The sequence below is a fragment of the Xenopus laevis genome, chromosome 9_10S (genome assembly GCF_017654675.1).
Source record: "Xenopus laevis strain J_2021 chromosome 9_10S, Xenopus_laevis_v10.1, whole genome shotgun sequence".
NCBI classification, from domain to species: Eukaryota; Metazoa; Chordata; class Amphibia; order Anura; family Pipidae; genus Xenopus; species Xenopus laevis.
Window position 1 is genome coordinate 113,544,338 of NC_054388.1, and position 113,258 is coordinate 113,657,595.

The 113,258-nt window shown below is 40.5% G+C and overlaps 1 protein-coding gene across 3 annotated transcripts; it reads right to left on the reverse strand.

The window, feature by feature from the left end:
• Positions 1–283: 283 nt before the first annotated feature.
• LOC121398946 lies at positions 284–100,114 on the reverse strand. Of its 3 annotated transcripts, XM_041578578.1 has the most exons (16): positions 97,979–100,114; positions 79,441–79,530; positions 78,135–78,281; positions 72,638–72,685; positions 71,304–71,336; positions 69,958–69,990; positions 68,550–68,636; positions 50,736–50,830; positions 41,024–41,073; positions 40,078–40,301; positions 38,277–38,542; positions 18,124–18,249; positions 17,592–17,748; positions 10,325–10,357; positions 3,079–3,111; positions 284–627 (listed from the first exon to the last, which is right to left on the reverse strand). In XM_041578578.1, exons 1-16 carry the CDS (start codon positions 100,059–100,061, stop codon positions 356–358), a joined length of 3,777 nt encoding a protein of 1,258 aa, XP_041434512.1. In that variant the 5' UTR covers positions 100,062–100,114; the 3' UTR covers positions 284–355. The 3 variants fall into 3 exon arrangements, with proteins under 3 accessions (XP_041434512.1, XP_041434513.1, XP_041434514.1); XM_041578579.1 differs by lacking the exon at positions 79,441–79,530; XM_041578580.1 differs by lacking the exon at positions 18,124–18,249.
• Between the last annotated feature and the right edge of the window lie 13,144 nt (positions 100,115–113,258).

Genomic DNA, 113,258 nt, shown 5'->3' on the forward strand with positions numbered 1-113,258 from the left:
ATGCTAAGTACTAATTTAAGTCTGAATGGGAATATTTGCCTATGTCAGTGATCCCCAACCAGTAGCTCGTGAGTAACATGTTGCTCTCCAACCCCTTGGATGTTGCTCCCAACGGCCTCAAAGCAGGGGCTTATTTTTGAATTCCAGGCTTGGAGGCAAGTTTTGGTTGTATAGAAACCAGCTGCACTGCCAAACAGAGTCTCAATGTAGGTTGACAATTCACACAGGGGCTACCAAATGGCCGATCACAGCACTTATTTTGCACCCCAAGAAAGTTTTTCATGCTTGTGTTGCTCCCCAACTCCTTTTACGTTTGAATGTTGCTCACAGGTTCAAAAGGTTGGGGATCCCTGGCCTATGTTATAGATTTGTGTTTTAGATCCGAGATTAGAGGCTGATTATGTTTTTCCATGGCCTTGAAGAGTTCCTCCTTCTCACCGTCTCCCCATGCCCTGGCACAGTCATAGAGTTCCCTCATCTTCTCCTGGGAGGTGCTCTTGCTTCTCACTGAATCGTACTGATCCTGGGTCAGGATCTCATCATCCAGGAGATCATCCAGGACAGGGTCAATGTTGCTCACCCTGGCAATCAGCTCTGATCTGTGCTTATCCATAATGTGCTTCCCACCTGTTGCACACAATAAGGAATGATCAACAATCTTACCCTTTCACCCCGATTACATAAACCCCCATTTTACCCTACTACTCAACACTGAAATGACCCCAGGGCTACAGCAAATAGCCAGTAAGTACACCTACAGAGGGTTAGACCATAGTTAAGATTAGAGACAATTTTAACTTTTGGGTGTTCACATTTTAAATACTAGGAGGAACCCATAATCATAAAGAAATACAGTACATACAAAGCAGGACCTCTTTATATTTGGGGTCTGATTGAGCCAATGGGAAAAAACCCGCTGGCCCAGACCTGCTCCCTGTCCAAGTCCATTGTTCTTTCCGCCGACCTCCATCTCCAGGTCGGTTGCGAGAAAAATATAGGTGCATGCACGTGGCAGTGGAGAGGGTTGGGCTCTGAAGGTGGGTTGCGGTAGGGGCAGAGGGGGGTCCTGAGACAGCAGCCCCGGTGGGCTCTGGACCCCCCAGTCCAATCCTGTTTATATTCTACTACAAAAGGAAGCATGGGGTATCTCTTATTGGCTGTGTATTTTGTGCATTGGCTAATATTTAAAGAAGACATATAGGATAAATTTAAAACCCCTAATTTTGTAGGCAATTACAAGTAATATATGGTGTTGCTTTTACATGGTGCTAAAAATTAACATATTTAAAAATAGCCCCTTTATTGGAGCTCCCTATAGATGTTCTCTGGTCCCTGTCTGTGTTTCAAATGAGGAGTGGGTGTGTCCTAATGGTCCCTGCCAGAAGCACAGTAGGAGGGGGACAGCCAATCACAGCCCTGCAGTCACACAAGCACAGACAGGCTTCAGTTCCCTATCAGGTCCTGCTAGCTGCTGATTGGTTCCTGTCCTACAGTGCAGTGAGCTGAGTGCACAGCCTGGGAATTCAGGGAGCAGGAAGTAGAAGAGAAGGGAGGGATTATTAGGGTTTTTTTCAGAAATATTCAGTAAATCAGCCTGAAACACATTCCTCCTATATTTAGAAGACTATAATGCACTGGTATATTCTTGTTTTTCACACAAAATGCCTCCTTTAAAATAGTCTTACTTAATACAATGGTTGGCAACAACTTCAGGCAGGATAACAAAAATCTCAGAAAACACCCATAAGAAGGGAGGGATTGTCAGGTATTACTGGGATTCAAGCTGGGGACCTTTGGGTTTCTGGCTCGATACCTTAACCATTTGGCCAGGTGAGCAGCCTGTAGGGTTGCTCGCTATGTGTTACCTGGCAGCCTGATTGGCCTCTGCAGCCCCAACCCAGCTGCTGCCTAGTTGCAATCAGCCAATCAGGGCTGACTCTTCCCTATTTAAGGGCAGCACTTAGACCACTCCTTGCCAGAGCATTACATTGTTTCTCCCTAGTACTGTGGCAGTGCCCCTAACTAGGTAGTTCTAGCTCTTGTCCCTTTCCCTTATTCCTCTTTGTCTGCCTGTCCTTGTCTTGTCTTGCTTTACCCTTTCTTGTACCTTCCCAGCCTTGACCTTGATCTGACCCTTGCCTGTTATTTCCTATTCCACCTTGTACCTTTCACTCACTTCATCTTGTACCTGCCTTGCTGCTTCCTGACCTTGCCTTGTACCCTGTCTTGTTGCTTCCCTAGTCTCCCTCTCCTATCTTGATATCCAGTCTCCCTCTGCTCCAGTCTCCTTCTCTTGCTTATCTTGCTCTCCAGTCCTGTCTTGCTCCAGTCTCCTTCTGCACTCTATCCCCAGTTTGATCCTGTCCCATCCAGTCTGTTCCTGTTCTGAGTCATCGCCCTCTTCATCCAGCCTAGTCCAGTCCTGATCTTTGCCCTCTCCATCCTGTTCTGCTCTGAACCTGATCCAGACTGACTCTTCACCCTCATTAATCTGTTCCTGCCTTCCCTTTAAGTGTTCCCTAGGCACATACAGCTCCTGCCTCAAGGACTCAACCTTTCCCTATCAGTCTCCACAGCGCCCCCTACCTAATCCTTGACCGGGATTATTAGGGTTTTTGCAGAAATATTCAATAAATCAGTCTGAAACACTACTTTTTGTGTAAAAATGTACCAATGTGTTATACTCATTAAGATATAGAAGAATTGTGCTTAAAAAAGAAGTGTTTCAAACTGATTTATTGAATATTTCTGCAAAAACCCTAATAATCACCTTTTTGATTATCCAGGAATCCTGCACCCTTCTACCAATCTTTCTACTGTTTATTATGTTACATTCTGTTTCATCTCTAAAGAGTGTTCTACCCATTTTGTGTTTTTATATTGCTTACCCATCCTCTACCTTTCTTCTTCCACCCTCTTCTCCTGTTATATACTCTGACCTACTTTTTCACATCATCCCGAATATTGTTTTTAAATAATGATGAGCGAATCTGTGCTGAATCGCTTCGCCGAAAAAAATTGTAAAACAGCGGAAAAAAAACAATGAAAAATGTGATAACATGCTGGAGGTATACCCACCTGCTGGCTTCTGTTCTCCTGATATAAGCTCCTCTGTAATGGGAAACAAAGTTGTGTTAGGAAAAAGCTGGTTATATATGATGGTTACATTATTTGTATAGCGCTCCTTCAGGGCAAAGCACTGTACAGCAAAACAATAAATTAGTAGTAACAAACAAGGGGTCACTGCATTATTAAGTAACAAGTGCACTTTTAGAAATTCACATAAATATAAAATATAATTAATGGTCAGTTGGCTCTGCTTGTAACACCTACATTTCTACACCCAACTGTTGATGTATTACTACTACTTCTGGCAGGGAACTTTGTAATCCACTGTCAAATCCCTTTCCATTGGTGTCAGTGAACGTCTTTGCTGTGTGCCAATCTAGAGATACCAAATTAATAAAACAGTTGAATCCAAGTGCCTGGCCAAACCTAATCCAAACCCTTAAAATCATGTTACTTTAGATCATGCGACCTAGGAAATTGCAACATTTTTCAGTGTGTGGAATTTTCTCGTACTCTGCCCTAATTTGCAAATTAAGGTTTGGATTCGGTTGGGATTCATCTGAATAATCTGTGAAAATGAGGGCTTCATCTCCAGGCTCTTTTTCTAAGATTATTTCTTTCCTGTTCCTGACTTTTCTCTAAACCAATACCACCCCCCATTGCAAGGCCATTGGAGCTTTTAGTTATCACTTATTTTCAGTTGTCTGTTGCAGGATCTCAAGCTGCGCTTTGATACCATACCAGAGATGTACAATTACAGTGAGATCTACCTGACCAAAGTAGATAAGAAGGTTCTCTTAAGAGTGACAAGTGAAAGGGATGAGAAAATTGTGTGGAGCGCTGTGCTGAGGAAAGGTCTTTTTTCCGCTACTATAACTAACTAGAATTGGCACACACACACACACACATTACCAACTCCAGGCCTCCGACCTTCCCATTACAGGGCCTTCTGATTCCCCCTCAAACTTCAGGACCCCCTCACCAGCTGCCCGCAACCCTCCTCTATGCAGCTCCCTGCCCCCTGACCAGAGTGTGCCTGCTTTTTCTGCATCGGTTGGGGTTGGGAGAGATCACAGAGCACCAAGTGTCAGGCAGGTGGGAGCAGATCTGAAAGATGTTGTAAATCTCTTCAGTTGTGTGCAAATTGAAACATATAGAAATAAAGATCCTTTTTATCAAAAAGTAAAATTGTATTGCACTTATAAAACGTCCATGGAAGTGTTGGCAATCAGAAAACACTAGTTCTACTGGGTCTGGATCTATGTGTGCAGAGATGGGATCTAAAGCTGGCATTCCTACAGACATGAGCCCCTTCTTTGTTATCTAGTGAAGAAGTTACACCTGACACATTTTACCAATCAAGCTTAACCATAGGAATGCATTTTGTGTTTGTTATTGTATCTATGTACTTTGTATTTTGTGTTGCTATTTTCAATATCCCATATCATTTATGCCAAGTAAACCTCTGAACACTTGCACTGCTAGTAGTCATGGTAAATGGCCACAAATATGATCAATATGTTTTGTGGAAGCTTATAAAGATATGAGTGAGTGCAAATAGTTTCACCTTCCATTCAATACATGTGCACCTCCAATCAGAAGCACTGTATTCATAGGCAGTGTGATGTGAAACATGTAGTGTCATCTGTCATCATATGTAACCATCATATATCATATGTACCCCTCCGAATTGTGTCCGTAAGTTACCCTCCCATTTAGACTGTAAGACCCACAGGGTAGGGTCCTCAATCCTTTTGTCTCCTTGACACTGAGCACTTAATCTGTATTTTAACCCTTTCGCTGCCGCCGATTTGGACCTTTTATTGCCAGACCATTTTTGAACATTTTGTACTCTTTCACTTTAAGGGCCTTTCCTTGGGGGGTCTATTAGTTTACCCTGGCAAACAATATATTGTAAAAAGATATAGGCTTCTAAGTGTCTAATAAAATGAGAAAAATCATGTTTCACAGAGTACAATCACAAAGATCAGAAACATCATGTAATTTATGTATGAGAACAATTTGGAAAGTTCTATTTCTCCTGAATGCTGCAATACCAAATATATAGTTTTATGGAGATTTCTCACTTGTATAGATCAAAATCTACAAGCAGTACACTACCAAATTTACAAAGCACCGCTCCACAAATGGCGTACTTCTGATTTCAAGTCCAAACATTCCACTAACAGTAGGTTTACCCTAGAAAACTACCCATTATTAGAAAGAACAGATTCTGGAGAATCAAAAATGCGTAAATATAATTATGTACGGCAAACTACCAAGTTGCCATTCTTTCCTAAAGTTACAATTTTTATAGAAATTGGTGAAATTTTTGAAAAATTACCTCAAAGCTTCCACTCTACAGCATCATATCTCCCACACTTCATTAGGTATCAATGTTAAACACCCTGAATATGATTGCCAGGAGTCCACTGAACCGTTTAATACCCAATATGTATAGGTGTACCCAAGCATGTGGTATACAGGGGCCCCAAAATGTAGACACCCCATTTGAACTATCAGTTCTGTAATTCCAGATACTGCAAAATCAACACATTTACATTGTTTTTTTGGAGGGGGGCAAAGGTAGAAAAAAGTACATTCACCTCAGAAAACCATATATTTTCGGAAAAATAGTTCCCCCATATCCAAATTGGGTATGCATGTTGTTATACTCCAAAGCACCAAGCCGCAAACCTTTCCTACATTGGGCAATTTTGGTGACATTTTCAAAAATCACCTCAAAACTTCCAACCTGCAGCATTGTATTTCCCACATACTCTTAGGTATCAAGAGAAATCACCCCAAATATGAAAGCTTAGGGTCCTCTGAACAATTTGATGCCCAATATGTATAGGTGTACCCAAGCACGTGGCATACAGGGGCCCCAAAATGCCACGTGGTCTGTCATTTCAGGTACTGCAAAATCAACACATTTACATAGTTGCGGGGGGGGGGGGCAAAGGAAGAAAAAACTAAGTTTACCCCATTAAATCATATATTTTTGGAAAGTATACATTCCCCGAATCCAAATTGGGTATGCATGTCTTTCTACTTCAAAGCACCAAGCTGCAAACCTTTCCTAAATTTGGCAATTTTGGTTCCAGTTTTAAAAATCACCTCAAAACTTCCAACCTGCAGCATCGTATTACCCACATACTATTAGGTATCAAGATAAATCACCCCAAATATGAAAGCCTGGGGTCCTCTGAACAGTTTGATGCCCAATATGTATAGGTGTACCCAAGCACGTGGCATATAGGGGCCCCCAAATATAGACACCCCATATGGTCTGTCATTTCAGGTACTGCAAAATCAACACATTTACATTGTTTTTGGGGGGGGCAAAGGTAGAAAAAAGTACGTTCACCCCAGAAAGTACACATTCAGAAAGTACACATTCCCCCAAATCCAAATTGGATATGCATGTCTTTATACTCCAAAGCACCAACCTGCAAGCCTTTCCTAACTTTGGCGATAAAGGCAGCAGTTTTTACATTTCTGAAAATTGCCTAAAAAATTGCAACACATTTATCTCACCCAATTTCTTGCATACAATTGTAAAACACCATAAATATTGACGCAAAGGGGCAAATTTACTAAAGGGTGAAAATTCGCCAGGGTGACGTCATTTTGGCACTTTGCCAATTTACTAACGGGCATAATTACGCTAACGAAGGAGATAGACTCTAGCGCAACTTCGCACTTTAACACCAGGCGTATTTTCACTCTGGCAAAACATCGTTACTATGCAAATTCACTAAGTTTTTGTTTTTACTGAATGTTACCTCTATCGCCAGACTTGCCTTCGCCACCTCAGACCAGGCGAAGTGCAATAGAGTAGATAGGACTTGGTCCAAAAAAAGTTGAAACTTTTTCCAAATCCCAAAAAACGCTGGCGTCTTTTCCTTTTTACAGGGTGATATGCTGAAAAAGATCGGAATTGGTTTTTTGGGGTACCCTCCTTCCCCCTTACATTTCCTAACATATGGCACATAAACTATACAATGGGCACATGTGTAGGGCAATATAACAACTCTATTTTATTTTATTAAGGTTCCCTGGGCTTGTGTAATGTAATGTATTTGCTGCAACATATACGTCCATTGAAATTGAACTTCCCGCCGTATGCAAATTAGCTAATGCTAGTGCAACTTTGCTATGCCTGCCATAGTAACTTAGTAAGTGTTTGGTGCCTGCGCCGAAACTTCACAACTTAGTGAATTAGCGTTGCCTGTGCGAAGTTGCGCCTGGAGAAGTGTGGCGAAGGCGGCGAAGCCGTCGCTAGCAAATTATTGCCCGTAAGTGAATTTCCCTACAAGGGTCTACTGAACATGTGATGCCCAATATGCATAGATATACCAAAGAAGCTGGCATGTGTAGACCCCAAACCAAATAGTGCATATGAATTTTCTGTGCTGCCGATTCGCCTTCCATGAACAAAGACCACTCCTAACAGCACAGAGACCCCTCAAAACTGTATATTTTGGTAAAGTACACATTATGACGAATCAAAAACAAGGAATTATGTCTTTCTACTCCAAACTACCATACTGCAAAGCTACGCTAAACACAGCGTTTTTTATGACAATATGCATAGATATACCAAAGCAGCTGGCATGTGCAAAACCCCAAATAAAAATAGTGCATATGAATTTTCTCGGCTGCCGCTTTGTCTTCTGTGAAGAAAGATGTATTACCGTATATACCGTATAAGCCGACCCGAGTATAAGCCGAGGTAACTAATTTTACCTACGAAAACTGGGAAAACTTACTGACTCGAGTATAAGCCTAGACACAACTACAGCCCTGTCTCCCAGCAGCGCACATTCCGCCAAAGCGACCCCCCCATCGATCAACCGGACTTCTTTGCAAAGTTGATGGTGACAGAGAATTGCCAAACGGATTACTGTGTGCATTGTCCCACTGTCCCACTACCATGTGCAGAGGGCACTGTGTGATATTGCCATCACTGTTAATCTTTCGTATAACCAACAGAGGGCATTGTGGGATATTGCAGTCACTGTTAATCTTTCATATAACCAACAGAGGGCGCTGTGTGATATTGCAGTCACTGTTAATCTTTCATATAACCAACAGAGGGGGCTGTGTGATATTGCAGTCACTGTTATTCTTTCATATAACCAACAGAGGGCGCTGTGTGATATTGCAGTCACTGTTATTCTTTCATATAACCAACAGATGGCGCTGTGTGATATTGCAGTCACTGTTATTCTTTCATATAACCAACAGAGGGCGCACTGTTATTCTATCATATAACCAACAGAGGGCATTGTGTGATATTGCAGTCTCTCCCCAAGCGAACTGTTGGTATAGGAATGATTAAAAGTGACTGCAATCTTAGCTACTGCCCACTGACTCGAATATAAGCCGAGATAGACTTTCTCAGCACATTTTGGATGGTGAAAAACTCGGCTTATACTCGAGTATATACGGTATGTCCTGCAAACCCAGTAATTGTACAAAGACCCCCTAAATCCATATATTTTTGTAAAGTACACATTCTGACATATCCAAAATTGCTAAAATTATTTTTGTACTCCAAATAATCAAAGTGCAAACGACACTAAAAAAAACCTAAGGAACTACAATGCAAGCATAAAACCACAATAAAATCACAAAAATCAAATACCATTAGGCAAATCAATGAAATAACAAAATAACTGACCCAACAGCGTGGTTAGTGGTCAGAATGCTTGATCCAATAGTCACACTGGGAAATCAACAGTTTTTAGGGGAATAACAAGAGGGAAACTGATAAAATGAAGAACTAAACAAATTAGTATGTGTGTGCTTGTGTGTACAGCTCTAAAAAGTGTATAAATGTGTGTGTATGTGTAATGTGAGTGTTTACATCTTTGAAAAAGTGTAGAAGTTGAAAAGAAAAGCAAAAAAAACTAACTTTAGAAAAATGTGTAGTGTGTGTATTTGCATGGATGTGTGCATATGTATTTGTAAATGTGTATAAGAAAGGCCACCTATTGTTCCTGGGTGCAGGGGAATCTTTGGCAGCATTGAAGGCCCAGATCAGCAGAAAAACACGCAGCAGGAAGTGTGTGGGTGGGGGCTGAAGTTCGAGATCTTCCTTCTCTGTACAGTCCTAAAGTCCTCCATGCTGTCCAGCAAGTACAGCTGTCCTGTGACGATCAAGTCACAGGACTGCCTAAAAGCCCCCTGGGCTTGTTGCCTAGGGGGTTGTCAATCTCCCTAACCCTCTGTGGAAGCGGCGAAAAGCCGCCGGTGCAGTCATGCAGAGGGTTTTGCTCTGAAAGTGAAGAACGTATTAGATATGCTCTTGGCACTTAGAGCACTTGCCTGCCAGCATGTATAGAATATGCGCTTGGCAGGCAAAGCGTTAAAGGATAAGTAAACCTTTAAAATAAGTGAATGTAAAATTGATGAGGTTTCTATTCTAAGCACTTTTGTTATGTACATTCATTATTTATTCTTTTTTTATTCCAAGATATTAAGGGATACCTGTACTGTTAATATGAATGAATTTTGTTCCAACTGCGCCACCTGCTGGTCAGTTTCCCACCAGTCTGACCAGCAAGTAGTCAAGGAAGTTGTCAGGAGAAAGAAAGAGGCTGCTCTGATGTTCTTCTGCTGAGGAATAAAATTAGAAACTCTCTCACATCTTTCCTAAGCAGAAGAACATCAGAACAACCTCTTTCTTTCTCCTGACAACTTCCTTGACTACTTGGTGGTCAGACTGGTGGGAAAATGACCAGCAGGTGGCGCTGTTGTAACTAAATTCATTCAAATTAACAGTACATGTATCCCTTAATATCTTGGAATAATAAATAAACCATTAATGTAAATGACAAAAGTGCTTAGAATAGTACCCTTGTCAATTTTACACTCTCTTATTTTAAATGTTTACTAACCCTTTAAGAAATACTTAAACTGGTGTAGCACAGAATGCTAGAGATAAAGACGTAAATCAGTAGAGTTATAACAATGGTCGCTCTGCTACAGATGACTTTTTAAACTGTACAATGGTCATTTTATTTATATTATAAAATAAAGTAGTAGAACACATTACAAACAATCTCTGAGTACTGAGACAGCCATAATATCAGCTAACTCCAAAGGGTTATTATGAATAATGTGAAAAGACAAAGACAGCACTAGGGGCAAGAAAATGGTTACAAATGTAGTAGGTTTTTTAACAAATCAAATGCAACAATATATCAATATTTGGATTATATACATATTTGGATTATATACCAACCACAAACAGCCTGCTCTGTCATCCTTAGGTCTTCTGGAATAAAAGAAAACTTTTTTAAGTGGTAACTGATATTATTTACTTAAGTATGTACAGTATAGGTAAATAAACAGTGCGTTCAGTTTCCTTAGATGGACAGGTAATTTATTGCATTTTTGGGTATGATTTGGAAGAAAAAGCAGCCGGTATTAATTGGAAAAGGGCGGAGAAATTTTCAATAAAACAGCATTAAACAAATAGAAAATGTAACTTCATATTTACCAAAATTATATTTTCCTGGTAACTATGGGCAGCCTTTACACTAAGGGTGTTCCCCTGTTCCCCAAACCGACAGGACAGGTTACTAACCAATTCCCTCCCAGTCCACCAATCTTAATTATCTATAAATACTCCCGCATCTGCCCTTTGTCTTTTAACGTCCGAGCAGCTAGTTGTTTGGGGAGGGGTTAGTGTAAAGGCTGCCCATAGTTACCAGGAAAAGAAAATTTTGGTAAGTATGAAGTTAAATTTTCTATTTCCCATGGTCACTATGGCAGCTTTACACTAAGAGTGATATACCTTAGCAATCCACCTATAGAGGAAAAAAACAACTTAGTATTTTAATGCAAAAATAAAATGTATTTTATTCACACACTGATTCCAAAACTTTAAGGCCAATATTAGCCCTCTGTGTGGAACGCACATCTAGATGGTAATGCTCCAGAAAAGTATTTGCAGAACTCCAAGAGGCTGCCTTGCATACTTCTTACTTCGAGACTTCTGCCTGAAAAGCCCATGAAGCACTGATTGCCCTAGTGTGCTTTAATTCCTTTTGGTAACTGCACCTCAGCCATTTCATAAGCCAACTTAATGCAGTTAATTATCCACCTGCTTATTGTGGATTTTGAGGCTCTTTTGTTTCCCGCTGGGATTACAAATAATTTTTTTGACTTTCTCCAAACCTTTGTTTTAGTCAAGTAGACTGATAGACATCTGACCATGTCTAAATTATGCCACTCCTTCTCGTGTTCTGATACAGGTTCCGGAAAGAATGATGGTAATACCACTTCCTTATTTAAATAGTGCTCTTTCACTACTTTTGGTAAAAATTCTGGTACTGCTCTCAGTAATACCTTGTCAGCTTGAATCACAGTAGATGGTTCTTTTGATGAAAATGCCTGCAAATCACCAACCCTTTTTGCTGAAGTAACTGCAACCAACAAGGTTGTCTTTAACGTTAACAACATGTCTGAAATTGTTTCTAATGGTTCAAATGGCTCTGTGGTTAGTTTTTTTTAAAACTAACGGCAAGCTCCAAGTCGCAGACACTGTATTAATTGGAGGTCTTAAATGAAGAACTCCTGCTAGAAACTTTATAACTTTTTCATTTTTCGCCCATTGCCTCTCTGTTAGGATTGAAATAGCAGAGGTTTGCAGTTTCAAAGTTCTCAGGCTCAGATTTTTGTCAAATCCATCTTGCAGAAAATCTAACACATGTGACACTGTCACTTGTTCCAAAGTACTTTCTCTGCCATGTAACCAAGATATAAATATTTTCCAAATCCTCTGATAAGTCTTATTTGTGGATGACTTTCTCGCTGCCAACATTGTTTTTATTACTGCCTCTGAGAATCCTTCTTTTGTCAGCCTGACCCTTTCAACCTCCATGCCTTCAGAGATAATGTTTGTGGGTAAGGATGACTGACTGGCCCCTGCATCAATAAGTCTCGTCCGCCCCAAAGATTCAGAGGTTCGTCTATCATCATAGACGTCAACAGTGGGTACCAGACCCTCCTGGGCCACTCCGGCAGTATTGCTATTATGTTGGCTCTTTCTTTATTTTCCTGAGTATCCTTGGGATCAAAGGAACTGGGGGAAAAATGTATAATAAACCTTGACTCCAATCTTGAGCAAGAGCATCCATTGTCAACAATTGGTAACACTGCTTCCTCGAGAAAAATTGATCCACTTTCCTATTCTTTCAAGTCGCCATTAAGTCTATCACTGGTTGTCCCCATTTCTGGACAATTTTGAGGAATACCTCTTGATTCAACTCCCACTCGTGGTTGCTGATTACACTGTGACTCAAGAAATCTGCCACTTGATTGTGCTTCCCCGGAATATGCAGTGCAGTCAGTTCTTGCAAATGTTGTTTTGCCCACCTCATGATGGGAACCATTTCTTCCAACAAACTCATGCTTCGAGTTCCTCCTTGATTTTTATATATACATTACAGCTGCCAAATTGTCTACTTGCACCATTAGACAAGACCCTCTCAGGTGGTGATGTAATCTCTGTATGGCTTTCCACACCGCTCTCAATTCTAACACATTGGATGACAGGTACTGTTCTTCTGTCCCCCACCTTCCTTGAAGCCAGGTTTGACCCAGATGTGCGCCCTAGCCCCACGGGCTGGAATCTGTTGTTAACACTTCCCAATCAATTTCATCCAAAGATTTTGCTCTGGCTAAGTTCACATCCGCCAACCACAACTTCATTCCTTTCTTCACTTGATTCTTCTGATTACCAGGACTGACTCGACTGTGTCCATTGTTGAATGAAAACCATCGGCACCACTGAGTTTAATAGACCGATTATACTGGATATCTCTCTCGCTGACATCACTACTGTCTGGATCAGACCCATAATTACTTTCTTTATCTTGATTTTCTTTTTTTCTGGTAGAGTTACAAATGCTTGTTTCATCAAAAATCTTGCCCCTAGATAAACTAGGTCCTGCGACGGTAAGAGTTGACTTTTTTCCATATTCAACTTCCACCCGTGCTTCTGAAGAATATTCATTACATCTCGATGTCTCATCAATGTTGTCGGATCTCTTGCTCTTAAGAGGATGACGTCTAAATAATGATATCAAAATGCCTTTCTTCCTTATTTCCGCTATTAGCGCTTGTAAAACTTTTGTAAACACTCGAGGTGACGTTGCTAGTCCAAAATTTACATATATACACAACAAGTGGGACTATAACTCCCAGCACATGTGACCCCCAACTACTCAATTATGAATGAATGCTTCAAATATGTAAAAGGCAATATTTATTATTCAACACTATGCCATATAACAAATTAAAACCAATTAAAACCAAACTAAGCAGCGCTGCATGTACAAAGGGATCCCTTGTAAGTATTCTTTAAGTGTGACCCGGCATGGGTGATGGTTGATGTACTGTAATTGTAGAAGTGGCGTATCTGGAGCCAACTGTAGCACTCCGATCTTATGCCACAATCTCAAACAAGTAAAGAAAGTGAAAAGTTCCAAACCATCTGATACCGGTATTAGGTTAGTTGTAACCGAAGTATGATGGCCAAATATTTCACGGTCTCCAAAGTGCCAGAGTCAACAAAACATGACATCAATGGGGCACCCCTCCAGCGTAAATCTCCTCAAGATAACAGCCCCGTTTAGTATTCAGGGGGGAGGGTTTTTTTTTTTATATACATCTGCCGTGCGGCCGGAACCCTGTGGGTAAGTGCCAATATGTGGAATGGCCAAAAGACGCCTCCGTGGGGTGTCTACAAGTGTGGGTGTTTCCCACCGCAGCCCCGCTCAAACAAGGTGAAATATATTACCGACCATGCGGAAGTCCGTGAGTGACTGTAAGTCCTTGAAGAGACGTATAACGACGTCTCCGTTGCGGTTCCGTGATGAGCGGTGTTCGGCTGTCCTAGCACTTATGGACCTGTATGGAGGGACCCTCTCTTGCACAGCACGCGCTGTACCTCGACAGCCGTTTCGCCACGACTTTGTCAAGAGGGCTGGGAGTTATAGTCCCACTTGTTGTGTATATATGTGAATTTGTTAGAGGACACCCCAGTCCATTTGCCCCCACGTATATTAGTATCATTGTATTTTGGTGCCCACACCGCACTCATAGTTCGTTGGTGTTGTTTCATAGTCCAAAATTTAGGCATGTGAATTGAAAATGTAGGTTTTTCACCAATTGCGAATCTGAGAAACTTCTGATGACTCTCTACAATTGGAATATGTAAATAAGCATCTCTTAGATCCAGTGACAACATCCAATCCTGTGGCTGGATTTCTGTGATAATCATCTGGAGAGACTCCATCTTGAATTTCTTTATTTTTAGACATGCGTTTATCGGTCTCAACACCGGACGATAATCTTCTGTTTTCTTCTCAAAAGAAAACCATAAATGAATAAATTCCTTTTCTCTTGAACTCCTTTGGAACTGAAACAATCACTCCATCTATGAGTAGCTGTTGTACATAACTCAACATGATCTCCTTTTTCTCTTTCTGCACTGGGATTTCCGATGAAACAAACAAGTTGTGTCATTTTTTCGAACTCCAGAAAATAACCTCTTCGTATTGTTTGCAAAACCCATTGATCTTTGATGGACTCTGTCCAGACTTCTACAAATTTTGTTAGCCTTCTGGGTATTAGGGAGGACTGGACTGTCAAGTCCTCAGAAAATTTTCTTGCTTTGGCCTCCAATTCTTGCTCCTCTTCCTCTCTGCTGTCTAAAAAGAGAGTTGTGCGCTCCTTTCCACTGAGTAACCCTGAAACCTTGTCTCAACGTTCTGTTAAATTTTTTATCTTTATTAAAACATCTAGCCTGAAAGTATTGTCTAGCTTGACTGCTTTATCTTTCTCTTGCAGGTGCTCAATCCTGTGGCAGGAAAACACTTTTTCCTCCTGTGACTTTTTTGATAATATCACCCAACTTTTCTCCAAACAGCATAGAACCCTCAAATGGTAAATTACAGAGACTCACTTTTGAAGTTTTATCTGCTGACCAAGATCTCAGCCATAATGCTCTCCTTGCCGTCACTGATAGAGCCATTGCTCTGGAAGATGCTTTAACCATATCCACTCAGGCTTCCACTATGAAATCTGCAGCAAGTTTTACTTCCTCCAATGCATCTTCAATACTTGCTCTGTTTACTCCCTCTTTCAGAGCTGTTTCCACATTTTGTAACCAGCACTGCAATACTCTTGACACTGATGTTAATGCTAGAACAGGCTTTGCAGTAGCTCCCAAAGCCACATATGATTTTCTTAATGATGACTCCATTTTTTTATCCATTGGATTATAGAAAACTGCCATATCTTCCACTGGTAAAGCTGTTCTTCTGGACAATTGAGCAACCGCTGCATCTACTTTGGGAGGCTTATCCAACACTTGTTCTTCTTGTAATGGAAAGGGATATTTCTTAAAAACTTTAGCTGGGATTGGATACTTTCCTTCAGTTTTTTCCCCACTCTTTTGCTACAATCTCCTTTATCACTTCATGAATGGGAAAAGTAGCTCTGTCTCTCTTCAAAGATTTAAAGGGGTTAAATGAAGATGGTTGAGCTTCCTGTTTCTCTGGTAATTCCAATTGTAACCAGACAGCTTTTATTAATGGTTCCACAAGTGGCAAATCAAATAAGGACTTAAGCTGGCCATAGATGTTGAGATTTTTAAAAGATCAGATCCTGATCGTGAGACCACGATCTTCTCAGAACGATCGTACGATCGTACGAATCTACCATCAACTAAAAAGACCAATTTACCAGGAAAACAAAGGGGAGCTGCCTGCTTGGCCCTGCAAACATAGAGAGATTGCACTGGGACCGACAAAGATTTTTTGACCTGGCCGATCAATTTCCCGACAGATGTCGGACGAAAAATCGTAAGATGTACGATCGTTCGAATACCACTAACCGCACGATAATTTCGAAAGATCGGTCGGGCTTCCCTAAAATCGGTCGTTCGGCAAGAAGAATCGTCGCGTCTATGGGGACCATTAGATTCCTCCTCTGCCAATTCTTCATCATCTGAATTTTCTGACAAGGCAAAATCTGGTTGTTCTTGAACATTTCTATACAGCGGCATCTCTGGCTCTTGCTCAAAATCTCCACTTTTTCTCTTTGTGGCTGTTTTAACTCCTTCAGCTACTGCTTCTCTAATCCATTTAATTAGATCTGCTGTATCTGCTGCACTATCTCCAGCTAATCTTCTTGCACATATGTCACAACATTTTGAATGTTTTTGTGCTTGATTTTGACAGGCAGCACACACTTTATTTTTCTCCTTGCTGCTCCTTTTTCTAGGTGAAGACACACTGCCAATAAATAAATACATCAATTAACACAAATGCACTCTTTTCCTAACCACAAACCTACCTTAAACATGGCTCACCTCCTAACATTGCGGGCAGCAATTTTTGGGCTACTAGGCACCTTTAGCTCCATCTTGAGCTTTACTCTAATGTGCAAAAAAAACCAAACATGAGAGCCTTAAAACACAAAAGCGCCAAGAAAAAGTTCCCTGTTGCTGCCCTCACCTGGTGTACCCCTCAGGTATGAAAACACACGCTACCTCTGCTGCCTAGATGGAATCTGGCTCTTGCAAGCTTTTCTAGTAATCCCGGGCTGCCTAAAAACAGGATATTGGCTAGCTGGCTCCTCTGAGAGGCAGCACCCTGCAAAAGCCCTTCCCGGGAGAGAGGCTAACTCCCCAGGTCAATGGATCAGATTTTTTTTTCCGGGTCCTGGTGAGCCATAAAATAAAAATTTCCTGACCTGAAAAAGCCCATAAAAAACCATACATCCGTCAGCAGCGAGGACAGGAAAAAAGACAAAGGGCAGATGGAGGAAGGGGGAGTATTTATAGATAATTAAGATTGGTGGACTGGGAGGGAACTGGTTATTAACCTGTCCTGTTGGTTTGGGGAACAGGGGAACACCCTTAGGGGCACATTTACTAAGCTCGTGTGAAGGATTCGAAGTAAAAACAACTTTGAATTTCGAAAAAAAAATTTGGGTACTTCGACCATCCAATAGGCTACTACGACCTTCAACTACGACTTCGACTTTGATTCCAACGATTCAAACTAAAAATTGTTTGACTATTCGACCATTCGATAGTCGAAGTACTGTCTCTTTAAAAAAAACTTTGACTACATACTTCGGTAGTTTAAACCTACCGAGCTACAATGTTAGCCTATGAGGACCTTCCCCATTACTTTTCTAAGGTTTTTTTGATCGAAGGAAAATCCTTTGATCGATGGATTAAAATCCTTTGAATCCTTCGATTTGAAGGATTTAATCCTTCAATCTAACGATTTTTCCTTCAATTGTTCGATCGTAAGATTTGCGGTAAATCCTACAAATTCGATATTCGAATTCGTAGGATTTTACCTCAAGGGTCGAATTCGACCCTTAGTAAATGTGCCCCTATGTGTAGAGGCTGCCATAGTGACCATGGGAAAACGGAATACTTAATGACAAGGTATTGCAATTTATAGTAAATAACACCCATTTACCTTTCCTCAGCATAGTTTTCCACACAACATTGTCTTCTCCGTCAAGTGTGTCTGTACTTGATATGAGATGTATAGATACGCTGTCTTCCATTTTTGATAGATAAATTTCGCTGTAATTGTTCACCACAGTGAGTTTATCAATGCACATCTCAATAACCTAAAGGGGTTCAAAAATTATTTTAGATAATATTTTAAATGTAAACCCTAAAATATTTCATTAGCTTGCTACTTCATATCAACTCCAACATCAAAATACTTCAGTGTTTCTGCCTATTTAGAATGGAGAGAGACTCTCAGTCACAGATCATTTTAATGGGCCTAATCTATGTTGCTGTATCTCATTTCATTGGCTCCCTTTCATGGTGCAATATTCACCAGCATTAAATCACTACTCGCAAGCAATATACAAGAAGCTACAGAAGTGAGCAGTAGCATTTTTGCAATCACATCCTATCACCACTTATTTGGATTTCTACTTCACCCCATGTACTGCTTTGGTCATGGCACAGGGACACATTTGTGTCAGACTCACCTCTGGATTTATTTCTGCTGTTATTGGTCCTTTCACAGTATATCTATTCGTGCTGTACACAGTGCGTATCAAGGGGGGTTTCTTAATTTCATTAAAACCATGCTTATTCTCCGATTTTTCCACCTCCTAAATACAAAACAATAACTAGGACTTATGATTCAGTCTTACAGCAGCTGAAAACAGATATGTTGCCGGGATGGAAGGGGTTTTCCAAGGGGAGAATGTAGGAGATGCAGGAAGTTAATCATCCCAACTGTGAGGAAGTGTACTTATGCTCTGACTGAGGAATGTGTTCCCAAAGCCCCAGAAGAAGTGATTGTAGTTCATGTACTGTAATCTATATAAGGCAAGGGGGCACAGGATGCTATGACTTTGGACTCCACTCAATAAAAAATGCCAACCCAGGTTAGGGTACATCTTGGCTCTGTTTGCCCTGCCCCTGTTCTGCTTGGCTTCAGGGAAAATAAACCTGCAAGAGCGCAAGGATCTTTTAAGGAAATTTGAGGTCTGCTTCAAATGCATGCGCCTCCACAGAACACCTTGCCAAAGAACGTAAGGCTACTATTAAGTGCATAGAATGCAACAGTGATGATCACATACAAGCACTTCATCTACTTTAACACAGTTCCTCCGTGTTATCTGATAACTCTCCTGTGGCAAAGCAAGGTGGGGAGAGTAAAGATCAGACAGCACCTCCCACCTCAGTATCCTCTACATCAATGCTGTCCAACTTCTGTGTTACCAAGGGCTGAAATTTTTTTGCCCTGCATTGTGTTTTTAAACCACACCCACTTTAAACCACACCCATGTTACCACAAGACCATGTCCACATTAATTGTGGTAGCACACCAAAAAACCAAATGGTTGCTGCTCACTGCAGGGAAATCCCTCATCACTCATATCACGGATACGGTAAATCCAGCCACACGTGACTTGAGGTGTGACTATCAGGGGTCACTCACTCAATCTCTCACCCACCTTGCACACAGGTTAGACTAACACAAAAGCACCCCAAACACCAACCAACACCCACAAAACTCATTCGCTGCCACCATCTATCTTTCATAGGTGATAAAAACCTAATATTACTATTTCCCTGTTCTCTCTAACAGGTAATAACTCCAATGCATTAAACACTTGTATGACCTCCTGTAGGAGTAGGAACTGGACCAAGAATATAATGACCATAACTCTCCATTGGAGCATAGGAGAGAGATGATATTATATTCATTGGTTATTAATTCGCTCATGGATTCCATAGATACTAAACATCAATACTGTGTGACCTGCCCCTGCCCAGATATTCACATCTTATACACAGAGTACCAACCCTAGTCATGTTTGGACTCGTTGGAAATATGAAATTGCCTTGAACCCATCACCAGTTTTTTATTATACTGTTGGTACAACAGGTCTGGGTTCTGTAAGGATAAATATATTTAACTATAAATTATATGTGACCTTCACTTCACCTGCGAGGGTCTTGCTGGGAACTTTAAGTTCTCCCTCCTTGGGCTTCCCCCCCTCCCCATGGAATGGCTCTTATCAGCCAGGGCTTAGAGAAGGGCATTACAGCTCTGACCCGTCTGACCATAGTGAAAAGAGACCTGTTATGTGTCTGATTTAGATGTTGGCAGAAATATTTCTCATGATACCTTGGCCTGTTTTATTAAATATTACAGGCCTGTATCATGACAACTCATAAGTGTAAAAAGTTGTCATATTAAGACATAACCTTAAATCCATATGCCTCCTCATCCCCTGTGGATAACACAACACCCCCAGCACATGATTAAATACCTTAGGGGCCCCTAACAATAATTTATTTTTAAATGCCAACAAACACCCAGAACAGATAGACTTATGTTCCACAGGAAGAGCAGGGCACACACAGACAGAGTAGATCACACACAGGCAGAGCAGGGCACACACAGGCAGAGCAGGTCACACACAGGCAGAGCAGGGCACACACAGGCAGAGCAGGTCACACACAGGCAGAGCAGGTCACACACAGGCAGAGTATGTCACACACAGGCAGAGCAGGGCACACACAGGCAGAGCAGGTCACACACAGGCAGAGCAGGGCACACGCAGGCAGAGCAGGTCACACACAGGCAGAGCAGGGCACACACAGGCAGAGCAGGGCACACACAGGCAGAGTGGGGCACACACAGGCAGAGTATGACACACAGGCAGAGCAGGGCACACACAGGCAGAGCAGGTCACACACAGGCAGAGCAGGGCACACACAGGCAGAGTATGTCACACAGGCAGAGCAGGACACACACAGGCAGAGTAGGTCACACACCGGCAGAGTATGGCACACACAGGCAGAGTATCAAGAAGAAAAATTTGAAAACCTGTGATAGGTTTCTAAATTGTTTGATAGATCTATACAGGGGTCTGACTTTGTCAGTATATATAGTTAATTGGAGGAAAAACAGAAAAAGTGCCCCGTATAGACCCAAACTCAATAAATATAAACCCTATAGTTCTATTTAGGCTTGCGGAATATATTTTATGGTTTAACAACTTTCAAATAAAATTTTAAATTAATTGTTGGCTAATAAAACAAATTCAATTCTATTAAATTAAGTGATGATTATTATAATAAAGTGCTTGGTGCCTGAAAAGAAATTAATATAACCATTAATTAAACCACCATTCTGATCTTAAAAATTATAGATTGTAGATTAAAAGGAATTACTTCCTTTTAATCTACAATCTACAATTTTTAAGATTAGAATGGTGATACCATTTAAATTTTACACATGGTAAGAAGACATAGCACATAGGTGGGGGCCACACAAGGGGGGTGGGGCCCGTGGGCCACCAGTTGGACAGCCCTGCTCTACATATACTAAAGTCTGTGGAAAAGGACAGCATGACAAGTCTTGTTCAAAAATATGTTTGGTTTGTGTATACCCCAAGGGACACCCTGAAAGAGCTGTGAGATTGTATGCAATACTAGATGATCAGAGTAACCGATCTCTTCAAGATCAAAGTTTTTTGACCTGTTAAACATTCAGGCAGATGCCCTGCCCTTCCACCCGGGCACCTGTGCTGGCATTATGGAAGCCTCAGGAAGGCTAGCCAGTGGTCTTGTAGTAGCTCTTCTTCTCACTATAGAAATACCATTGCCTACTCTTACTAAGTGCAATCGGATTCCCTCTTACAGGGAAGAGTTCCCTACTCCTGGAGCTCTCTCTCACCACCCTCACTTGAAAGTCATAGCGGATAGCATACCAGCCCTTGACAGAAATTTGGATATCCTTTTATTACTTAAAACAAATAGAATCTCAGATTGCATGCAGTAGATATCTTATAATTCCTTACATTTTATTCAAAAAACATAAAAGTCATTCCAATTGATCACACACATATATATATATATATATATATATATATATATATATAACCAAAAAGAAGAAACTGCACCAAACAGGAATTTATTTTCAACTTTTCGGCTCTACTTCTTGAGCCGTCTTCAGGAATAAAAAACTGTGCATACAAACATACAAACTTAAATACCTCAAAAGACCGCGAAAAGTGCAGTGACATGTGTAATTGGGAGTTATCCTCTTTGACACCCATGATGATGTGATAAACAATCCCCATAGCGTATTAAGTGTAAAATCCCAGAGTATAGAAAATCGTACATTGTGAAATAAATATACGTGCTGATAGTGACATCAGGTAACAGCCCGTCTAGTGAAACCATTTCTAGGTATGATCTATCTTAAAGAAAATCACTGTGTGCCTTCAAGCTTTCCGCTTACGAGGAGGTACGGCTGTCATGGGAAACACTGCGTCAGTAAGATTATAGGCTTGCACATACCAGTAAATGTATCACCCCTATTGCAGGTACGGAATGGTGTATAGGGAGCGCAGTTCTGTCCACAATAGCTTACAATGCCATCCATTAAATTGTAGCTCCACTTTAGAGTTTCCAGCGCTAGCGGTCTCAGTAATGCCTCCCTGCCCGCACCATATTGGTCACGCTCTCCCGCAAAGTATAAATTAACCCTTACTGGGTTATTTATTATCATTTATCATTTAGCGCAAGAATTTCCAGCTACTTGTGGCAACCAGCAGGCAAATCCCCTAAGCGCTTCTATTGCTCACACTTTAATAGCGGTTCTGCATCGATCCATTAGGTAAATCCTCCAAGTGAGGCATAAGCTCACTTGGAGGATGGACACCGGATAAGTTAGCACACTCTGTCAGTGTCAATGAGCTGTTTGATCACATCTATCGTTCTATTTTGACAGGAACCGTAGCACTCCATCTGAACCCTGCTCAGGGCCTTGGACCTACTGTGAGCCAAATCCTAATACCAACGTTGAGTGCAAAAGAACCTTAAGAACAGTCAGAAAAAAAGGGGAAAAAATAGAAAGGGAAATTAACATGTGTTAATATGCCAATTATACGTACTATATAGCTCCAAATTTGAGCCAATGTTTCGCCACTGGCTGATCAGCTTTGCTCGAGGCTAAGTCCACTCGTAGATCCCCAAGATTGCGTCCATATCTGTAAACCATCAATGGCCTCTTTTTTATCTAAGAAAGGGAGATGCGGGTCCGAGTTGATGATCTCCCATCTGCTGCTCAGAGAGTTTTTGAATGGTACGCTGGTAGTACTCCAATTCCTTGTGAAAATCAGATCTGGTTGTTGTGTCTCTTTATTCCCTGTAGATAATAATTCATCCTGAGTTTTAAATTTAGTTTGGTAGGGAAACACCTGGATTCAAATTGATCAGCCAAAATGTCCAATTGTGATACAGCTGTCCCTCTGCCTGTGTTATTCCTGATCACCCTTAGGAATTGAGAATAGAGAACCCCTCGGGACATATGCGGGGTTGATGGGAACTGGTATGTATAAGACTATTCCTGTCAGTTAACTTTTTATACAAAGTGGTTCCAACCCCCTCCCCTTGCTTATAGATAGTCATATCTAGATAATTGACCTTCTATCTGTCATATGTCATCGTCAATTTAATTGGAGAGTCAAGGGAGTTTACAGTCTCTCTGAAAGATAGGAGTTCAGTCTCTGATCCCCCCCAAAACAGTAACAGATCATCAATATAGTGTCTGTAGAATAATATATGGCTTTTTATATGTTTTTCATATTGTTCCATAAAGATGTTGGCAAAAGACGGTGCTACATTTGATCCCATTGCAATCTGTAGGTAGAAGACCTCCTGAAACATGAAATAATTATGAGACAGGATCAGGTCCAGCAGGGCCACCATCAATTCTACCGTTGGAGGCCCCTTGTGTTTAGTCTGAAGTGCTCTCTTACACGCTGAGACACCCACATCATGGGGGATAACTGTAGAGGCTAGACACATCCATAGTTACTAGAATGAAATCAGGTGGAATTCTTACGTCTCTTAACATCGTAAGTAAATGTGTGGTGTCACATACATAAGAGTCCATGTCCTGCACTACAGGCTGAAGGTAATGATCTAAATATTTTGCTACCGGTTGGAATAAAGACCCCATGGCAGAAATGATCAGACGACCTGGAGGGGAAGTCATAGATTTATGGACTTTTGGTAAAGTGTAAATAAACGGTATCCTAGGAAAATTGGTAGTTAGATATTGCCTAGTGGACTCATCTATCCATCCTCCTGCAACTCCTGTCAATATCAGATTATCCAGTTCTCTCTTGAATTTAGCCATAGGGTCAGACTTCAATTTAATATAAGTTGTTTCGTCAGCCAATTGAGTCTGTAGTTCTTGTATGTAATAGGTTTTGTCCAGTAGCAGAATAGTGCCCCCTTTGTCCGATTGTCTTATTATTATGTCTTTGTCTGCTTTAAGAAATGTAATAGCTTCTTTCTCCAGTCTTCATAAATTAGAGCGGCTTTTGGTCAAATTCTTGTGTATTTTCACAGAATCTTTGGCCAGAAGTCGTGTGAACGTAGAAATTGCCTGGGCAGTATTAGGTGGATCAAAATGACTTTTTTTGGTAAAAGGTGGTCTAGTGGTTAGTTTTTTATCTTTGAAATGATCCCGTAATTTTAATTGCCTCTTAAAGTTATGTATGTCCTTATACACTTCAAAAGGTTCTGAATGGTTAGTCGGTACAAATTTAAGACTCTTGTCTTAAAAATAAAAATAAATAGTCATGTTTCCCCTATCGTTAACTCGTGTTGGGACAAATTAATAACTAAATTCTCCTCCTGCCCCTCCTTGGGGGTTTGTCTGTTATAGTTCCCCCCCCGTCTAGTTCTCCATCTCCCCTTTGTTCCTGAGCCAACAATTTAGGGGGGGTTGTCCCAAAAAAGCCTGTGAGGACCAGGCACCCGTGTCAGAATCAGTAGAATCCCTTGAACTGTCCACCATCAGTAATGAAGATGGTTTGTTTTTACGCGTCACTCTCCTGGTCCTGTTGTCAGTCAGACCCAGTAACCACCTGTAGACCTTTCGCTGCTTGTAGTCTTCCTTAACTATACATAACTTTTTTTATTTAAAAGAAATTAGGTTGTCTCTGTATTTGTTCACATTCTGTTCAATATTTAATATAAAAGGATTTTACACCACTTACTACAAAATTCAGGACTGGTCCTACCTAGGGTTGGTACGATTCTGATCTGGAAACCCCTGGGGATTAGTTTCTGCCTATGGTAACTCGATAAATAAGTGCCATGTAACAATAAGTCTATCTCCCTTTTATTAAGATTAAGGAGTTGGTGATACAAGTCCCGAGGGGTCCTAACCGCAGAAGAAGAGATAGAAGGAAGGTCTGCAAACAAGATCTGTGCTAAATGCTTGCTCTCCTGTTGTTTCCACTTCTAAAGATGGTGGTATATCTTCCATAATCTCCAAGGCCGTGCTGTTGAGCTGTGTAGGTGCTGTAAGGTAGATATATGTTCTGTACAAACAATCCTAGCAAACTCTGCTCAGAAAAACAAAAATAGGATAAGTAATACGTGGATCCTAATGGATCGATGCAGTACCGCTAAAGTGTGAGCAATAGAAGCGCTTAGGGGATTTGCCTGCTGGTTGCCACAAGTAGCTGGAAATTCGGCAAGCAGTCCTTGCGCTAAATGATAATGAATAACCCAGTAAGGGTTAATTTATACTTTTCGGGACAGCGTGACCAATATGGTGCGGGCAGGGAGGCGTTACTGAGACCGCTAGCGCTGGAAACTCTAAAGTGGAGCTACAATTTAATGGATGGCATTGTAAGCTATTGTGGACAGAACTGTGCTCCCTATACACCATTCCGTACCTGCAATAGGGGTGATACATTTACTGGTATGTGCAAGGCTATAACCTTATTGACGCAGTGTTTCCCATGACAGCCGTACCTCCTCCTAAGAGGAAAGCTTGAAGGCACACAGTGATTTTCTTTTAAGATAGATCATACCTAGAAATGGTTTCACTAGACGGTCAGCACGTATATTTATTTCACAATGTACGATTTTCTATACTCTGAGATTTTACACTTAATACACTATGGGGATCGTTTATTTAAGCTTGTATGTTTGTATGCACAGTTTTTTATTCCTGAAGACGGCTCAAGAAGTAGAGCCAAAACGTTGAAAATACATTTTTGATATTTTGACACTATGTAAAGTCCTGATTGGTGTGGTTTCTTCTTTTTGGTTATTAATATTATTGTTTTTTGAACCAGCACACAGGCATTTGAGGTTTATTTACCGTGTGCATCGGTCCGTAATTGACTGATATAATATATAATATATATAATATCAATTGATATAATATAAATTCATAATTAATTACAATCAGTGTATGATAATTTAGTCAACTTATAACAGTTCATGTATAATAAATTGATCTGATTAGAAATTAATTAGCAGTATATTATGTGAATAAATTAATTTATGAAAAACCCAATAAAATTGATTTGTGTTGGAATGAAGACTTTTGTTGGAATTGATGAATTCCTGTTAAAAGTCTCGGAGGAATTTATATAGCCAAATTGTTCCCAGAGTTATATGGATACAGGTTTCCCAGGTTACTTAAAAATATCCGCTTTGGAGGATAAGGTTATATTTATCCGAGTTGAAAAATCTTAATCATTGCCGGGAATTCAAGGGAGATTATTGTATCCACTTTGCAGTCTCACTTGCTCCTGTGAGATTTTAAAGTAGCACCTTTGCACTTAAAACGGTCACATAGTTGTGTTCAACTATTATTGTGAGATCGGCAACACAAAGATATTAATAGGCAGGCTGGTTTCCCCATGAATGAATTAGCATTTAAGTCCCCATGTTAGATTATGCAGTGTGTATCAATTAGCAGTTAATGCCGCATTTGAAGATACTTATCCACACCTTGAATGTTGAATTGAATGTTTCAAAAAACAGGGGAAGAGAAAAACTAAGAGATCAAAAAGAAAGTCAAGTGCAATTGAGAGAAGGATCCAAAGGGGGGGGGTATCCCCAGGGGAAGAAAATGAGAGAAGTTCAACAGTAGATGAACTACAAGTAGTAAATTTGTCGAGTTTCAGTTTGGAGGACTTCCATCTTTCCTTATTAAGAAAAAGACTCAGTTTCAGTCCTACGCACAAACTTGAAAAATTCACATTAATTAAAGACCTACACCTACTTGCACGCAACTTAGCTCTAAAAAAGATATATAAAAAAGTCCCTCCTATTTTTTACCACGAATGATCACGTGGGAATCGACATACTTGAATCTCTTTTTAGCGAATCAGAGGACACAGCAAATGAGGTACAGTACTAAGTAGTTCCATAGGATTTTCTTCTCTAAAAAATAAATCACAATTCATGCCATTCCTGTCCACGGTTCCCAACATTAAGGCCTTTGTTCAGGGAGTGGAGAAAGACAAAGAAGAGCTTCCTTTAAGATAGAACTGTCCTGATAATCTAACAAAGGGGGGAAAAAAAGCCGTTGCAGAACTAAGGCAAAAAAAAGGTCTGGTTATAAAAGTAGCAGACAAGGGTGGTAATGTAGTGTTGATGAATGAAATCAAATATAAACAAAAAGTCTTAAGGCAATTAGGTGATGAGAAACTAAAAGTAAACCCAATGTATAATATGCAACTAAAATTAGAAGAACTCCTACTGACTGCCAAAAATGAGGGTGTTATTTCTAGACATGAGTTTGAATTTTTAAATGTAAAAACACCAATCACTCCAGCATTCTATGTGAACCCCAAAATACATAAACGCCTAGAGAACCCCTCAGGCCGCCTAATTGTGTCTGGCATTGGTAGCCTAACAGAAGCCCTAAGCAAATATGTGGATGAAAATTTTAGAAGATTTTTACCCACTCTGTCCTCCTTTGTATTGGACTGATGTAACACGCAAAATTGAAGAACTACCTGTAGCAGAAGATGTCTTACTTGTAACATTAGACGTTGAAAGCTTGTATTCCTCAATACCACATAACAGAGATTCAGGCATGTGGAGATTATTTTGACAGTAGAGGTCCGAAATATAGAGAATAAACAAATTTGTACTAAATTGCTTAGTCTTCATCTTGAACAATAATGTATTTATATTTGATGACAGATTCTACCGGCAGATACACGGTACCGCCATGGGAGTGACATGCACCACGACCTTTGCATGCCTACATCTAGGACGCTAGGAGGATGGCAAAGTCCAGCAGATCCAAAAAGCCTGGGCTGGGAGCATGTGCTCCTGTGGTATATGGTATAAGATATGTGGATGATGTCTTAATCCTATGGCAAGGTACAGCTGACCTCCTAACTAAATTTGTGGATGAACTTAATAAGAATGATAAAAATATAAAGCTCACTTTGCATCATCATAAGAAGGAAGTAGCTTTTTCGATTTGTTAATCTATAAAAAAAGGAGGTCTCCTGCACACAAAAACATAAAGGCAACTGACTGCCACCAACAACCTTTTGAAAGTGATTAGCCATCATCCGATATCCCTTATAAAAGGAATACCGATCGGACAGTTTCTTCAGATTTGAAGGAATTGTTCGGACGATGAAGTGCTTGAAACACAGGCCAACGTGGCTACGACAATACAATGATTGAGCAAGGCTACCAAAGGACAGATCATATTTAATTTATAAACAAAACAAAAAGGAAAATGAAATCTCTTGTAGGTTCATTACCAAACTATAACTCCCAATGGAAAGATATACAAAGAGTTCTGAGATGTAATTGGGACATTCTCTTAGCAAACCTGAGTTACAAGAATTAGAAGGTCCGTACCCTAAAATGACAGCAAGATGAGAACCTTCACTAAAAGATACAGTAAATGAACACGCAGCCTTTTGTTGTTATGAAAAAGGAATAAGGAACAACATGGCTCAATAATAAACTGTCCAGGTCTTGGAAATGTGGTAATTGTAAAGCATGTAAATTCATTAAGAGATGTTACAGGTTTAAACATCTCAAAAGGCCACATTCCCAATTTATAACTATATCAATTGTAAAACCACAGCGGTTATCTATATCATTGAGAGTAATTGTCCCTTGTGGTATGTTGGAAAAACCAAGCTAGTTTTAGGTACAAGGCTCTTGGAGCATATTGGAGACACAAGACGAAAATCACCTAAGAGCTCAGTGGCTAAACACTTCAATGTGGCAATATCAACAGATTTAAAATGTATGGTATAGAAAATATCTCATTGGGAGGAGATGTAGATAAGTTACTGTTGCAAAAAGAATTACGGTGGATTTATGATTTAGATACTCTGTGGCCAAAAGGCCTTAATGAAGAAAGAAAGATCAGTGTATTCTTACAGTTCTAACATAGTAACCCATTACGCAAAGGGTTAACGAAAAGTGTTACCGTAAGCAAAATATGACCATTCATATATATTACAATCTTGTTAAAAAATGTGAGTGTAATACTAAGCTATGTATATTTATGTGACTAATGTTTTCCTGTCGAGCAGGAAGAGGTTAAAATAACCCAATGCGAAAGGACACTAATTCAATCCTAAGCAAATGCACTGCTATAGGAACATTTGCATATTCGGTGATTGAGGGCCCTCTGTGTGACGTAAATACGCCCTGATGAAGTGAACATATGTATCCAATGGCGTGGAGGAGGTAAATAAGCCAACCCTGATCTTTGCAGCAGTGAGGATGCACTAAGCACTAAAGAATTTGCTGACTCAAACACACGCAGGCTTGGAATCTATGTGACATGCGGACGACTCGTGTGGATAAGTATCTTCAAATGCGGCATTAACTGCTAATTGATACACACTGCATATTCTAACATGGGGACTTAAATGCTATTTATTAATATCTTTGTGTTGCCGATCTCACAATAATAGTTGAACACAAGTGCAAAGGCGCTACTTTAAAATCTCACAGGAGCAAGTGAGACTGCAAAGTGGATACAATAATCTCCCTTGAATTCCCGGCAATGAGTAAGATTTTTCAACTCGGATAAATATAACCTTATCCTCCAAAGTGGATCATTTTTAATTAACCTGGGAAACCTGTATCCATTTAACTCTGGGAACAATTTGGCTATATAACTTCCTCCAAGACTTTTAACAGGAATTCATCAATTCGAACAAAAGTCTTCATTACAACACATATCAATTTTATTGGGTTTTTCATGAATTAATTTATTCACATAATATACTGCTAATTAGTTTCTAATCAGATCAATGTATTATACATGAACTGTTATATATAGATATGAACTGGTGTTTGGTGATCAATTGGACGGACTTACATATTTTTTAAATAAAATGTAATGAATTATAGATCTACTGAGTGCAATTTGAGATTCTATTTGTTTTAAATATTTATGCTCACTAATCTCATGCATCATCAATTACTTCTGACTAAGTAGACTCTTTTTGCTCTAATTTCAATAGAGTTCACAGCCAATTTTTTAATAACATCCTTCTATTACTTGGCAGAGATATCTTAAGAGTGCACAAGGTCTGCCAACAAGTCAATGGACCTCATAATACCCTTATACCCAACCCATGGACCTAGGCTGGGTAATCATAGGCAAAAAATTAGAAAGCCTACTATGGTTTCCTCTTTTAAGACATGTTTCGTCTAATGGACACAATACTTGTTTTTAAGAGTGTCCATAACACTATTGTGTGATGGAAAAACTATGCAGTAAAGATAAACAGAGCATGACAACCTTGGCACCACTGTTTTCAATGTTACCACTGAAGACAATGAATTAGCAGCAACAATGGAAGACAAGGTGTTCCTGAAAGTTATGAACAAGGAAGTTTACCAGGTTGACTCCAACAGCTGGGTAGCACCACTACCATTTTCTGTCCCTAGAAGGAGACTATCGAATAATAGCCAGCTTGCAGAAGCCGAATATGCTTCCTTAGAGCGCACCCTGAACAGGAAACCTGAGATGAAGGAACATTTTATGGAGAAGGTGTTTGAAAGAGATCTGCACCACCACTTGAGAAAGGAGAAGAGTGCTGGTACCTTCCATCTTTTGGCATGTACCACCCTCGCAAATTATACCAGATCAGGGTCAGCAACCTTTTTCTCACTGGACCTGTAAAGTTACTGAGACAATAAATACAAAATGGGATTTCAACCCACCTAACTCATCTCACATGGGAGATGTCTAGGTCATAAAGAAGGTTCATCTAAACTCTTCTTCAGGTCCTTTGATGAACTGGTGTTTTTTCAGAAGTTTTGAGAATTGCATGAACCAGATTGCCCTATCCCAGCAGAGTCTGAAGATCCTGTTGAACGCACAAGTAAATGTTGTTCTATGAAACAAACCAAGCTTACAAAATCCAGGGATAACTCCTGCAACCCACAATACAGGTCAGTCTCTTTTACCTATTACTTCTAATGCTGCTGTACCTTACAGCGCCCAAACTGCAGAGCTGCAAATGCTGGCATAGCAGCATGTCAAGCACACAGACATAGTCACAAAGCACAAGACGCTACCTCCTGCCACCACCCAGGTAAATTCCAGCAATGAACCTCAGTCTCAACTACAACCAGCAAAGGCCTTGGAGACTAAACTACTGATAGATGCTTTCACGACTTCATTCTATCCTGGTTCATTTCACCTTTATATGCCAGAAAGCTTATACAATCCCAGGGTTCCACAAGTAACTTAGGCACCAAATAGTGAAAGATCAGACCTCTCAAGGTTTGATGACTGTCCAGAGAATTATAGAGCCTCAAAGTTGTAATTGCTGACCTCAACCTCAAAGCCAAAGAGGAACTTTATTTACTCATCAAATGGCTAAGTCCAGAGTCTGAAGATCATGTTAAGAGACTAAGAGCTGTGCAGATTGACTACCCAGATGCAGGTCTTGCTGCCACTTTGAATAAACCTATGGTGGCTCTGAAGCCATAGAAAGTGCCTTATTTAAGAGACTACAATCCTTCCAAAAAATAACCAACAAAGACAATCGCAAGCTGCAAGAGCTCAGTGGCCTTCTGATGGAACTGGAGTTAGCTAAGGCAGATCCTCATCTCATACCAGGACTAAGCTACTTGGATACTGCTCACGGAGGTATCCTTCCCTCCATTCTCATACTTCTGCAAATTCATCAGTGACCATTCCTGAATCAAGAATGATCCCAGCTTCAGCTTTAGTGAGGTGAACCTTCCTGCTTCATCGTCTGTAAGGCATGACAACACAGCTACTAAACACAGAGATTTGCGTGGTACTGTGTCTGTTAGAAAGACAGACATTCCTCCTGCTATAACCTCTTCAGTTGACTTCTGGTGGGAAAACCGAGAATCCTAACAATACACAAGAAACCACACCCACTTAAGAAATTAAGAGAGATATCAGCATCACACTGTCGATTTGAAGAAAATGTTTTTGAATGATACAATAAACTTCACATTTTCTTCAAATCGACAGTGTGCTGCTGATATCTGTCTTAATTGGATTGTGTGACCATGGAAGCAGGCGTGGGTCCTTCAGCATAGCACCCAGGGTCGGACTGGGGGGCCCGGGGCCCACCGGGACTGCTGGTCCAGGGCCCCCCGGGGCGCCGCACCGAATTCTGCGCCGCACCGAATTCGGCCGCTGGAACGCCGCCATGCGCATGCGCGATCGGCGCTTCTCTTGCGCATGCGCGAGCGGCGCTTCTTGTGCGCATGCGCGAGCGGCGATGCGCATCGGCGAAAACTTTTTTTTCCCGAAAATTTCTATATGTACGGGGTCTGGCCCGGCGGGGGCCCGGCGGGGGCCCACGAGGTTCGGGGCCCACCGGGTTTTTTCCCGGTGTCCCGCCGGGCCAGTCCGACACTGATAGCACCTGATACTGCAAAAGGTATTTAATCAGGGATTTAAGCTCTCTACCTTTGATATTGGCCCACTTAAGAAATGTCATGGGTTCAGAGCAAAGTCTTTACAGGAGTTCAAGGAGCTTCTCCAGAAGTTTGGGGTTTGCTATAAGTGCTGTGCATCCTCAGACCATTTCGCTAAGCACTGTAAGTCTGTTATTAACTGTAATGAGTGCAGCAGTGACAAGCATATCATAGCAATGCATCCAACACCTCTTCCTGACAGTCCACAGTCTTCAACTTCCGTCTCAAATCAGGGCAGGGAGGAACAAGGATATGTTTCCGGCTTTAACAAAGATTTCAACTTCATGCACTAAAGTCTGTGGCAAAGGCTATAGTCCCAAGTGCTGTGCCAAGGTAGTCCAGGTATATCCTGAAGGTCAACAAAAGAAAGCAATAAAGACTTATACTAAGCTTGATGACCAAAGCAACAGATCTCTGGCAAGGCCCAGTCCTTTGAGATTTTCAACATCAAAGGCAATGCAGAACCCTATACCCTCAATACCTGTGCTGGTCATATAGAGACTCTGGGCAGAAGAGCTTATGGGCACATTTACTCCTCAATCAAAGGTTACATTCATCTGACTTTATCTATGCTAATTGAATGTGATGAGATACCTAATAACAGCGAGGAGATTCCCCACACCAGAATCTGCATACCACCACTTCAAGAACATGATGAATGCTGGTACCTAACTTCCTTTCAGAGCTGGGCCTAGCCAGTCAGGCACCCTAGGCAACCTGGCCAATCATGGCACCAGCTGGTCCCATACATGCACAAAATGTTGCTTGCAGCACGCATATGTGAATGGGGCTCACAGCGCGAATCAATGTGAGCAGGACGCATGCGTAAATCAACGCAGACACATGCCTGCTCTACCTACCCCTAGTTCCAACCCTGCTTCCTTTGTTATGTATCACCCATGCAAACCAAAACAAATAAGGGTGGTATTCAACTCAAGTGCCAAGTATCAAGGTATGTCTCTCAATTATGTTTTTTTCACTGTGCCCAACCTAACTAACAACCTTGTTGGAGTACAGGTTCAGAAGGGAGCCAGTTGCAATCAAAGTCAATATCCAGCAGATGTTCCATAATTCCAGATGTCTAAAATCTTTCTGGTATGCTTTCTGAAGCTAACCTCAGACTCCACAAATTTATTTCAAACAGTACACATTTGGCTTCCAGGTTGCCACTGCAGACAAACCATTTACCAGACATTGTGTCTTATAAATAGTGAACAGACTGTATGATCCACTGAAGTTTGTAGCACCCATCACCATACACGGTAAGTCTTTACTAAGACAGCTATCAGAGACTGTTAAAGTCTGGAATACTCCCTTACCAACTGACAAACAATCAAAATGGGAGTCATGGAAACATTCTCTTAAGGCCCCAGAACAGCTTCACATACCTAGGTGCTATACTTTAACCTCTCTTGCTTCAAGTTAGAGGAGAGAGATCCATATTTTCTCAGATGCATCTACTGAAGCCATAACAGTTGTGGCATACCTCAAGGTAAGAGACATTTGTGGCCAACTTCATGTAGTTTTTCTGTTTGGCAAGGCTAAGTTAGCACCAAAGCCTGAGCACATATTCCCAAGACTTGAACTATGAAGGTGGAGACTGCCGAGAGTTGCAGTTTGCTACTAAGCCTGTCAAGGACTATTTAGCCAATAATGGTTGCACATGGATTTTTAATCCTCTTCATTATTGGGAGATTATGAATACTGGACTCTATGTTGCTGGACTTGAGTTTTCACTTGAGGCTCACTCATGAGATCCTTACTACATTTCTTACAGAAGTATCTACCATAATCAATTCGAGGCCTCTAGGTCCAGTGTCAATAGACCCAGAATCTCCAGTCATCCTCACCCCCAGCTAATCACCCAGAAAATTGGGAATGCCCCTGTTCCACCTGGTGACTTTGAAGCAGGGAACCTCTACCAGAGTCAGTGGAAGCATGTACAGCACCTGGCAAGCTGTTTCTGGAACAGATGGAAAAAGGAGTACCTTGTTCTTTTGCAAGGACACAGAAAGTGTCAAAGACTGACTCCTAATCTACAGGTAGGAGACATTGTCCTACTAAAATACCAATAAACCCAGTGGATTGATTGGCCAATGGGACTTATCACAAACTTCCTTCCTAGTGACGATGGTAAGGTAATAGGTGAAAAAGAGAAAAAAGAGAAGAGAGAGAGGCAAAATATGGATTTTCTCAATTAAAAGAATAAACAGAATGCATTTTTTTACAAGTACTATTGAATATATACTATCCCTTTTAAGCCCTCATGGGTACTGGCTCCCACCACATCCAGCTCCCAGAAACCTTCCCCAATTTAACCAATATATAGGTTTGGTTTATACCTTGCGCAAATATAATCAACGGATGCGCAGATACAATGGGGATTCCATCCCAAACAAACAATTAGTCAAAGGGACTTGTATGTGCTTCCTTTAATAAATATAATCCCACCAACAGATTTCTTCCTCCCCCCAGGGCAATTTACTTGTATCTTATAATGTCCCGTAGATGTTCCAAGATTAGGGCAAGCTGTTATCAATTCTCCTTTTAGGCACGCCAAATCTTCTCTGTATTTCACCTCAGGCAAAGATATAAAAAGGGAAAAAACAGACCAATGTGCGTTCCTATGTAATTCTATTACCGGGGCCCCTGTTTGATTTCTACTTACAGGATTGTCTGTATATATTCGCGTGGTATTGTTGCAACTGACTCCGATGTTACTGGCGGTCTTGCCACCTTCCCTTTGCTTTCCACAGGCACCTGTTCTCATTCTCCAAGCTGCGCGGGAGCTAGTAGTTTCGAGCTAACGCTGCAGCGTTGTGTGTTTGTCTTTTGTTATTTTTAAGTGTTTTGCATGTACTACATTGCATGCACCTATAAAAATCTTTGCTATTCCCCAGCCAAGTCGGTATATTTCTCTCTATTTTCAGAAAACTAGGTGCTAGGGATTGTCTCAACGTATTCGGACGAGTGAAAATAATTGACGGATGATCTCCTATTATGCCCTGTAATTCCTTATCCATTTATAGTACGTGCCAGTGTTTTTTTCATTATATTGGTTAACTTGTAGCCACCTTCACTAAATTTAGTAATCAAAGGAACAAATTGTAGTTTGTTTTTCTTCATTTTCATTGCTAATAATTCTTTTCTATCCATTTCATCTACCTTCTTCCTTGCATCAGTTGTTGATTGTATCCTTTCTCCCTAAATTTCCTTTCCATAATCTCGCAATTATCTTGATAATCATTTGGGTCTGAACAGTTTCTTTTTATTCTTCCGAACTGGCCTTTAGGTATATTGTTTAACCATTTTCTGTGATGGCCACTGTTGTAAGGTATATATGCATTACAATCAGTTATTCAGGTGTGTATGTAAGCCATCGACTGTGGCATATATATTGAGATCTAAAAAATGTACAGATTCTCTGCTATATTCATATGTAAATTTAAGGTTAAAATCATTATTATTTAGATCTTGTATAAATTCTTTCAGTGAGGTCTCACTTCCCTCCAAATAATGATACAATCATCAATATAGCACCGCCACGTGGCCAGATTGTTTTTTTTTTTTCTAAAAACAGTTTTATTACAATGTCCTCCCAGAAACCCAGAAACAGCTTGGCATAGCTGGGGGCAAATTTGCTACCCATAGCTGTGCCCTTGATCTGAAGGTAATAATCTCCCTCATACCAAAAATAGTTGTTGTTAAGTATAAATTTGATACCTTCTAAAATGAATCTCTTTTGTAAGGGTAAAACAGAAGTATCTTTTTCTAAAAGATTTCTAAGAAATACTTTTAAAGAAAAATGGGAACAAATCTTAAAACGGGCATCATTTGAATTAATGAGCCTAATTATTTTTGACCATCGATCAGAGATGGAGTCTATGGAGATTGAAATAAAAGAGTTACAAAAGTTGGTAGAACCTCATAGCGATTAGGGATGTAGCGAACTGTTCGCTGGCGAACTAGTTCGCGCGAACTTCGACTGTTCGGGTCCGCCGAATGTTCGCGAACGTCGCGCGACGTTCGCCAATATTAGTTCGCGTTCGATTCGAACAAAAATCGTTCGACCATTCGACCATTCGATTCCTTCGACCGCTAAAATCGAAGGATTTTCGTTCGAATCGAACGATCGAAGCCATTCGATCGAATGAAATCATTTGATCGAATGGCTTCGATCGTTCGATTCGAACGAAAATCCTTCGATCGTTCGAATCGAACGATTTTGCGGGTGTTCGAAGTTCGCGAACTGTTCGCGAACTGTTCGCATTTTTGCTGGTGTTCGCGAACGGCGTTCGCGAACACATAAACGGAAGTTCGCTACATCCCTAATAGCGATACGGAGCAATATAAGGAAATTTCCACAAAAATAGGATGTAGGTTACAGAGATTAGAACAGGATGTAATTTTAAAGAAAAAATCTAAATTTAGAAGAGATACTAAAATGAACCAAGATAGAAATAAAGGGATTTAGAAAGGAAGAGAACATACTTACACAAATAATAAAAATAATACATTTCAACAAGAAAATTTGAGAATAATTATTTATTGCATGCTGCAATAAATCACATAGCAAGGTTAATCCTGCTTGCATTATCCTGTGTGCCGGTGAAATTTTTGTGTTACTAAACATAGATTTAGACATTAACTGCTTCATCTAGTGCTTATCACTTTTGTGTATTAAATTATTGGAAGTGTATTTTTATCCAGGTATTTTTATATAGGTAAACAATTAATTTTTTACTGTATTTATTTATATTCATATATTATCTTCATCCAGATTTTATTAGTGAAGAGAGTCAATGAATTGATTGATATCTATTCAAAGATATTTATTTTTGAGAAATTCATATATATTTGTTTATCAATTGGTATTTTATTAAAATGAATTAATTCAAGAAGAGATAAATTTATGAAGGGATAATTAATTTATAATGTATGTATAAATTTGAGTTTATAATAAAAAAAGAAGAGTGGTCAGCACGTTTTAAATTTAAACTGCCTGATACATCCATTCAAATTTGTAACCGGAATACCAATTAAAAAGAGCAGCAAGTTAATTATGCTAATTATAAATGGAATAAACTGGATGTGGTAATTACTGCCTCTGATGAAGTGACCTGATCACGAAACGCGTTAGGCACAGTATTGTGTATTTTAATGTAAGTGTATACTACTAATTTGTAATAAATTGAAATTCCTATCATTTGAGCTCTCCCTCTGTCGTCTGACTAATTTCCCAGCTGCAGCGCTAGCTCTACACTACTTGGAGAGTGAAAACAGGTGCCTGTGGAAAGCAAAGGGAAGGTGCAGAAGCTGCGGAATAGGAGGAAGCCGACTGGGTTACGAAAGCGAGACTCCTTACAAGCAGCGCAAGTGGAGAGAGGCAAGACCGCCAGTAACATCGGAGCCGATTGCAACAACACCACGCGACTCTATACCGACGATCCTGTAAGTAGAAATCAAGCAGGGATCCGTTAATAGAATTACATAGGAAGGCACATTGGTCTGTTTTTTGCATTTTTATATATCTTTGTCTGAGGTGAAATACAGAGAAGATTTGGCGTGCCTTAAAGGAGAATTGATAACAGCTTGCCTGTCTTTCGTATCACTAATCTTGGAACATCTACGGGATATTATAAGATACAAGTAAATTGCCCTGGGGGAGAAAGAAATCTGTTGGTGGGATTATATTTATTATAGGAAGCGCATACAAGTCACATTGACCAATTTAACCAATGCCTTGCCCCCATGATTTGTCAAGTCCCTGTCCATTTGACCCTCCTCAGCCCTCCACTCCATCCCCTTGAGTAATGACCAGTATTCCATTCTGGCAAAGGTGGCAACCCTAGTTATAGGACTGTTGAATGAATGAATGAATTACCTTTTTTAAAGAGTGATCTTGTGGCATTAAGTAGAGGTGAAAGGTATAACCTGTGATGTATCTGCAGTACAACTGGACAATTCCATGTATTGGGATTTTTCTTCCAAAGATTTTGGAAAAATACTTTTGGATACCAGCCCCAATTATCGAGAAGGTGGGGTTTTCCAGTACAGCATAAAAGGGCTCAACTCTGGTTGGCGACTCCAGGATCATATTGTCATCTTTATAATGAACGATTTTCATTTCCAGAATATCAGTATTTCCACCTGTAGAGAAACCAAATACTTTACCATAAAGCCCCACACTTAGGGGGCTATTCATCAAAGATCCGAGATTTCAAATTTGTGTGAATTTTTTTTTACTCTAGTAAATTCAAATGTACTAACAACTCGAATGGGAGGTTATTTATGAAAAAACTTGAATGTGTAATATTCGATTGAATAGTCCCAACCAAAATCAGATTTGAATTGAGTTTTCCTCCAAAAAAACATGAATGTCAGATTAGGCAATTAACATATTCAAATGGTTCAAAGGACCTCTGCCATTGACTTGTAAATGAACTCTGCAGGTTTTAGGTGGTGAATATTAGAATTAGAACTGTTTCCTCGGTCAAGATAATTCTCACATTTGAATTTACATTCGAGTTGGTGCAATGGTTTATTTTTAAGATCAACATTTACACCCATAATTATACTGCTTCCTTTAGCCTTGTTAATCATATGCATAACATATGTTATGCATGTTGTTCTATGTGGGTTCTATGTGCATAAAAAATACTTAATTACAATTAAAGTATGACACAAAGAAATAGGCAAATGCATCACCATTTTGAGCCAAAATAATGGTTTTCAGAACAAAGCCCATTTTAGGACAAACATTTGGTCAAAGTTTCAGACAGAAACAAGAAGGTGCTATAAAGTTATAAAAAGTTAGTCAAGGAAGATCTAAAGGCACCCATGGGACACATAATAAAAAGGAGTTCTCACCTCCCCCAGATTTGATACCTCGCAAGACCCAAGAATCATATTCTTTTAAGGGCATACATGTGCATATAAACTCTTACATCTTGGTACCTCCATACCAAGTTGTCAGCTCATTGGACTATGCACAGGGCCCCAGAAGTCCTTACAGACCAAAATCAGCCAGATATCAATAGGATAGGCCCTGGGTCAAAGAGTGCATCATGGGATGATGTGGTCTTTGTCTTCATAGGCCCAAATGTATAATCCATTTTTGGCTCTGAAATAGCCCAATTTTCCAAGCACATGGGTGGCCAAATCAGGCTCAGCTGCTGAGATCCTCTTGTTGGATGACCTTGCCAAACAGCAGATGTGGCTCTGCATGGGTAGCTTTACACACAAGCTTTTTATGGTGCAGGATAGATTGGATTTGCCCAAGACCAAGATAGAAAATGGTTAAGTAAGTAAATGTAAGTAATGCATAGTATTAGAGAAACATGCAGATACTGCAAAGGCATTCTTTACTAAGGTGTAATTAAGCATCTGAAAACTTGTCAATTCTTTGCTTTTTGGGGATGGCAGTCGGGGGTCCTCCACATAGAGGAAGAGGCCTGTTGGCATATGAGAAAGCAGAGAAATGTACCATAAAGTACTGGCACTTTGCTTAGTATTTTAAAAGGGAGTAATAGGCTGGTGTGCAAATTCTTTACATGTGTATCTCTACAACATATATACAGTTCATCCCTTTGTAGAATCAGGTTGTATCGACCACGGCTGGTGCCTGGTGTAACAATATTAGTGAACAATCTACAAAAGTATATAATCAGTGCTGGCAGACTTACCTTTCAGGCACACATAGTGGGGCACATAGACCTCTGATACCAAGCCAGGTTCTGATATTACCGTGATGTTGAAGAGGGGACCAACAATATAAATGGTTTGCTGTATGGTTTCTATGTTATCTCCCCAGAAAAGAAGTTCATATTCAATAGCAAGTGGTGATTTCACCCGAAACTGTATTCCTGTTTCTGAGCATCGGAAGAGACCCTTGCATGGCAGCTCTAATCTAAAAAGAAATGACCAGGGACAATACAATAAAATTATTTGTGTTTTTTATGTCTGCAAAGATCTTAATATACTAAAAATATATATAATTTTATGCAAAAAAAACATATTTTTTAGTACTATGTGCCACTGTGTAATCCTAAATAGAATATTGCCATTTTAATAAATAAGGGCTGCCCCCCTGAGATCCAACAATTCACAGTGCACACAAACAAATAGTTACTTAAATATGCATTCCGGTTTGGTAAGATTCTTTAATTTGATCTGTTGCTTAACTATTCATTTGGGGGTATAGTTCTCCTTTAAGTACAAGATACTGTTTTATTACTACAGAGAAAATGGGAATAATGTTTAAAAATGTATATTATTTGCTTAAAATTGAGTTTACAGGAGGTGACCTTCCTGTAATTTGGAGCTTTCTGGATAACACATTTCTGTATAATGGATTCTATACATGTGCAAAACAATGTGATATCAGGGGCATTAGTCTGGAAATATAAATCTTCACCCTCTCCTGCCTTATATACAGTATATAGCAGGCCTGACAGGTAGGAGGGCAGGTAAGGATAGAGTCCAGACATTTGTCTTGGGAAGGGGTGCCTGGCCTGACCCAACCAACACCACTGATTATGAATTTATAGCAAAGTCCAATGTTATATCACATGACAATGTTTGAATTGGTTTGAGAAATTTGAGGAATTAAGAGAAATAAGCAGACTGTACCTGTATTTATTTCCATTATTTTGTGGTCTGATTTGTACTGAAGCAGAAATCTACAAAGAAAATTAGATTGTTTTATATACTTATTCTGTCCCCCACCTAGCCTTTGTTACTATAAAGTATCATTGCACCCTCAACTTGATCATTTACAGACCATTAAAGTAGGATTTAATAATAATAAAAAACTGATTGGTTTAGAATGACACACATTGTGTAAAAAAACAAGAATGTGTCAGTGCATTATACTCTTTTAAAGGAGACATATAGGATAAGTGAACCCCACCTAATCCTAAAGGCAATAATGAATAATACAGTATATGGTGTTGGTTTTACTTTAGGCTAAAGATTAATATTTATCTTTAAAACATGCCCCTTTATTGGAGCTCCCCCATATATATTCTCTGTTTCAAATGAGGGGTGGGTGTGTGCTTAAAGTCCCTGTCAGAAGCACAGTAGGAGGGGGACAGCCAATCACTGCCCTTAAGTCAAACAACCAAAGACATGCTTCAGCTCCCTATCAGGTCAGCTGCTGATATAATACACTGGTGTAGGGACCCATAGGTTTAATATGCCCCTATGGCTTTAAATCCCTACACTTCCTGTTCTCTCTAGTTGCTGGGCAGATGCCCATGTATCTAGTTTTAATTTGCATACCTGTATTATTAGCCAAGAGGTGTTAGGACCACTTCCTGTCACACTTTGGTATAGTGAATGAGAAGGGGTGGATCTTCCTCCTTGGCTTCTGGTTGCTGACCCAGCTGGATGTTTTCAGGGAGCCTGGGTACAACAAGGCCCAGTAAAGCCTTTCTGCTGTAGAGGGACAAGTACCTATAGAGAGTAAAGTTAGGGAGCAGGGACCCCATGAATGAGGCCAGCTAGAGATAGGATACTACTTTTTATAGTACTCTCTAGGAGAGTAAGATACAGTAGGTAGGTTAAGTAGCAAGAGCAGCCTGGCTCTAATTAGGACAGATACAGTAACTTAACTACCCTCTTCCAGGCCCTGGTGCAGGATGTGCACCCAGGCCCCCCACCTCTCCAGAAGCACGGTTTCCATACCATATTTTCTGTAGTGGGATCTCAAGCAGGCCCCAAGGGGAAGCCCCTGGTATTTAATCCACTGGAGGGATTGCAAGGAGGTATAGTAGCTCTCCCTTGAGGCAAGACTGGCCTATAGTAAAGAGACACAGCCTAATAGGGAATTAGGGCTAGTGAGTTCCCTGATCCACTGTGTGAGGATCCAGGTCATGATGCTGAGGTCCTGAGGGTGTATTTATCCAGTTGTCCCCTGTCCCTCCTTTCCCAGACTGTGCAGGGGAGCTAGTGGCACTCAGCACACTGCACTGTAGGATAGGAACAAATCAGCAGCTAGGCTGACCTGATTGGGAACTGCAGCCTGTTTTTGCTTGTGTGACTGCAGGGCTGTGATTGGCTACCCCCAATTGTACCATAATATCTGTGTGTGTATGGCCACCCTTAGACTACTGCTACCCAGGGCAGTCTCTCAACCCAAGTATAAGCACAGAAAAGGCCCCTCCACTCTAATCTCCGAGACACTGTGTCAGCCTGGGTGCATGCACCAGAAGTGGAATTTGGCAATGAAATGCAACAAGCCAAGGGAGCTACCACATGGGTCCTGTGATGCGATCCTCGCAGGACCCGACTTTGTACCTCCTCCTCATCGTACTGTGCCTCCTGGTCACACAGGACCCAACCTCGTGTGATCCAGTGCCACCCACTCACTTCCTGCTATGTAACTCTGTGATCCTGGACCAGCACTGCTAAGGACTCCCCCTTCACCTAGAAAAGGTAAGAGCCCTTTTTTTACACATTTAAACAAACACATACATGCATTTACAAATGCACATACATATTTACATACACACACACACACATATACAAACATTTTTAGAGCTGTACACACGTACAAACACACACTTATAGGTTTTTTTTTTTACTTTTTTTAGTTTTTCATTTTATTGGTTTTCCTCTTGTTATTCCCCTAAAAACTGTTGATTTCACAGCGTGACCTTTGAATAAAGCATTCTGACTGCTAACCACCCTGTTGACTCAGATCTTTCATTGATTTGCCTAGTTGTACTTGATTTTTGTGATTCTGTTGCAGTTTTATGCTTGCATTGTTGTTCCTTACTTTTTTTAGCGTCATTTGCACTTTGATCATTTAGAGTAGAAACACATTTTTAGCAATCTTGGATTCATCAGAATGTGTACTTTACAAGATCATCAGAATGTGTGTAGCTTTGCAGTATGGTAGTTTGTAGTAGAAAGACATAATTTACTATTTTACATTCATCAGAATGTGTACTTTACATAAAGATATGGTTTTTGGGGGTCTTTGTACTGTTAGGGGTCTTGCGGTACATAATACGCAGTCGGGGGTTTTTGTTCACAGAAGGTGAATTGGCAACCAAGAAAATTCATATGGACTATTTTCATTTGGGGTCCGCATATGCCAGCAGCTTTGGTATATCAATGCATATTGGGCATCGACCTGTTCAGTAGAGCCTTGGCATAAATATTTAGGGTGTTTTCCAATTGTATGTAAGATATTGGGTGAGCTAAATGAGGGCATTTGCAATATTTTTAGGTGATTTTCGGATATGTCATCAAAAAAGGATAACTTTGCACTATGGTACTTTGGAGTAGAAAGACATAACTACCTATTTTGGATTTGTCAGAATGTGTACTTTACAAAAATATATGGTTTTAGGGGTCTTTGTACTGTTAGGGGGTCTTGCGGCACATAATACACAGTCACAAAACACTGCCTTTAGTGTAGCTTTGCAGTTGGGTAGTTTGGAGTAGAAAGACAATTACGCGCAATGGGCTCCAGCGGGATCGGTCGGGTCAAAATCAAACCTGACCGATCGACCAAACGACCGATCTCCGTCGGATGAAAGCTGTCGGCACTCTCCACACACAATCCGAAAATCGTACGAATCCTCGATTTGTACAATAGGATCTGTGTGTCTATGGCCAGTTTTAAGGAATCAATTATGATTGCATGTGGTGTACCTGAAGTACCTCCAAACTTTTTATTATGTGGAGTAAAAAGCCAAACGTTTCAGGAGCTTCCCACTCCCTTTCTCATTGGTATAGTGCTATAATCCCACATAAAACTGGCAGTGTTTATAAATTAGTGTAAATGTAAGCCATCAAATAAGTATGCACTAAGTAGATTGGGCATCAAACTGTGGATTCGGGGGGGATGTGTACATTCCAAAAATACATGGGTTAAATGCATTAGCAGAATTGCCATCACAACATCATCCTGCACTGCATTCCACATCCTCACTGTCCTCACTGTGATGAACCACCTACTCTGTTCCTTTAAATGAAAGTTCTTTTCCTCTAGTCTGAAGGGGGGACCTCTGGTTCGGCGATTCTCTTTATGGGTAAAAAGGTCCCCTGCTATTCATCTATAATGTCCTCTAATGTACTATAATGTATAATGTAAAATGTAATCATGTCCCCTCTCAAGTGTCTTTTTTCCAGAGAAAACAACGACAACCATGACAGTCTCCCCTCATAGTTTAAATCTTCCTTCTCTCTAACCAGTTTGGTTGCACAATTCTGCTCTCTCTCCAGCTCATTTATTTCCCTCTTAAAGGATAAGTAAACATTTAAAATAAGTGAAATGTAAAATTGATATGGGTGCTATTCTAAACACTTTTTTCATTTACATTCATTATTTATTTATTTTTTATTCCAAAATATTAAAAGAAACCTGGAATGAATTTGTCAATTTTAAATTCACTTATTTTAAAGGTTTACTTATTTAATATGAATGAATTTTGTTACAACAGCGCCACCTGCTGGTCATTTTCCCACCAGTCTGACCAGCAAGTAGTCAAGGAATTTGTCAGGAGAACAAAAGAGTCTGCTCTGATGTTCTTCTGCTTAGGAAAGATTTGATAGAGGCTTGCATGGATCACAAGAAAAACAAAAAAATGGACTCCCACAAAATAAAAAAAAGTATTGTGGCCTGGTGAAGCCCAGTTTATAACTTGACTATTAATGATAAGTTTTTGTAAGTTTCCAACCATAGATAAATGAGGTCGCATTTTGCCATTAAATGCACATGAGGGGGCTGATTGATTAAAGGGATTCTATAATGATGTTATGGTGTAGTTCTTGTTTCTAAATTACATTGTTTACACTGCAAATAATTCACTTCACCATATAAAATGTAATTCCTAAACCAACAAGTGTATATATTTTAGTTGTAATATTGGTGTGTAGGTGCACCTCAGGTCAATTTTCCTGGTCATGTGCTTTCAGAAAGAGCCAGCACTTTAGGATGGAACTGCTTTCTGGCAGGCTGTTTCTCCTACTCAATGTAACTGAAGGAGTTGCAGTGGGACCTGGATTTTACTATTGAGTGCTGTTCTTAGATCTACCAGGGAGCTTTTATCTGGCTAACTTTCGATTGTTCTGCTGATGTGCTGAAATTTACAGTGCGGTAGTAAAGAGTGACTGAAGTTTATCAAAGCACAAGGCACAAGGCACCTGGGAAACTGACAATATATCTAGCCCTATATCAGATTTCAAAATTAAATATAATAAAAATTTGTTTTTTCTTTTGAAAAATGGATTTCAGAGCAGAAGTCTGCGGAGGCAGCACTATTAACATATTGAACTTTTTGAGCATTTTGAAAAAAACATGTTTTCCCATGATAGTATCCTTTAAGAATGAACAAAGACAATAGGGTATGCTAAAAAATAAAAAATTTTCTTTGAGAAATTACAATCTTGCCAGATTTGGACGGTGTGATTTATATTTTTGAAAAAAAAAAACACAGTTATGAAGAAAAAAAAAACCCACACACACAATCATGATAAAAAAACACAAAATTTTTTAGAACAATATACCCAATCTCCTTAGTCAGTTCATAATAAATCAGCCCATAGTGTCAGAAACACATATTTGCCATAGCATTACACATTTCTAAACACAGATGGAATGTGCTTATGTTTTTAGCACTATCACTGTGGGATGGCAACCAATCGGCAATTATACAGACCTAACAGGAAACTGCAGGTTGTTTTTTTGTGTAAAGAAGTGTGATCAGCTACCCAAATCCTACGGTGCTTCTGGGAAAGAACTGTTAGACACTCCAATCAAGTAACTCTAATAAAAGGAAACAGTTTGTTTCAAATCAGATACAAATTAGGTGCCATTTATTATTAATCACTGACTACACAGGAGACATATTGTGTAAAAAATAAGAATGTACTAGTGCATTATACTGATTAAGATATAGAAGAATTGTGATTAAAAAAGTAGTGCTTCAGGCTGATTTGTTGAATATTTCTGCAAAACCTCTAATAATCCCTCCCTTCTCTTCCACTTGCTGCTCCCTGAATTCCCAGGCTGTGCACTCAGCTCACTGCACTGTAGGACAGGAACCAATCAGCAGCTAGCAGGACCTGATAGGGAACTGAAGCCTGTCTGTGCTTGTGTGACTGCAGGGCTGTGATTGGCTGTCCCCCTCCTACTGTGCTTCTGGCAGGGACCATTAGGACACGCCCACCCCTCATTTGAGACACAGACAGGGACCAGAGAACATTGATAGGGAGCTCCAATAAAGGGGCTATTTGTAAAGATAATATTAATTTTTAGCACCATGTAAAAGCAACACCATATATTACTAATAATTGCCTACAAAATTAGGGTTTTTTTAATCCTATTTGTCTCCTTTAAAAAAAGCTTTTGCATGCATTTCTGATGGGCGAAAATGCACCAAGCAACACAGGACAGTGCATTTTTTAGGAGTTGGCTGAAAATGCCATTATATTTCTATGAGAATTGATGGCAAAGCAAGTTCAGTGGTAGCCACCACATGCGGCTGAAATACACTGCATTTTCAAGATGGCACAAGAAATGGGAATGCATCACTGCATCATTACTTAAATTATGGTTCCCTGCATCAGTTTTTAACATAATTACCCAATATAATGATGCAATGCATCGAGGGAAATAAGAACTGGTAATCGCAATGTAGTATTGGAAAGGTGTGGTTCATCTTTAAATTAACTTTTAGCAATTATAAGCAACTTTTCCACTGGTGTTCATTTTTTCTTTTTTATAGTTTTTTTTAAAATTATTTGCCTTCATTTTCTGACTCTTTCCCACTTCCAAATGGGGTCACTAACCCCAGCATCCATAAAACTACTGCTTTTTGAGGCTACAATTGTATGGTTATTTCTACTGCCATATTTTATTAAATGAAGTAAACCTTTAAAATAAGTGAATGTAAAATTGATGAGGGGGCTATACTAAGCACTTTACATTCATTATTAATTTTTTCATTCCAAGATATTAAGGGATACATGTACTGTTAATATGAATGAATTTTGTTACAACAGCGCCACCTGCTGGTCAGTTTCCCACAGTCTGACCAGCAAGTAGTCAAGGAAGTTGTTAGGATAAAGAAAGAGACTGATCTGATGTTCTTCTGCATAGGAAAGATTTGAAGCAGAAGAACATTAGTGTGGTGTTTATACAAATAGCCTGTAGGTGTCACTGTACACAATAGTTATACTGTGAATACACCGTACTTTCAGCTTATTAAAGGATTAGAGATGGTTACTGTTAAAATTTAATGGCTGCATGAACCTACTAATAAAGCCCTGTTATACTCTACTCATTCTCGGCTACAAAAACACAACAAATAGGTGACGAGATGTCTCTTCTACCACCTTTTCTCCCAAACCCTGGTGAGCCTACCTTCTACTGCTTGAAAGTGTGCTTTACTTTTTCACTGCCTGGGAGCAGAGGTACAGCATATATTCTATACATTACCATTACCTGATGAGACTTGTGAAACTGCACTTACTACTATAAAGAACTTTTTTGTGCCAAGAGTAAATGTGGTTGCTGAAAGAAATAAATTCCGCCAACGTGGACAGCATAATGGCGAATCCACAGAACAATTAGCAGCTTTGAAAGAGCTGTTACCTGTGAGTTTGGTAACCTAATAGATGAAATGCTAGGAGACCAAATAGTGGAAAAAATGAATTCACCGCGCATTAGAGAGGGACTACTCCTAGAGTAAGATTTAACCCTTGCAAAGGCTATTACAGTTGCTAGCCAAATTGAAACAGCAGTGGCAGAGGCTAAAACTCTCAGTTGGGCAACTGCTAGGAATGTACAGACTGTGAATTCAGCACTGTGGCCTAATAATGCACAGGCAAAATACAGTGCTAATGAAAGGGATTCACCTACACTGCAAAATCGTGCAGCAAATACAAATAAAAAATACTGCTTTTGCTGTGGTTCAACACAACACACTCCAAATTATGCTACATGTCCTGCAAAAGATTTACAGTGCCGCAAATACAAAAAGGTAGGATATTTTGCTAAGATCTGCCGTAGTTGTAATAAAGATGTTCATAAAGTCACTGCTCCACATGTTACAGTATTAAGTGTGGATAATGCTGATACATTTATTCCAGACAAGTTAGTTATGGGGAAAATTTGATGGCGTTGAAATTGTCGGCGGCGGCGAAACCGTCACGAGCGTCAAATTTTGCTGTGAAACAAAACGGGACAAATTCACCCATTGCTTAAGTTTATATGCACTGTCAATGTCAATACTGCTTCTGCTGACAAGGGACACTCCATTAACCTGATGCTTGATACAGTTTCAGCTGTTTCTATACTACCAAAGGAGATTTTCTTGAAATACTTTACAAAAGATCTGCTTGTTGCACCTGCCCTGTGCTTGATTGCTTGCCAGTGACTGTACAATATGAATCAAATACTGCAAAATGTGACTTTCACATTGTGAATAAGGGAACTGCTATACTTGGAAGGGATCTCTTTGCTGTATTAAACCTACAATTAGTTGATGGTCTCATTACTACAGCACCAGTGCCTGCCACACAACCAGTGTCTAAAATTTCACCACCACTTCAGCCAGTACTATTTCCTGATTCATCATGGGAAAAACTTGCTATTGATATTGTGGGTCCTTTTGCAGATGATCCTATAGACTGCAGATTTGCTATAACCTTGATAGACTAATACAGTAAATGGCCTAAAACTGTGTTTCTCACATAACATCAGTTACAGTAATAACATTTCTGTCTACAGTCTTCAGTAGAGAAGGTAATCCAAAGGAGTTAATTTCAGACAACGGACCACAGTTTGTCTCATCTGAGTTTGAATTCTTTCTGAGAGAGAGAGGAATATTGTGCATAGGAAATCTTCAGTGTATTACCCACAAGCAAATGGAGAAATCGAGCGAAGTCTGAAAGCACTACAGACAGCAAATCTTACTGGGAAATCTTGGAAAGTATTTACAACAGATTTCCTACATAACTACAGAGCAACGTGCCATGCAACAGCCCAATCATCTCCAGCTGAATTATTACACGGCAGACAGATGTGCACTAAGTTACATGTTGCAGACATCAAACTTCAACAAAATACTATGCCTACAAAATCATCTACTGCTGATATTGTCAAACATCAACAAGCCAAATGCAAGGCTTATACTGACAGAAAATGTGGTGCAAGAGAAGTGCACTTTCAGCCTGGATCTTTAGTCAGAATTAAGAAACCAGGACTACTGAAACAAGGACAATCTAAATTTACTACACCACTTAAAGTGAGATGCCATTAGGACCATACACATATGAACTGTCTGATGGACGCATATGGAATGCAAGTTAACTTGCTCCTGCTAGATATGACTTTGGAGAAGCTCCATTTGATGATGAAGGACATTTTCCTACTCCTGAGGTCAACTGCAATAGGCCTGAAGAAAGTGAACCTATATGGCATACTGAGAGAATCAGAAAACTACCTGCATGGACCAAGGACTATGTTATGTAAGAGAAAGTATAATATTGCTTTAAGATGCATTATTGTTGTTTATTACATTTGTCCAAATGCTTTCTTACTATAGGGGGATATGTGGTGTTTATACAAATGGCCTGTAGGTGTTACTGTACACAATAGTTATACTGTGAATACACAGTACTTTTTATACATTTTAAAGGATTAGAGTTGGTTATTGTTGAAGTGTAATGGCTGCATGAACCTTCTAATAAAGCCCTGTTATACTCTACTCATCCTCAGCTACCAAAACACTACAATTAGAGCAGCCTCATTCTTTCTCCTGACAACTTCCTTGACTACTTGGGGGTCAGACTGGTGGGAAACTGACCAGCAAGTGGCACTGTTGGAACAAAATTCATTCATATTAACAGTACATGTATCCTTTAATATCTTTGAATGAAAAAAGAATAATAATGTAAATTGCAAAAGTGCTTACAATAGATCCCACATCAATTTTACATTCACTTATTTTAAAGGTTTACTTATCCTTTACTTATCTTTCTTTTCAGACCCTCTACCCTCTAGGGCATTTTGGCTCCTAACAAGCAGTTAACTGATAACATTCCAAACTAGAGAGCTGATGAACAAAAAGTGAAATAAATCAAAACCCATAAATAGTTAAACAATGAAACTAAATAACATTTTCGACATCATGGTACAGTAAATGTTAGTTTAAAGGTGACCAACACCTTTAAAACAAATCACCTAGCTGGATCTGCTAGTGTATATGCAGTCGTTAGTATAATTACACCACTGAGGGGATTTTTAAAAATGCCAGGTGTAGTATTAGCCCTACAGAACATAGAATAAGTAGAAATTCTGGTATTAGTAGGATGAGATGATTACCTTTCCACACAGCTCACATTCCATTACACATTCACTTGGCCAATCTTGCTCTTCAGATTCCAGTTTAATGCCTTGAGATCCTTCCATCTCTTGAACTGAAACATTTATATTAAACAGCATGAAACAAATAAACAATGAGATGCTGAATGGAAACTTAATAATGTTTTTGGAGCTGAGATTATGATCTTATTACAGGTGACTGCCAAGCTAGGGCTACATTGCAGTCTTTGTTCCGATTTGTGACTTTTCGTTCCAGCTACTCAAAAGGAGTAAGCTAAATGTGGCCACTTGTGATGAGACTGAAATTAGTACACTGTGATGCAGATTTATGCACCACAGCAGTTACCATTAACAACCAATCACATATTTGCTTTGATTTTTTTTGCTTTGTAGTGGACAAAGCAAATTACTCATTGGTTGCCATGGGTAACTGCAAAACATGAAGTTTAGCACCTATGCTACTAAATGAACCCTTGTATTAAAAAATGGCACATTAGCATTAGATCATTGCAAAAAAAAGCATGCATTATTCACAGCCATGTAAGCATTTTAAACAATAAATAAACCTTTAAAATAAATGAATATAAAATCTAAGCACTTTTGTAATGTACATTCATTATTTATTGTTTTTCATTCCAAGATATTAAGCTGTTAATATGAATGAATTTTGTTACAGCACCCCCTGGTGGTCAGTTTCTCGCCAGTCTGACCATCAAGTAGTCAAGGAAGTTGTCAGAAGAAAGAAAGAAGCTGCTGTGATGTTCATCTGCTTAGGAAAGATCTGAGAGAGGTTTCTAATTTTATTCCTAAACAGAAAAACATCAGAGCAGCCTCTTTCTTTCTCCTGACAACTTCCTAAACTACTTGGTAGTCAGACTGGTGGGAAACTGACCAGCAGGTGGAGCTGTTGTAACACAATTCATTCATATTAATACTACATGTATCCCTTAATATCTTGGAATAAAAACAATAAATATACACCAAGTAAAAAGAAGTAAACCCCCTTCTATCCACACACACCTACCCAATTATAGACTAAATAAGTGCAATAAATAGATTTTTAAATCTTAATTATATTACTAGCATGAGGCTTTATTATAAATATAGTTATCTGCGTGCTTAAGTCTCCGATTGATTGCTTATAAGAACATTTAAAATGCTAAGGGCTATTTCAATGTATAAAGAAAATCTTCAATTGGATTAATCGACCACAGATCAACCACCATTAAATTAATACATTTAAAGTGCTAGTGCCACAAACTAATTGCAATCTCAGATTGCCAATGTGCGAACAAAATAAGTTAGAATTGGTTTTATAAAAAACAGCCTCGTGCTGTCTAGTGTAGGAAATTAATTAATAAACCATTTATAATATACAGACCATAACCAGCATTTGAGAAATAAAAGGTGGAGAAGTCCTGAGAATCTACTGCCTGGTCTTATTTTCTAGGCCCTGGGACCCCACACGGGGAGAAAGTAGGGCACTGGGGACTGTGGTATCAAGTCTACCTTACTATCTTTGAAGGAGAGCTGAACTTCCCTATAAAACCACAAATCCCACAGTGGTCAAAAAAGGTTAAAATATCCAAAGTTAGAAAAGATTAATAAAAACAATTTTTGGAATTCAATCCAATTGCGAAAATGCTAGCAGTTTGCATGTTTCACCTTTGGCTTTATCAAGGCTGAATTCACTTGTTACAGATCACACTTTTAAAAACTTTCGTGTTTGGGATATCTTTACGCTGGCATCATTACGATGTGTCTCATAGTAAAAGAGAAAGAGAAAACTTAGCTAAGAGACAGGAAGACAGTAAATTATGCACCAACCAAAAAATATCAGATAAGGAACAAGAACTAACAGTAATTAATTTGTCCAATCACATTCTCACACACAACACACATTGAACTGCTTAATAAGGGGTTTTCATTCTCCCCAACATTTCAATTGGATATATTTGATACTGTAAAACAGGGATCCCCAACCTTTGTTACTTGTGAGCCACATTCAAATGTAAAAAGATTTGGGGAGCAACGCAAGCATGAAAAAGTCCCTTGGGGTGTTAAATAAAGTCTATGATTGGCTATTTGGTAGCCCCTTTGTGGACTGGCAGCCTACAAGAGGCTCAACTTGGCAGTATACTTAGTTTTTATCCAATTAAAACTTGCTTTCAAGCTTGGAATTCAAAAATAAACACCTGCTTTGAGGACCCTGAGAGCAACATCCAAGGAGTTGGAGAGCAACATGTTGCTCGCGAGCTACTGGTTGGGGATCACTGCTGTAAAAGATCTCAACCTGTTTGCAAGAAAGTTATTACTTAAAAAACATTTCTGAAGAGATGAATCAGGTAGCAAGAAATCATAAACCTCTATTATTAAAAAAAAGAAAAAAGTTTTCTAAGTATTGATTATCCTAGGATCGCAAAATTTTATCTGTTACCTAAGGTACACAAAAACGTGGATAAACCCCCAGGCAGACCCATCATCTCAGGCAATGGCAATTTAACTGAAAAGGCCAGCCAATATATAGTTATAAGAATAAGATCTTTGGTAGAAAATTTAGAATCCTACGCTAGGGACTCCATGGATGTACTTAATCAAATTAACAACATACATATAGGTGGAAATACCTTGCTAATAACCTTAGATGTTGAATCTTTGTATACTTCCATAAACCATAAACTAGGTCTGGAAGCTCTTCAATATTTTCTGTATACTCATATGGGCGAATCAGATGTTAAAACTGATGAGATTCATTCTACACTACAATTATTTCACATTCAGTTTCATTCCTAGATCTATCCATCATGACAAAAAATGAAGGTAAACTCCTTACATCCAATTTTAGAAAGAAACAGCTACTAATTCCTTATTAAGATATTCTAGCCATCATCCTTATGCAGTGAAGAGATCACTCCCAGTTGGAGAATTTCTGAGATTGAAACAATTGTTCCTCCCATGAACTATTTAAAGAACAAGCTGGCCTATTAAAACTCAGATTAAAAAAAACAAAAAAAAACGTTAGATCGATGGATTAAAATCCTTCGAATCGAACGAAGGATTTAATCGTTTGATCGAACTATTTGCGGTAAATCCTTTGACTTCGATATTCGAAAACTCAGGCAAACCCAAAAATATTAAGGGCTGCTTTCCATGTGGCAACTGCAATGTTTGTGACAAAATGAAGAAAATGTCAACCTTCACTGATTTATTAAAAAAATCATCAGATAAATGACTATATAAATTGTAGGATGAACGGAGTCATATATGTGTTCGAATGTCCATGTCAGAAACAATATGTAGGAATGACAACACATATGCTCAAATCAAGAGTACAACAACATTGCAGCTCGATTCAAAATGCCAATAATATAAAGAAAACAGATAACCCTCTAGCTACAGTTGTGAGCCATTTTAAACAGTATCATAACATGAACCCTGCCAGTATCAAATTTTGGCCCATTGTCAAAATCAATTTGGGAGCAGGAATTACTGAAACGTGAGACCTACTGGATATTCAAATTGAATACAGTTTTCCCTAGAGGGATTAATGAAAATATTCTATTTAATGCCTTTTTTGAGCTAAACACAGAGAATTGCTAATAATACAATGATATATATAATTACAGTATGGAATTTTTCATTATAGACCCTGTAACTATTTAAAATTTTTGCCAGTTTATTATGATATTTTTCTACTTTTTATAAACTTAATACTCCAATATATATAGAAATGAATCAGTGCCCTGCTCCTCCCCCTATTGGCATCATATTTGTCATAGGTTTTCTAACTAATCATGGGAGGAGCAAAAGGCCCTATACAATGACCTAATATGCTGATTCGCAGCGTCTAAATGTCTATGCAAGCTCACTGTGTGTTTTACTATGGGATGCAGCGTAATGATGCTAGTGTCTAAACTTCCATACAAACCAGCGATATATGTTTTATGAATATACGCTGCGTAATTACACCAGCGTAAATGCGTAATTCTCGTGAGGTTTCCCAAACAAGAACATTTTTAAAGTGTGATCTGAAATGAGTGAATTCAGATTTGCCTTGATAAAGCCAAAGGTGAAACGTGCGTTGGCAAACTGCTAGCATTTTAGCAATTGGATTGCAATCCAAAAATTGCTTTTATTAATCTTTTCTAACTTTGGATATTTTAACCATTTTTGACCGCATTTGTATTTCTTCCATCCCTTTAACTATAAGGCTCAGGCTCTGTGGGATTTGTGGTTTTATAGGGAAGTTCACCTTTCCTTCAAAGATAGTAAGGTAGACTTGAGACCACAGTCCCCAGTGTGGGGTCTCTGGGCCTAGAAAATACAACCAGGCAGCAGATTATTGGGACTTCTCTACCTCTTAACTATTTTCCATTTCCTAGCTTTTATTTCTCAAATGCTGGTTTTGGTTTGTATATTATAAATGGTTTATTAATTCACTTCCTACACCAGACAGCCGGGGCTGTTTTTTATAAAATCATTTTTAACTTATTTTGTTTGCACATTGGCAATCTGAGATTGCAATTAGTTTGTGGCACTAGCACTTTAAATGTATTATTTTAATGGTGGTTAATCCGTTGTCAATTAATTCAATTGAAGATTTGCTTTATGCATTGAAATAGCACTTAGCACCTAAAATGTTCTTATAAGCAATCAATCAGAGACTTAAGCACGTAGATAACTATCTTTATAATAAAGCCTCATGCTAGTAATATAATTATGATTTAAAAATCTATTTATTGCACTAAGCACTTATTTAGTCTATAATTGGGTAGGTGTGTGTGGAAGGAAGGAGGGTTTACTTATTTTTCCATGGTGTAAGCTGAACGTGTACAAGTAATTTATACCTCCCTCCAGGAAGTGAAATTTGTTAATTAGCAAGGTTCTTACAAGCCAAACCTTTCTTAATCAAAAACAATAAATAATGAATGTTAATTACAAGTGCTTAGAATAGCCCCCTCATCAATTTTACATTCATTTATTTTAAAGGTTTACTTATTCTTTAAGTGAATCATTCTGAATGAATAGTAAAATGAAAGGTAAGTGGTACTTGATATGAATTGAATGAATACCCCAACAATAGTATGATGAAGATGATAAAGGATAGACAACAATGATTAAACTTTACATCACAAAACAATAAAAAAAAAAATCAGAGAAGCACCACTAAAACAAGTAGCACTTCTGGTCAAACTTCAAACTGAATAAAAACATAGAATGGGCACGCTCACGTTGTAGTGGTTAATTTATAACAAAATACATTTACAAAACAAATGACACTGGTTTACCACTGCTCAAAATCCATATTGCCTTGATTATTTTAAAGGAGACATATAGCATAACTGAACCCCCCAATCTTGCAGGCAATAATGAATATTATATGGTGCTGGTTTCACATTGGGCCAAAAATAAATATTAACTTTAAAAATGGCCCCTTTATTGGAGCTCGCTATAGACCTGCTATAGTCCCTGTTTCAAATAAGGGGTGGGCATATCCTAACTGCTCCCCTGCACAGCCTGGGAAAGTAGGTAGCAGCAAGTGAAACAGATGGGTGAAAAAAGCATTGTTTTTGTGGAAATTTCCAATAAATCAACCTGAAACACTGCTTTATTCAGCACATTGCTTCTATAATGCACTAGTATATTCTTGTTTTTCACACAATATGTCTCATTTAATATTAGCCACTATTAATAGTAGACACAGCAACGCTTCAAAGAAGAAGCAGATCACTGATATCCACTGGCATTCAGTTAGGAAAGTAGTAAATATAAATACAACTGGTAATGTTATCCAGATTTACATTTATCATTACACTATGAGAGTGCACTGAAACATGTGTCAATGTGTTGTTTAAATCAATGTACAGGACACATAGTAAGTTAGGTTGAAAAAAGATACACGTCCATCAAGTTCAACCTTTGAACGCTATTTTAACCTGCCTAACTGCCAGTTAATCCAGAGGTAGACAGAAAACCGCATCTGAAGCCTCTGCAATTTGCCTCAGAGGGGAAAAAATTCCTTCCAGACTCCAAAATGGCAATCGGACTAGTCCCTGGATCAACTTGTACTATGAGCTATCTTCTATAACCCTGCCATTGCTCACTTTCTAAACACCATTCAACCCTTTCTTAAAGCTATCTAATGTATCAGCCTGTACCCCTGATTCACTTCCCAGCTCTCCCTGTAACACCCCTTTCCCTCCTCTAATCTCATTGGCTCCCTCCTGTCTGCTGGGAGGAGCTACTGGTGAATAAAGCATCCGACCCTTCCTTGTACCTATCTAATGTATCAGCCTGTACCCCTGATTCAGGGAGACAATTCCACATCTTCAAAGCTCTCACTGTAACAAACCCATTCCGAATATTTAGGTGGAACCTCCTTTCTTCTAATCAGAATGGGTGACCTTGTGTCAGCTGGAAAGAGCTACTGGTAAATAAATCATTAGAGAGATTATTATATGATCCCCTTATATATTTATACATAGTTATCATATCACCCCTTTAGTGCCTCTTCTCCAGCGTGAACATCCCCAATTTGGCCAGTCTTTCCTCATAGCTAAGATTTTCCCTTTACCAGCTTAGTTGCCCTTCTCTGTACCCTCTCTAATTCAATAATGTCCTGTTTGAGTGATAGAGACCAAAACTGTACGGCATATTCTAGATGGGGCCTTACCAGTGCTCTATACAGTGGAAGAATGACCCCCTCCTCTCGTGAATCTCTGCCTCTTTTAATACAGCTCAAGCATCTTACTTACCTCATCATAGAAATCAAATTTGTCTGACATGACCTATCCTTCATAAAGCCATGATGATTGCTGCTCATAATGCCATTCACTGGTAGGGATGTAGCGAACGTCGGAAAAAAAGTTCGCGAACATATTCACAAACTTGTCAAAAATGCGAACGGTTCGCAAACGTCGCGAACCCCATAGACTTCAATGGGAAGGCGAATTTTAAAAGCTAAAAAAAGACATTTCTGGCCAGAAAAATTATTTTAAAGTTGTTTAAAGGGTGCAACGACCTCGACAGTGGCATGCCAGAGGGGGATCAAGGGCAAAAATGTATCTAAAAAATACATTGTTGACACAGCGCTGCGTTTTGTGCTGTAAAGGGCAGAAATCACACTACATTTCTAAACCTGTGTAATAAACTGCTTTAAAACATCCGGCGTCTATATGCCAATCAAGTCGTGTAAAGGTTACAGCCTGTTCACACGCAAAGACGAAACGCGGCGCTTACTACAAGGCAAACAAACGCAAAGAGCTTTAATGAATGATACCGTCAAGTGAGCAAATAAAAGTTGTTAATTACTAGTTGAGCTTGTCACCTCCAGGATGTTCGTCCTGTTGGTGGCAATATTTCTGTAGTGGTGTGTTTAGCAGTCACCGTGCTTGTGCGCACGTGCACGGTCAGGCAGAGGTAATTCAATGTACAGTGAAGTGAACCAAAAAACACAGATTCTGCAGTGTGGGCCCAGTTTTGGTCTACTTTATTGATCACCTGCGGTGACCATAAAAGATGCGATTTTGCCACTGTTGCAGAACCCTGAAAAATTAGGCATGTGTACTTTCCTGAAAAATTGTTTTTTTTGTCGCAGCCACAGAGGCCAGAAAAAATATGCCATATAAATGCTGAAAATATTAATTTTTTTTTTGTCGCAGCCACTGCAGCACAGAGGCCAGAAAAAATATGCCATATAAATGCTAACAATATAAAAAATTTTTGTCGCAGCCACTGAAGCACAGAGGCCAGAAAAAATATGCCATATAAATGCTGAAAATATAAAAAAAATTTGTCGCAGCCACTGAAGCACAGAGGCCAGAAAAACTATGCCATATAAATGCTGAAAATATTCATTTTTTTTTGTCGCAGCCACTGCAGCACAGAGGCCAGAAAAAATATGCCATATAAATGCTAACAATATAATTTTTTTGTCGCAGCCACTGAAGCACAGAGGCCAGAAAAAATATGCCATATAAATGCTAACAATATAATTTTTTTTTGTTGCAGCCACTGAAGCACAGAGGCCAGAAAAAATATGCCATATAAATGCTAACAATATAAAAAAATTTTGTCGCAGCCACTGAAGCATAGAGGCCAGAAAAAATATGCCATATAAATGCTGAAAATATTCATTTTTTTTTGGCGCAGCCACTGCAGCACAGAGGCCAGAAAAAATATGCCATATAAATGCTGAAAATATAAAAAAAATTTGTCACAGCCACTGAAGCACAGAGGCCAGAAAAAATATGCCATATAAATGCTGAAAATATTCATTTTTTTTTGTCGCAGCCACTGAAGCACAGAGGCCAGAAAAAATATGCCATATAAATGCTGAAAATATTCATTTTTTTTTGTCGCAGCCACTGAAGCACAGAGGCCAGAAAAAATATGCCATATAAATGCTAACAATATAATTTTTTTTGTCGCAGCCACTAAAGCACAGAGGCCAGAAAAAATATGCCATATAAATGCTAACAATATAAAAAATTTTTGTCGCAGCCACTGAAGCACAGAGGCCAGAAAAAATATGCCATATAAATGCTGAAAATATTCTTTTTTTTTTGGCGCAGCCACTGCAGCACAGAGGCCAGAAAAAATATGCCATATAAATGCTGAAAATATAAAAACATTTTGTCGCAGCCACTGAAGCACAGAGGCCAGAAAAAATATGCCATATAAATGCTGAAAATATTCATTTTTTTTTGTCGCAGCCACTGCAGCACAGAGGCCAGAAAAAATATGCCATATAAATGCTGAAAATATAAAAAAATTGTCGCAGCCACTGAAGCACAGAGGCCAGAAAAAATATCCCATATAAATGCTGAAAATATTCATTTTTTTTTGTCGCAGCCACTGCAGCACAGAGGCCAGAAAAAATATGCCATATAAATGCTGAAAATATTCATTTTTTTGGTTGCAGCCACTGAAGCACAGAGGCCAGAAAAACTCAGGATTTACCTGGATTCAAATTAAACCAGTAGGGTTTGCACCCTAGTTTGTAACGGTGGCGGAGGGAGGAGGACGCTAAAGGACAGCTGTGTGTGGAGTCATGAGGCGTGCAGGGAAGGACAGCTGCATGGGGAGTCAGAACAAGTCTTCCGGCGTGCAGTAACCCTCCGAGATCCACCCCTCATTCATTTTAATAAAGGTCAGTTAATCCACACTTTTGTGACCTAGGCGAGTTCTCTTCTCAGTTACAATCCCTCCTGCTGCACTGAAGGTCCTTTCTGAGAGGACACTTGAGGCGGGGCAAGACAAGAGGTTCATGGCAAATTGTGACAGCTCTGGCCACAGATCAAGCCTGCGCACCCAGTAGTCCAGGGGTTCATCGCTCCTCAGAGTGTCGATATCTGCAGTTAATGCCAGGTAGTCCGCTACCTGCCGGTCGAGGCGTTCTTTGAGGGTGGATCCAGAAGGGTTGTGGCGCTGCCTTGGACTGAAAAACATTTGCATGTCTGACGTTACAGAGTGGCCAAAGTGCTTTGTCCTTGCAGGTGCGCTCGTGGCAGGATTACTGGCACCTCTGCCCCTGGAATGTTGATGAGTTCCTGAAGTGACATCACCCTTAAAAGCATTGTACAACATGTTTTGTAGGCTGGTTTGTAAATGCAGCATCCTTTCGGACTTGTGGTACGTTGGTAACATTTCTGCCACTTTATGCTTGTACCGAGGGTCTAGTAGCGTTGCGACCTAGTACAGGTCCTTCTCCTTAAGCCTCTTGATACGGGGGTCCTTCAACAGGCATGACAGCATGAAAGACCCCATTCTCACAAGGTTGGATGCAGAGGTATCCATCTCCGCTTCCTCGTTATCAAGGACTGCATCATCCATGGTCTCCTCCCCCCAGCCACGTACAAGACCAGGGGTCCCCAAAAGGTCACCACTAGCCCCCTGGGAAGCCTGCTCCTGTTGGTCCTCCTCCTCCACAAAGCCACCTTCCTCCTCTGACTCCACTTCTGACACCTCTCCCTGCGTTGCAGCAGGTGCCTGGGTTCGTTCTGGTGCGCTTCCTGCTCCTCGTCACGCTGGTCTACAGCATCATCTGTCACTCGTCGCACGGCACGCTCCAGGAAGAAAGCAAAGGGTATTAGGTCGCTGATGGTGCCTTCGGTGCGACTGACCATATTTGTAACCTCTTCAAAAGGGCGCATGAGCCTGCAGGCATCGCGCATAAGCACCCAGTAACGGGGGAAAAAAATCCCCAGCTCTGCAGATCCAGTCCTACCACCCGGTTCAAACAGGTATTCATTGACGGCTCTTTGTTGTTGCAGCAGACGTTCCAACATGAGGAGCGTTGAATTCCAGCGAGTCTGGCTGTCGCAAATCAAACGCCTGACTGGCATGTTGTACCGCTGCTGAATGTCAGCAAGGCGTGCCATGGCTGTGTAGGAACGTCTGAAATGGGCTGACACCTTCCTGGACTGCCTGAGAACGTCCTGGAATCCTGGGTACTTCGAGACAAAACGTTGGACTATTAAATTCAGAACATGTGCCATGCAGGGCACATGTGTTAAATTGCCCAGTCTCAGTGCTGCCAACAGATTGCTTCCATTGTCACACACCACTTTTCCGATCTTCAGTTGGTGTGGGGTCAGCCACCGATCGGCCTGTGACTGCAGAGATGACAGGAGTACACTAAGTGACAGAGATGCGGTGACTTGGCTCTGCACATGGTTGTACAGGTGTGGTATTCCCTTTTTTGAAAAAAAATTGCGTCTGGGTACCTTCCACTGCGGTGTCCCAATTGCTACAAATTTGCAGAAGGCCTCAGAGTCCACCAGCTGGTATGGTAAAAGCTGGCGGGCTAAGAGTGCAGACAAGCCAGCTGTCAGACGCCGGGCAAGGGGGTGACTCACAGACATTGGCTTCTTACGCTCAAACATGGCCCTCACAGAAACTTGGCTGGGGGCAGATGACTGGGAATGGGAACTGGTGGTCAAGGTGGAAGGCGGAGTGGAGGGTGGTTCAGACGGGTCAAGGACAGCAGAGGTAGAGCAGTAAGATGCTGGACCAGAAGGAGGGTGGCTTTTAGTTTGCCTGTTGCCTTTGAGGTGTTGCTCCCAAAGTGCTTTGTGCTTGCCGTTCATGTGCCTTCGCATAGAAGTTGTACCTATGTGGTTGTTGGGCTTCCCAAGACTCAGTTTCTGACTGCACTCATTGCAAATTACAACGCTTTTGTCAGAGGCACACACATTAAAAAATCCCACACTGCTGACCTTTTTGAAGCTGGCAATCTGGAGGTAACAGTAGAAGTTGGCGGCAATGGCGGGTGCGTTGGCCGGCTGACCACAGGTGCCGATACATGTTGTTGCCCTACTGTTCCCTGCGAGCTGTCCTCCCTGCTTCTTCTTAGTCTTATTCTCCTCCTGCCTCTCTGACTCTCCGTCTCTCCATCTGAACTATCCTCCTCTTGCTCTCTTCTACTGGGCACCCACAAAACATCAATCTCCTCATCATCATTCTCCTCAGATGCATCAATTTCTTCTGACAGCTCACAGAATGAAGCAGCAGCGGGGACCTCCTCATCACTCATTATGTCCATCTCTGTTGTGTTCTCTGCCAGAATTAAATCTGGTGTAACGTCCTCATCTCCTTCATCTTCTTCTGCCAATAATGGTTGTGCATCACTCAGTTCAAGAAACTCATGTGAAAATAACTCCTCTGACTCCAGTGAAGAAGGGGCGCCGGTGGTGGAGGAAGTGTTACGTGGGGTGCCCATAGCAGTGGAGGATGAGGATGTTGTGGTAAAGTTAGAAACGGTAGAGGATGGGGTGTGCTGTGTAAGCCAGTCAACTACCTCTTCAGCATTTTGGGAGTTCAGGGTCATTGCCTTTTTAAAACTGGGCAATTTCCTAGGGCCACAGGATAGCATAGCAGCACGGCCCCTAGTGCCTCTGCGTGGCGGCCTGCCTTTGCCTGGCATTATTTTTAAAACAACAACAACTCAGGTGGTGTTTCTGGAGATGGTATTATTATTGATATTTAGACAGAATGTGAACAAGCTCACACAGCTAGGTGGCAGTTGTTTGAAAATGAAGAACACACTGGGCAAACAAATTAAAACAATGCCTGCAAGGTCAACGTATACACTACTACAGTAGTGGATACGGAATATATTATTGCTGCTTGAAAAATGTCACTCAGGTGGTGGTTCTGGAGACGGTATTATTATTGATATTTAGACAGAATGTGAACAAGCTCACACAGCTAGGTGGCAGTTGTTTGAAAATGAAGAACACACTGGGCAAACAAATTGAAACAATGCCTGCAAGGTCAACGTATACACTACTACAGCAGTGGATACGGAATATATTATTGCTGCTTGAAAAACGTCACTCAGGTGGTGGTTCTGGAGACGGTATTATTATTGATATTTAGACAGAATGTGAACAAGCTCACACAGCTAGGTGGCAGTTGTTTGAAAATGAAGAACACACTGGGCAAACAAATTGAAACAATGCCTGCAAGGTCAACGTATACACTACTACAGCAGTGGATACGGAATATATTATTGCTGCTTGAAAAACGTCACTCAGGTGGTGGTTCTGGAGACGGTATTATTATTGATATTTAGACAGAATGTGAACAAGCTCACACAGCTAGGTGGCAGTTGTTTGAAAATGAAGAACACACTGGGCAAACAAATTGAAACAATGCCTGCAAGGTCAACGTATACACTACTACAGCAGTGGATACGGAATATATTATTGCTGCTTGAAAAACGTCACTCGGGTGGTGGTTCTGGAGACGGTATTATTATTGATATTTAGACAGAATGTGAAAAAGCTCACACAGCTAGGTGGCAGTTGTTTGAAAATGAAGAACACACTGGGCAAACAATGCCTACAAGGTCAACGTATACACTACTACAGCAGTGGATACGGAATATATTATTGCTGCTTGAAAAATGTCACTCAGGTGGTGGTTCTGGAGACGGTATTATTATTGATATTTAGACAGAATGTGAACAAGCTCACATAGCTAGATGGCAGTTGTTTGAAGAACACACTGGGCAAACAATGCCTACAAGGTCAACGTATACACTACTACAGCAGTGGATACGGAATATATTATTGCTGCTTGAAAAATGTCACTCAGGTGGTGGTTCTGGAGACGGTATTATTATTGATATTTAGACAGAATGTGAACAAGCTCACACAGCTAGATGGCAGTTGTTTGAAGAACACACTGGGCAAACAATGCCTACAAGGTCAACGTATACACTACTACAGCAGTGGATACGGAATATATTATTGCTGCTTGAAAAACGTCACTCGGGTGGTGTTTCTGGAGACGGTATTATTATTGATATTTAGACAGAATGTGAACAAGCTCACACAGCTAGATGGGAGTTGTTTGAAGAACACACTGGGCAAACAATGCCTACAAGGTCAACGTACACACTACTACAGCAGTGGATACGGAATATATTATTGCTGCTTGAAAAACGTCACTCGGGTGGTGTTTCTGGAGACGGTATTATTATTGATATTTAGACAGAATGTGAACAAGCTCACACAGCTAGATGGCAGTTGTTTGAAGAACACACTGGGCAAATAATGCCTGCAAGTGCACTACTATTGGTGCACTACTATGAAGAACAGCAAACAGCACTGTACACGTTAAAGAACAGTAAGATAGGTAAAATAAAAAAAATATATAAATGTATATTAAAAAAAAAAAATTACTCGGGTTGGTGCTGCTGAACTACTAGGAGCAGCACAGTAGCACACCAGTCCCACTCCCCAACACTGCTAGACTAATAGCACTGGGCTCTTATAGTAGCAAAGTAAAACAACAAAAAAGAAAATAAAAGCAGTCCTTACAAGGACTATTGGGTTATTACAGCAGTCAGCAGATGAGATCAGAAGAGATCAGTGCCCACAGCAGCTACATACAGAGCACTGCAGTAGAAGGTAGATTACTAGCCAGCAAAGCTACCTAACCTAAAATGTCCCTCAAATCCCTGCAGACTTCTGTCCCTCCAATACAGAGCAGTATCAAGTAGATTACTAGCCAGCAAACTTACTATCAACTGTCCCTCAAATCACTAACAGCTCTTTCCCTACACTAGCTCTTCCAAGCACACACAGGCAGAATGAAAAAACGCTGCAGGGCTTCAGTTTATATATGGAAGGGGAGTGGTCCAGGGGGTGTGGGGGTGGTCCAGGAGGGAGAGCTTCCTGATTGGCTGCCATGTATCTGCTGGTCTGGGGTGAGAGGTCAAAAAAAAGCGCCAGCTAAGGCGAACCCAAAATGGCGAACGTCGCGCGACGTTCGCGAACATTCGGCGAGCGTCGGCGAACAGTCCGCGACATCCCTATTCACTGGGACAAAATTTTGAATGTGATCCCTTAACAAGCCTTCAAATAATTTACCCACCACAGATGTCAAACTGAGATCATAATCCCTTTATAAATGTTGGAATGACATCAGCTTTTCTCCAATCCATAGGTACCATACCAAATGAAAGTGAATCTGAGAAAATCAGAAATAGGGGCTGGTCTAAAACTGAACTAAGCTCTCTTAGAACCTGGGGGTGTATGCCATCAGGCCGTGGAGCTGTGTTTACATTAATTTTTATTAAAGCTTTATGAATCATATCCTGAGTCAGCCACTGACTAGATTGAGCTGAGCCATCAGTGCAGCTATGAGGTGAGCCTGGGAACTCAGACTCCTCTATTGTATACACTGAAGAAAAGAACTGATTTGCCTTTTATGTATCTGTTACAACCATACTGGTACCATTATTTAAAGGAGCAACACTCTCAACCCACATTTATTTACTATCAATATACTTAAAATCCTTTTGGGATTGCACTGCTATGCACTCTTCATTTCCTTTCTTTGCCTTCTGGATTCCTGTTTTACAACATTTATTATAGTGTTTATATTCATTAAATGCAGCTTCTGTCCCAACAGACTTTAAATGCCTTTTTTTTCTTTCCTATTAACTTCTTTACTTCTATATTAAGCCACATAGGGTGATTCTTAGAGCTTCTACATTTACTCCTTAAGGGAATAAATTGAAAAGAGTAACAATTTAATATAATTTTAAATGACAACAATTTCTGTTCTGTGTTTTTAGCTGAAAACGTAATGCCCCAATCAATACTCTGAAGGGCAGCCCTAAAGGCACTAAAATTAGCTTTTCTGAAATTCATGGTTTTTGTTGCCCCAGTGTATATTTGTTTTTTGCTCAAGACATTAAATGATATAACATTATGGTCACTAATGGGGGTTTAATGACTTGCACATTTGCTGTAAGTTCTGGGTCATTTGAGATCACTAGATCCAGAATAGCATTTTTTCTGATTGGCTCCTCAACAACCTGTGCCATAAAATTGTCATGTAACAGTTTATAAACTTGTTCCCATTAACTGATCTGGCAGTACTGTTGCTCCAGTCAATATCTGGCTTATTAAAATCCCCCATTATCATTACTTTACCCAAACTAGCAGCCTTTTCTATTTGCATCAGGAGCATAGCCTCCTGACTGGCCAACTGGTTAAGAACTCCACCCATAAGACTTCTGCCCACTCATTTTCTAACATCACCTCCTCCTTTATATAAGCTATTAAATCCTGCCTAACAAACAGACATACCCCTCCTCCTTATCTATTGCCTCTGTCCCACTGAAACAAAGTATAGCCACTGATATTTACTGCCCAGTCATGTGACTCATTCAGCCATGTTTCGGCCACACAAATCACATCATATTTTCCCTCCAGAACCAGCACCTCCAGCTCTCCCATTTTACCACTCCTTGCATTTGCAAATATTAATACTGGTACCATCTTGAACATATGACCTGTGGTCCTCCCATCTTAACAGTACCCCCAACCAAATCTCCTCCCCATTTTCCCATCCTTTGCCCACTATCTCATCTAATCTGTCTTCCACGTAATCTTTTACTGAACCCTTCCCCCACACCTAGTTTAAAATCTCCTCCAACCCTCTAGCCATCTTCTCCCCCAAATCAGCTGCACCATAATCATTGAGGTGCAGCCCATCCCTAGCAAACAGCCTGTAGCTGACTGAGAATTCAGTCTAGTTCTCCAAAAACCCTCCTCCCTACACCAATCTCTCAGCCACGCATTAATCTCCCTAAGCTCTCACTGTCTTCTTAGCGTTGCTCATGGAACAGGTAATATCGCTGAGAAAATTACCTTGGAAGTCCTTGCCCTCAACTTTACACCTATTTTTTTTTAATTGTTCTTGAGTAGGGATGGGAAAATTTGACCCATTTGTTTCACCCAAAATTTGCCGTCGGCAATGCCCATTAAAGTCTATGTGCGTCTAAAAAAATTTTTTTTTTGTCGCACAACACCATACAAGTCTATGGGCGTCAATTGAACAGCGAAATCCCTATTCTTCAGGACTTCACCACCTCTTCTAACTTTGTCATTGGTACCTATGTGTACCAAGACCACTGGGTCTTCCCAAGCCCCTTCCAACAATCTGTCCACTTGTTCCACCACATGCTAAACCCAGGCAGCAGCAGATTAAGGGTCCTTGTGGTAGATTACCCTATCCACCTTTCTATTAATTGCATCACCTATAACTAAAATCTGCCTTTCCTTCCTTGCCCTCCCCCACCACCCGTATTAGAGCCACTGCCTCCCAGGGTGCTCTGAGAGTCAGTCTACTCCATACACACCAGTTCAGAGCTTTCCTCCCCCAGTATCTTCAGCCAAAATGGTGAATCTGTTGTTTTGGACAAGCTGTGGACCAGCCCCCCTACCCTTCTATCCCCTACTTCCCCTCATAACTAACAAACCTGCCTCCCTCATTAGCCTCCATTGCCCATTCTCCTCCCCCCACTCCACTGGCCCCTGCCAGTGGTTGCTCTGTGAGCCTCCTTTTCTACCAAATATTTGCCACTGCCCTCATTGCTGCAAATTCCCCCCTTAGAGTCTGCAGTTCAGATTCCAAGATGAAAACCCACCGACATCTCTCACATGTAAATACTGCATGGAACTGCTGCTCCAACACTACATACATGTGACACACACTGAGTAATACTAGCAAATCCACTTGCACTCATTTACACTGGGTACTTACAGTCTCCCAAGTGCAATTCCTTTTTTAGTTTTAAATACCTTAAGGTTTTTAATGCTGCTTAACGGGGTTGTTCACCTTCAACCAACTAGTTGGTTTCAGATAGATCACCAGAAATAACTTTTTCCTATGACTTTCTATTTTCTATGTGTGACGGTTTTTCTAATATTGAAGTGTAAAGTGTATTTTCTCTCCTTCTGAAGCAGCTCTGGGGGGGTCGCTGATCCTGTAAACTGTTCTAAATTGATACATTTAGTTGATACATTTGTTATCTTTGTCCCTGCTGAGCAGAATCTCTGGGTTTCATTACAGGCAGCTGTTAGAATTGATACAATAGTTGCAAATACCCCAGAGATGCTGCTGAGAAATGGATCAACTAATGGAGCAAAATTGTAACAGTTCAGAGTCTGAACCTGAATTACTGAGCTGCCAGATTCAAACACCAGAGACACGAACATTCAACTTTAAACTTAGATTTTAGAAAAAACTTAAAAAATAAATAATGGAAAGTAAATGAAAAAAGTCTTTATTTCTGGGGAACAATCTAAAAATAACTGAATTGAAAAAAGTGTTTGTAAGGTGAACAATCCCTTTAACACTTAGATCACATGCAACACTCGCTTAGCAGCTCCCACACTTGCTTTGCAGTCACAGACTTAAAGGTTTCAAACCTGTACCTTGTGGTGACACTATGAACAAAAATAAACCTATACCTTGTGTTGACAAATACATGGGTATGTTTGTCCTTACCGGGAGAATTTAAGCATGTTGTTGTTGAGTCTGAGTCAGATGATGACATTTCCCTTTCGTCTTTTCCTATTGTGCTAAACGGCCCTTCTGTAAACCAAGAGCAGTCATTAGCCAGTCACATCAGCACCATGGATTTTGCCTTATATTATTTAATAGGATAAGTAAACTTTTAAAACTTTTTTAAATGTAAAATTGATGAGGGGGCTTTTTTAAGCACTTTTTTTAATTTACATTCATTATTTATTTTTTTATTCCAAGATATTAAGGGATACATGTACTGTTAATATGAATGAATTTTGTTACAACAGCGCCACCTGCTGGTCAGTTTCCCACCAGTCTGACCACCAAGTAGTCAAGGAAGTTGTCAGGAGAAAGAAAGAGGCTGCTCTGATGTTCTTCTGCTTAGGAAAACAATTAGAAACCTTTCTCAAATCGTTCCTAAGCAGAAGAACATCAGAGCAGCCTTTTCTTTCTCCTGACAACTTGACTAGTTGGTGGTCAGACTGGTGGGAAACTGACCAGCAGGCGGGGCTGTTGTAACAAAATTCATGAACTGCTTCCTGATTTAATTCAGTCACTTCACATGTTTTTTCAAACCAACATTAAGTTTGTTCTCAAACTTCCTTTTGTAGTCTCCTTTAAGATTTGTCAAGGTCATAGCTTTTGCCAGATATTAGATATTTAAAACAGAAAAAACTTAGGTTGTTGTGATAAAAACATTCCTTGGTAAGTTCTCCACTCAAGGAAATGGCCATAGATAGAGTGCAAAAACTTCCAAATCAACAGTCAAGAAAGTAGAATGCTGTAATAAAAGGAAACCAGAGAAGGAGCAAAAATGTTTTCTTTCTTTTTTATATGGGTGGTTCACCTTCCAAACACTTTTTCTGTTCAGTTGTTTTCAAATTATTGACCAGAAATGAAGACTTTTTTAATTACAATCTTTTTTACAGTTTTCCCAAAATGGAGTTTAAAGTTAAATGTTCGTGTCTGTGGTGTTTCAGTTTGGCAGCTCAGCCAGGTGTAGATTCTGTTCCAATTTGCTTTATGAATTGATCCATTTCTCAGTAGGATCTATGGGAAATATCAGCAACTATTGTATCAATTCTAACAGCTGCTGTTAATGAAACCCAGGGATTTTGCTCAGTAAGGCCAAACATAAGAAAATAGAAAGTAACTGAATTTCTTTTTATTTCTGAACTGTCTGAAATCAACTGAACTGGAAAAAGTGTTGGGAAGTGAACGATTCATTTATGAAGAGTTAATATCAGAATCTTGGCAAATGCTAGAGATTTAGTATTAAGCAAGTAAAGTTTTCAGGAATGCTCTAAAGAACCTTCAGTAATAGAGGTGAAATCATATAGGGCATTATGAGGCAAATACTGTAACAACATATTAATTATTTACCAACCAGTATCCTTTTGTAACATTTCCAACATGTCCTCTGTAATAAAATAAAAAATAAAATTAAAGGGGAGAATGTAAAGTTCCAGTGCCTTATACTCCTTTAAATCCTTTTTATGTACTGGGGAGAAAAGTAGTGTTTTGGGCTGATTTAATGAACATTTCTGGGAGCCAGCAGTACTCAACATACTGCACTATAGGATAGCAACTAGGCTGACCTGATAGGGAACTAAAGTCTATCTTTGCTTGCATGACTGCAGGGCTATGATTGGCTATGAGGGAGGCAGGTTTGTTAGTTATGAGGAGAGAATATTAGTTTGTTCTCAAACTTCCTTTTGTAGTCTCCTTTAAGATTTGTCAATGTCAAATAGCTTTTGCCAGATATTAGATATTTAAAACAGAAAAAACTTAGGTTGTTGTGATAAAAACATTCCTTGGTAAGTTCTCCACTCAAGGAAATGGCCATAGATAGAGTGCAAAAACTTCCAAATCAACAGTCAAGAAAGTAGAATGCTGTAATAAAAGGAAACCAGAGAAGGAGCAAAAATGTTTTCTTTCTTTTTTATATGGGTGGTTCACCTTCCAAACACTTTTTTTCTGTTCAGTTGTTTTCAAATTATTGACCAGAAATGAAGACTTTTTTAATTACAATCTTTTTATATTTTTTACAGTTTTCCCAAAATGGAGTTTAAAGTTAAATGTTCGTGTCTGTCAGGCCTGGATTTGTGGGAAGGCCACCTAGGCCTGGGCCTAGGGCGGCAGGATTTTAGGGGGGGCATGCTGCCCAACCACACCCACATTGGTTCAAAAACACTGGGGATGCACAGGAGATACAATCTCCATGAAGATTTGCACAAATAAAGGGGAGGGGACAGGGGCGACAAATGGCAGTGGGCCTAGGGGCGTCCGCTATGTAAATCCGGCCCTGGTGTCTGTGGTGTTTCAGTTTGGCAGCTCAGCCAGGTGTAGATTCTGTTCCAATTTGCTTTATGAATTGATCCATTTCTCAGTAGGATCTATGGGAAATATCAGCAACTATTGTATCAATTCTAACAGCTGCTGTTAATGAAACCCAGGGATTTTGCTCAGTAAGGCCAAACATAAGAAAATAGAAAGTAACTGAATTTCTTTTTATCTCTGAACTGTCTGAAATCAACTGAACTGGAAAAAGTGTTGGGAAGTGAATGATTCATTTATGAAGAGTTAATATCAGAATCTTGGCAAATGCTAGAGATTTAGTATTAAGCAAGTAAAGTTTTCAGGAATGCTCTAAAGAACCTTCAGTAATAGAGGTGAAATCATATAGGGCATTATGAGGCAAATACAGTAACAACATATTAATTATATACCAACCAGTATCCTTTTGTAACATTTCCAACATGTCCTCTGTAATAAAATAAAAAATAAAATTAAAGGGGAGAATGTAAAGTTCCAGTGCCTTATATTACTTTAAATCCTTTTTATGTACTGGGGAGAAAAGTAGTGTTTTGGGCTGATTTAATGAACATTTCTGGGAGCCAGCAGTACTCAACATACTGCACTATAGGATAGCAACTAGGCTGACCTGATAGGGAACTAAAGTCTATCTTTGCTTGCATGACTGCAGGGCTATGATTGGCTGTCCCCCTCCTACTGTGCTTCTGGCAGGGACCATTAGGACACCCCATTCATTTGAAACAGGGACAAGAACCAGAGAGGATCTATGGAAAGCTAAGCAGTAATTGTAAAGTTAATGATCATTTTAGCCCCTATTTAAATTAGGACCATATATTATTCATTATTTCCTACAAGATTAGGGAGATCTTTCATGTTTCCTGTCCAAGGAACAGGGGCTATTTTTAATGCCTGGTATATATGGTATTTGGGGGTGATAGATAGGAAATAAGTAAATCCTATGCATACTGTGAATCTATATGTCTATATGGGGTTAATTTTAAGGATGCTTTATCTCAGTACTTATTAATACATGTTAATTGCAAGCTTGGAGATGATTTTTCAGAAATTGTTATACAAATCATTTATGAAACTTTTGCAGTTTGGATTAGAAAAACATTTTTACCCACTTAAGATTTTCCAGAATGTTTACTTTCCAAAAATGTCTTGAAATCTAAAGTATGCTGATTACTCAAAAGGTGCTATGAAACTATGGTACTGTATACTGCTAGAGGTTTTTGATATACAAACCAGGAATTTCCATAAAACAAAAAAAAATACATATTTGTTACTGGCATGCTTGGTTTTCCAAACCAGTCATATTTTGTGCTTTAAATATAATGTTTCTATATTTTTTTTAAATGTTTCTGGTATTATGAGCCCTATATATTGTTACAGAGGTAAAACTGCACACAAATGTAGGCAGTTTTAAAAATGTCAGGTGCCCTGAAGAAGTTTCCTAAATAAACTAAAATCCCATTAGGAAATACCCCAAGAGAGAGAGAGACAGACAAAGAGAGTGTAATAGTTTAAAATTGTCTGGCACTGAGTGCAAAATTCTGCAGGCAAAGACATTAATAAAGAAAAGGAGCAAAAATGCTTTCTTAATTATTAATTAGAGTTCATATCAGAATTCTGCCAAATAGCAAGCTAGTGATATCAGGACTGAGTTAAAGAGGCTTAGGTAACAGAGATAAAGCCATATAGTGTATTATGCAGCAAATATAGCAACATATTTTGTATTAAATACCAACCATCTTCTGATGACCAACCATCTTCATCTGATGTGTCTGATAGCAGCTCTAGAATAGAGTAAAAAAGAAAAGGACAAAACCAGACATCATTATTAAAAAATTTGTACATCACTTTTAGCACCCAAAGGGCAACTCAGTGAATGACAAGATCAATAGGGATCTGTGTTTGGTCACTTATACTTCTTTTGATAAGGCAATTTTATTTTTACATGCTGGGGGGAACGATTTGAGCTCAATCCCCATGACGTTATTGATCCAGGCATAAAATGTGACTGGTGGCGGTTAATTCGGTGCTTCCAGGGTACATTACTTGTCTGGTCTGACATAGTGGATAGATTTACTTGGAGGGGTGCATGATCCAATGATGCAATCAGCAAGGCCAGAATGAAAGTAAACAGGGAAGTGGGAAAGTTTGCAGTGTGGACCGGGGGATTGGCATTGAGACATGTGGAATTGGAGGTAAAGGAGGTTTCAGTGTACAGAGGGGAAGGAGTACATTTGAATGATATTGGATTGGACATATTTAACATGTCCTTACAGGATAGCTTAGAAAGGGCCCTGGCAGTTTGAGGGAACAAAGGATACTAAGGTGTTAGTACCCTTTGTTGTGGAGGTGGTCCTGGGAAAAGAGAGAGTTAAATAAGGGACTATTATGAGTTCCAGAAAAAAGTAGGAGTAATAGATAATTGGCCAGCTCGGGCATGGGGTCCCCTGGTGGCAAAAATGACTAATACCATTGAGTCGGTGTATTGCGGCTGATAGGTAAACAAAATTCATGAGGGGTGAGGTGGTACGGAGGTGCAATTCACAGGACAGTAATACCAGGACCATCTACCCAAGGCCATCAGGACAGTTTATAATAGTTAGGGTTACAAAATAATATGTAATATTATGGATGTTAAATATTGCATATCTGTTGAATATGAATAATATTTATTATGGATTATTGATGTTTGAATATTTGAGCAGAAGAATTGATAAAGAAGAACCTGCGGCCATTATTATCCAACAAAAATGGGTGTTGTCTTATTTGAAGGAAGGTTTTTGTGGGTAAGATTGCAGCAGGGGTGGATGATCGGTAAGTATAAGGTTTACACCCCACCCGAAGTTTCCCCTCTCCAGACCATAGTCAGTCATGGAAAATAGAGTAGAAGTGGAGCTGTCACGATTTCTCCTGATTATTTTTCTATCTATGCCCTGGAACACCACACGGGGAGAAAGGCTTGACACTGGGAACTGCAGTCTCAATTTTTAACTAATGTGGGAAAGAGCTAACTAAAAAACTGCAAATCCTCAGAGCCATAGAGTAAAAGAGAATTGGAGAAACGAAGAGCTGCTTCGATATTAACTCAAACCTTTGTGCGGCTATTGTGCGGCGTGATCAGTGCTGAAGGCTTTTTTTAAAAAGGTTATTTAAAATATAAAAGAGTATAACCTTTTTAAAAAATTACAATGTAAGTTCTCCTACCGCACTCCTGTAGTTCACCAATCCTGCAACTGGTGGTGCGTTTCTTCCATTCTTTTTTACACAATATGTCTCCTTTAACTGTTGCACATCCAAAAATCCCTGTTTTGTACTTATTGCCTGAAGTAACACAAAAGCTTGGAACACCCACCATGGAGACCTATTGTTTCTGTGATGGCCTCTATTTTACAACCATTGTATATTTGATGTATATTTAGAGGGCATGTGAAAAAAAATCCCCCAATGTCTGCAGGACACTACTGATTTCCTATGCAGACTACTAGACATAGGGTTTATAGATGTACAGTCTTTATACACATCCATTCCACATGAGGAGGGTATGTACTAAATTGAGGAAGACCTGTTACAGACTAATATTCTGCATCCCATGGTATTATTCCTTATGGAATTACTTGCTCTGGTCTTAAAACAAATTTACTTCCGGTCTGGTAAAGATTTGTATATCCAGGTACAAGGTACAAGGGAAGTAACTTCCCAGTTCTCAGCTCCCAGTTACGCCAACATCTTCACGGATACTCTAGAGGATAAAATTATACTTCAGAATCCACTATTTAGCCATCTCATTCACTGTTATTTTAGATGTGTGGATGATTTCTTCATCATCTGGAAATCAGATGAGTTTGAACTTTTATGGTTCATAGAGTATATTAATTCCCAGCATAATTCTGTAAAATTTACAGCAGAGAATGATAAAAAAAAGAGTATCCACTATTTGGATGTACAGGTCTGCAGTGAAGTTGGACTTATAGTTACTGACCTGTTTACAAAACATAGAAAGGAATACTGTCCTCAACCCAGATATCTACCATATTTAAAACACAATTAAAGGTATGCCTAAGGGTCAATTTCTGTGGATCAGGCATATCACTTCAAGTGATACAAGATACATACACAGTGCCAACAAACTCATAGAAAAATGTGTGGAAAAGGGGTATGACTTTAAAATCCTGTGTAATGTAAGGGATGAGGTACAGAAATAAGATCGGAGGAGTTTACTTACAGGTACAACTGCTAGAAAAAAAATGGAACAAAGGATCCCTTTTGTCAGCCAGTATGGCACCCTAAGTAAAAAATTTGAGAGATTGGTCTTACACCATTGGTCAATCCTACAGAAGAATCCTGTAATGAGCAAGCATTGTAAATCACCACCACTCTTTTCCTACAAAAGGGGCAGTACCCTGGTAGACAAACTGGTTAAATCTGATATATGAGGAATAGATGTAAAACAAGATTTCTGGGCCCCCCAAAACATGGAACCGTTCCCTGTCTTGGATGTGGAAGCTGTAACTCTTTAATTAGGGGAGACATGGTAACACACTCTCTGAAAGAATATAGGGTTCCAAACTTCCAGTTAAAGGATACTACACATGCAATACTGAATCAGTAGTTTATGCATTAAAATGTCCCTGTGGGAAGATGTACATAGGACAAACCTCCAGACAAATCAGGATTAGAATAAGGGAACACAAATACTCAATCACTAATTATGATCCTGATAAAAAGAAAACAGATAGATCGGTTGGGAAAGATTTTAATTTACAAAAGCACAGCCAAGCCACATTACGATGGCTGGTACTGGAGGAAGTGCAGGTTCCACAAAGAGGTGGCAAAAAAAGTCTTCCTGTTACAATGCTAGGCAACGTGGATACACAAAATGGATACCGTTAAGAATGAATGAAGCCTTGAGCTTTAGATGTTTTTTTATAACAAAATGCCTTTTTCTTCCAGATGGACTTTAAACTTTTCCATTTATGACCCGAATATGAAAATGATTAAGAAAGGTTTGGCTTGTAAAAACCTTGCTAATTACTTCCTGGAGGGAGGTGTAAATTACATGTACACGTTAAGCTTACACCAAGGCAAAACGCACGTTGGCAAACTGCTAGCATTTTAGCAATTGGATTGGATTCCAAAAATTGCTTTTATTAATCTTTTCTAACTTTGGATATTTTAACCTTTTTTGACCGCATTTGTATTTCTTCAATCTCTTATACTATAAGGCTCTGTGGGATTTGTGGTTTTATAGGGAAGTTCAGTTCTCAAAGATAGTAAGGTAGACTTGAGACCACAGTCCCCAGTGTCCTACTTTCTCCCCGTGTGGGGTCCCAGGGCCTAGAAAATACAACCGGCAGTAGATTCTCGGGACTTCTCCACCTCTTAAACTATTTTCAGTGTCAGATTGGCCCAGCGGGGCACCAGCCAGACCTCCTCTCCCGATGATAAGTAGTAAAAAAATTTATTTTTCGGCGCCGTATGCCGAGCGGCAGTTTGAGCATGCGCAGGGCGACGTTCGTGCAGGCGCACTGAGCTGAGCGCACGTCACAGTGGAGGGGCCATGTTTACTCATGCGTGCCGAGTGTGCTTTCACAGTAAGGAGACGGGGGGGTGGAAGCAGGGAAGGTGGTGGTGGGGGGGCCCCAGTCTGACCCTGACTATTTTCCATTTCCTAGCTTTTATTTCTCAAATGCTGGTTTTGGTCTGTACATTATAAATGGTTTATTAATTCACTTCCTACAAGAGACAGCCCGGGCTGTTTTTTTTTATAAAACCAATTCTAACTTATTTTGTTTGCACATTGGCAATCTGTGATTGCAATTAGTTTGTGGCACTAGCACTTTAAATGTATTCATTTAATGGTGGTTGATCCGTGGTCGATTAATTCAATTGAAGATTTGCTTTACATTGAAATAGCACTTAGCACCTTAAATGTTTTTATAAGCAATCAGAGACTTAAGCACGTAGATAACTCATGCTAGTATTATAATTTTGATGTAAAAATCTATTTATTGCACTAAGCACTTATTTAGTCTATAATTGGGTAGGTGTGTGGAAGGAAGGGGGATTTACTTCTTTTTCCTTGGTGTAAGATTACCGAATATATCACTGATACAACAGTAGGAGACTACTACTGGCTGTAATATTAATTGTATGGAGACTATATATGGATACTATTACTGTGATGGACATTATACTGAGGTAGTTTTAGGGAGTAGACCACCATATGGCAGTACACTTTTGGTCTTTTGCTCTTCGAGTACTATTTGCTTCATAATTTGAAATAATTTGGAATGCAAATTGGATTTGCAGTCTGTTGAGAAGCAACGTAAAACATACCGGATTGAAAGTTTGTGTGCGTGTGCACAGGCCTGCAGCAAGTTACACAATGCAGTAAACAGGCTGTAAAGTGCAAAACAAATAATTTTTTTTACAATTTGCACACTACTTCCTGCATTGTAAATCACCCCTTAAAAGAATACTCAATAGTCCAGAATTCAGTTTGGGATTCAGCCATTTTTAGCAGAGCTAATTTCAATTACCTGCTTGAACCAAATTAGTGGTGAGCAAATCTGTCTGATCTTACTTTGCTCAAAAATTCACAGAACTTCGCAAAGAAAGAAACAATGAAAAATTTGTGAAACATATGGGCAACATTTCTGTCACGGTGGCTTATATTAGAGTTTATGAGTGATTTTTTTGTCTACTGCAGACATTTTTTGATGCACGCAAAACTGACCATGTGGCGAATTTTTGGCGCCGGTGGCAAAACTCTGCTGTGAAAATTTGCTGTGAAACCATAAATGGAGAAACAAATCACTCATCTCTAAACAAAATCCTTTAAGTCATGTGACTTTTCATAAAAAAAAACAAGGAACTTGTAATTCCACTTCTTTTTAAACAGTTCTGCCCTAATATGCATTTGCAAATTAGGGGTTGGCTTCCATTTGGAGCTGGAAATCAAAACTGTTTGCCTGACATTGTTGGATGAACCTAAGGCCGGGAAACCATGTGCAAAATAGGTAGTTGATTGGCAAATTTCTCTGCAAACCATGGCCAAATTGTTCAATACAGACCAATATCTGCTTTTGTCAGTAAACCCAGATCACACAGGGAAGCCAGTAGATCAGTTTGTTTGATGACCATTTACATGAGCTAATATGTTTGTCAAATGAATGAATTTACCAACATGTCACTCAGGAAAAAATTTTCATAAACAGACTTATGGGGTCTTACCTAAGGAACAAAAGCTAGGTTGTGCTGAGTGGGTGCGATCTTTCATATGACTGGGGGTGCTCTGTGAGCTAGAAGTTTTCTCACCCTCTTCAGTCTTGGTTGGCTCTGTCGTTGTTTTGGGTTTTCTTCTTCTGCCAGGCTGTTGTGCTGTAAAATATGAGCAGTCAGTGATTCAGATCAGCACCATGGATCTTGTCTTATATTCTCTTATACAGACACTCAGGGCAACGGGACCTCAAGTACTTTCCTATATTAGCTGGGTGGGTTTTTTGGTAATTTTGTAACCCAATACCTTATTATAGTACAATACTCAGACACAAGGTTCTTCAGAATAACTGATATTTTATTAGGCAAACCAATAAGAAAGAGTCTTGGGAAGCTCTCACTTGCACACATTAGAGAAGGCAGCAATATGTGATATGTGAAGAGAACTTCAGATAAACTAATCGTCCATGCCTTTTATACATGGCATGATTGTGGCATGACAACATTTAGGACAATTCCCACATGAGGTGAAAATATTCCCTTACACCAAAATATAGAATATTAAGGCAGTTATTTTCTTTATCAGGACTCACACCTATTCTATTAGGTACATTTATAGGTTCATGTGTTCCATGGAGCAAAGGGAGTTTTAGATCTGCTAGATACTGTCCAGCTATGTATTTGCTCTGCTATGTCTGCATAACATACAATTTTGGCCTTTCTCATAGTAGACCTGTTTCTTGGCTTGTTAACCCCTTGCTCACTCAACTTGGGTTGTTTTTATTGGGGACACCAATTGGGAGCTATTGGGGAGGTGTCCCTTATACAGATCTTACCCGTCATCAGTGGGTGTCTCCATCAGTTTATTTATTCTTCAGACAAAAACAGCAGAACAGTTAATTTTCAACAGGATTCACATAGAGTACAGAAGATAATATTGGGTCATTTTATTAATCTTGGTTAGGTTGATGATAATATACACAAGTTGCTGTGGTTCTTAGATGAATGGATTTACCAACATTTCACTCAGAGCAAAGTCTACACCATGAATGCTGGTCAGTCCATGGCAATGTGGGTTCTTACCTGAGATACGTAGGGGCGTCTTTACCAAAGAGCTAAACTATAGATTGACTGAAATTCTGCTACTCTCTCTATTAATGCTATTGGATTTTTAAAGGTTCTTACTTCCACCCACAAATAAATATTCCTAGCTCTAGGCAAACTCATTCCACTGTTTCATATACATCCTTCAAAATCCTGTTGGTTGTAGGTGATTAGGCTCTGCCTCGTAACTGGGTTACAGTGGTGGAGGATTTCTCACCTTTTTTAGACTTATTTTGCCTCTTCTTTCCATGAGAATCAGGCGATGACAGACACCTTTCATGTTTTTTTCTTCTGCCAGACTGTATTTCTATGAAATTAGAGTCATTCAGATGTATCTTGCCTCATATTCTCTTATACAGACTCGTAAAGAGGAAATAAGAACTTTAACCATTACAATTATTTTGTTTTTAATTTTTTTTTTCATATTTCTTAAAATATCCACTTACCAGATGCACTGTTACTCTGGAGAGGATTGGCAGTGGGGAGCTAGGAGAGTGTCCAGTGAAGTAAGCCTATGCCTGCCATGTGGCAAGCTGAGAACCTCACCTCAGGTTGCAGAGAGCATCCAGTTATTAGGGGTGTCAAAAATCCATTAAAAAGCCAAGGCATAAACCATTAAAGAACAAAAAAAAGGGTACCCCGCTTAATCTATTATACTGTCACTTCACAACTCTTACTCCTTTATTCATGCATAGTAGCTTGAGGTTGGAAAATTGATTATTTCAAATTATCACTAATTGATCCACCTCCTTGGTGTACAAAATGTAAGTGCTTGTAGTGGAATTCAAATAACTAAAGTGCAGTGCAAGGATATTAATTAATTCCTTGGAATAATAAATAGGCAATACTAATTAAAAGGAATAACTTGGATCAATTGAAGCTTGAATTCATTAAAAATTCATAAATTAGCTAAATAAATAGTACAAATGATCTAAAGTGCTGTGCAGTGAATATTAAATGAATTTGATTCACAAATTAATTCCAATAGTTAATTAGAAAGAGGAGTTGATAATCATTAAAATTCAGGTATTCTAGTGCAGAGAGCACAATAGGGGCCTCAGATGACAACAACCCCAAAATTGTGCTGCTGCTGCTGAAGTTAAGTGTGCATGTGCAATGTTTTCCATCGATTGCTGTCAGACAACTAAATCAATTTGCGATAAAAAGAAGACTAGGCCACGCATATGCAGTAGACTCTGATCTTGTGTTACTGGCACTTTCACGCTCCCTGCTGTATCAGAAAACAGTATTGTCCATTGAACAAGGATGGATATTGTCATATAGTACAAGTAGATATTTAGCCTATTTCATTAGAGACTGTAAGAATAGAGAAACTCTGTGCCGCACATTCCCCACATCTACAACTAATTTCTCCATTGTCCTCCATACAAAAGCCTACCCACTGATGTCTCAGCCTCCCAGAACTCCACTGTTGCCTCCCCCTGCCCCCACACAATGGTCTCTTCCTACTGCTGCCTTGCCCATTATTGTCTCACCCACAGTTCTCTTCCCACAGCTGTCTCACCCTTCTTATGGCAGTTCTTTCGCCTTCACCTAGCACAGCTTCCCTACCAACTGCTACCTCTCTACCAACATGAGAAAACCCCTAAAATGTCTGCTTCCACCCACTACTGCCCCATCTAGAAAACTTCCCTGAAATATGCTGCCCACAAATCTTTCTGCACCATCCCTGGAGGGCATCTTTCTGCCCTAGTTTTCCTGTGCTTTCTCCAGAAGAGCTCTCTGCTTGCTGCTCTCTGAGACCCCACCGTATTGGAATAACTATCTGCTACACAATGACAGGGAAATGATATTAAAAGGGACAGTGTAAAAACAAGAATGTGCTAGTGTATTATACTTTGTGGAAGGAGACATGTAGGAAAAGTGAACCTCCCCTCCATTCTTGTAGTTAATAATGAGCAATATATGGTGCTGTTTTTACTTTGGTTAAAAATATCAACATCAATATCCTTAAAGGGGACATATAGCATACATTTTCACAATGCATCAAACCATGTAAAATAATGTAAAATAGAAGAAATAGTTTTTATTTTAATATCTTTTGGGTCAAAAACATCTATATTAGCCTGAAAACTGTTCTCAGCCCTCCCCCTTTGCAACTTCCTGTCTCAGACTCTTCAGTATCTGAGCTGCAGCCCACGGCTCTTTCTGTATAAGCTATAGAGCAGCAGCCAATGAGGGAGGAGTGGGCGTGTCTGTGATGTCTCTCTCAGTCCTTCCCTGCAGATTTCTGTTAACCCTTACTGCTGGTTTTCCCTTCCCTGCTCCTTTCTCTCCCTCTCTGTCCTATTTATTTAACCCCCTCTCTGCCCTGTTTGTTTTCTCTCCCTCCCTTCACTGCTTGTTCCTTTCTTTTGCCCTGCAATAATTGTGGAAAAGAAAGAAAAGCAAACTTCTGTATAAATAATACATAATCTGCTGCTAAAAGTATTTTATTCTTTTCTGGGATCAATGTGTATGAGCAGTTAGTGAAAGTACCATAGTCATTTTCTAACAGGATTTTACCTTGCAACTCCCTGTACCTGATCAAAAAATGTTCCACAATAGCTGTATTTCCCCTTACATCTCCCTGCACCTGATCATAAATTGTACCAGAACTGCTGCATTTATTCCCTTGCAACTCCCTGTACCTGATCAAAAATTGTTCAACAATAGCTGTATTTTCCCTTACATCTCCCTGCACCTGATCATAAATTGTACCAGAACTGCTGCATTTATTCCCTTGCAACTCCCTGCACCTGATCATAAATTGTACCAGAACTGCTGCATTTATTCCCTTGCAACTCCCTGCACCTGATCATAAATTGTACCAGAACTGCTGCATTTATTCCCTTGCAACTCCCTGTACCTGATCAAAAATTGTTCAACAATAGCTGTATTTTCCCTTACATCTCCCTGCACCTGATCATAAATTGTACCAGAACTGCTGCATTTATTCCCTTGCAACTCCCTGCACCTGATCATAAATTGTACCAGAACTGCTGCATTTATTCCCTTGCAACTCCCTGCACCTGATCATAAATTGTACCAGAACTGCTGCATTTATTCCCTTGCAACTCCCTGCACCTGATCATAAATTGTACCAGAACTGCTGCATTTATTCCCTTGCAACTCCCTGCACCTGATCATAAATTGTACCAGAACTGCTGCATTTATTCCCTTGCAACTCCCTGCACCTGATCATAAATTGTACCAGAACTGCTGCATTTATTCCCTTGCAACTCCCTGCACCTGATCATAAATTGTACCAGAACTGCTGCATTTATTCCCTTGCAACTCCCTGCACCTGATCATACATTGTACCAGAACGGCTGCATTTATTCCCTTGCAACTCCCTGCACCTGATCATAAATTTTACCAGAACTGCTGCATTTATTCCCTTGCAACTCCCTGCACCTGTTCATAAATTTTACCAGAACTGCTGCATTTATTCCCTTGCAACTCCCTGCACCTGATCATAAATTTTACCAGAACTGCTGCATTTATTCCCTTGCAACTCCCTGCACCTGATCATAAATTGTACCAGAAGTGCTGCATTTATTCTCTTGCAACTCCCTACACCTGATCATATATCAATATGAAGGAAAACAAACCTACACCTGCTGTTCTGGAATATCATACCAGTAAATACTAATGTACACTGTTTGTATAAGTTTTATAATGTAATAGAGGCAGGGAGTTGCACAGTGTATAAATATATTATGGACTATAGATTATGTCCAGGTACATGTGACTGATGCCTATTTGCTGTGGAACACAGGACAATACTGTTGTACTTTAAATAAAAGAAAATACTATGTGAATGGTACTACTTCAAATTGTATATAATGTGTACTATAATCTGTCATGCACAGATTTACCCCGCTATACGGCGCTGATCGAAGGAATCACAAGAGACGTTTGAGCTCAATTTCCTTGCGGCTTTATTTGGCTCATCTAGTGAACTTGTGGCAGTGGGTTGGTGAGGAAACCTACGCGTTTCGTGCCTTCTCTCCTGGCACTTCATCAGGGTCTAGTGTTTATCACGTGTTCAGGGCTTTTAATAGACTAATTGTTTGGTGTCAATCAAACACACATTGGATACACCGTGTAAAAAACTGTGAATTACTGTTCCAATTATTCAGGAGTAGTAATAAAACATTTTACGATGTGTTGTGTGTGTTTATATAAATAATTAAAAATATTGTGAACATTAAATGTAGTGGTTGCAAATTTCATTTGTGACACTCAGTTAAAATACATATATTTTTAATACCTAAATCCATCAGTTGTCTATTAATAACTTGACACATTTCGTGTGTATTTATCTAATTCTATACATTAATAGAACTGTCTTATAGTTAATATTAGTGTTTAATATAAATATAGTGATAAAAAACAACTATAAACTGATTGGATATATTAAAATATTACACCATTTATCATATATTCGTTCATTTTAATATGAATATATTATATTCATACTCATTTATTTATATACCATTTGTTTATATGTTTTAAACGGTGTGCAAAATTATCCCTGGTATTTTTTGCTTTGCCTTGTGTGAAGTATTATCCTATTACTTATTTAATATTCTTTTTAGACTCAATACATAATAGTTACTAGCATATTCATACAGGTTTGGTTACAAAATGGATCGATTCTTACTGTTTAATTAATTGCCCATGTAATCTGTCACACTGGTTTTAATGCAAGTGTTCACATGGATTGACAGACCTATGCTGGGTGAATGGTATTCCTTTCTGTTACTTTTCTTTTTCTCCTTTAGGCTGGCCAACTAATGCACTTTCCTTTCTCTACTCTAAATCTGACAGCACCTGTGAACCATGCATGGAATTAACTAGCTTGTGTTAAACACCTTACTGGTATTGTGTGTTACATTTAAATGTGTAAGGTAAATACTACAGTGTACACATATGCATAGGAAATGTGATGCATTTGTGTTAGCTATATTGTGAAGGATTTCACAGAGTAATTGCAAATGTAGCTTTGCAGTTACAAGTTTTACCTGTGATACAGTCTGGTGTGGTGGTTTGCACCTCTTAAGAGGCAGGCCAGCAGCACTTCCTGGAATTTAAAGGGAATGCTGCAGTGCATGGTGGGAGTTCTGACTCCTATAAAAGGCTGGAGTGATTAGAAAGCAGGGGAGTTATTTGTAAAGCATAAGTTGGAAGTGCTGGTTTAAACAAGTGGTGCTGTATGATGTAGAAATCATTTTTTAGTTTTTTTTTTCATTTGTAACAATCTGCTTTGCAAGTTTCTGAACTGTTAAATAAGAGTCTCTTATTGTTTTTTTTATGGAGGTCTGGAAAGTTAAATAAACCTCTGATTTTAATTTCATCAAGAAGAGTACTTTTTTGGAGAAAATTTCCCCATGCCTCACACTACTATTACATTACTATTACAGTTTGTATTAACCTTCACATCTATTGATTTCTGTTGAACATGTAAGATATATAATATAGTTATAAGTGAATGATCAGGCAGCAACATAAGACAGTTATGTACAGACTGGGACACACAGGACAGAGGGTGGGAGGGGAGGAGTTTGGCTGCTACAGCTCAGGAGTTCAGCCTGTCAGTCAGTGCTGTGACCACTTCCTGTGAGAGAATGAACAGACACGCCCACTCTTTATTTCAGCCTAGACACCGACCAGAGAGGTTCTCTCTGCAGCTCTTATATAATGACAGTTCTATGAGGTAAAATGCTTTCAAAACGTGTTTCTTTCTGCATCATTACATGTTTTGAGGAAGGATGAGTAATGTATCTGAATATGAAGGTTATATGAAATGTCTTATAGGAGATATATGTAAAAAACAAGAATGTACCAGTGCATTTTACTATCGATGCAATGTGCTTAAAAAGGTGTGTTTCTGGTTACTTTATTGTAAATTTCCCTACTAGTCCCTCCTTTTCCAGGCTGTGCAGGGGAGCTGGCGGCTCTCAGCTCACTGCACTGTAGGACAGGAACCAATCAGCAGCTAGCAGGACCTGATAGGGAACTGAAGTCTGTCTTTGCTTGTGGGACTGCAGGGCTGTGATTGGCTATCCCCCTCCTACTGTGCTTCTGGCAGGGAAACACAGACAGGGACCAGTGAACATAATTACATAGCTAAATCAGGTTGAAAAAAGACCATCAAGTTCAACCCCAAATGAAAGCCAGCCTCCATACACACACACTGACCCCTCCATACACTCACATGAACTATATATACTCATACACTAACTATAGATTTTATTATCAGATTATGTCTGTCCAAGAAATCATCCAAGTCCCTCTTATAGTCATTAACTAGGGTTGCCACCCGGCCGGTATTTTACTGGCCTAGCCGGTAAAATACCTGCCAAGGCCGGGGCCGGTATTACAAATTTACCGGCAATGTAGCTGCCGGTAAATTTGTAATACCATTAAAAAGAGCCCTCGGCCTGCCCCCAATCCCCTTAAACTTACCTTTTCTTTGTAGTTCTTTTAGTCAGGGTTGCCAGGTTTTCATTTCAAAACCAGCCAAAGACTATCAAAAAACTAGCCAAAAAGTAGCCAAAAGCCATTTTAAAAGTAGCCCAAAAGTAGCCCAATTCTTAAACTTACAAATCTTAATAAAACAAAGTAAAACAATAAGGGTATCAAATCAATTACATTCCTCTAATTTTCCAATAATTTTTTTCATTAAAGAACATCCTGCAGCTGTTGGTGCAACTACAACTCCCAGCATCCCCGGCTGCGTGCATGTGTATTGGAAGTTGCAGTTGGGTGCAAGAGCTGGAGGTTGGGCATTGCTGCTGGAGTCAGACATGATCAGTAAGAAAACTGGGATATACACTGACATATATAAGAGACATACGCGGAAAAGGGAGGCAGCGCCATGTACTCACCCTGTACCAGGAACCCCTCAGTGACTTCTAATATCCTTATCATTTACAGTAGGGGGTACATTATCCCTTATAATACATGAGTGATACTCAGAGTTCCCTGTATAACTCAGCCTGCAGCCTTGTGCCTTTATATGGTCACAGAACAACCCCTCAGTGACTTCTAATATCCTTATCATTTACAGTAGGGGGTACATTATCCCTTATAATACATGAGTGATACTCAGAGTTCCCCCCTGTATAACTCAGCCTGCAGCCCTGTGCCTTTATATGGTCACACCCCTCAGTGACTTCTAATATCCTTATATATACCTCCCATCCCCCATATACACTCTGTGCTGCACTTACCTACACTATCCCGTGTACACGCTTAAATCTGGTGGGTGTAGCACTGCTGTATGCCTATGATGTTATCCAATCGCAAGTGAGATGGGAAAGTGTGGGGAATAAAAAGGATGATTTGTGCAACACTAGCACGTCACCTCTTTCGCTCTCCCCCAGGCTACGTAGCACATTGCAGCGCAGGGGAAGCGACTGGCATAGGAGTTACACTAGACATATGCGTAAATACAGCAATTACACATTTTAGTGCGCATTACTAACAGGTACACGGAACAGGCCAACTTCAACGCACCGTCCCTTCATTTAAGTCACCGACAGACCCTGTGCCCTACACCACGCTGCACTACTAAACTGGACAGCAAACTACAACTCCCAGCAGTCCCTCACACATAAACAACCCCACTCATCCTATCTGCACCCAAATTAGGACTACCATTACAAAGGCCACGCATTAACAACTAGAGGTTTGCTTTTAGGATTTCCAAACACAACAAAGTGAAAAGGAATGTATTCCGCAATAAAAAGAGGAGAAAGTGACGAGGCTGGTGAATGACATTTATAAGAAAACACCGGCCCCCGGACTCCACAGAATGAATGGACAGTATGGCACTCACAGGCTACATAGGCGATCAAGGCGAGTGCAATGAGCAGCTTCATCATCCTCCTATTTATTCCAGTCAGCAGCTGCTGGATCCGGGTCTTCACCATCACCGGCCAGGCAACGTATAGAGGCTGGGCTCAAAGCCGGTGACATGGAACCCGTCGGTAGAGCAATTAAATAGAGGGGGAGGGGAGAGGGAAAAAGCTGAGCAACAGGGGAACCCATGAAGAAGAGGCTGCACCAATTCCCGCCACAGGCCAGAGGACTCACCCAGCATGTGCATGACGTCACGCGGCCGCCCTCCTCCTGAGTCCTGGGGGTCAGGGACGCTCGCTGCGTCACTGCGTGTAGTTCCAGCCTGCCCCTGCTCTGCTGTGTGGGGGTCAGGGACGCTCGCTGCGTCACTGCGTGTAGTTCCAGCCTGCCCCTGCTCTGCTGTGAGCCCTCGCGTCTCCGGCTCCGCCCCTTTTAAGAACGTATGTGCACTCCGTCCGTGCAGGTGCAGCCAGCAGTGCGTGCTGCTGTGCTATCTATTTGGGCATTCATTGGTCACGGTGATTGGGCGGTTTTTCCAAGTCCAAACCCGCGGCACCTATTAAAACTAGCCCAAAACTAGCCATTGGCGGGTTTGGACTTGGAGAAACCGCCACCACGCTTAAAAAACCGCCCAATTTGGCGGAAAACCCGCCAACCTGGCAACCCTGCTTTTAGTGTCCGTGATGCGCCCCCGCCCCCTTTGACGTCACGCCCTGCCCATTTTGACATCACGGCCCGCCCCTTTGCGTCCCCGCCCCCCACAAGCCAGTAAAGAAATTTTAAAAAGGTGGCAACCCTAAACCCTGAATCAGCATCACAACATCACCCGGCAGTGCATTCCCCAACCTCACTGTCCTGACTGTGATGAAACCCCTACTCTGCTTCAAATAAAGTGGGGCCTCTGGTATAGTGAGAGAAGAAAAAAGCCTGGCATAGAGAACCACATGGTGGACAGAGAGAGAGACCAGAGAGCTGGAAGGCCCCACCAAAAGCAGACATTTGGATCAGGCTGGCACAGAGAAGCCACATACTGTGCCTGGAGAGACAGAGAGTGTGAAAGGAATTAAGACTGGAGGAACAACCAGCAGGAGATTCCTATCTGAGCATCCAAAGGGGCTGGTAGATGCACTGCATGTCTGAATGTGCTGGACTCCCCTGAAGAAAAACTGTAAAGCATCCAAAGTGGATTTGGAGTGATATTTAAAGTCACAGCTTATTAAAGGAGCGCTTGAAGATTTCTGCAGATTTCTGCAGATTTCTATTACTTGGACTGTGAGGAGCCATCCGTTACTTTAAAGGACTTAACCAGGTATTTCGTCAGAAAGATTGCACTAGCAAGTTAATTAGTGAGGCCCTATTCTGTCCATCTTTTAAAGTGCCGGTTCCTAACCGTCCCTGCCAGAAGCACAGTAGGAGGGGGACAGCCAATCACAGCCCTGCAGTCACACAAGCAAAGACAGGCTTTAGTTCCCTATCAGGTCCTGCTAGCTGCTGATTGGTATCTGTCCTACAGTGCAGTGAGCTGACCTCCCCTGCACAGCCTGGGAAAGGAGTCAGGAGCAAGTGAAACAAATGGGCAGGACTATTAGGGATTTTGCAGAAATTTTCAATAAACCATAAAAAAACACTGTTTTTTGGAGTACATTCCTTCTATATTTAAAATAGAATGATGCCCTAGCACACAGGGCACACACTATGTCTCATTAAAAGAGCATAATGAATCATTTCCTGACAAATGCTCACACAAGTGATTCAAGGCTATGCATGGCTACTTAAGGAGTTTTGCTGCAATATCTATAGGGTACTATTAAAACATAATATTTTAACCACCTACAGTAACACTGGTGCCATTTCTTTATAGAGAACCACTTTAGCATTCAATTCAGCCTCATAAAGTAGTTAAAGGAGACATTTCATAGAACCTTCATATTCAGATACATTACTCATCCTTCCTCAAAACATGTAATGATGCAGAAAGAAAAATGTTTTGAAAGCATTTTACCACCTAGAACTGTCATTATATCAGAGCTGCAGAGAGAACCTCTCTGGTCGGTGTCTAGGCTGAAATAAAGAGTGGGCGTGTCTGTTCATTCTCTCACAGGAAGTGGTCACAGTACTGACAGACAGGCTGAACTCCTGAGCTGTAGCAGTCAAACCCCAAATCTTACATGCTCAGCAGAAATCAATAGATGTGAAGGTTAATACAAACTGTAATAGTAATGTAATAGTAATAGTATTTTCTTTTATTTAAAGTACAACAGTATTGTCCTGTGTTCCACAGCAAATAGGCATCAGTCACATGTACCTGGACATAATCTATAGTCCATAATATATTTATACACTGTGCAACTCCCTGCCTCTATTACATTATAAAACTTATACAAACAGTGTACATTCGTATTTACTGGTATGATATTCCAGAACAGCAGCTGTAGGTTTGTTTTCCTTCATATTGATATATGATCAGGTGTAGGGAGTTGCAAGGGAATAAATGCAGCACTTCTGGTACAATTTATTATCAGGTGCAGGGAGTTGCAAGGGAATAAATGCAGCACTTCTGGTACAATTTATTATCAGGTGCAGGGAGTTGCAAGGGAATAAATGCAGCACTTCTGGTACAATTTATTATCAGGTGCAGGGAGTTGCAAGGGGAAATGCAGCTGTTATGGAACAATTTATAGGGAGGTGCAGAGAGTTGCAAGGGAATAAATGCAGCTGGTGTTCTAGAATTTTATAACATATAATAACAGATGTGGGGACTTTACAAAGAAAAGTCCAAAAGACATTGATTGGTGTTTGTATACAACATAATACTGGGTAGAAAATGACTATGGTACTTACACTAACTGCTCATATACATTGACCCCAGAAAAGAATGCAATTAAACTGCATTGTATGTGCTGCAAAGGAATACTTGGCTCAGGTAGGGTTAATATTCCCTCTCAGCCAGGTAATTAAGTGGCAGCTGAGAGAGGATCTACCTGACCATGTAAAATGGCTGTGTGAGCACAGTTCAGGGCTCTCCAGGGAGGTGAGGGGCTGTGAGAGACTGGGCAGAAGGAGCTTTTCTGCCAGCAAGAGAGTTCCAGAGCTTGGAGCCTGTCATGATATCACTCCACTTAGCACATGGATATGTGATTGTTGAATGTAGTTCCGTAACAAGGAGGTAGGAGAGTAAAAGAGACTGAACAGATTTGTGTCTCTGTGTGCTGATTGCAATACACATAAAACTAAAACATTACATGGTGTCAGAAGTGTGGCTGCAGAGGAAACATAAAAGATGGATAATCTTAAACCACCTGCAGGTCTGGACATCCTACAAGGAAATCTATCAGAAAATTGGAGAAGGTTTCGTCAGCGTTTTGAATTATACCTTGCTGCCACAGGCGGAACAAGTAAACCTGCTCAGGTACAGTCTTCTCTATTTTTACATGTGGCAGGGGAAGATGCGCTGGAAGTATATAATACATTCACATTTGCCACAGAAGAACATCAATGGAATTTGCAGACTGTTATGAAAAAGTTTGAGGAATACTGCAATCCAAAAAAGAATATCACATATGAGAGATATAAGTTTTTTACATACATGCAGGGAGACATGTCCATTCTTCAGTATGTGACTGAACTAAAAAATAAAGCAAAGTCTTGTGAATTTGGACATTTGCAGGAATCTCTTATCAGAGACAGACTGGTATGTGGCATTACATCTGATAACATGAGAGAGAGACTTTTGAGAGAAATGGATCTGAGTCTGGATAAAGCAGTTCAGTTATGTGTGGCAGCAGAAACCACAAAAGTGCAGTTAAAATCTATGCAGGAAGATAAGAATACACAGGCCTTTATGCAGGAGAGCAAACATGTGGACACTGTGATTCAATAGGATGAATTGAATGATGAATGACCACTCTGGGACGAAGCCGACAGGCGAAACGCGTTAGTGGAGACAGTTTGAATCTTTGGAGACGGCAGAAGCAAGTTTGCAGACACGCGCAGCAGCCAACGGAGGATGCCAACATTGGAAGCAGCGCAGTGAGATCTCCAAATTATTCTATACGTGATTTTATCAAGCGAATTTTGTGAGTGTATCTTTTAATTAGTTATTAAAATGTTTTAAAAGTACCTACACATGTTGCTCTAATTTATGTCCACGAAGGATTCAAGAATACCCATATCGAAGAAAAGGTCTTAACTAAACTGCCTGGAATCAAATTCCCTCTCGTGAGTATAATATACCACCAGAGGATCCTATCCCTTTGGGGGACTACTATTTAAACAAAACTACAGCTTCTATATCTACCTTATCCTATCTAGGCTTAATAAGCAGGATCACCTCTACCAAATCGTCAACACAGTGACACGGTTCCTTATAATTCACAATACTATGTGTTGCGATTAATGCAACATACACTAAGTTTATTGTGTGTATTTATTTTTTCAAGTAATCTTTCAAGTATTTTTGGGGGTTGCGAAATCGCTAACACAGTGACACGGTTTCTTATAATTCACATGATTATGTGTTGCGATTTATGCAACATACACTAAGTTTATTGTATATACCTTTATGTATAGTTTTTTTTTTTAGAAGTGGAATAGCACAAGGTAATTATACCACTTGATTAATCACTTAACAGCACAAAGGGTGTTTTAAACCATTTATAGAATTACTACACTATATTATTTTAACCTGTTTTGTTCCGTCCTCAATAACTTGTCTTTTGAGGAACACAGCAACTCATCCTATTGAATCTATTTTCTTGAACGGGAAGAGGAGAGCCCGACTGTGTGTTTTTTGCTGGACTTTGGAACATACCAACCGGGACTTTCATAACCTTGGACTTTATGTGGACACTGTGAAACAGAGCAGCTGGCACAATAGCAAGCAAACTGAAAGTGAAACTAAAATCCACAAGTTCCATTGTAAAAGATGTGGAACTGAACATTTACCACAGAACTGCCCAGCTTATGGTAAAGTGTGTAACAACTGTAAGAAACCAAACTATTTCGCAAAAATGTGCAAATCTAAGAAAGTACATGCTGTAGAGGATACTGAGCAACATTTCAGCTTATTTGTTAGTGTGGTGAAATCACAGACTCACAGAGAGGAATGGAAAGTTACTTTGAAAATAGCAAATAAGTTTGTCAGCTTTAAACTGGACACGGGTGCTCAAGCAAATGTAATTCCTTACAGTGTACTGAGGAGTTTGAGAAAAACACAGGTGTTGCAAAACTCTAAAGTGAGACTGACAACATACACAGGACAGAAAATCCCTGTTAAAGGAATGTGTTATTTGGAAGTGCTGCACAAGAATAAAAGGTACACTGTGCAATTTATAGTTGTGAAAGAGGAAGTAACACCGATAATAGGTCTGCAAACTTGTGAGGAAATGAATCTCATCCAGAGAGTGATGGCAATAAATGAGCATGAAAACCTAAACATCCTTTCTGAATATGCAGATGTGTTTCAAGGAATAGGCTGTCTGGAAGGGGAGCACACTATACAAGTAAATGAAGGTATTTCCCCAAAAGTTCATGCTCCTAGAAAAATACCAGTCATGTTAAAGGACAAGTTAAAGGAAGAACTAAATAGAATGGAAAAATTTAATGTAATAGCAAGAATAGAAGAGCCGACAAAGTGGGTGAATCCATTAGTAATTGTAGAAAAACCCAATGGTAGTTTGAGAGTGTGTTTAGACTGCAGGGACTTGAACATAGCAATAATGAGAGAACATTATCAGCTTCCCACAGTTGAGGAAATCACACATAAACTCCACAAAGCAAAATTCTTTTCAGTACTGGATGCAAGTTCTGGGTTTTGGCAAATAAAGCTAGATGACAATAGCTCACGTTTATGTACATATCTACAGATGCCTCAGGATGCCATTTGGTTTAAAATCTGCTCCAGAAGTTTTTCATAAAACTGTAAAACAACAGTTTGAAGGTATTGAAGGTGTGGAGACCTATATTGATGATATATTGATTTGGGCAGAGACAAAGGAACAACATGATGAGAGACTTAGACAAGCGCTGGAGAGGTCTAGGCTAAAGAATTTTAAACTCAACAAGGATAAATGCAAAATTGGTCTAAAAGAGATCAAATATTTGGGACATATTTTGTCAACTGAGGGTTTAAAACCAGACCCAAGCAAAGTGGAAGCTATAGGACAGATGCCTACTCCAGAATGTAAAGCAGATGTGGAGAGATTCTGAGGAATGGTTACTTTTTTAGGTAAATTCATCCCAAATCTCTCAGAAAACACTAAGACACTTAGTGAACTTAGTAGAGATGATGTTATATGGACATGGGAAGAAGAACATCAGCAAGCATTCAACAAGCTCAAAATGTTGCTGACACAAGCTCCAGTCCTTAAATATTTTGATGTAAATTCACCAGTGACAATCTCTGTTGATGCTTCTCAAAGTGGTCTTGGAGCTGTTTTACTTCAAAATAACAGGCCAGTGGCTTACGCTTTTCAAAGGCTATGACAACCACACAGAAGCGGTACGCACAAAAAAAAAAAGAGATGCTCGCTATTGTTTTTGGAGTTGAAAGATTTCATCAGTTTATATATGCAAAAGAAGTTGAAGTTGAGACAGATCATAAACCTCTTGAGGCTATTATGAAGAAACCACTCAGCAGTGCCCCAGCAAGAATTCAGAGACTGTTAATGCGTTTGCAAAAATATCAGCTCAAAGTAAAATATGTTCCAGGAAAGGAAATGTATATTGCTGATACGCTGTCAAGAGCTTACCTACCCAATACAGAAGAACCATCCGAAGAAATCGAAGCTCAAGTACACATGTTACTAGCAACTTTAACTGTATCAGCAGACAAAATTTTGGACCTCAGAAGAAAGACACAAGATGATGCAACATTACAAAAATTACAAGCAGTAGTACAAGCTGGATGGCCAAAGAAAAGAAATCAAATACCACCAGAGATACAAGACTTCTGGAATTTTCGAGATGAGATCTCAGAAGCAGATGGCATTCTATTTAAGGGAGAAAAGATCATAGTTCCATCACAAATGAGAAAAGAAATGCTTGAACGCATTCATGAAGGCCATTTTGGAATAGACAACTGCAGGAGAAGAGCACGAGAAGTGTTGTTTTGGCCTGGAATGTCTAGGCACATTATGGACATGATTAACAATTGTCATGTGTGTAACACACACAGTAGATTCCAAGCTAAGGAGCCATTACTACCACACAAGGTACCAGAAAGACCATGGCAGAAAATAGGAGTGGACTTGTTCACTTTTAATCAACAGCAATACCTATTAATTGTTGATTATTATTCAAAATACATTGAAGTTGAGTGGTTAAATAAAGACACTAGAAGTGTGAAAGTCATTAGCCTCCTCAAATCACAATTTGCAAGGTATAGGATTCCAGAAATTCTCATGTCAGACAATGCTCCACAGTTTACTTCCAAGGAATTCAAAGTGTTTGCTAAAGTATGGGAGTTTTGCCACACAACATCAAGTCCACATCATCCACAGTCCAATGGATTAGCAGAGCGAAGCGTACAGACTGTCAAATTGATGCTTAAGAAAGCCAAGGAAGATGGAACAGACCCTTTTCTGTCGCTCATGAACTGGAGAAACACACCAATGTAAGATATTGGAGCATCCCCAGCTCAGCTATTGATGGGCAGACGGGTGAGAACAAGATTGTTAACATCCCTAAATCTTCCCTAAATCTTCTGTACCCTAAAACAATTTCTGCAAACATACAATCTCAACTGAAAGAAAGGCAAATAAAACAAAAACACTATTTTGATCAAACGACTAAACCTTTACAGCAACTTAAAGTTGGCGAAAGTGCAAGGATATGGCAAAACTGAACAGCTAAAATCACAGCAGTTGCCGAACAACCAAGGTCTTACATTGTAGAGACACCTGATGGCCAGAAATACAGGAGGAATAGAAGGTTCTTGAAAAAGACTCAAGAAAGAGACCTCAATGGTGAGAAATTAATCAAATGTGGTTTCGAGTCAAGAAGATACACAGAGCATTCTATCAACAGAAGAACAAGTCCAGAGTGGTGCTACATTTGAAAGAAATATTGAAGAGTCAGAGACCCACACATCTCCAGTTAGAACGTCTAGTGGGAGGATTGTAAGAAAGCCTCACAGACTTATTGAAGAGTGATTACTTAACTGTACTTTACTTAACTTGTTTTGTTTTATATGTATAAAAAAATTAAAAAAAAAGGAAGATGTCATGATATCACTCCACTTAGCACATGGATATGTGATTGTTGAATGTAGTTCCGGAACAAGGAAGTAGGAGAGTAAAAGGGACTGAACAGATTTGTGTCTCTGTGTGCTGATTGCAATACACATAAAACCAAAGCATTACAGAGCCTAAATCCCTTGTGGGGAAAGAAAGAGGAAAGGACTGGCAGAGGCTGGTGAGTCTGAGTCCCAGGAGGGTAAGCCAGCAGGGCTGAGTGTGAAGCCCAAATACTTCAAAGTGCAAGAGGGTGAGCGCTTCCCTTGATGGTGAGCGACCAGAGGGGGGAAAACCCTGAATGTTTTGCAGTGTATTTACTGAACTGTACCCTGCATGTTCTACAGTGAAGTTGAACTGTAACCTGAACATTTTTCTGTTGCCTTTTTGTTGGGAATGTCCAGTGCTTAATAAACCTGTGTTTTTGTCCTAAACCTTGGTGTCCCTGTCTCTAAGCTCCAAAATCCTACGCTACCTGCCTACCAAACGCTAATTCCCCCATAAAAGTGCATGTGCAGGCCAGTGGCATGTCACTATATAACTATATATACAGTGGTGTGAAAAACTATTTGCCCCCTTCCTGATTTCTTATTCTTTTGCATGTTTGTTACACAAAATGTTTCTGAACACATTTAACTATTAGTCAAAGATAACACAAGTAAACACAAAATGCAGTTTTTAAATGAGGGTTTTTATTATTTAGGGAGAAAAGAAATCCAAACCTGTGTGAAAAAAGGAATTGCCCCCTGAACCTAATAACTGGTTGGGCCACCCTTAGCAGCAATAACTGCAATCAAGCGTTTGCGATAACTTGCAACGAGTCTTTTACAGCGCTCTGGAGGAATTTCGGCCCACTCATCTTTGCAGAATTGTTGTAATTCAGCTTTATTTGAGGGTTTTCTAGCATGAACCACCTTTTTAAGGTCATGCCACAACATCTCAATAGGATTCAGGTCAGGACTTTGACTAGGCCACTCCAAAGTCTTCATTTTGTTTTTCTTCAGCCATTCAGAGGTGGATTTGCTGGTGTGTTTTGGGTCATTGTCCTGCTGCAGCACCCAAGATCGCTTCAGCTTGAGTTGACGAACAGATGGCCGGACATTCTCCTTCAGGATTTTTTGGTAGACAGTAAAATTCATGGTTCCATCTATCACAGCCTTCCAGGTCCTGAAGCAGCAAAACAACCCAGACCATCACACTACCACCACCATATTTTACTGTTGGTATGATGTTCTTTTTCTGAAATGCTGTGTTACTTTTACGCCAGATGTAAAGTTCAACTTTTGTCTCGTCGGTCCACAAGGTATTTTCCCAAAAGTCTTGGCAATCATTGAGATGTTTTTTAGCAAAATTGAGACGAGCCTTAATGTTCTTTTTGCTTAAAAGTGGTTTGCGCCTTGGAAATGTGCCATGCAGGCCGTTTTTGCCCAGTCTCTTTCTTATGGTGGAGTCGTGAACACTGACCTTAATTGAGGCAAGTGAGGCCTGCAGTTCTTTAGATGTTGTCCTGGGGTCTTTTGTGGCCTCTCAGATGAGTTGTCTCTGCGCTCTTGGGGTCATTTTGGTCAGCCGGCCACTCCTGGGAAGGTTCACCACTGTTCTATGTTTTTGCCATTTGTGGATAATGGCTCTCACTGTGGTTCGCTGGAGTCCCAAAGCTTTAGAAATGGCTTTATAACCTTTGAAATTGAACTCAGGTGTGATAAACCACAGTTAAGTTATTTTTTAACAAGGGGGGCAATCACTTTTTCACACAGGCCGATGTAGATTTGGAGTTTTTTTTCTCCCTTAATAACGTAAACCTTCATTTAAAAACTGCATTTTGTGTTCAATTATGTTATCTTTGACTAATAGTTAACGGTTTTTGATGAGCAGAAACATTTAAGTGTGACAAACATGCAAAAGAATAAGAAATCAGGAAGGGGGCAAATAGTTTTTCACACCACTTGTGTGTGTGTGTGTATATATATATATATATATATATATATATATGTATGTATGTATGTGTTAGAGAAAACGGCACTCATCAATCTCTAGCCATGACAATCAGCTGTCAAAACGTATTTATTCGTGCATGGTGCATCAACACGTTTCGGCTCACATGGAGCCGTCGTCAGGAGGTATATATATATATATATATGTGTGTGTGTATATTATATGTATATTGTATTACTATTAATATTTGAAACAGAAATGAGTGGAGCACCTGGTACATATACGTTGGATGTACTGTGTGGACAGTGTTGGGATGTGTATGTGTATATATATATTTATACAATGTGCTGTTGTTAATCATTTGTTCAGAACTCAGCACAAATGTGTTGCACGTTCAATATGAGAGTAGAAGATCTGAAAATGGGTACACCACAATCTTTCCCCTGAATGTGAATGCTGCAGAATCTCCTGGAATGAGCAATGTTTCCATGACTGAATCTATTTTACTTGTATATGGCCAAATACTTTTACCCCACAAAAGAGCCAGACTGCAGAATATGTTGGCACTTAATAAATGCATAAGAATAATCTCTGCATATAATCAGGTAAAGGATCTCTTGTACAAAGAATTTACACTTAGCATGTGGGCTGCACATTATTTAATCCCTTGTGTGACCATAAAAACATATATATATATATTCCAAACTATCATCTTACCTGGGAGGTCAATGCATTTGCTGAAAGGAAATTCCATTGTTGGGTGCACAATCTTGTCATGAAACATTACAGAGCTGCCTGGAACTACTGGACTCTGCTCCCACACAAAGGTGCAGTCAGGGAAGGAGTGTAGGTGCCGGGTGAGGGGATCATCCCAGTAGTCCCACTTTTCCAACTCCCCCCCACAGGAGAAGCATCGCACCCGGTCTCCTGGGCCCACATAATAGAATCCTACATGGGCCAAGAGCAGTTGGTTCTTATAGAAGAAATGCCCCCTGCGTCCCCGGTAAGTGTCTAACCTATTGTACTCAACACTCATGTCCTCACATGATTTCATCCTGTGGCTATTGGAGCTGCTCTGGAGTGCAAGTACCACACGTTCTTTTATAGTAATGGGCTCCGTATGCTCCTGTTTTTGAATTTGTGCCCCAGTCCTTTTGGCACTTTGCTGCAATGCATAGGGGCAATTATGGAAAAAGTGTAGGTGCCTGGTGAGGGGCACATCCCAGTCCTCCCACCTTTCCAACTCCCCCCCACACGAGAAGCACCGCACCCTGTCCTCAGGGCCTAAATAGTAAAATCCTGCCTGAGCCAATTGCAGTGGTGAGTTGTAGGAAAAATAGTCCCTGTGCAGGCAGTAAGTTTCTTCCCTACTATATTGATCATTCATGTCCCATAGAGGTATCACAGCCTCAATCTTGGAGTCACAGGGGGACAATAATTTGCTTTTTATGTCTGAAATGCGCCATGTCCTCTCCCGGTAATCAAATATTTTGCAAGTCTTCTTGGCTCTCAGTTCCCGAACACAGAGGCAGTTTGGGAAAAAGTATTCATGTCGGGTGAGGGGCAAATCTTCCTCTTCCCACCTCTGTAACTCCCCCCCACAGGAGAAGCACTGCACCAGATCCCCAGGACCCACATAGTAAAATCCTTCCTTGGCCAATTTCAGGGGACATTCATTGAGGAAATCTTGACTGTGGCCTCTATAAGTCTCTCTCCTTTTGTTCTCATCACTCATGTTCAGAGGAGGCATTGTACATTCCTGGTACTGAGCCTCTAACCCAGCCCCTTTGGCTGTCAGCTCCCGCACATAGGGGCAATTAAAGAGGGATAGCCGGTGCCGTGTGAGGGGCACATCCCATTTCTCCCACTTCTCCAACTCCCCCCTACAGGAGAAGCATCGCACCCGGTCCCCAAGGCCAACAAAATAGAATCCTGCCTGGGCTAACTGCAGTGGTTTAATATGCAGGAAATGGATACTGTGCCCCCGGTAAGTCTCTAACCTGCTGTACTCATCACTCATGTCCTCAAGGGGTTTCTCCAGTGGGTTGTTTAAGTGGCTGAAGTGTGCCAGCTGATACTGATCCTCTGTGTGACCCCTACTGGCTCTCAGTTCCCGCACATAGGGACAGTCAGGGAAGGAGTGTCGATGTCGGGTGAGGGGCACATCCCAGCGCTCCCATGCCTCCAATTCCCCCTCACAGGAGAAGCACTGCACCCGGTCCCCAGGCCCCACATAGTTGTACCCTTCTCGAGCTAGATGCAGCGGGGTATGATAGAAGAAAAACTTCCCATGCCCTCTGTATGTCTCTAACCTTATGTGTTCCTGATCACTCATGTACTCACAGGACATGCGAAAGTGGATGGCAGGAGCTTGTTTCAGAATTAGCAGTTTTTCATTATACTCTTTGCGCACCTTGTAATGATCCTCTGCCCCAGCCCCCTCAGAACTCTGCTCCCACACATAGGGACAGTCAGGGAAGGAGATTCGGTGTCGGGTGAGGGGCACATCCCAGGGCTCCCACGCGTCCAACTCTCCCCCACAGGAGAAGCACCGCACCCGGTCCCCAGGCCCCACATAGTAGAATCCTGCCTGGGACAACTGCTTTTGCTGAAATATGGCAGGGAAAGCCCCCAAAATAAAGCTCTCGTACCTCTCAGATTCTTCGTGCATGTTAGTAAGGCCTCCACACTTATCTATACTGTGTACTGACATTGCACATGCTGTAAGGGGCTTATCTTCCATCTTTTCCTTCTGAGAGTTGCTGCTTTCTGGTATCCGGATGCTTGTTTCACTGTACATGCACTGAAACTTCCCCAGCTCATGTTAATACGTGTCTCTGCAGCACGTTGTGCTTTCACTGCCTCTCCTCTGACTTTCAGTTATAAGCTACTTCCTTACAGAGATTTCACGCCCCATTTCTCTATCAGTTAACCCCTTAATCTCCTCTTCTTATATTTCCACCAAGGCCAAAGTTCATGTAGTCATGTATCACAGGTAAGGAAGGAAATAATCAGTCTGAGAAGATATTTATGCAACTTTCTGGAGGGCATATAAATTGCAAGAGTGTCTAGGTCTAGTAACCCATAGTAACCAATCCCATGTTTATTTTCAGATAACCAGTGTATGTCATCTGTGAGCTGGATAAATACCAGAACCTGCACTGATCCCACGCCCTCTTCTCTGCCCCCCCATTACTATCCCCACAGTCCTGTGTCTCCTCCACCCTTTGTAATCTGCCCAACTCCACTGTCTGCCTGCACCTCCCACCTTTGTGCTTATTCCCTCACTTCCACTCTGCTCTGTACCCGCACCCCACACTTTGCTCCTACCCCACCTTGCACCCCCTGCCTGCACCCCTCACTTCCTCTCTATACTACAGAAAGGGATGGGGGGCTTTGATAACCTGATTAATGCTTTGACCTTACTGGTTTCTCCTTTAGGATTAGAGGAAACAACGGGAAAGATGTCAAGCTATCTTAAGGCTAAATCAGTGGTTCCCAAATTGTGGGGCCCAGACCAGATGATGGGGGACCCAGCATAATACAAATGGTGGGTGGTTTGCTCTCCAGATCCAACAGAATAAGAATAATAAAGGAACCAGTTGAGCATTATGGGAGGAGGAAAAGATATAACATAATTACTAGTTAAATCGGGTTGAAAAAAGACAAAGTCCATCAAGTTCAACCCCTCCAAATAAAAATCCAGCATCCATACACACACCCCTCCATACTCTCACATAAACTATATATCTACTGTGGGGATTTGCTCAATTGGTGGCTGCAGTGCTTGTATAACATGAAGGGATCAGCAAGTGGAGTTTGTAAACAGGACTGGGGCTGCTCGTTTATTCAGCAAAATAACACAGTTCAAGTGTAAAATGAAAACAGCTTACAAATAAATCCAAACAGTCAGGAACTTTCAATGCCTCCTTACAAGCCCCAGTACCTCTCTCAATGAGTGTGGCTGGCTTGGTCTTAGGGAGCCTGATCTTTCCTCTCAGTGCTTCCCCCTTCTCACTGTTCTGAATTGTAACACTCCTTTTACCATTCAGTCAGCTGAACATGCTCCTGGCACAAAATCCGTAATGGACCTAGGAATGGAAGCTTCATCCCACCCAATGCTCTACAAAGCCTCTGGACTCCAGGACCCAGACCAGAAATTCAAAACAACTCAGAGAAAACCCATAAGCTGGTTTTCTCCCTATATCTATTCCCTGGAGCCCCTCACCATGTATAGGTAAGAAACCTAGGTGAAATATAGACACCATTTATAACTTTTCCAGCTGGTGTCTCACATACCCTCCCCCTCTGCTCAGACCTGTGGGGTAGAGCACTTTTGGCCAACAAGCAGTGGACTCGGGATAAAGCGTCAGCATTTCCTTGCTGAGACCCGGGTCTGTGCTCTACAGAGAACTTAAAGTCTTGCAAGGCCAGAAACCATCTCATAACCCTTGCCTTATTCCCTTTATTTCTAGACATCCATCTTAAGGGAGAATGATCAGAAATCAATTTAAACTGTCTACCCAACAAATAATACCTCAAAGAGTCCAAAGCCCATTTTACGGCTAGACACTCCCTTTCTACTATGGAGTAGTTTTTTTCTGCTGGAGTTAACTTCCTGCTAAGATAAACTACAGGGTGCTCCTCTAAATTAACTGCCTGTGATAGGACTGCTCCTAGCCCAACATCAGAGGCATCTGCTTGTACCAGAAACTCTTTCTTGAAGTCTGGTGTAACTAACACTGTCCTTTTGCATAATATTTCTTTTAACCTTTGAAATGCTTTTTCTGCTTCCTCTGTCCACTTGACCATGGCAGACTTTTTTCCTTTTGTAAGGTCTGAAAGTGGGGCGGCTATAGTAGCAAAGTTGGGAACAAATCTTCTGTAATAACCTGCAATCCCCAGAAAGGCTCTAACTTGTTTTTTTGAAATAGGCTGGGGCCAGGTTTTAATTGCCTCAATCTTATCTATTTGGGGTTTTATAACTCCCCGTCCCATATTATACCCCAGGTACCGGGCTTCTTCCATGCCTATTGTGCACTTTTTTGGATTGGCTGTTAACCCAGCTTCCCGTATGGAATTTAGAACAGCCTGTACCTTTGAAAGATGGGAAATGCAGTCTCTGCTAAAGATCACTACATCATCTAAATATGCTGAGGCATACTTACGATGTGGCTTGAGTATACGGTCCATCATTCTCTGAAAAGTGGCGGGGGCCCCATGTAAACCAAATGGCAGAACAGTGTACTGAAAATGGCCTTCTAGGGTAGAAAAAGCCGTCTTTTCCTTTGCCCTGTCTGTCAAGGGTACTTGCCAATAGCCTTTGGTAAGGTCAAGAGTAGAGATGTATCTAGCTTGGCCCAACCTTTCAATTAGTTCATCTACCCTTGGCATGGGGTAAGCATCAAATTTGGAGATCTCGTTTAACTTTCTGAAATCATTGCAGAATCTTAAGCTGGTTTGGGAATTAAGACAATGGGGCTGGACCACTCACTGTGTGACTCTTCTATTACCCCAACACTCAACATATTTTTAACCTCTGTTGAAATTGCATGTCTTTGAGCCTCAGGTATCCGATAGGGCTTTAACTTAACTTTTACCTGAGGGTCAGTAATAATGTTGTGTTTTATGACATTAGTTCGACCTGGCAATTGAGAAAAAACATCTCTGTGTCTTTGTAGAAACTCCCTTACTTCCTGAGACTGAGCTGAAGACAGAGTTTCAGCAATTTTAACCTCAGGTTCCTCTTGGGAGTGAGACACTCTAGGACATCCCACCGCTGATAAAAACCTTGCGATCTTTCCAGGGTTTTAGTAAATTAATATGGTATATCTGAAGAGGTTTTCTTTTTCCTGGCTGATATACCCGGTAGTTTACCTCATTCACCTTTTCCATAATCTCATAGGGTCCCTGCCATTTGGTTAGGAATTTACTCTCGACAGTGGGTACTAGGACCAACACCCGGTCCCCTGGGTTAAAGGCACACCTTAGCCGATTTATTGTAAACTCTAGCCTGCCCTTCTTGAGCTTGACACATATGCTCTCGAACAATCGGCATAACTGCATTTATCCTCTCCTGCATCTGCGTGACATGTTCAATTATACTTTTATGGGGGTAGTTTCTTGTTCCCATGTTTCTTTGGCTATATCTAATAGGCCTCGGGGATGTCTACCATATAGCAATTCGAATGGGGAGAAACCTGTGGAGGCCTGTGGTACTTCCCTTATAGAAAACATTAGATAGGGTAACAAATAATCCCAGTCTTTTCCATCTCGGTCTACTACTTTTTTAAGCATGGCTTTAAGAGTTTTATTAAATCGCTCCACTAACCCATCTGTTTGGGGGTGATACACAGACGTACGAATGTGGGTTATTCTGAACAACCTACATAACTCTTTCATTATTTTAGACATGAAAGGTGTCCCCTGGTCAGTTAAGATTTCCTGTGGTATTCCCACCCTGGTAAACATTTGAAATAGCTCCTTTGCAATGAGCTTTGATGATGAGTTCCTGAGAGGGATTGCCTCTGGGTAACGGGTGGCATAGTCTAGAATTACCAAAATATGTTGGTGGCCCCGGGCCGACTTAGGTAGAGGTCAACTAGATCCATGGCAATCCGCTCAAAAGGAACCTCAATAATAGGAAGTGGTATTAGTGGGCTCCGAAAATGTGGTTGGGGTGCATTCATTTGACACTCGGGACAAGACTCACAAAACTCTTCAACAGCTTTATATATCCCTGGCCAAAAGAATCTTTGCATGATTCTCTCTTTAGTTTTTCTTACTCCTAGGTGCCCCCCCAAAATGTGCGAATGAGCCAGGTCTAACACCATTCTTACATAGGGCTGAGGTACCACCAGTTGTTCTAGCACCTCCTCCTGTACCTTATCTACTCTGTACAGTAAATCATTTTGCACCATAAAGTGAGGATACACTATGTTGGTCTCTGGCTCCTGAGGCACCCCATTTATTACCTTAACACTTCTCCAGGCATTAACTAAATTGGGGTCCTTTATCTGGGCACTTCCAAAGTTGTCCCTTGAGACTGGCAAGTCAGGCAACTCTGTTTCAGGAGGGGGTTCCTCTGGGTCCCCAGCCATAACCTCTAAAGGGAAGTTATCAAGGAAACTTGTATAGGGTGCTACCGAGTCACCTGTTACCAGATTCTCCTCTGGGATAGGGCCATTACCAATATTTCCCTCCAACGTGTTTATGGGGTGTATTACCTGTGTTTTACCCCACAATTCCCAAAACATAGGAAAATCACATCCAATAATGGCACTGTGTAACAGGTTTTTAACCACACCCACTGCATGCTTTACAGTACCACAAGGAGTCTCAAAAGTTAGTGTAGCCATAGGATAATCTTTAGTGTCACCATGTAAACAGATGACTCCAATCTGCCTTGGCTGAAGCTTTTCTGTGTCAACCAGACTGGCATGCACCAGGGTGACCAAACTTCCCGAGTCTAATAGAGCCCTCAGTGGATGCTCCTCTATGTTGATAGAGCACATTTGTCTGTCTATCTCATATTCCAAGTGGGCTGTGCACATAGGGCTTGCAAACATCGACATGCGTCTGCCTAGTTCACACTCCATTGTCTCATGAAGTAAAGGACACTCAGCGGCCATATGTCCTAGTCCTTGGCACCGCCAACACACAGTTTGTGCCCTGTCTCTGGAAAAAGTACCACTTTTAGGGCTAGGTGCTCTTTTGGGCCTGACTTGTACAGGAATCTTTCCCCTTTCCTTAGGAGCCTGCGCCACCCCTTGCCCAAAAGGAACAGTCTTACCGGAGTCTGTGGTCTCGCCGAACTTAGAGAATACCCTCTTAGAATACAGCTCCTGGACATACTCCTCTGTAGTGGTATAGTGTTCCACAACGGAAATAAGCTCATCCACATCTTTGGGATCCATACGTCCAATGCAACGCTGTAGTTTTAGCGGCTGGGCTCTGATAAAACGGTCACAGACAACTCTCTCCACGATCTGACTGGAAGTAAGTGCCTCCGGCTGTAACCACTTGTTGGTAAGATGGAACAGATCAAACATTTGGGATCTCACCGGTTTGGTAGGGCTATACTCCCAGACATGGACCCTCCGGGCTCGGACAGCGAGGGTAACACCCATCCTGGCCAGGATTTCCCCCTTCAGCTTGGCATACACTTTGGCATCCTGCCAGCTAAGATCATAATATGCCTTTTGGGGTTCACCTGTTAGAAAAGGAGCCAGTACTTCAGCCCACTGATCCTCAGGGAGCTTCTCTCTCTCTGCGACCCTTTCAAAGATGGTCAGGTAAGCTTCCACATCATCGTCAAGTGTAAGCTTTTGCAGGGAGGACTGGATCAACTTTCGCGACCTGGAAACTGACCCCACTTGTCTCTCTGCCATAACTTGAATCTGCTGCTGCAACGACTGATTTACCAGCTGCTGTTCTTTCACAGAGGCCTGATAAGAGTCTGATAAGTGTCACATTTGTTCAACATTTAGTCGGTTAGTCTCTTGCTGCAGTTGGTTTGCCTGCTGCTGGTTAGCATTTGCCAGTAGTAGCTGCTTTACTAGTTCCTCCATAATTGCTGAGAAATTCCCTTTAAGAGTACTGTCTCTTTAAGAATCTTGCCCGCATCCAAACACCATATATGGGGATTTGCTCAATTGGTGGCTGCAGTGCTTGTATAACATGAAGGGATCAGCAAGTGGAGTTTGTAAACAGGACTGGGCCTGCTCGTTTATTCAGCAAAATTACACAGTTCAAGTGTAAAATGAAAACAGCTTACAAATAAATCCAAACAGTCAGGAACTTTCAATGCCTCCTTACAAGCCCCAGAACCTCTCTCAATGAGTGTGGCTGGCTTGGTTTTAGGGAGCCTGATCTTTCCTCTCAGTGCTTCCCCCTTCTCACTGTTCTGAATTGTAACACTTCTTTTCCTGGACAACTCCATGTCATACTTACCAGGATAGCCCCGCCCCAGTGCTCCCATCAGAAGGACCCTCCCCAAAGCTTTAAAAGCCCAACCCCACCCCACAGTCCGGTGTCTTTTTTTCCTCAGGTGGAATCTTCAGTGTTTAATCATCTGGATCAGGTAGGCACAGTTTTACTGTGGCTAATATCATTGCTTTCCTTGATTACATCCAGGTCTGTGGCAAGTGCTATGTCCCCCCATCCGTATGCCTACCTGGGCATGTCTGAAAAGCGTCCAGCGGCATTGGGGTATATGGCCCATACACTCTTTATGATTTTTACGGATGGGAGAGGGAGGTGGCAGTTAGGTATGTTATTCTGATAACAATATTTAGTTAGCGGCCTGAACCTTATGGCCTCCTTCTCTTTTTTCTCCCACACGGGGGTATTATTTTTTTCTTCTGGAGGAATTTAGGTGTCAGAGCCAGCTAAATCCTCTTTTGCAGGTACCATGCTTTTGAGCCATTTCCAAGAGTGCTCTTGTGGATGTTATTCGGTTGGAATTAACGTGCTGGTATGTAGTAGGAGTAAGACTATGTAGAAGTGTTACTCTGGGTTCCTATCCGCTTCTCTTTAATTAAAGATAATTCTCTCTTTTTAAATGTAATTGTCATGCTGGTTTCACACTCGGTATCATTACTTTGGTGTGGGTTCCTTTAAGGAGTACTCCTTTTATTCTCTTCCAGTCCATTTCCTCTGAAAATACAGACTTCACAGGTTTCCACAAGGTGATGTTGGACCACCTTTGGGGGTTTCATTCTTCTGAGTTTTTATCTGGTATAGATTATACTCGGCCACTTCCTTATGTGGAACAAATCCCCTCCCATTGGGATATTAGCTTGCTAAGTCCCGATAAGTATGACATGGAGTTGTCCAGGAAAAGGGAAGATTGTATCATACTTACCATGATCTTCCTTTCCTGGACAACTCCATGTCAAGTTTTCCCATCCCTTTTTCGGTAGTTTCTAGAAGCTTATTACGAGACACCGGACTGGGGGGTGGGGTTGGGCTTTTAAAGCTTTGGGGAGGGTCCTTCTGATGGGAGCACTGGGGCGGGGCTATCCCGGTAAGTATGACATGGAGTTGTCCAGGAAAGGAAGATTACCGTAAGTATGATACAATCTTCCCTCTTACCATTTAGTCAGCTGAACATGCTCCTTGCACAAAATCTGTAATGGACCTAGGAATGGAAGCTTCATCCCACCCAATGCTCTACAAAGCCTCCGGACTCCAGGACCCAGACCAGAAATTCAAAACAACTCAGAGAAAACCCATAAGCTGGTTTTCTCCCTATATCTATTCCCTGGAGCCCCTCACCATGTATAGGTAAGAAACCTAGGTGAAATATAGACACCATTTATAACTTTTCCAGCTGGTGTCTCACAATACCCATATCTATACTAACTATAGAGTTTAGTATCACAATAGCCTTTGATATCACGTCTGTCCAAGAAATCATCCAAGTCCCTCTTATAGTCATTAACTAATACTAGTGATACTGACAGGTTATGGGTAATACCTTCTTTCCATAGTTTAGTCCATTTTATATATTGGTCCCGTTTTTATTTTTTTCATAAAATCACTAAAGAAGTTGGCGATGTTTTTGTTTACTTGTATTATTTCCGTCCGACAGCGCGACCCTACTCTTCTCAGTCCCTACTCATCCCTGGGGAGCCGTTACTTGTCACGCTTGCTGACAGCCTGCCCTTACACAACGTGTTGCTTGTTTTTAGTCATGTGACTAATCTTCCTCACTTGTCTTATCTGCCTCACTTCTCGCGATATCTCATTCTTGCTGTTTGCTGTTTGACGAGGAGAGAGGAATGCACGGCTCAGACTTAAAACAAACACTACTATGTGACCTGACTGAATCCAGACTCCTGGACTATTTACAACCCACCCTAATTCATTGTATTATCTCTACATTTGATCTCTATCTATCTGTAACATCCTAATTTATTGCCCATGAATACCTTTCTCTGATCTAACAATATATGCGGTGCCTTTGTAACTTTCATTTGTATTTTACATAGTTACATAGTTACATAGTTAAATTGGGTTGAAAAAAGACAAAGTCCATCAAGTTCAACCCCTCCAAATGAAAACCCATCATCCATACACACACCCCTCCCTACTTTTAATTAAAATTCTATATACCCATATCTATACTAACTATAGAGCTTAGTATCACAATAGCCTTTGTATTATGTCTGTCCAAGAAATCATCCAAGCCATTCTTAAAGGCATTAACTGAATCAGCCATCACAACATCACCCGGCAGTACATTCCCCAACCTCACTGTCCTGACTGTGAAGAACCCTCTACGTTGCTTCAAATGAAAGTTCTTTTCTTCTAGTCTAAAGAAAAGGTACGGTGGTACGGTGATCCACTTTATGGGTAAAAAGGTCCCCTGCCATTTGTCTATAATGTCCTCTAATGTACTTGTAAAGTCTAATCATGTCCCCTCGCAAGCGCCTTTTTTCCAGAGAAAACAACCCCAACCTTGACAGTCTACCCTCATAATTTAAGTCTTCCGTCCCTCTAACCAATTTAGTTGCACGTCTCTGCACTCTCTCCAGCTCATTTATATCCCTCTTAAGGACTGGAGTCCAAAACTGAACTGCATACTCCAGATGAGGCCTCACCAGGGACCTATAAAGAGACACAATTATGTTTTCATCCCTTGAGTTAATGCCCTTTTTTATGCAAGACAGAACTTTATTTGCTTTAGTAGCCACAGAATGACACTGCCCAGAATTAGACAACGTGTTATCTACAAAGACCCCTAGATCCTTTTCATTTAAGGAAACTCCCAACACACTGCCATTTAGTGTATAACTTGCATTTATATTATTTTTGCCAAAGTGCATAACCTTGCATTTATCAACGTTGAACCTCATTTTCCAGTTTGCTGCCCAGTTTTCCAGTTTAGACAAATCACTGTGCAAAGTGGCAGCATCCTGCATGGAACCTATAGTTCTGCACAATTTAGTATCATCTGCAAAAATAGAAACAGTACTTTCAATGGCCACCTCCAGGTCATTAATAAACAAGTTGAAAAGCAAGGGACCTAGTACAGAGCCCTGCGGTACTCCACTAACAACACTGGTCCAATTAGAAAATGTTCCATTTACCACCACTCTTTGTAGTCTATCTTTTAGCCAGTTCTCTATCCAGGTACAAATACTATGTTCCAGGCCAACATTCCTTAATTTAACCAGTAACCTTTTGTGTGGCACTGTATCAAATGCTTTAGCAAAGTCTAAGTAAATCACATCCAATGCCATCCCAGAATCGAGGTCTCTACTTACATTCTCGTAAAAAGAAATTAAGTTAGTCTGGCAAGATCTATTACGCATAAAACCATGCTGGCACAAACTCATAGTATTATGATTTGCTATGAAGTCCAGTATCTTATCCTTTATTAACCCTTCGAAAAGCTTTCCTACCACTGACGTCAGACTAACTGGCCTATAGTTTTGAGGCTGAGAACGGGATCCTTTTTTGAATAGAGGCACCACATTAGCAATTCGCCAGTCTCTCTGCACAATGCCAGATCTCAATGAATCCTGAAAAATTAAGTAAAGAGGTTTGGCAATCACAGAGCTAAGCTCGCTAATTACCCTGAATTTTGCCTGACGAAGGTGCTAAGAAAGGTTGCAATATGTTTTTTTTTTATTGTTAGCCAATATAAGTATCACTTCTACAATACTATATACTTTGTATTTGTTTGTTTTTTTATTTGTTACAATAGCAAGTCATTTTATCGTCAAGGAGGAGGAGGAGGAGAAGTGAGGATATTGGTGGTGAAAGATAAGAGCTTAATTAGCCATCACGTCTCTTTAGCTTTATGTGCCAGAGGACGAGCAGGGAAGGGGTGGTGTGAGATAAGGAGCGCCATTTTATAAAGCAGTCGCAGCATTATATCCATTAGTAATGAGCTCTCTGCTGTTTACTTTTGACAAGAGAAGGCATTCTGTTTTATTAACCCTCCAACCCTCCCTCAGGACATGGTTGTGTTTTGTTATCAACAGTATATATTTCTCTCTCCAGATATTGATATTTACATGCATACGGCCCTACCTGTCAGTGCAGGACGTATGGGGTTAAGTTCTCCTCTCTGGAGGCAGGACAAACAATGAATGAATTTTGACTCCTCCTCTTCCTGTGTTTCTCCTTCTATCTCCAGTTTTTTGTTTGTCCTGCTCGGAAGCGGACATACTTCATACCTCCTCTCATTTTTATTTTATTTTTATTTTATTTTTTTATTATTTTTATTTATACACCGGATTATTCCAGCATGGCGTGCTTTTATCCAGGGTGAGCCCCCGACTAGGAGAGAGCTCCCCAGGCATAATGGAGCCCATAGTTATGGTACACCTATACATGTGAGCCATTTGACTCAACTGTCTACTATGTGAGCCCTCTCTCCAGGAGAATAGCGAGCTCCGGTTATGCAGGTATTTTTAATACCTTTTTCCTTATGCCCATAGTGAGCCCCATTCGGCGTGCGCTCCTTCTGAAAGACCGACAGTCTCAGATGCTAAAGGCAATTTCTGGATGACTGGCGGTCTATTCCCCCAGTATTCAATTGCATAACCGTGCATGGAGGACTGGCTTGAAGCTTCTAACCTGGCCTCCCTTACATGGCGATTCGCGTCTATTGCGACTTCCACTTTTACGCGTCACTTCCGCCTCCACAGTTCTAGTCGCGGTTGGCGCCAAACAACTCGGCGCATACTGGTAGCGCGCATAAGTGAAGTCATGCAAACAGCATCGCAAGCAGCACCGCTACCAGCTAAGTAACGATCGACTATTATTACTGGGCCCTTACATAGCAATTAGCAGCTAGACTGGTCTACTGTTTACTGGAGTCATAACTCCGTCTGCCATGGCTCATTCCAAAGATTTAGCTGACCTCATTGAAGAGTTATCAGCCCAATCTGCCCTGTCCCCTAGAAGATACACCAGGCAGGCCAAGAAGAGACCTCATAGGAAAAGAACAGTTCCTTCTTCCCCTCCTCATCTAAAAAAGATGACGAGGACAGTGATCTCAGATGAATCTGACATGGAAAGGGAACACCCTCTAGTTTTTTCCACTACAGCCACAGCTCAGACTGCACAGGAACCTGCTGCTACTCCACAATTTTCACCAGGCCCTACCAGCCCTCAAAAATCACCACAACCTTTACCAGGAACTTCAGCTAATACACAAGCTGACCTTCAATTTTCACATTTTATGGGGTGGCTAAACGCACAGATTAATTCATCTGTTCAACATGCTGTGGCTAAACAGACAGCACCATTTGTCAAACCTAAAATTCAGCAAGCCTCTATACCATCAGAACACTCTGCTTCTCTTTCTGACTGTACTTCTCAATCCGACTCTCAGGAGAGTGAAGCATCTATGTCAGATAATTCCACATCAGATGAAACATCTACTACTAAACAACCAGAGGATGTCAAGTTACTCATTAAATACCTACAAGGCACATTAGAGATTAAATAGACTCAACTTCTGATTTCCAAGGTAGATAAGGTTTTAGGCAATACTCCCAAAAAATCTAGAATTTTTCCAACTAGTCCATTCCACAAAAATTCTAGTCTAAAAACCCAGTTGCAGACGAGTTTAAACAAATTTGGGATAAATCCCCCAAGGTAGACTCCGCTATAGTGAGACTATCCAGAAACACTGCACTTCCGTCTGAAGAAGCAGGCTCTTTTCGCGATCCCATGGACAAAAAGATGGAGTCAGCCCTGAAACAGGATTTTACTCGCTCGGCAGCCATTTTACAACCAGCTTCCGCTTCCCTTTGCGTAGCTCGTACAGCTCGTTTCTGGTGCCAGGAAGTAAGTAACTCTCTCTGCAGTACGCAACCAGAAACTTCTATCATTTTAGATAAGCTAAATCTGGAATTAACCTTTCTCAGTAATGCTTCTCTTGAGATTACAAAATTGTCTTCAAGAGCTTCAGCAGCTTCCATTTCAGCTCGCAGAGCACTATGGTTGAGACAATGGTCTGGTGACACAGCTTCCAAACATAGATTGATCTCACTAAAGTTTGATGGTGCACAACTTTTTGGCCCACAACTCAAAAAATATAATTTCCGAGTTTACAGGTGGCAAAGGTTCTTTCCTTCCTCAGGGCAAGAAACCACGCAAAGACATACACAGACATAATTATCACCACAGGTCTTGGGGCTCTTATTCTAGATTGAATACCAGAGGACGCTCTACTCAGTAGAACACTACTCCGCATCAATCATCTCAGAGAAAATTCAAGCCTTGGCAATTTCAACAGAAATCTGTTAGGATGGGTGGACCACCCAAGAACCAGGATTCCTGACTCTCACACCACAAACAAACCACAAGTGGGGGCAGACTACAGAAGTTTGCCCACGTTTGGACAGCTCAATTTCAAATTCTTGGGTTCTCCAAACTTTAAGCGTTGGCCACAAAATTTACTTTACCAAATATCCACTGAAAAACAGGTTTGTTCCTTCAAATTTTTCGACCGACACCGACTGCCAAAGCAACGTCCATGACAAAAACTCTTCAAGATCCAGAACCCACCAGCACACCCTGGCCTCTCCAGCATAAGTTGGCCCGGTGCACAGTCAGAAGGGATCGGCAACCCCAATTGTAGTCAGCGTAATAGAAGAAAAACTGGCACTCAGAGCTCGATGCATGTGGGCAAAGCCCTGCGTGTTTATTACAATGTAACGTTTCAGGGACGGGCCCCTTCGTCAGACAGCAAATCACACCACAAAGTGAACCTTTTAAACATTACTTATGCATAAATTAACCCACACATGTTTGGTAATTTAACCCATAGTTACTACAATTAGCAACTCCATTCGTGGATAAAACATCATCAGTGAAAATATCGTACACAAAGACTTCAAAAAAAGTTCAAAAAAAGTCCAAATACAGTTCCCAAGACCTTAAACAAATAGAAAAAATGTAGAAAAATTATTTTCGATACAGAGCAAATCCTGTGAACAAAGTTAAATAGTATTTCAGTATAAACATTAAA

What these genes read in the sequence shown, in the direction of transcription:
- LOC121398946 (XM_041578578.1), bottom strand. Translation starts at nt 100,061, where the DNA reads ATGTACAGTGAAACAAGCATCCGGATACCAGAAAGCAGCAACTCTCAG. An exon ending in GCAAAATAAGTCTAAAAAAG is followed by an intron (nt 78,282 to 79,440) that starts GTGAGAAATCCT and finishes CATATTTTACAG; the next exon opens with CACAACAGCCTGGCAGAAGA. An exon ending in TGGTTGGTCATCAGAAGATG is followed by an intron (nt 71,337 to 72,637) that starts GTTGGTATTTAA and finishes ATTTTATTACAG; the next exon opens with AGGACATGTTGGAAATGTTA.